General features: G+C 53.6%; 2 protein-coding genes across 3 annotated transcripts; both read left to right on the top strand.

The window, feature by feature from the left end:
• Window positions 1–19,310: 19,310 nt before the first annotated feature.
• Window positions 19,311–21,490, top strand: LOC134342242 (free fatty acid receptor 2-like). The gene has a single exon (XM_063040202.1). The coding sequence runs from the start codon at window positions 19,453–19,455 to the stop codon at window positions 20,428–20,430; it is 978 nt and encodes a 325-aa protein (XP_062896272.1). The 5' UTR covers window positions 19,311–19,452; the 3' UTR covers window positions 20,431–21,490.
• A 20,380-nt stretch (window positions 21,491–41,870) lies between these two features.
• On the top strand, window positions 41,871–129,015 carry LOC134342243 (upstream stimulatory factor 2-like). 2 transcript variants are annotated; one of them, XM_063040203.1, is made up of 10 exons: window positions 41,871–42,229; window positions 47,662–47,708; window positions 60,787–60,902; window positions 70,058–70,177; window positions 70,998–71,154; window positions 122,814–122,901; window positions 123,550–123,576; window positions 125,532–125,590; window positions 127,757–127,851; window positions 128,866–129,015. In XM_063040203.1, exons 1-10 carry the CDS (start codon window positions 41,886–41,888, stop codon window positions 128,998–129,000), a joined length of 1,188 nt encoding a protein of 395 aa, XP_062896273.1. In that variant the 5' UTR covers window positions 41,871–41,885; the 3' UTR covers window positions 129,001–129,015. The 2 variants fall into 2 exon arrangements, with proteins under 2 accessions (XP_062896273.1, XP_062896274.1); XM_063040204.1 differs by lacking the exon at window positions 123,550–123,576.
• Window positions 129,016–143,189: the final 14,174 nt, after the last annotated feature.

Raw genomic sequence — 143,189 nt, 5'->3', positions numbered from 1 at the left:
AGAGAGACGGAATGTGTGTGTGAGAGAGAGAGGGAATGTGTGTGTGAGTGAGACAGGCAGTTTGTGTGTGTGACAGAGAGGGAGAGTGTGTGTCTGTGAGAGAGAGAGAGAGAGGGAGAGTGTGTGTGTGAGAGAGAGAGAGGGAATGTGTGTGTGTGAGAGAGAGAGGGAGTGTGTTTATGAGAGTTAGAGGGACTGCGTGTATGAGAGTTAGAGGGACTGTGTGTGTGAGAGAGAGAGAGGGAATGTGTGTGTGAGTGAGACAGGCAGTTTGTGTGTGTGACAGAGAGGGAGAGTGTGTGTCTGTGAGAGAGAGAGAGAGGGAGAGTGTGTGTGTGAGAGAGAGAGAGGGAATGTGTGTGTGTGAGAGAGAGAGGGAGTGTGTTTATGAGAGTTAGAGGGACTGTGCGTGTATGAGAGTTAGAGGGACTGTGTGTGTGTGAGAGAGAGAGAGAGAATGTGTGTGTGAGAGAGAGAGAGGGAATGTGTGTGTGTGTGTGTGTGTGTGACACAGGGAGGGAATGTGTGTGTGAGAGAGAGAGAGAGAGGGAATGTGTCTGTGAGAGAGAGAGGGAATGTGTGTGTGTGTGTGAGAGAGAGAGGGAATGTGTGTGTGAGAGAGATTGAGTTTATGTGTGAGAGAGAGAGAGGGCGAGTGGGTGTGTGTGAGAGAGAGAGAGAGAGAGTGTGTGTGAGAGAGGGGGAATGTGTGTGTGAGAGAGACAGAGGGAATGTGTGTGTGTGAGAGAGAGAGAGGGAATGTGTGTATGAGAGAGAGAGGAAATGCGTGTGTGTGTCAGAGAGAGGAAATGTGTGTGTGAGAGAGAGAGAGGGAATGTGTGTGTGAGAGAGATTGAGTTTATGTGTGAGAGAGAGAGGGCGAGTGGGTGGTGTGAGATAGAGAGAGGGAGAGTGTGTGTGAGAGAGAGGGAGAGTGTGTGTGAGAGAGGGGGAATGTGTGTGTGAGAGAGACAGAGGGAATGTGTGTGTGTGAGAGAGAGAGAGGGAATGTGTGTATGAGAGAGAGAGGAAATGTGTGTGTGTGTCAGAGAGAGGGTATGTGTGTGTGAGAGAGAGGGAATGTATGTGTCTCTGAGAGATAGCGGGAATGTGTGTGTGTCTGAGAAAGAGAGGGAAAGTGTGTGTGTGTGACAGAGAAAGAGGGAATGTGTGTGTGTGTGAAAAATAAGAGGGAATGTGTGTGTGTGTGAGAGAGAGAGAAAGAGGGAATATGTGTGTGTTTGCAAGACGGAGTGTGTGTATGAGAGAGAGAGGGAATGTGGGTATGTGTGTGACAGAGAGGGAATATGTGTGTGTGAGAGAGAGAGGGGAGTGGGTGTGTGAAAGAAACAGAGGGAATGTGTGTGTGAGAGAGAGAGGGAATGTGTGTATGTGAGTTAGAGGGACTGTGTGTGTGAGAGAGAGAGGGGGGAATGTGTGTGTGAGAGAGACAGAGGGAATGTGTGTGTGTGAGAGAGAGAGAGAATGTGTGTATGAGAGAGACAGAGGGAATGTCTGTGTGTGAGAGAGAGAGAGGGAATATGTGTGTGTGAGAGAGAGAGGGGAGTGGGTGTGTGAAAGAAACAGAGGGAATGTGTGTGTGAGAGAGAGAGGGAATGTGTGTATGTGAGTTAGAGGGACTGTGTGTGTGAGAGAGAGAGGGGGGAATGTGTGTGTGAGAGAGACAGAGGGAATGTGTGTGTGTGAGAGAGAGAGGGAATGTGTGTATGAGAGAGACAGAGGGAATGTCTGTGTGTGAGAGAGAGAGAGGGAATATGTGTATGTGAGAGAGAGAGGGAGTGTGTGTGTGAGAGAGACAGAGGGAATGTGTGTGTGAGAAAGAGAGGGAATGTGTGTATGTGAGTTAGAGGGACTGTGTGTGAGAGAGAGAGTTTATGTGTGAGAGAGAGAGAGGGAATATGTGTGTGTGTGAGAGAGAGAGGGAGTGTGTGTGTGAGAGAGACAGAGGGAATGTGTGTATGTGAGTTAGAGGGACTGTGTGTGTGAGAGAGAGAGAGGGAATGTGTGTGTGAGAGAGGGGGAATGTGTGTGTGGGAGAGAGAGAGAGGGAATGTGTTTGTGAGAGAAAGAGAGTATCTGTGTGTCTGTGACAGAGAGAAGGAATGTGTGTATCTGAGAGAGAGAGGGAATGTGTGTGTCAGAGAGAGAGAGGGGGCATGTATGTGTGAGAGAGGGAGGGAATGTGTGTGTGACAGAGACAGAGGGAATGCGTGTGTGTGTGAGAGAGAGGGAATGTGTGTGTGACAGAGACAGAGGGAATGCGTGTGTGTGACAGAGACAGAGGGAATGCGTGTGTGTGTCAGAGAGAGGGAATGTGTGTGTGAGAGAGAGGGAATGTATGTGTGTGTGAGAGAGAGAGAGGGAATGTGTGTGTGAGAGAGATTGAGTTTATGTGTGAGAGAGAGAGGGCGAGTGGGTGTGTGTGAGAGAGAGAGGGAGAGTGTGTGTGAGAGAGGGGGAATGTGTGTATGAGAGAGAGGGAATGTGTGTGTGTGAGAGTGAGTGGGAATGTGTGTGTGTCTGAGAAAGAGAGGGAAAGTGTGTGTGTGTGACAGAGAAAGAGGGAATGTGTGTTTGTGTGAAAAATGAGAGGGAATGTGTGTGTGTGAGAGAGAAAGATGGAATATGTGTGTGTTTGCAAGACGGAGTGTGTGTATGAGAGAGAGAGGGAATGTGGGTGTGTGTGTGAGAGAGAGGGAATATGTGTGTGTGAGAGAGAGAGGGAGTGTGTGTGTGAGAGAGACAGAGGGAATGTGTGTGTGAGAGAGAGAGGGAATGTGTGTATGTGAGTTAGAGGGAATGTGTGTGTGAGAGAGAGGGAATGTATGTGGGTGTGAGAGAGAGCGGGAATGTGTGTGTGTCTGAGAAAGAGAGGGAAAGTGTGTGTGTGTGACAGAGAAAGAGGGAATGTGTGTGTGTGTGAGAGAGAGAGAAAGAGGGAATATGTGTGTGTTTGCAAGACGGAGTGTGTGTATGAGAGAGAGAGGGAATGTGGGTGTGTGTGTGAGAGAGAGAGGGAGTGGGTGTGTGAGAGAGACAGAGGGAATGTGTGTGTGAGAGAGAGAGGGAATGTGTGTATGTGAGTTAGAGGGACTGTGTGTGAGAGAGAGAGGGAATGTGTGTGTGAGAGAGAGAGCGAGAATGTGTGTGTGAGAGAGAGAGGGAATGTGTGTATGAGAGAGACAGAGGGAATGTCTGTGTGTGAGAAAGAGAGAGGGAATGTGTGTATGAGAGAGAGAGGGAATGTGTGTGTGAGAGAGAGAGCGGGAATGTGTGTGTGTCTGAGAGAGAGAGGGAATATGTGTGTGTGAGAGAGAGAGGGAATATGTGTCTGTGAGAGAGAGAGGGAGTGTGTGTGTGTGAGAAAGAGAGAGAGAGAATGTGTGTGTGTGTGAGAGAGGGAGTTTATGTGAGTGAGAGAGAGAGAGGGAATATGTGTCTGTGAGAGAGAGAGGGAGTGTGTGTGTGTGAGAGAGAGAGAGGGAATATGTGTGTGTGTGAGAGAGAGAGGGAATGTATGTGTGAGAGAGAGAGGGAATGTGTGTATGAGAGAGACAGAGGGAATGTCTGTGTGTGAGAAAGAGAGAGGGAATGAGTGTATGAGAGAGACAGAGGGAAAGTGTGTGTGTGACAGAGAAACAGGGAATGTGTGTTTGTGTGAAAAACGAGAGGGAATGTGTGTGTGAGAGAGAGGGAATGTGTGTGTGTGTGAGAGAGAGAGGGAATGTGTGTGTGAGAGAGAGAGGGAATATGTGTCTGTGAGAGAGAGAGGGAGTGTGCGTGTGAGAGAGAGAGAGAGAGAGAATGTGTGTGTGTGTGAGAGAGGGAGTTTTTGTGAGAGAGAGAGAGAGGGAATATGTGTGTGTGTGAGAGAGAGAGGGAATGTATGTGTAAGAGAGAGAGGGAATGTGTGTGTGAGAGAGACAGTGAGTTTGTGTGTGAGAAAGAGAGGGGGAGTATATGTGTGTGAGAGAGAGAAGGAATATAAGTGTGTGTGTGTGAGAGAGAGAGAGGGAATGTGTGTGTGAGAGAGAGAGGGGGAGTGTGTGTGTGTGAGAGAGAGAGGGAGAGTGTGTGTGAGAGAGAGGGACTGTGTGTGTGTGAGAGACTGAGGGAATGTGTGTGTGAGAGAGAGAGAATGTGTGTGTGTGAGAGAGAGGGAATGTGTGTGTGAGAGAAAGAGGGTATGTGTGTGTGAGACAGAGGGGGAATGTGTGTGTGAGAGAGACAGGCAGTTTGTGTGTGTGACAGAGAGGGAGAGTGTGTGTGTGTGAGAGAGAGAGAGAGGGAGAGTGTGTGTGTGAGAGAGAGAGAGGGAATGTGTGTGTGTGAGAGAGAGAGGGAGTGTGTGTATGAGAGTTAGAGGGACTGTGCGTGTATGAGAGTTAGAGGGAATGTGTGTGAGAGAGATAGAGGAAATATGTGTGTGTGTGAGAGAGAGAGGGAATGTGTATGTGAGAGAAAGAGGGTATCTGTGTGTCTGTGACAGAGAGAGGGAATATGTGTGTCTGAGAGTGACAGTGAGTTTGTGTGTGAGAGAGAGAGGGAATGTGTGTGTGAGAGAGAGAGGGGGAGTGTGTGTGTGAGAGAGAGAGGGAGAGTGTGTGTGAGAGAGAGAGGGAATGTGTGTGTGTGAGAGAGAGAGGGAATGTGTGTGTGAGAGAGACAGAGGGAATGCGTGTGTGTGTCAGAGAGAGGGAATGTGTGTGTGAGAGAGAGGGAATGTGTGTGTGTGAGAGAGAGAGTGGGAAAGTGTGTGTGTCTGAGAGAGAGAGGGAAAGTGTGTGTGTGTGACAGAGAAAGAGGGAATGTGTGTGTTTTAGAGAGAGAGAGGGAATGTGTGTATGAGAGAGAGAGGGAATGTGTGTGTGAGAGAGAGAGGGAATGTGTGTGTGTGCCAGAGAGAGGGAATGTGTGTGTTTTAGAGAGACAGAGGGAATGTCTGTGTGTGTGAGAGAGAGAGTGGGAATGTGTGCATGTGAGAGAGAGCAGGAATGTGTGTGTCTGTGAGAGAGAGAGGTAAAGTGTGTGTGTGTGTGTGACAGAGAAAGAGGGAATGTGTGTGTGTGTGAAAAATGAGAGGGAATGTGTGTGTGTGAGAGAGAGAGAGGGAATGTGTGTGTCTGTGTGATAGAGAGACGGGGAATGTTTGTGTGTGAGAGAGAGAAGATATGTGTGTGTGTGAGAGAAAGGGAGTGTGTGTATGTGAGAAAGAGAGAGGGAATGTGTGTGTGCAAGAGAGAGGGAGTTTGTGTGTGAGAGAGAGGGAATGTGTGTGTGCGTGTGTGTGTGTGTGTGAGAGAGAGAGAGAGAGAGAGAGAGGGGGGAAAGTGTGTGTGTGAGAAAGAGGGGGAATGTGTTTGTGTGAAAGAGAGAGGGAATGTGTGAGAGAGAGGCGGGCTGTGTGAGAGAGAGAGAGGGGGAATGTGTGTGTGTGATAGGGAGAGGGAATGTGTGTGTCTGAGAGACAGAGAGGGAATGTGTGTGTGAGAGAGAGAGAGAGGGAATGTGTGTGTCTGTGTGAGAGAGGGAATATGTGTGTCTGAGAAAGAGAGGGAATGTGTGTGAGAGAGAGAGAGGGAATGTGTGTGTGTGTGTGAGAGAGAGGGAATATGTGTGTGTGTGAGAGAGAGGGAATGTGTGTGAGAGGGAGAGAGAATGTGTGTGTGAAAAATGAGAGGGAATGTGTGTGTGAGAGGGAGAGAGAATGTGTGTGTGTGAGAGAGAGAGAGGGAGTGTGTGTGTGTGAGAAAGAGAGAGGGAATGTGGGTGTGTCTGAGAGAGAGTGAATTTGTGTGTGAGAGAGAGAGAGCAGGAAAGTGTGTGTGACAGAGGGAGTGTGTGTGTGAGAGAGAGGGAATGTGTGTGTCTGAGAGAGAGAGGGAATATGTGTGTCTGAGAAAGAGAGGGAATGTGTGTGAGAGAGAGAGAGGGAATGTGTGTGTGTGTGTGAGAGAGAGAGGGAATGTGTGTGTGTGAGAGAGAGGGAATGTGTGTGTGAGAGAGAGGGAATGTGTGTGTGTGAGAGAGACAGGGACTGTGTGTGTGTGAGAGAGAGAGGGAATGTGTGTGAGAGGGAGAGAGAATGTGTGTGTGTGAGAGAGAGAGGTAAAGTGTGTGTGTGTGTGTGACAGAGAAAGAGGGAATGTGTGTGTGTGTGAAAAATGAGAGGGAATGTGTGTGTGTGAGAGAGAGAGGGAATGTGTGTGTCTGTGTGAGAGAGAGACGGGGAATGTTTGTGTTTGAGAGAGAGAAGATATGTGTGTGTGTGAGAGAAAGGGAGTGTGTGTATGTGAGAAAGAGAGAGGGAATGTGTGTGTGCAAGAGAGAGGGAGTTTGTGTGTGAGAGAGAGGGAATGTGTGTGTGCGTGTGTGTGTGTGTGTGAGAGAGAGAGAGAGAGAGAGAGAGGGGGGAAAGTGTGTGTGTGAGAAAGAGGGGGAATGTGTTTGTGTGAAAGAGAGAGGGAATGTGTGAGAGAGAGGCGGGCTGTGTGAGAGAGAGAGAGGGGGAATGTGTGTGTGTGATAGGGAGAGGGAATGTGTGTGTCTGAGAGACAGAGAGGGAATGTGTGTGTGAGAGAGAGAGAGAGGGAATGTGTGTGTCTGTGTGAGAGAGGGAATATGTGTGTCTGAGAAAGAGAGGGAATGTGTGTGAGAGAGAGAGAGGGAATGTGTGTGTGTGTGTGAGAGAGAGGGAATATGTGTGTGTGTGAGAGAGAGGGAATGTGTGTGAGAGGGAGAGAGAATGTGTGTGTGAAAAATGAGAGGGAATGTGTGTGTGAGAGGGAGAGAGAATGTGTGTGTGTGAGAGAGAGAGAGGGAGTGTGTGTGTGTGAGAAAGAGAGAGGGAATGTGGGTGTGTCTGAGAGAGAGTGAATTTGTGTGTGTGAGAGAGAGAGCAGGAAAGTGTGTGTGACAGAGGGAGTGTGTGTGTGAGAGAGAGGGAATGTGTGTGTCTGAGAGAGAGAGGGAATATGTGTGTCTGAGAAAGAGAGGGAATGTGTGTGAGAGAGAGAGAGGGAATGTGTGTGTGTGTGTGAGAGAGAGAGGGAATGTGTGTGTGTGAGAGAGAGGGAATGTGTGTGTGAGAGAGAGGGAATGTGTGTGTGTGAGAGAGACAGGGACTGTGTGTGTGTGAGAGAGAGAGGGAATGTGTGTGAGAGGGAGAGAGAATGTGTGTGTGTGAGAGAGAGAGGGAATGTGTGTGTGAGTGAGAGAGAAGGAATGTGTGTGTGAGAGAGAGAGAGAGGGAATGTGTGTGTGTGAGAGAGAGAGAGAGAGAGGGAATGCGTTCGTGTGCCTATGTGAGTGGTAATGAATGTCAGTCTATATTTATCCCTGTATGAAATTGTTTCTCTTTGAATCTGTATCTTGCTGTGTGGGTGTTTCACACATCATGAGTGTGTGTTTAACAGTGTGTGTTTGTTTCTCAGTTAAAACAATCTTTTCACTGCAAAGAGTGTGTGATGTGTTTCTGCGTGTGTGCCTGCATGAGTCTCTGCATGAACCCGTGGGAGGATGTGATTTGGTCTGTCTAAATCTGTTTCCAGGGGTAAATGTGTGTTTTGATGTGTCCGTGTGTGAATGGATTGTCCATGTGTGAAGTATGACTCTGTTCCTCTGTTTAATACCAGTGTGGATGGGTCGGTAACTTCACAACACTGGGATAGGGTTCCATAGGGGACACGTCTGTCTCTGTATAACACTGGGATACAGTACCAGTGGGGATGGGCCTGTCTCTGTATAACACTGGGATACAGTACCAGTGGGGATGGGCCTGTTACTGTATAACACTGGGATACAGTACCAGTGGGGATGGGTCTGTCACTATAACACTGGGATACAGTACCAGTGGGGATGGGTCTGTCACTGTCTTCCACCAAGATACAGTACCAGTGGGGATGGGTCTGTCACTGTATAACACTGGGATACAGTACCAGTGGGGATGGGTCTGTCACTGTATAACACTAGGATACAGTACCAGTGGGGATGTGCCTGTCTCTGTATAACACTGGGATACAGTACCAGTGGGGATGGGCCTGTCACTGTATAACACTGGGATACAGTACCAGTGGGGATGGGTCTGTCACTATAACACTGGGATACAGTACCAGTGGGGATGGGTCTGTCACTGTCTTCCACCAAGATACAGTACCAGTGGGGATGGGTCTGTCACTGTATAACACTGGGATACAGTACCAGTGGGGATGGGTCTGTCACTGTATAACACTGGGATACAGTACCAGTGGGGATGGGTCTGTCACTGTCTTCCACCAAGATACAGTACCAGCGGGGATGGGTCTGTCACTGTATAACACTGGGATACAGTACCAGTGGGGATGGGTCTGTCTCTGTCTATCACTGGGATACAGTGGTGGATAACTGTGTGTCAGATTGGAGGACAGTGTCTCGCGATGTTGTTGTTTAAAGTTAAATCGGATAGATATATGGACTATATGGACAGGAAAGGAATGGAAGGTTATGGGCTGAGTGCAGGTCGGTGGGACTAGGTGAGAGTAAGAGTTCGGCACGGACTAGAAGGGCTGAGATGGCCTGTTTCCATGCTGTAATTGTTATATGCTTATATATAAAACTGGGATACAGTACCAGTGGGGACATGTCTGTCACTGTATAACACTGGGATACAGTACCAGTGGGGATGGGTCTGTCACGGTATAACACTGGTATACAGAACCAGTGGGGACATGTCTGTCACTGTCTAACACTGGGATAGACAATAGGTGCAGGAGTAGCCCATTCAGCCCTTCGAGCCAGCACCACCATTCACTGTGATCATGGTTAATCATCCACAATCACTACCCCATTCCTGCCTTCTCCCCATATCCCTTCACCCCTCTATCTATAAGAGCTCTAACTCTTTCTTGAAAGAGTCCAGGGAATTGGCCTCCACTGCATTCTGGGGCAGAGCATTCCACAGAACCACAACTCTCTGTGTGAAAAAGCTTTTCCTCAACTCCATTCTAAATTGTCTACCCCTTATTCGTAAACTGTGGCCTCTAGTTCTGAACTCCCCCAACATCAGGAACATGTTTCCTGCCTCCAGCTTGTCCAATCCCTTAATAATCTTATATGTTTGGGATACAGTACCAGTGGGGACATGTCTGTCACTGTATAACACTGATACACAGTACCAATGGGGATGGGTCTGTCACTGTACAGCACTGGGGTACAGTAGCAGTGGGGACGGGTCTGTCACTGTATAACACCAGTGTACAGTAGCAGTGGGGACGGGTCTGTCACTATACAACACTGGAGTACAGTACCAGTGGGTATAAGTCTGTCACTGTACAACACTGGGGTGCAGTACCAGTGCTGATGGGTCTGTAACTGTACAACAGAGTGGTAGAGTACCAGTGAGGACAGGTCTGTTACTGTACAACACTGGACTACAGTACCAGTGGGGACGGGTCTGTCACTGCAAATCACTGGGGTACACTACAAGTGGGAATAGGTCTGTCACTGTACAATACTGGGGTACAGTACCAGTGGGGACGGGTCTGTCACTGTATAACTTGTGTGTACACCGGTGGAGATGGGTCTGTCACTGTATAACACTGGGTTACAATACCAGTGGTGATGTGTCTGTCACTGTGAAACACTGGGGTACAGTACCAGTGGGCACGGGTCTGTCACTGTAAATCACTGGGGTGCAGTACCAGTGCTGATGGGTCTGTAACTGTAGAACACAGCGGTAGAGTACCAGTGAGGACAGGTCTGTCACTATACAACACTGGACTACAGTACCAGTGGGGACGGGTCTGTCACTGCAAATCACTGGGGTACAGGAACAGTGGGGATGGATCTGTCACTGTACTACACTAGGGTACAGTACCAGTGGGGGTGGGTCGGTCACTGTAAAACACTGATGTGCAGTACCAAAGCTGATGGGTCTGTAACTGTACAACACAGCGGTAGAGTACCAGTGAGGACAGGTATGTCACTGTACAACACTGGGGTACAGTGACAGTGGGGATGGGTCTGTCACTGTATAACACTGGGAAACAGAACCAGTGGTGACGTGTCTGTCACTGTGAAACACTGGGGTACAGTACCAGTGCTGATGGGTCTGTCACTGTACAACACTGGGGTACAGTACCAGTGGGGATGGGTCTGTCACTGTACAACACTGGGAAACAGAACCAGTGGTGACGTGTCTGTCACTGTGAAACACTGGGGTACAGTACCAGTGGGGATGGGTCTGTCACTGTAAAGCACTAGGTTACACTACAAGTGGGAATAGGTCTGTCACTGTACAACACTGGGGTACAGTACCAGTGGGGTCTAGTTTGTTACTGTATAACATCAGTGTACAGTAGCAGTGGGAATAGGTCTGTCACTGTACAACACTGGGGTACAGTACCAGTGGGGTCTAGTTTGTTACTGTATAACATCAGTGTACAGTAGCAGTGGGGATGGGTCTGTCACTGTACAACACTGGGGACAGTACCAGTGGGGTCCAGTCTGTCACTGTATAACACCAGTGTACAGTAGCAGTGGGGATGGGTCTGTCACTGTATAACTCGTGTGTACACCAGTGGAGATAGGTCTGTCACTGTATAACACTGGGAAACAGAACCAGTGGTGACGTGTCTGTCACTGTGAAACACTGGGGTACAGTACCAGTGCTGATGGGTCTGTCACTGTACAACACTGGGGTACAGTACCAGTGGGCACGGGTCTGTCACTGTATAACACGTGTGTACACCAGTGGGGACATGTCTGTCACTGTATAACACCGGGATACAATACCAGTGGCGACGGGTCTATCCCTGTCTAACAATGGGATACAGTACCAGTGGGGACATGTCTGTCACTGTCTAACACTGATACACAGTACCAATGGGGATTAGTCTGTCACTGCATAACATCAGGGTACAGTACCAGTGGGGACTGGTTTATCAGTTTACAACACCAATTAACGTGACCAGTGAGGACAGGTCTGTCACTGTATACCACTTGGTAACACTGCCAGTGGAATGTGTGAATCTGTGGTTATGTGTGTATCCTTGAATGAGTCTGTGCACGTTTCTGTGGCTGTATGTGATTCTGCCTGTGTCACTGGATAACACTGAGGTACACGCTTTCTGTGCCAGTATGTGATTCTGCATGTGTGAATCTCTTTCCGGCTGTAAATGAGTGATTTGGTGTGTCAGTGTGTGACTCGTGTGTTTGTCCCTGTGTGACTGTCTTTCACACAATGAGTCTGTTTCTCTGTACGGTACCGGTGGGGATGGGTCTGTCACTGTATGACATTGGGGTACACTACCAGTGGGGATGGGTCTGTCACTGTATGACATTGGGGTACACTACCAGTGGGGATGGGTCTGTGTCTGTATGACATCAGTGTACATTACCAGTGGGGGTGGGTCTGTCACTGTATAACACCAGGGTACAGTACCTGCGGGTTTGTGTCTGTCACTGTATAATACTGGAGTACAGTACTGGTGGGGACGGGTCCGTCACTGTATAACAGCGGGGTACAGTAACATCGGAAATGGGTCTGTCACTGTATAACACCAGGGTACAGTACTGGTGGGGGTGGGCCTGTCACTGTATAACACTGGTGCCCTTGTATGAATCTGTGTGTGTTTCTGTGGAAGTAAGTAATTCTGCTTGTGTCACTGGATAACACTGGGGTACACTGTTTCTGTGCCAGTATGTGATTCTGCCTGTGTAAGACACCCCTGTCACAGTGTGACACCGGGAATAATACCAGTGAGGATGTCTCTGTTACAGTGTAACACCAGGAATAGTACCGGTGGGGGGCGTCTCTGTCACAGTATCACACCAGGAGTAGTACCGGTGGGGGCATCTCTGTCACAGAGTGACACCGGGAATAGTACCGGTGGGGGCATCTCTGTCACAGAGTGACACCGGGAATAGTACCCGTGGGGGGCGTCTCTGCCACAGTGTGACACCGGGAATAGTACCGGTGGGGGCGTCTCTGCCACAGTGTGACACCGGGAATAGTACCGGTGGGGATGTCTCTGCCACAGTGTGACAGGGGGAATAGTACCGGTGGGGGCGTCTCTGCCACAGTGTGACACCGGGAATAGTACCGGTGGGGGCGTCTCTGCCACAGTGTGACACCGGGAATAGTACCGGTGGGGACGTCTCTGTCACAGAGTGACACCGGGAATAGTACCGGTGGGGACGTCTCTGTCACAGTGTGACAGGGGGAATAGTACCGGTGGGGACGTCTTTGTCACAGAGTTATACCGGGAATAGTACCGGTGGGGACGTCTCTGCCACAGTGTGACAGGGGGAATAGTACCGGTGGGGACGTCTCTGTCACAGAGTGACACCGGGAATAGTACCGGTGGGGGGCGTCTCCGTCACAGAGTGACACCGGGAATAGTACCGGTGGGGGGTGTCTGTGTCACAGTGTGACACCGGGAATAATACCGGTGGGGGGCGTCTCCGTCACAGTGTGACACCGGGAATAGTACCGGTGGGGGCGTCTCTGTCACAGAGTGACACCGGGAATAGGACCGGTGGGGGCGTCTCTGTCACAGTGTGACACTGGGAATAGTACCGGTGGGGGGGCGTCTCTGTCACAGTGTGACACCGGGAATAGGACCGGTGGGGGCGTCTCTGTCACAGTGTGACACCGGGAATAGTACCGGTGGGGACGTCTCTGTCACAGTGTGACACCGGGAATAGTACCGGTGGGGGCGTCTCTGCCACAGTGTGACACCGGGAATAGTACCGGTGGGGGGCGTCTCTGTCACAGTGTGACACCGGGAATAGTACCGGTGGGGACGTCTCTGTCACAGAGTGACACCGGGAATAGTACTGGTGGGGGGCGTCTCTGTCACAGAGTGACACTGGGAATAGGACCGGTGGGGGCGTCTCTGTCACAGAGTGACACCGGGAATAGTACCGGTGGGGGCGTCTCTGCCACAGAGTGACACCGGGAATAGTACCAGTGGGGATGTCTCTGTCACAGAGTGACACCGGGAATAGTACCGGTGGGGGGGCGTCTCTGTCACAGAGTGACACCGGGAATAGTACCGGTGGGGGGCGTCTCTGTCACAGAGTGACACCGGGAATAGGACCGGTTGGGGCGTCTCTGTCACAGAGTGACACCGGGAATAGTACCGGTGGGGACGTCTCTGTCACAGAGTGACACCGGGATTTGGGAATAGTACCGGTGAGGTTGGGTTTCTCACTGTTCAACACCAGGGTACAGTACAGTACCGTAAAGCTCTGGGGTTCAGACTAGTGGGGACAGTTTTGTTACTGTATAACAATACGATGCCTTGCCGGTGAGGACAGTTATGTCACGGTATAACACAGGGGTACAGTACCAGTGGGGATGGGTCTGTCACAGTACAGCACTGGGGTACAGTACCAGTGGGGATGGGTCTGTCATGGTATAACACTGGGGTACAGTACCAGTGGGGACGGGTCTGAACACTGGGGTACAGTACCAGAGGGGATAGGTCTGTCACTGTACAACACTGGGGTACAATACCAGTAGGGATAGGTCTGTCACTGTACAACACTGGGGTACAATACCAGTGGGGATGGGTCTGTCACTGTAAAACACTGGGGTACAGTGCCAGTGGGGATGGGTCTGTCACTGTAAAACACCGGGGTACAGTGCCAGTGGGGATGGGTCTGTCACTGTATAACACTGGGATACAGTGCCAGTGGGGATGGGTCTGTCACTGTACAACACTGGGATACAGTACCAGTGGAGACGGGTCTGTCACTGTACAACACTGGGGTACAGTATCAGTGAGGGCATGTCTGTCACTGTGAAACACTGGGGTACAGTACCAGTGCTGATGGGTCTGTCACTGTACAACACTGGGTACAGTACAAGTGAGGACAGGTCTGTCACTGTACAACACTGGGGTACAGTAACAGTGGGGATGGGTCTGTCACTGTACAACACTGGGTACAGTACAAGTGAGGACAGGTCTGTCACTGTACAACACTGGGGTACAGTACCAGTGGGGACGGGTTTGTCACTGTACAACACTGGGGTACAGTACCAATGGGGACAGGTCTGTCACCATATATCACTCGGGTACAGTACCAGTGGGGATGGGTCTATCACTGTACAACACTGGGGTACAGTACCAGTGGGGACGGGTTTGTCACTGTACAACACTGGGGTACAGTACCAATGGGGACGGGTCTGTCACCGTATATCACTCGGGTACAGTACCAGTGGGGATGGGTCTATCATTGTACAACACCAGGGTACACTGCCACTGGGGACAGGTCTGTAACTCTACAACACTTGGGTACAGTACCAATGGGGATGGGTCTGTCACTGTATAACACCAGTGTACAGTACTAGTGGGGATGGGTTTCTCACTGTACAACACTGGGGTACAGCATCAGTGGGGACGGGTCTGTCACTGTACAACACTGAGGTACAGTACCAGGGGGAATGTGTCTGTCACTGTAAAACACTGGGGTGCAGTACCAGTGCTGAAGGGTCTATAACTGTACAACACTGAGGTATAGTACCAGGGGGAATGTGTCTGTTACTGTACAGCACAGGGGTACAGTACCAGGGTCTGTCACTGTGCAACACCAGGGTACAGTACCAGAGGGGATGGGTCTGTCACTGTATAACACCAGTGAACAGTAACACTGGGGATGGGACTGTCACTGCAGAACACAGGGGTACAGTACCAGTGGGGACGGGTCTGTCACTGTATAACACTGCGGTACAGTAACAGTGGGGACGGGTCTGTCACTGTATAACACTGCGGTACAGTAACAGTGGGGACGGGTCCGTCACCGTACAACACTGGGGCACAGTACCAGTGGTGATGGGTCTATCACTGTACAACTCTGGTGTACAGTACCAGTGGGAATGGGTCTGTCACTGTACAACACTGGGGTACAGTACCAGTGGGGACGGGTTTGTCACTGTACAACACTGGGGTACAGTACCAATGGGGACGGGTCTGTCACCATATATCACTCGGGTACAGTACCAGTGGGGATGGGTCTATCACTGTACAACACTGGGGTACAGTACCAGTGGGGACGGGTTTGTCACTGTACAACACTGGGGTACAGTACCAATGGGGACGGGTCTGTCACTGTATAACACCAGTGTACAGTACCAGTGGGGATGGGTCTATCACTGTACAACACTGGGGTACAGTACCAGTGGGGACAGGTCTGTAACTCTACAACACTGGGGTACAGTACCAATGGGGATGGGTCTGTCACTGTATAACACCAGTGTACAGTACTAGTGGGGATGGGTTTGTCACTGTACAACACTGGGGTACAGTACCAATGGGGATGGGTCTGTCACTGTATAACACCAGTGTACAGTACTAGTGGGGATGGGTTTGTCACTGTACAACACTGGGGTACAGTACCAGTGGGGATGTGTCTGTCACTGTACAACACTGGGGTACAGTACCAGTGGGGATGGGTCTGTCACTGTATAACACCAGTGTACAGTACTAGTGGGGATGGGTCTGTCACTGTACAACACTGGGGTACAGTACCAGTGGGGATGGGTTTCTCACTGTACAACACTGGGGTACAGTACCAATGGGGATGGGTCTGTCACTGTACAACACTGGGGTACAGTACCAGTGGGAATGTGTCTGTCACTGTACAACACTTGGGTACAGTACCAATGGGGATGGGTCTGTCACTGTACAACACTGGGGTACAGTACCAGTGCTGATGGGTCTGTCACTGTACAACACTGGGGTACAGTACCAATGGGGATGGGTCTGTCACTGTATAACACCAGTGTACAGTACTAGTGGGGATGGGTTTCTCACTGTACAACACTGGGGTACAGTACCAATGGGGATGGGTCTGTCACTGTACAACACTGGGGTACAGTACCAGTGGGAATGTGTCTGTCACTGTACAACACTGGGGTACAGTACCAGTGGGGACGGGTCTGTCACTGTACAACACTGGGGTACAGTACCAATGGGGATGGGTCTGTCACTGTATAACACCAGTGTACAGTACTAGTGGGGATGGGTTTCTCACTGTACAACACTGGGGTACAGTACCAATGGGGATGGGTCTGTCACTGTACAACACTGGGGTACAGTACCAGTGGGAATGTGTCTGTCACTGTACAACACTGGGGTACAGTACCAGTGGGGACGGGTCTGTCACTGTACAACACTGGGGTACAGTACCAATGGGGATGGGTCTGTCACTGTATAACACCAGTGTACAGTACTAGTGGGGATGGGTTTCTCACTGTACAACACTGGGGTACAGTACCAATGGGGATGGGTCTGTCACTGTACAACACTGGGGTACAGTACCAGTGGGAATGTGTCTGTCACTGTACAACACTGGGGTACAGTACCAGTGGGGACGGGTCTGTAACTCTACAACACTTGGGTACAGTACCAATGGGGATGGGTCTGTCACTGTATAACACCAGTGTACAGTACTAGTGGGGATGGGTTTCTCACTGTACAACACTGGGGTACAGTACCAATGGGGATGGGTCTGTCACTGTACAACACTGGGGTACAGTACCAGTGGGAATGTGTCTGTCACTGTACAACACTGGGGTACAGTACCAGTGGGGACGGGTCTGTCACTGTACAACACTGGGGTACAGTACCAATGGGGATGGGTCTGTCACTGTATAACACCAGTGTACAGTACTAGTGGGGATGGGTTTCTCACTGTACAACACTGGGGTACAGTACCAGTGGGGATGGGTCTGTCACTGTACAACACTGGGGTACAGTACCAGTGGGAATGTGTCTGTCACTGTACAACACTGGGGTACAGTACCAGTGGGGACAGGTTTGTCACTGTACAACACTGGGGTACAGTACCAGTGGGAATAGGTCTGTCACTGTACAACACTGAGGTACAGTACCAGTGGGAATGTGTCTGTCACTGTACAACACTGAGGTACAGTACCAGTGGGAATGGGTCTGTCACTGTACAACACTGGGGTACAGTACCAGTGGGAATGTGTCTGTCACTGTACAACACTGAGGTACAGTACCAGTGGGAATGGGTCTGTCACTGTACAACACTGGGGTACAGTACCAGTGGGAATGTGTCTGTCACTGTACAACACTGAGGTACAGTACCAGGGGGAATGGGTTTGTCACTGTTCAACACTGAGGTACACCACCAGTGGGGACGGGTCTGCCACTGTACAAAACTAGGTACAGTACCAGTGGGGATGGGTCTGTCACTGTACAACACGGGTACAGTACCAGTGGGGATGGGTCTGTCACTGTACAACACTAGGGTACAGTACCAGTGGGGATGGGTCTGTCACTGTATAACACGGGTACAGTACCAGTGGGAATGTGTCTGTCACTGTACAACACTGGGGTACAGTACCAGTGCTGATGGGTCTGTCACTGTACAACACTGGGGTACAGTACCAGTGGGGACGGGTCTGTCACTGTACAACACTGGGGTACAGTACCAGTGGGAATGTGTCTGTCACTGTACAACACTGGGGTACAGTACCAGTGCTGATGGGTCTGTCACTGTACAACACTGGGGTACAGTACCAGGGGGAATGTGTCTGTCACTGTTCAACACTGAGGTACAGTACCAGTGGGGACGGGTCTGTCACTGTACAACACTGGGGTACAGTACCAATGGGGACGGGTCTGTCACCATATATCACTCGGGTACAGTACCAGTGGGAATGGGTCTGTCACTGTACAACACTGGGGTACAGTACCAGTGGGGATGGTCTGTCACTGTACAGCACTGGGGTACAGTACCAGTGGGGATGTGTCTGTCACTGTTCAACACTGGGGTACAGTACCAGTGGGGACGGGTCTGTCACTGCTCAACACTGGGGTACAGTACCAGTGGGGATGTGTCTGTCACTGTTCAACACTGGGGTACAGTACCAGTGGGGATGTGTCTGTCACTGTTCAACACTGGGGTACAGTACCAGTGGGGACGGGTCTGTCACTGTACAACACTGAGGTACAGTACCAGTGGGGATGTGTCTGTCACTGTTCAACACTGGGGTACAGTACCAGTGGGGACGGGTCTGTCACTGCTCAACACTGGGGTACAGTACCAGTGGGGACGGGTCTGTCACTGTACAGCACTGGGGTACAGTACCAGTGGGGATGTGTCTGTCTCTGTACAACACTGGGGTACAGTACCAGTGGGGACGGGTCTGTCACTGTTCAACACTGGGGTACAGTACCAGTGGGGACAGGTTTGTCACTGTACAACACTGGGGTACAGTACCAGTGGGGACGGGTCTGTCACTGTACAACACTGGGGTACAGTACCAGTTGGGACAGGTTTGTCACTGTACAACACTGGGGTACAGTACCAGTGGGGATGTGTCTGTCACTGTACAACACTGGGGTACAGTACCAGTGGGGACGGGTCTGTCACTGTACAACACTGGGGTACAGTACCAGTTGGGACAGGTTTGTCACTGTACAACACTGGGGTACAGTACCAGTGGGGACGGGTCTGTCACTGTACAACACTGTGGTACAGGTCTATCTCTGTGCCATGGACTGTGATGAATTACAAGGCAATTTGAGAATTTTCTCTCGAAAGCCACAGTGCAGTTTGTGCATGGGATTTGTACGAGTTACGTGTATTATTATTCTTATTCCAGATCCATAAGACCATAAGACAAAGAAACAGAATCAGGCCATCTGGCCCATCAAGGCTGTTCCCCCATTTGATCACAACTGATCCTTTTTTAAAATCTCCTCCTCAACCCTAGTTCTCGGCCTTCTTTCCATAACCTTTGATGCCATGTCCAACCAAGAACCTATCAATCTCTGCCTTAAATACACCGAATGACCCTGGCCTCCACAACTGCATGTGGCAACGAATTCCACAAATTCACCACTCTTTGGCTGAAGAATTTTCTCTGCATCTCTGTTTTGGGGTATAGAGGCTGGAAGGGGTCACACAGATGGGGACAGGTTCCAGAGCTTTAGGGGATCACAGAGACAGGGAGGAATGTAGGGGCTGGAGGGGGTCACGGAGACAGGGAGGGGTATAGGGGCCAGAAGGGTTACAGTGACCGGGGAGGGTGAAAGCTGACTGCTGTCCAGGGTGTGTTACTACATCAATTAATTCTCTTTCCCCTCTCTCACCCTCTCTCCACTCTCCCCCTCCTGCCTCCTCTCTCCCCATCTCTCTCTCTTCACCATTGCTCTCAGTCTCCTTTCCTCCCCATTTTTTAACCCCCGACCTTTTTCTTTCCCATCTCCTCCCTTCTCTCCTGACCCAACAATCTCTCTCCCCAGCTAATTCCCTTCTCCCCCACCCATTCCCCTATACCCCCGTTTTTCTTTCCACCCTCTTCTTTCCTCTTCACTTTTCTATACTGCCCTTTTTCTCACTACCCCTTTACTTCCTCCTTCATTTTCCCCTCTTCCCATACCCCCCTCCCCAGCCTGTGATGCAGACCGGACCATGGCTGGCCAGAACGACAGCCTCCACATCACTATCTACTCTCTGGCGCTGCTGACGGGCCTACCAGCCAACATTCTCGCCCTCTACGCATTCCTGTCGAAGGCACGGCGCAAGGCGGGGCCCAACATCATCTTCCTCATTAACCTAACCATTTCTGACTTGGCCTTCCTGCTCTTCCTGCCCTTCAAGCTGGTGGAAGCAGCCAAGGGCAGCCACTGGGTGCTACCCGTTTTCCTCTGCCCCCTCAGTGGCCTCTTCTACTTCAGTGCCATCTACAGCAGCATCCTCTTCCTGACCGCCGTGGCAGTGGAGCGCTACCTGGGCGTCGCCTACCCACTGCGCTACAAGATGTGCCGCAAGCCGGCACACGCTATCCTGGTGAGCTGCCTCCTCTGGATCTGCGCCTTCTCACACTGCAGCATTGTCTACATTACTGAGTATCGGCGCACCGGTAACAACACTGCCAACGCCACTGTCTGCTACGACAGCTTCAGTGAGGACCAGCTTGGCATCCTCTTGCCCTTCCGCCTGGAGCTGGGTATCGTTCTCTTCTGCCTCCCGCTGCTCATCACCACGTTCTGCTACATCAGCTTTGTGCATATCCTCCTCTCCTCACCACACATCAGCCGCGAGAAGAAGCTGCGGGCAGTGGGGCTGGTGCTCACCACGCTCTTCGTCTTCCTCGTCTGCTTCGCCCCCTACAATGTCTCACACTTCGTGGGTTACGCCCAGAACCGCAGCCCACACTGGCGAACCGATGCTCTCCTCCTCAGCACCTTCAATACCAGCCTGGACCCACTCATCTTCTATTTCTCGTCGAGTGCCGTCAAGCGCACGTGCAGGGACTGCATGTCGGGCCTCTGCCGCAAGCTTTCCCTGCTCAGCCCCAGGCGTCTGCTAGGCCTCAGGCCCAGCCGGTCCCATGTCCCGGAACTCCGCAGCCAGATTGGCACACAGACACAATCTTCCCGCCTCTGACACACTGCCTCTGGAGGGCAAGGGGGTCATAGAGCGGGTGAGAGTGAGGGAGGTCACAGGGGGTCATGTAGACGGACAAGGGGGATATCAAAAGGGCACAGCATTTCCAATAGAAGAACATCCCCCTTACCCATCTTTCCTCTCTGCCTTCCCAACATCACCCTCCCACCCATCACCTTTCACCTTCAAGTGGCCCCCATCCCCACAACCTCCCACTCTCGCTCTTCTCTCTACCCTGAAATCTCTCATCCATCAACTCCCCTCCCCAGCCCACTTCTTTCTGTGGAGAGTTGTGTTGACCAATCCCACAGGTGGAGCTCTCGCCTCACTGCCTATTCTGCCTGTACAGAACCTTTTCTTTCTCTTTTTTTCTGTCTCTCTCCCCTCCCACCCTACAGAGACTGGAGCTGTGCACGGTGCTCCCGGTGTGGGTCTGACCCAGGGATACGGAGACTGGAACTGTGCACGGTGCTCCCGGTGTGGGTCTGACCCAGGGATACGGAGACTGGAACTGTGCACGGAGCTCCCGGTGTGGGTCTGACCCAGGGGTGGGGAGACTGGAACTGTGCACGGAGCTCCCGGTGTGGGTCTGACCCAGGGGTGGGGAGACTGGAGCTGTGCACGGTGCTCCCGGTGTGGGTCTGACCCAGGGATACGGAGACTGGAACTGTGCACGGTGCTCCCGGTGTGGGTCTGACCCAGGGATATGGAGACTGGAACTGTGCACGGTGCTCCCGGTGTGGGTCTGACCCAGGGGTGGGGAGACTGGAACTATGCACGGTGCTCCCGGTGTGGGTCTGACCCAGGGATACGGAGACTGGAACTGTGCACGGTGCTCCCGATGTGGGTCTGACCCAGGGATACGGAAACTGGAACTGTACACGGTGCTCCCGGTGTGGGTCTGACCCAGGGATACGGAGACTGGAACTGTGCACAGTTCTCCTGGTGTGTGTCTGACCCAGGTGTGCGGAGACTGGAACTGTGCATGGTGCTCTGGGTTTGAGTCTAACTCAAGGATATGAAATAATGTAATTCAGTGATGAAATAAATCTGTAATAAAATTCACCATGCCCCTGTAAATGCAAGATTGTTGAACCGTGTAGTTTATCAATAGCCGTCTGGACTAGAAATGTTACTCCTTGCTGGAGAATTGTATAGAAACATAGAAAACCTACAGCACAATACAGCCCCTTCGGCCCAGAATGCTGTGCCGAACATGTACTTACTTTAGGAATTACCTAGGGTTACCTGTACCCCTCTGTTTTCCTAGGCTCCATATGTCTGTCCAGGAGTCTCTTAAAAGACCCTATCGTATCCACCTCCACCACCATTGCCAGCAGCCCATTCCACGCCCTCACCACTCTCTGCATAGAAAACCTACCTCTGACATCTCCTCTGTACCTACTTCCAAGCACCTTAAAACTATGCCCTCTCATGTTAGCCATTTCAGCCCTGGGAAAGAGCCTCTGACTATCCACATGATCAATGCCTCTCATTATCTTGTACACCTCTATCGGATCACCTCTCACCCTCCATCGCTCCAAGAAGAAAAGGCCGAGTTCACTCAACCTATTCTCATTAGGCATGCTCCCTAATCCAGGCAACATCCTTGTAAGTCTCCTCTGCACCCTTTCTACGGCTTCCACATCCTTCCTGTAGTGAGGCGACCAGAAATGAGCACAGTACTCCAAGTGGGGCCTGACCAGGGTCTCAGCTCTTAAACTCAGTCCCATGATTGATGAAGGCCAATGCACCATCTGCTTTCTTAACCACAGATTCATCCTGCTCAGCAACTTTTGAGTGTCCTATGGACTCGGAGCCCAAGATCCCTCTGATCCTCCACACTGCCAAGAGTCTTACCATTAATATTTGACCTACCAAAATGAACCATCTCACACTTACCTGGGTTGAACTCCATCTGCCACTTCTCAGCCCAGTTTTGCATCCTATCAATGTCTTGCTGTAACCTCTGACAGCCCTCCACACTATCCACAACACCCCCAACCTTTGTGTCATCAGCAAATTTACAAACCCATCCCTCCACTTCCTCATCCAGTCATTTATAAAAATCACGAAGAGTAAGGGTCCCAGAACAGATCCCTGAGGCACACCACTGGTCACCAACCTCCATGCAGAATATGACCCGTCTACAAGCACTCTGCCTTCTGTGGGCAAACCAATTCTGGATCCAAAAAGCAAGGTACCCTTGGATCCCATGCCTCCTTACTTTCTCAATAAGCCTTGCATGGGGTACCTTATCAAATGCCTTGCTGAAATCCATAACATTATATCTACTGCTCTACCTTCATCAATATGCTTAGTCACATCCTCAAAAAATTCAATCAGGCTTGTAAGGCACGACCTGCCTTTGACAAAACCATGCTGACTATTCCTAATTATATTATACCTCTCTAAATGTTCATAAATCCTGCCTCTCAGGATCTTTTCCATCAAATTACCAACCACTGAAGTAAGCTCACTAAAGAATGTAACTCCCAACACGGCCTCCTCTACATCAGTGAGACCCAATGAAAATTAGAGGATGACTTCATTGACCACTCCACAGGCAAACAGCAGAATTTCCCAGTGGCCAACCATTTTACTTCCTGTCCCCATTCCAACATGTTGGTTCACGATCTCTTCTTCTCTCGTGGTGAGGCCTCTCTCAGATTGGAGTAGCCACACCACATATTCTGTCGAGGTAGCATCTAACCTATAGCATGGACATCAAATTCCCCAGCTCCTGGTCATTTTCCCCGTCCACTTCCATCTTCTTCTATTCCTGACCCTAGGGAATAATTTTATATCAGCAGCTATGCCACTGTGCTGACAGCTGACCCCAGAGAGAGATCTCCGGGACATGAAACCTACAGATTGGACCATGGGCGAGGGGAGGAGCATGGACAATTCCAGAGTTTGGGATCCAGAGCGGCTGAAGCATTGCATCCAATCGTGGAGAGACGGGGAGGGATGTAGAGGTCACAGAGACAGGGAGGGGTGTAGAGGTCACAGAGACGGGGAGGGATGTAGAGGTCACAGAGACGGGGAGGGATGTAGCGGTCACAGAGACGGGGAGGGATGTAGAGGTCACAGAGACGGGGAGGGATGTAGAGGGTCACAGAGACGGGGAGGGGTGTAGGGGTCACAGAGACAGGGAGGGGTGTAGGGGTCACAGAGACTGGGAGGGGTGTAGGGGGTCACATACGGGGAGAGGTGTAGGGGTCACAGAGACGGGGAGGGATGTAGGGGTCACAGGGATGGGGAGGGGTGTAGGGGGTCACAGGGACGGGGAGGGGTGTAGGGGTCACAGAGACAAAGAGGGGTGTAGGGTTCACATACGGGGAGGGGTGTAGGGGTCACAGGGATGGGGAGGGGTGTAGGGGGTCACAGGGACGGGGAGGGGTGTAGGGGTCACAGGGACAAAGAGGGGTGTAGGGTTCACATATGGGGAGGGGTGTAGGGGTCATTGAGACAGGGAGGGGTGTAGGGGGTCACAGAGATGGGGAGGGGTGTAGGGGTCGCAGATACGGTAGAGTTGTTCACTCCATGATCTCCTTGTCGACTGCCACCTGTTGGAACTGTTAAAGGTGATGTGTCAATATTTGAGAAACACCTGCCTGGGTTAGTCATTGTGGAGAGGAGGGTAATGAATCTCACCTCCTTGTTTGCTTCAGTAAACAAGTGATTATGTTTTATCGACGTGTGGGGGCCAGTGTGGCTCATAATTATGTTTTCACACGGCTTTCTGTGGTGTTGTTTTAGAACTTTTCAAATACGTCACATATTCTTCACCACCTGAACTCTGTGCCAGACAGAAAGTAAGACACACAGGTACACGTATACATACTGACCCTCACTGAGTACGGGTCCCAGACATACACAGAGCCTTTCAATGGGAGGGTGGGGGAATGGGTCTCTCTCTCTCTCTCACACACACACACACACACAGAATTTCACTAGGGGATGTGTCACGTTGACACACACACATTGGTTAAAAAAATGACATCACTGAAATCCTTACAAAGATATGACATAGGATCATTGAGTCATTAAAAAGTACAGCACCAAAACAGGCCCTTCGGCCCATCTAGTCCATGCTGAACTGCCTACTTCCATCTACTTGCACAGGACCCCTATCATCCAGGTACCTCTCCACACTTCTCTTAAATGTTGAAATCGAGTTTGCATGCATCACTTGCACTGGTAGCTCGTTCCCTGCCCTCACGATCCTCTGACTGAAGAAGTTTTGCCTCACGTTCCCCTTAAACTTTTAACCTTTCACCCCGAACCCATGACCCAAGACCCACCCAATCGCAGTGGTAAAAGCCTGCTTGCATTTACCCTGTCTATACCCTCATAATTTTGTATACTTCCATCAAATCTCCTCTCAGTCTTCTACATTCTAAGATTCTAAGAAATAAAGTCCAAACCTTTTCAATCTTTCTTTATAACTCAGGTCCTCCAGACCCAGCAACATCCTTGTAAATTTTCACTCTTTCAACTTTATTTGCATCTTTCCTGTATGTAGCTGACCAAAACAGCACACAATACTCCAAACTAGGCCTCAAGTAATGTCTTGTACAACTTCAACACAACATGCCACTCAATACATTGACTTCTGAAGACCAATGTATCAAGAGCTTTCTTTATGACCCTATGTGACACTACTTTCAATGGATTATGGACCTGTATTCCAACAGCCCTTCTGTCTATCACACACCTCAATGCCTTACCTTCACTGTGTCAGGCCTAGCCTTAGCTTCACTGTGTCAGGCCTAGCCTTAGCTTCACTGTGTCAGGCCTAGCCTTACCTTCACTGTGTCAGGCCTAGCCTTAGCTTCACTGTGTCAGGCCTAGCCTTACCTTCACTGTGTCAGGCCTAGCCTTACCTTCACTGTGTCAGGCCTAGCCTTACCTTCACTGTGTCAGGCCTAGCCTTACCTCCACTGTGTCAGGCCTAGCCTTACCTTCACTGTGTCAGGCCTAGCCTTACCTTCACTGTGTCAGGCCTAGCCTTACCTTCACTGTGTCAGGCCTAGCCTTACCTTCACTGTGTCAGGCCTAGCCTTACCTTCACTGTGTCAGGCCTAGCCTTACCTTCACTGTGTCAGGCCTAGCCTGGCTGGTCCTAGTGAAGTGCAACACCTCGCACTTGTCTGCACTAAATTCCATCTGCCACTTTTCAGCCCAGTGTACCAGCTGATGATAGCCTTCTTCATTCTCCACTCTTGGTGTCATCCGCAAATTTAACCATATTATCATCCATATCTTTGATCTAGATGACAAGCAACAAAGGACACAGCACCAATCCCTGTGACAGGCCTGCAGTCAGAAAGACAACCATCTACTACCATTCTCTGGCTTCTCCACAAAGCCAAAGTCAAATCCAATTCACTCCCTCATCTTGAATGTTGTGCGACTGAACCTTCTTAATTAACCTCCCATGTGGGACCTTCGAACAACTTTCCCACCCCTGATGTCAGACTCACCGGCCTATAATTTCCTGGTTTATTTTTATAGCCATTCTTAAACAACGAAACAACATTAGTTACCATCCAATTCCCTGGTACCTCACCTATTACTAAGGATGACTTAAGTATTTCTGCAAGGGCTCCAGCAATTTCTGCACTTTCCTTCCCACTCTGAGGGAACACCTTGTCAGGCCCTGGAGATTTATCCACCCTGATTTGCCTCAGGATGCAAACACCTCCTCCTCTGTATTCTGTGCAGGGTCCATGAAATTGATGCCACTTTGCTTCACTTCCATAAGCTGTGTATTACTGTCTCCTGAAATTAAGATCTCCTTCATCCGTTTTGGCTCCACACATGGATTACCATTCTGATCTCCCCAAGGCCTAATTTTGTCGTTGCAATCCTTTTGCTCTTAGCATATTCTGTAAGCTCCCTTGGCAGTTTCCTTCACCTTGTCTGCAAGAGCAACATCATGCCTTCTTTTAGCCCTCCTGACTTCTTTCTTGCATTTCTTATACTCCATCAGCACCTCATTTGTTCTCACCTGCCTATACCTGCTATGCACCTCTTAACAAGGGCTTCAATATCTCTTCAAAACCAAGGTTCTTTATCTTTTATTCTCATACAAGCTTTGCACTCTCAAAACATCACTTTTGAAAGTCTCCCACCAACCGAGTATACCTTTGCCAGAAAAAGCCTGTCCCAATCCACACTTGCCATTTCATTTCTGATACCATCAAAATTCTCCAATTTAGAATCCCAACCTGAAGACCAGACCTATCATTTTGTATATTTGTTTTGAAACTACTATTTTCTTTGACTGGAAGATGTGGAATCCTTGTGGATAAAGAAACTTCAAGGATAAAAAGATCCTGATGGGAGTTATATACAGACCCCTCAACAGTAGCCAGGATGTTGGCTACAAATGATAATAGAAGATAAAAAAAGGCATGCCAAAATGGCAATGTTACAATAATCACGGGGGATTTCAATATACAGGCAGATTTGAAAAATCAGGTTGCTGCTGGATCCCAAGAGAGGGAATTTGTAGAATGGTTATAAGATAGCTTGTTTTGAACAACTTGTGTTTGAGGCCACTAGGGGAAAAGGCAATACTGAATTGGGTGTTGTGTAATGAACCAGATTTGATTAGGGAGCTTAAGGTAAAGGAACCATAAGGAAGGAGTAATCATAATATAGTCTGTGAGGGAGAAGATAAAGTGCAGTAAAAGGAATTACAGGGGCATGAGAGAGGATCAGTCTGAAGTTGATTGGAAGGAGACACTATTCAGGATGATGACAGAACAGCAATGGTTGGAGTTTCTGAGAGCAATTGGAAGATGCGGGACAGATACATCCAAAAGATGGAGAAATATTTCTAAAGAGATGATGAGGCAATTCAGCTGACAAAGGAAGTTAAAGACAGCAAAAAGGTAAACAGCGCATTGGGAAGCTTTTATCTAACAGAAGGCAACTGAAAATAAGGAGAGAAAATATAAAATATGGAAAGTATTCTTAGAGATGGTATATATAATTATCTGGATAGACAGGGTCTAATTAGAAACAGTCAACATGGATTTGTGCGTGGAAGGTCATGTTTGACAAATCTTATTGGATTTTTTGATGAGGTTACTAGGAAAGTTGATGAGGGTAAAGTGGTGGATGTTGTCTATACGGACTTCAGTAAGGCCTTTGACGAGGTTCCACACGGAAGGTTAGTTAGGAAGGTTCAATAGGTATTAATATTGAAGTTATAAAATGGATTCAGCAGTGGCTGGATGGGAGACGCCAGGGAGTAGTGGTGGATAACTGTTTGTCAGATTGGAGGCCGGTGACTAGCGGTGTGCCTCAGGGATCTGTACTGGGTCCAATGTTGTTTGTCATATATATTAATGATCTGGACGATGGGGTGGTAAATTGGATGAGTAAGTATGCAGATGATACTAAGATAGGTGGAGTTGTGGATGATGAAGTTGGTTTTCAAAGCTTGCAGAGAGATTTAGGCCAGTTAGAAGAGTGGGCTGAAAGATGGCAGATGGAGTCAATGCTGATAAGTGTGAGGTGCTACATTTTAGTAGGACTAATCAAAATAGGACATACATGGTAAATGGTAGGGCATTGAAGAATGCAGTAGAACAGAGGGATCTAGGAATAATGGTGCATAGTTCCCTGAAGGTGGAATCTCATGTGGATAGGGTGGTGAAGAAAGCTTTTGGTATGCTGGCCTTTATTAATCAGAGCATTGAGTATAGGAGCTTTGATGTAATGTTGAAATTGTACAAGGCATTGGTGAGGCCAAATTTGGAGTATTGTGTACAGTTCTGGTCACCGAATTATAGGAATGATAGGAATGATGTCAACAAAATTGAGAGAGTACCGAGAAGATTTACTAGAATGTTACCTGGGTTTCATCTCTGTAAAGTTACAGAGAAAGGTTGAACAAGTTAGATCTTTATTCTTTGGAGCGTAGAAGGTTGAGGTGGGACTTGATAGAGGTATTTAAAATTATGAGGGGGATTGATAGAGTTGACATGAATAGGCTTTTTCCATTGAGAGTGGGGGAGATTCGAACAAGAGGACATGAGTTGAGAGTTAAAGGGCAAAAGTTTAGGGGTAACATGAGGGGGAACTTCTTTACTCAGAGAGCGGTAGCTGTGTGGAACGAGCTTCCAGCAGAAGTGGTTGAGGCAGGTTCAATGTTGTCATTTAAAGTTAAATTGGACTGATATATGGACAGGAAAGGAATGGAGGGTTATGGGCTGAGTGCAGGTCGGTGGGACTAGGTGAGAGTAAGAGTTCAGCACGGACTAGAATGGCTGAGATGGCCTGTTTCTGTGCCGTAATTGTTATATGGTTATAAGCACGCAAGCCAGGGACATAAAAGAGGATTCCAAGTGTTTTTCAGATATATAAAGAGAGGAAGAGAGGCAAGACTGCTGGAAAATGACACTGTAGTGGTGGCAATTGGGGACAAAGAAATGGTAGATGATCTGAATAAGTAATTTGCATAAGTCTTCATTGTTGAAGACTCCAGCACTATGCTAGAAAGGAGAGTGCCAGAGGGCTGAAGAAAAGTGTATGCACTATCATTAATGAGAGGGTACTTGGGAAAGTGGAAGGACTGAAGGTAGATAAATCTCCTGCACCAGATGGTCTACACCCAATGGTTCTGAAAAAGTGATTGTGGAGGCATTAGTAATGATCTTTCAGGCATCACTAGATTCGATTGGCTGACTGGCAGGAGGCAGAGTGGGAAGAAAGGGGGCCTCTTCTACCTGGCTGCCAGTGACAGGGGTCAGTGTTGGGACTGCTACTTTTCGTGCTGTATATCAATGATTTGGATGACAGAATTGACGGCTTTATTCCAAATGTGTACAATGCGAAGATCGGCTATTGGGCAGGGAGTGTTGAGGAAGCAGAGAGTCTGCCCAAAGTCTTGTACAGATTGGGAGAAGGGGCAAAGAAGTGGCAGAGGACTAGTGTAAGGAAGTGTACAATCATGCACTTTGGCAAAAGGCCGAGATTATTTTCTAAATGGAGCAAATTCAGCCATCACAGGTGCAAAGGGACTTAGGGGTCCGCATGCAGGATGTGTCAGGGGTAAGGAAGCTAAACACAATGTCAGCATTTATTTTGAAGAGACTGGAATATAAGAGCAAGGATGTAATGTTGACGCTTTATAAGGCATTGGTCAGACCACATTTGTCAAAATTGTAAGCAATTTTGGTCCCTTACAGAAGAAACAATGTGCTGCATTCGAGAAAGTCCAGGGGAGGTTCACAAGAATGATTTCGGGAATGAAAGGATTACGTGTGGGGAGCGTTTTATGGCTCTAGGGCTTACTCGCTGGAATTCAGAAGAATGGGAGGGGGTTCTCATCGAAAACAATTGAATATTAAAGGACTTAAATGTTTAAAGAAAGTCCAGGAGATACAGGGAGCCCCAGGAGACCCTACCAGTGTTTTCAGGGGTTGATGTGGGCACTCGTTGGCATTCGCAGGGCGTCCCAGAGAGGGCACCAACGTTCACACTCCGGGGAATGCGTCAGTATTTGTAGAAGAGGTTCATAGGGTGCAAGTTGAGGGGACCCAGGGAGCGAGTTGGTATTTATGGGGAGGGGTCCCAGGGAGCGAGTCGGTATTTACAGGAGGGGACCTGGGGAGCAAATTGGTATTTAAGGGGGGGATCCCAGGGTGCGTGTTGGTACTTACGGGAGGGGGGGGTACCAGGGGGGCATGTCGGTATTTACGAGGAGGGGTCCCAGGGAGCGAGTTGGTAATTACGGGGAGGGGTCCCAGGGAGCGTGTCGGTATTTAAGGGGGGGATCCCAGGGAGCGAGTTGGTATTTACGGGTAGGGGTCCCGGGGAGCGCGTCGGTATTAACGGGGGGGGGGAGTCCGTGGAGCGTGTCGGTATTTAAGGGGGGATCCCAGGGAGTGTGTCAGTATTTGGGGGGGGGAGAGATCCCGAGGAGCGGGTCGGTATTTATGGGGGAGGGGTCCTGGGGAGTGTGCCAGTATTTTCCCAGGGGGGGTCTCGGGGAGCGTGTCGGTGTTTACGGGAGGGGGGGTCCCGGGGAGCGTGTCGGTATTTTCCCAGGGGGGAGGGGTCCGGGAGTGAGTCGGTATTTACTGGGAGGGGGTAGTCCCGGGGAGTCTGTCGGTATTTACGGAGGGGGGGGTCCCGGGGAGCGTGTCGTTATTTTCACGTGGAGATGGGTCTGGGGAGCGTGTCCCTCTTTAAAGGGAGGGGTCCCGGGGACCGTGTCGGTATTTAAGAGGGAGATCCCAGGGAGCGGTCCGGTATTTTCCCGGGGGGACATGGGTCCGGCGAGCGTGTCCCTATTTAAAGGAAGGGGTCCCGGGGAGTGTGTCGGTATTTATGGGGGGGGGTCCCGGGGAGCGTGTCGTTATTTTCACGGGGGGGAGGGTCCGGGGAACGTGTCCCTCTTTAAAGGGAGGGGTCCCGGGCAGCGTGTCGGTATTTACCGGGGGGGGGTCCCGGGGAGCGTGTCGTTATTTTCACGGGGGGAGTGTCTGGGGAGCGTGTCCCTCTTTAAAGGGAGGGGTCCCGGGGACCGTGTCGGTATTTAAGAGGGGGATCCCAGGGAGCGGTCCGGTATTTTCCCGGGGGGACATGGGTCCGGCGAGCGTGTCCCTATTTAAAGGAAGGGGTCCCGGGGAGTGTGTCGGTATTTACGGGGGGGGGGTCCCGGGGAGCGTGTCGTTATTTTCACGGGGGGGAGGGTCCGGGGAACGTGTCCCTCTTTAAAGGGAGGGGTCCCGGGCAGCGTGTCGGTATTTACCGGGGGGGGGTCCCGGGGAGCGTGTCGTTATTTTCACGGGGGGAGGGTCTGGGGAGCGTGTCCCTCTTTAAAGGGAGGGGTCCCGGGGAGCGTGTCGGTATTTAAGGGGGGGATCCCAGTGAGCGGTCCGGTATTTTCCCGGGGGGACATGGGTGCGGCGAGCATGTCCCTCTTTAAAGGGAGGGGTCCCTGGGAGTGTGTCGGTATTTACGGGGGGGGCGGGGGGGTCCCGGGGAGTGTGTCGTTATTTTCACTGGGGGGGGGTCCCGGGAGCGTGTCCCTCTTTAAAGGGAGGGGTCCCGGGGAGTGTGTCGGTATTTTCACGGGGGAGGGGGGAGGGGGGGGTCCCGGGGAGTGTGTCGGTATTTTCACGGGGGGAGGGGGGGTCCCGGGGAGTGTGTCGGTATTTTCACGGGGGGGAGGGGGGAGGGGGGAGGGGGGGTCTCGGGGGGAGCGTGTCATATTTTCACGGGGGGAGGGTCCCGGGAGCGTGTCCCTCTTTAAAGGGAGGGGTCCCGGGGATTGTGTCGGTATTTTCACGGGGGGGAGGGGGGAGGGGGGGTGCCGGGGAGTGTGTCGGTATTTTCACGGGGGGGAGGGTCCCGGGAGCTTGTCCCTCTTTAAAGGGAGGGGTCCCGGGGAGCGTGTCGGTATTTTCACGGGGGGAGGGTCCCGGGAGCGAGTCCCTCTTAAAAGGGAGGGGTCCCGGGGAGTGTGTTGGTATTTACCGGGGGGGGTCCCGGGAGCGTGTCCCTCTTTAAAGGGAGGGGTCCCGGGGCGTGTGTCGGTATTTTCACGGGGGGAGGGTCCCGGGGAGTGTGTCCCTCTTTAAAGGGAGGGGTCCCTGGGAGTGTGTCGGTATTTTCACGGGGGGAGGGGGGGTCCCGGGGAGTGTGTCGGTATTTTCCCTGGGGGGGAGGGGGAGGGGGGGTCCCGGGGAGTGTGTCGGTATTTTCACGGGGGGGAGGGGGGAGGGGATTCCCGGGGAGTGTGTCGGTATTTTCACGGGGGGGAGGGGGGAGAGGGGGTCCCGGGGAGGGTGTCGGTATTTTCACGGGGGGGCGGGGCGAGAGGGGGTCCCGGGGAGCGTGTCGGTATTTTCACGGGGGGAGGGTCCCGGGGAGTGCCCCTCTTTAAAGGGAGGGGTCCCGGGGAGTGTGTCGGTATTTTCACCGGGGGGAGGGGGGTCCCGGGGAGTGTGTCGGTATTTTCACGGGGGGAGGGTCCCGGGGAGTGTCCCTCTTTAAAGGGAGGGGTCCCGGGGAGTGTGTCGGTATTTTCACCGGGGGGAGGGGGGAGGGGGGGTCCCGGGAGTGTGTCGGTATTTTCACGGGGGGAGGGTCCCGGGAGCGTGTCCCTCTTTAAAGGGAGGGGTCCCGGGGAGTGTGTCGGTATTTTCACGGGGGGAGGGTCCCGGGGAGTGTCCCTCTTTAAAGGGAGGGGTCCCGGGGAGTGTGTCGGTATTTTCACGTGGAGATGGGTCTGGGGAGCGTGTCCCTCTTTAAAGGGAGGGGTCCCGGGGACCGTGTCGGTATTTAAGAGGGGGATCCCAGGGAGCGGTCCGGTATTTTCCCGGGGGGACATGGGTCCGGCGAGCGTGTCCCTATTTAAAGGAAGGGGTCCCGGGGAGTGTGTCGGTATTTACGGGGGGGGGGGGTCTCGGGGAACGTGTCGGTGTTTACGGGAGGGGGGTCCCGGGGAGCATGTCGGTATTTTCCCAGGGGGGAGGGGTCCGGGAGTGAGTCGGTATTTACTGGGAGGGGGTAGTCCCGGGGAGTCTGTCGGTATTTACGGAGGGGGGGGTCCCGGGGAGCGTGTCGTTATTTTCACTTGGAGATGGGTCTGGGGAGCGTGTCCCTCTTTAAAGGGAGGGGTCCCGGGGACCGTGTCGGTATTTAAGAGGGGGATCCCAGGGAGCGGTCCGGTATTTTCCCGGGGGGACATGGGTCCGGCGAGCGTGTCCCTATTTAAAGGAAGGGGTCCCGGGGAGTGTGTCGGTATTTACGGGGGGGGGGTCCCGGGGAGCGTGTCGTTATTTTCACGGGGGGAGGGTCCGGGGAACGTGTCCCTCTTTAAAGGGAGGGGTCCCGGGCAGCGTGTCGGTATTTACCGGGGGGGGTCCCGGGGAGCGTGTCGTGATTTTCACGGGGGGAGGGTCTGGGGAGCGTGTCCCTCTTTAAAGGGGGGGGTCCCGGGGAGCGTGTCGTTATTTTCACGGGGGGAGGGTCTGGGGAGCGTGTCCCTCTTTAAAGGGAGGGGTCCCAGGGAGCGTGTCGGTATTTTCCCGGGGGGACATGGGTGCGGCGAGCGTGTCCCTCTTTAAAGGGAGGGGTCCCGGGGAGCGTGTCGGTATTTAAGGGGGGGATCCCGGGGAGCGTGTCGTTATTTTCACGGGGGGAGGGTCTGGGGAGCGTGTCCCTCTTTAAAGGGAGGGGTCCCGGGGAGCGTGTCGGTATTTAAGGGGGGGATCCCGGGGAGCGTGTCGTTATTTTCACGGGGGGAGGGTCTGGGGAGCGTGTCCCTCTTTAAAGGGAGGGGTCCCGGGGAGCGTGTCGGTATTTAAGGGGGGGATCCCGGGGAGCGTGTCGTTATTTTCACGGGGGGAGGGTCTGGGGAGCGTGTCCCTCTTTAAAGGGAGGGGTCCCGGGGAGCGTGTCGGTATTTAAGGGGGGATCCCAGTGAGCGGTCCGGTATTTTCCCGGAGGGACATGGGTGCGGCGAGCATGTCCCTCTTTAAAGGGAGGGGTCCCGGGGAGTGTGTCGGTATTTACGGGGGGGCGGGGGGGTCCCGGGGAGTGTCCCTCTTTAAAGGGAGGGGTCCCGGGGAGTGTGTCGGTATTTTCACGGGGGGGAGGGGGGTCCCGGGAAGTGTGTCGGTATTTTCACGGGGGGAGGGGGGTCCCGGGGAGTGTGTCGGTGTTTTCACGGGGGGAGGGTCCCGGGAGCGTGTCCCTCTTTAAAGGGAGAGGTCCCGGGGAGTGTGTCGGTATTTTCACGGGGGGGAGGGGGGAGGGGGGAGGGGGGGTCCCGGGGAGTGTGTCGGTATTTTCACGGGGGGAGGGGGGGTCCCGGGGAGTGTGTCGGTATTTTCACGGGGGGAGGGGTGAGGGGGAGGGGGGGTCTCGGGGAGCGTGTCATAATTTCACGGGGGGAGGGTCCCGGGAGCGTGTCCCTCTTTAAAGGGAGGGGTCCCGGGGATTGTGTTGGTATTTTCACGGGGGGGAGGGGGGAGGGGGGGTCCCGGGGAGTGTGTCGGTATTTTCACGGGGGGAGGGTCCCGGGAGCTTGTCCCTCTTTAAAGGGAGGTGTCCCGGGGAGCGTGTCGGTATTTTCACGGGGGGAGGGTCCCGGGAGCGTGTCCCTCTTTAAAGGGAGGGGTCCCGGGGAGTGTGTCGGTATTTACGGGGGGGGTCCCGGGAGCGTGTCCCTCTTTAAAGGGAGGGGTCCCGGGGAGTGTGTCGGTATTTTCACGGGGGGAGGGTCTCGGGGAGTGTGTCCCTCTTTAAAGGGAGGGGTCCCTGGGAGTGTGTCGGTATTTTCACGGGGGGAGGGTCCCGGGGAGTGTGTCGGTATTTTCACGGGGGGGAGGGGGGAGGGGATTCCCGGGGAGTGTGTCGGTATTTTCACAGGGGGGAGGGGGGAGAGGGGGTCCCGGGGAGGGTGTCGGTATTTTCACGGGGGGGAGGGGGGAGAGGGGGTCCCGGGGAGTGTGTCGGTATTTTCACGGGGGGAGGGTCCCGGGAGCGTGTCCCTCTTTAAAGGGAGGGGTCCCGGGGAGTGTGTCGGTATTTACGGGGGGGGTCCCGGGAGCGTGTCCCTCTTTAAAGGGAGGGGTCCCGGGGAGTGTGTCGGTATTTTCACGGGGGGAGGGTCCCGGGGAGTGTGTCCCTCTTTAAAGGGAGGGGTCCCTGGGAGTGTGTCGGTATTTTCACGGGGGGAGGGGGGGTCCCGGGGAGTGTGTCGGTATTTTCCCTGGGGGGGAGGGGGAGGGGGGGTCCCGGGGAGTGTGTCGGTATTTTCACGGGGGGAGGGTCCCGGGGAGTGTGTCGGTATTTTCACGGGGGGGGGGGGGAGGGGATTCCCGGGGAGTGTGTCGGTATTTTCACAGGGGGGAGGGGGGAGAGGGGGTCCCGGGGAGGGTGTCGGTATTTTCACGGGGGGGAGGGGGGAGAGGGGGTCCCGGGGAGTGTGTCGGTATTTTCACGGGGGGAGGGTCCCGGGAGCGTGTCCCTCTTTAAAGGGAGGGGTCCCGGGGAGCGTGTCGGTATTTTCACGGGGGGAGGGTCCCGGGGAGTGTCCCTCTTTAAAGGGAGGGGTCCCGGGGAGTGTGTCAGTATTTTCACGGGGGGGAGGGGGGTCCCGGGGAGTGTGTCGGTATTTTCACGGGGGGAGGGTCCCGGGGAGTGTCCCTCTTTAAAGGGAGGGGTCCCGGGGAGTGTGTCGGTATTTTCACGGGGGGAGGGGGGTCCCGGGGAGTGTGTCGGTATTTTCACGGGGGGAGGGTCCCGGAGAGTGTCCCTCTTTAAAGGGAGGGGTCCCGGGGAGTGTGTCGGTATTTTCACGGGGGGAGGGTCCCGGGGAGTGTCCCTCTTTAAAGGGAGGGGTCCCGGGGAGTGTGTCGGTATTTTCACCGGGGGGAAGGGGGGGTCCCGGGAGTGTGTCGGTATTTTCACGGGGGGAGGGTCCCGGGAGCGTGTCCCTCTTTAAAGGGAGGGGTCCCGGGGACGGGGGAGGGTGGGGAGGGGAGGGTCCCGGGGAGTGTGTCCCTCTTAAAGGGAGGCCGGAGTGTGTCGGTCACGGGGGGGAGGGGGGTCCCGGGATGTGTCGGTATTTTCACGGGGGGAGGGGGGTCCCGGGGAGTGTGTCGGTGTTTTCACGGGGGGAGGGTTGTTACCCGGGGAGTGTGTCGGTATTTTCACGGGGGGAGGGTCCCGGGGAGTGTCCCTCTTTAAAGGGAGGGGTCCCGGGGAGTGTGTCGGTATTTTCACGGGGGGGAGGGGGGTCCCGGGAATTGTGTCGGTATTTTCACGGGGGGGAGGGGGGTCCCGGGGAGTGTGTCGTTGTTTTCACGGGGGGAGGGTCCCGGGAGCGTGTCCCTCTTTAAAGGGAGAGGTCCCGGGGAGTGTGTCGGTATTTTCACGGGGGGAGGGGGAGGGGGAGGGGGGTCCCGGGGAGTGTGTCGGTATTTTCACGGGGAGGGGGGTCCCGGGAGTTGTCGGTAAAGGGAGGGGTCCCGGGGAGTGTGTCGGTATTTTCACGGGGGGTAGGGGGGTCCCGGGGAGTGTGTCGGTGTTTTCACGGGGGGAGGGTCCCGGGGAGTGTGTCCCTCTTTAAAGGGAGGGGTCCCGGGGAGTGTGTCGGTATTTTCACGGGGGGGAGGGGGGAGGGGGGTCCCGGAGAGTGTGTCGGTGTTTTCACGGGGGGGAGGGGGGTCCCGGGAAGTGTGTCGGTATTTTCACGTTTCCCGGGGAGTGTGTCGGTATTTCACGGGGGGAGGGTCCCGGGAGCGTGTCCCTCTTTAAAGGGAGGGGTCCCGGGGAGTGTGTCGGTCGGGGGAGGGTCCCGGGAGGTGTCCCTCTTTAAAGGGAGGGGTCCCGGGAGTGTGTCGGTATTTTCACGGGGGGAGGGGGGGTCCCGGGGAGTGTGTCGGTATTTTCCCTGGGGAGGGGGAGGGGGGTCCCGGGGAGTGTGTCGGTATTTTCACGGGGGGAGGGGGGGAGTGTGTCGGTATTTTCACGGGGGGAGGGGGGAGGGGTTCCCGGGGAGTGTGTCGGTATTTTCACGGGGGAGGGGGGAGAGGGGGTCCCGGGGAGTGTGTCGGTCACGGGGGGAGGGTCCCGGGAGCGTGTCCCTCTTTAAAGGGAGGGGTCCCGGGGAGTGTGTCGGTATTTTCACGGGGGGAGGGTCCCGGGGAGTGTCCCTCTTTAAAGGGAGGGGTCCCGGGGAGTGTGTCGGTATTTTCACGGGGGGAGGGGGGTCCCGGGGAGTGTGTCGGTGTTTTCACGGGGGGAGGGTCCCGGGGAGAGTGTCCCTCTTTAAAGGGAGGGGTCCCGGGGAGTGTGTCGGTATTTTCACGGGGGGAGGGTCCCGGGGAGTGTCCCTCTTTAAAGGGAGGGGTCCCGGGGAGTGTGTCGGTATTTTCACGGAGGGAGGGGTCCCGGGGAGTGTGTCGGTATTTTCACGGGGGGGAGGGGGGAGGGGGGGTCCCGGGGAGTGTGTCGGTATTTTCACGGGGGGAGGGTCCCGGGAGCGTGTCCCTCTTTAAAGGGAGGGGTCCCGGGGAGTGTGTCGGTGTTTTCACGGGGGGAGGGTCCCGGGGAGTGTCCCTCTTTAAAGGGAGGGGTCCCGGGGAGTGTGTCGGTATTTTCACGGGGGGGAGGGGGGTCCCGGGAATTGTGTCGGTATTTTCACGGGGGGGAGGGGGGTCCCGGGGAGTGTGTCGGTGTTTTCACGGGGGGGAGGGGGGTCCCGGGGAGTGTGTCGGTATTTTCACGGGGGGAGGGGGGTCCCGGGGAGTGTGTCGGTGTTTTCACGGGCGGAGGGTCCCGGGGAGTGTCCCTCTTTAAAGGGAGGGGTCCCGGGGAGTGTGTCGGTATTTTCACGGGGGGAGGGTCCCGGGGAGTGTCCCTCTTTAAAGGGAGGGGTCCCGGGGAGTGTGTCGGTATTTTCACGGGGGGTAGGGGGGTCCCGGGGAGTGTGTCGGTGTTTTCACGGGGGGAGGGTCCCGGGGAGTGTCCCTCTTTAAAGGGAGGGGTCCCGGGAAGTGTGTCGGTATTTTCACGGGGGGGAGGGGGGAGGGGGGTCCCGCAGAGTGTGTCGGTGTTTTCACGGGGGGGAGGGGGGTCCCGGGAAGTGTGTCGGTATTTTCACGGGGGGAGGGGGGTCCCGGGGAGTGTGTCGGTATTTTCACGGGGGGAGGGGGGTCCCGGGGAGTGTCCCTCTTTAAAGGGAGGGGTCCCGGGGAGTGTGTCGGTATTTTCACGGGGGGAGGGTCCCGGGGAGTGTCCCTCTTTAAAGGGAGGGGTCCCTATTGAAGTTTAGATTTGCATGGGAAGATCCCAGAACTCCACATGACTAGCGGGAAACCCTTCGCAGTTGGCGCATGCGCTTTGTACAGGGCGTGGGACAACCTCTCCGCGCTGTCACTTGAGCATGGGAAATCGTCTTCAATCCTTCCCGTGATCGGTTTCAACATCCATAAATGTAAAATGCGCGGTCAGCCTCCTCTTGAAGCCCAGAAGCTCAATGTTGGACTAAGTTTAATTAGTTCTCCCCCCCGCCAAGTTCGCAGTTTGTGGAGAAGCCACCACGCCACAGTCGCCGCGCATTCTGGAAGTTGTAGTCGCCAGTCACTTCCGTTTGCGGCTCCGCCAACGGCCAGGAAACCGAAACCGAAAAGGCCAGGACTACAGCTCCCGGCGGCCTTCACGCGCCGTAGTTCTCTGTTAACATTTTTGTTCTGTTGATTCGGATTGCGAAGAAAGGAGACACCGTGGCGGTGAAATGCAACCGGGCCGTCCGTTCGGTTGCAGGAGCAGTTTAAAAGTCTGAAATCTCCCCGGAACGCTGCACCCTCCCCTCCCCCTCCCAGCATTAGTGCCGGGTTCGTGGGAACGATTGAAGAAGGAGCCGCATCACAACCCGCAGCCGCCCCGGGGAGGAAGAAGCCGGATGCAACTGAGAAATAAATAATTAAATGCACAGATCTCCCTCTCTCTGCGACGGTGTGGTGGCAAACCCCGTCTCCCTCCGAAGATGAGAGAGTCCCCATGACCCCCTCTTTTCACGCCCGCGCCCTGTCCCCGGATCCCCGGATCCCCGGGGAACTACAGCGCGCCGCGCACGTACATGTTCTTGCACCGTCCTTGAGGCCTGCAGTTGGTAGGACCCGGCACCGGATTCCTTCCCCTCCGTCTGCTGAACCGGGGCTTTGCAATTTCCAAATGTACGGCCAGAGTCTCCGATTGATCCTAAATTGCTCACCCTTCATTGCCCTTAACGTCCTCTCGATCTTAAACTTAATTCGCAAAATAATTTTTTTAAACAGCTTCAACATCTAAACGCATTTGTCTTGAAATTATTACCTACTTTCTCACATTCTATTTAAGAAAAACATTCACTGAAGTGTTTTAACCACTTATGATACCTTGCATTAAAGTAAATTAGAGTTGATTTCAATCTTTCACAATGTATTTAAAAAGGAAAATACATTACTTGATTTTTCATGTGGTTCTTGGACACTTATGCACAATGTAATGCACGGAGACAGCGTTCCCACCGTAGGCTGACCACCCCCCATCATCTGTGCAGATCTGTCCTCGCCACCTGTCACAACTTTGCATTTTACTTGAAGCGATGGAGAAATGCAACAAATGCCACATCGAGAGAATGAACTCCAGTACAAAGTGTTTTAACATTGAAACAAACTGACTGGGCAATAAACCTACACTGGGAGAGATAAAAGTGCATTGAGCAGCACTGACTGACAAGGCAAAGGGATCATGTGTTTCAACTGTAATTATCCACCAGAGTACAACAATCTGTCTGTGCTAGAGAGCAGTAATCCCACTCTGGTGGAGAGCGCAGTAACCCTGCACCAATTGAGAGAGCAGTAACCCTGCACTGGTGAGGAGCGCAGTAACCCTGCACTGGTGAGGAGCGCAGTAACCCTGCACTGGTGGGAAGAGCAGTAACCCTGCACTGGTGCAGAGAGCAATAACCCTGCACTGGTGCAGAGTGTAGTAACCCCGCACTGGTGAGGAGCGCAGTAACCCTGCACTGGTGGAAAGAACAGTAACCCTGCACTGGTGGAAAGAACAGTAACCCTGCATTGGTGAGGAGCGCAGTAACCCTGCACTGGTGGAAAGAACAGTAACCCTGCACTGGTGAGGAGCGCAGTAACCCTGCACTGGTGGAAAGAACAGTAACCCTGCACTGGTGAGGAGCGCAGTAACCCTGAACTGGTGGGGAGAGCAGTAACCCTGCACCAATTGGGAGAGCAGTAACCCTGCACTGGTGGGGAGAGCAGTAACCCTGCACTGGTGGGGAGAGCAGTAACCCTGCACTGGTGGGAAGAGTAGTAACCCTGCACTGGTGGAGAGAACAGTAACCCTGCACTGGCAGAGAGCACAGTAACTCTGCACTGGTGGGGAGATCAGTAGCCCTGCACTGGTGGGGAGCGCAGTAACCCTGCACTGGTGAAGAGTGCAGTAACCTCGCTCTGTGGAAACTGATGAAAGATGTAAAAAAATTGCAATCTGAAGGAATTAACAATAATCATGCAGTGACTGTGATAATCTTGTGTTGAGAAAGGCTGCAGAGAAGCTGCTTTGAGCGTGAGACCCTGCAAAAAATAGTCCTGCAGCAATTGCAACAAATGGGAGAAACTGCAAAACAGACTGTAATAAAACTGCATGGGGGTTGGGGAGATAGTCTTCTTATGTTAATGGAGCAAGGTTAAAATAATCCTGCATTGGATTGCAAATAAATTGCAAGAACTCTGCATTGAGATTGAAATTATGTTGCAAGATTCCTGCATTAAAGTTTGAATTCATTATTGCAGAATGCAAAAGTCTTGGCACTGAGAGATTGGAATCACGCTGCAGAGTCTGCAATAATTGCATTTACATGGAATGTCGTTACAAGAAAGTAGCATCCATCATTAAGAACCCCCGCTATCCATACCGTGCTCTCTTCTCACTGCTATTATTGGGCAAGAGGTCCCACACCACCACATTCAGGAACAACCATCGGGTTTCTGAAACAGTGTGGAAAACTTCACTCACCTCAACACTGAACTGATTCTGTAACCTATGGACTCACTTTCAACTCTACTGCTCACGTTCTCAGTGTTATTTATTTATTTGCATAGCTGTCTGACACAATGGTTGTCTATCAGTCTTTGTTCATGCATTTCCAGAGCAACACTCACACAAAATGCAGCAAGTCGGGCAGTATCAATGGAGGGGAATTGACAGCCAACATTTCAGAGCATGGCCCTTCATCAGCACTGGTGACAGCCTGATGTCAGAGAGCCCAAGGATCGGGGGCCTGGAGACGGGCTGTCCTGAGATTGGAGGCCTATCTGGTAATATGAGTGGCTGGGAAAGGGCTTGTTTTGCTGTTCCACAAAATGCTGGAGGAACTCAGCAGATCAGGCAGTGTCCATGGAGATGAATAAACATTACGTTTTGGGCCAAGACCCTTCTCAGGACTGGGAAGGAAGGGGGAAGGCACCAGAACAAGAAGGTGGGGATAGGGGAAGGAGGTGAGCTGGAAGGTGATGTGGAAGGCCACATGGGAGGACTCGACAGGAAGGAATCTGATAGGAGAGTCGACCATTGGGCACCAGGGGCAGGTGAGAAGAGGTAAGAGGCCAGAGTGGGGAATAGAGGAAGAGGGGAGGGGAGGGGATTTTTTTAAACTGTAAGTTGGAGGAATCAACATTCATGCCTTAAGGTTGGAGGCTACTCAGGTAGTGTATAACGTGTTGCTCAGTAGGTGGCCTCATCTTGGTACATGTGGGAATGGGAATTAAAATGCTGTGACACCAGGATGCCAAACATTTCCGGGGGTGGGGGGGGTAACATTTTAATTCTGATTCCCATTCCCATTCCCCTGTCACTCTCTGACCAACACACCACAGCAAATTCCGAATACGTGGAAATGTTTACGGGGAATGACGTTGATGTTTGGTAATAAATTCGAAGTTAAAATGATCATCCAAACTAGAAAAGGGAGAGAGAGAGAGCGAGTGGAAGTGCGCAATCCGGTGAATCCGCGCCGGGTGTTGCACCGGCCCGGGGTGCGGAGGAGTCAGCGGCCCTCCCTCCCTCCCTCCCCACCTCGGCGGCCTGGGCTGGGGGGAAGGAGACAGACCCGTCGCTGGCTCTTCTCACGTGTCCATTTTGGGATCTCACATGACCCTGTTGTTTGGCCCCGTGATCAAATCTACTCCGAAATTCGAAATTTAGCAGCTTTCGCTGGCCACATGGATATATTAGACCAAGCCTTAGATACGAGGTGAGTGCGCGGCTCCCTCTGCAAAACAGAAGCGGCGCCGGCGGCGGCGACCGCCCAAAACTAAATAGAATAGAGGTCTCAGGCCCTCCTCCTTTTATTTTAGGGGAAAAAAAGAGCGAGATTGCAAGAGGGGAAAGGCGAATGCAAAAAGCCGGATTTTGCAAAGAAAAATAAAAGGAACTGCAGAGTAACGCCACGATGAGCCGGGGAGGGATTGGCGAAGGCGGCGCATTCGCACAGTTTTGTTCTGGGGCTGAATTCACTTCCTCGCCGACGGGATGGGAGAGCAGGGGGAGAGGTTGCAAACTCCGTCCAGTTGGAAGGAGGGAGGCTAGCAAATCCGCACTGGGTGTGTGTGTGTTAGTTTTGCAAGGAGTAATGAGACTGTCGGGATGGAAGACGCAGAGCAGATGCTCTTCTGAAAAGGGGCAAATAGACGAGGGGTTTTAGAGTTTCTTACGAGTTGTCAAAGGGTTCTTTTTTTATTACACCTTACCCTTTGCATAAAATGCTTACTGGACCCTATGCAAACAAAAGAAAGAAAAGTTGTTTTGCCGTGAGCCGGAGGAGTAAATTGGGATTGTGTGTGTGCGTGTCTTTGCCCCTCGCCTTTCCTAGCTCCGGGAGGGGTTGTGGATGGGTGGGGTAAAAGTTTGTATATGAGGGAAGGGAGTTGCTTAGGACGGGTTACATTGGAAGTTGGGGTCCGATGGGACTCTCTTTCTGGAGATTCCTGCAAACCCGGATGAATAAAGGACTGGACAGGGTTTATACTGGGTGGGACGGGTGTATTGTCTGTTGGGGACCTTCAAGCGGCGATTTCCGCGACTCCAGATGGGTTATAGATGCAGGAGCAGAGAGGGTGTGTCCTGTACGGAGTGCATTTGGCGTTGGGGTCCGCGTGGTTTCCATACCCCTAGATACGCTGCGGAGAGACGAGGAGGGGGTCGGTGTTGGGGTCGCGGTGATTTCCAGCGCACCCTCCCTCTGGCAGATATGCAGGAAGAGTGGTATATGAGCGGGTGCATTGGGTTTTGATGTCCCGGTGATTCCCAGCACACCCCCTCTCTCCGGCAGATATGCGGGAAGATTGGGACATGAGCGGGTGCATTGGGTGTTGGGGTCCCGGTGATTCCCAGCACACAGTCTCCCACGGATATGCAGGAAGAGTGGTATATGAGTGGGTGCATTGGGTGTTGGGGTCCCGGTGATGCTCATACCCCTGCCAGTTGTACAGGGGGGGTGTATGGGGGAGGGAAGACTGGTTGGGGTCCCGAAATGAGGACTGTGAGCAGGAGAGTGGAGGGTGAGACGTGCCCAAAGCTGTTCCATTCCCAGAGTCAACTCTGGCTAAGGGATGGGCTGAGAGTGGCTGACTGGCCTTTCCCTGTCCAGCAGTGGGTGGGGAGGAGAGGGGAGGCGTGTGGTGACTGACCGTTCTGTGCCCTGTGATAGTGTGGATCATCTGGCAGTGACACAGCCTCCTCGCCATTCCTCTCACCCGACCCCCCACACAGTCATTGGGATAGGGGGTCCTGGGGGCGGGTGGGAGAACTGACCCCCACACAGTCATTGCGATAGGGGGTCCGGGGGATGGGTGGGAGAACTGACCCCCACACAGTCATTGCGATAGGGGGTCCGGGGGATGGGTGGGAGAACTGACCCCCACACAGTCATTGCGATAGGGGGTCCTGGGGGTGGGTGGGAGAACTGACCCCCACACAGTCATTGGGATAGGGGGTCCAGGGGGTGGGTGGGAGAACTGACCCCGACATAGTCATTGGGATAGGGGGTCGGGGGGGAAAGAACTGACCCCCACACAGTCATTGGGATAGGGGGTCCTGGGGGTGGGTGGGAGAACTGACCCCCACACGGTCATTGGGATAGGGGGTCCAGGGGGTGGGTGGGAGAACTGACCCCCACATAGTCATTGGGATAGGGGGTCCGGGGGGGGGGAACTGACCCCCACACAGTCATTGGGATGGGGGTCCAGGGGGTGGGTGGGAGAACTGACCCCCACACAGTCATTGGGATGGGGGTCCTGGGGGTGGGTGGGAGAACTGACCCCCACACAGTCATTGGGATAGAGGGTCCAGGGGGTGGGTGGGAGAACTGACCCCCACACAGTCATTGGGATAGGGGGTCCTGGGGGTGGGTGGGAGAACTGACCCCCACACAGTCATTGGGATAGGGGTCTGGGGGGGGTGGGAGAACTGACCCCCACACAGTCATTGGGATAGAGGTTACCGGGGGGGGGGAGAACTGACCCCCACACAGTCATTGGGATAGGGGGTACCAGGGGGGAGGTGGAGAACTGACCCACACACAGTCATTGGGATAGAGGTTACCGGGGGGGGGGAGAACTGACCCCCACATAGTCATTGGGATAGGGGGTACCAGGGGGGAGGTGGAGAATTGACCCACACACAGTCATTGGGATAGAGGTTACTGGGGGGGGGTGGGAGAACTGACCCCCACAGAGTCATTGGGATAGGGGTCTGGGCGGGGAGGGGAGAATGCTCAGGGAAAGTCGTGGTTGCAGGGTGTTCGTGCAGACTATGCACACACAGCAGCAGAGCTGGGAATGGTGTCGAGGGCAGTGACACAGCTGCTCCCTCCCTTCCTTGGCCCCACCGCTCACTCAGGGAGTGTGAGCGATTCGGGGAGCAGAAAATAATCCCAAAGCCATTCTGAAGGGGGCGGCCGCGCCCCCCCCCCCCAAAGTTCTGCTCCCTGGAATTTGAGGTATACAGTACAGGGACAGGCCCCCTTTCCCAGGATGCTAACCCTACCACTCCACCCAGTGTCCACAACCTCCATTCCCCACATTCACGTGTCTGACACACTGATCTCCTCTGTCTACACAGTGTCTACAACCTCCATTCCCCACACATTCATGTGTCTTAACACACTAATCCCCCCGTCTACACAATGCCCATATCCCCCCATTCCCCACACATTCACCTGTGTGTCTTAACAGACTAATCCTCTGTCTACACAATGTCCATGTCCCTCCATTCCCCACACATTCACGTGTGTGTCTGACACACTAATCCCCTCTGTCTACGCAATGTCCATATCCCTCCATTCCCCACACATTCATGTGTGTGTCTGACACACTTATCCCCTCTGTCTACGCAATGTCCACATTCCTCCATTCCCCACACATTCACCTGTGTGTCTGACACACTAATCCCCTCTGTCTACACAATATCCACATTCCTCCATTCCCCACACATTCACGTGTGTCTGACACACTAATCCCCTCTGTCTACACAATGCACTATCCCCCCATTCCCCACACATTCACCTGTGTGTCTTAACAGACTAATCCTCTGTCTACACAATGTCCATGTCCCTCCATTCCCCACACATTCACGTGTGTGTCTGACACACTAATCCCCTCTGTCTACACAATGTCCACATCCCTCCATTCCCCACACACTCATGTGTGTGTTTGACACACTAATCCCCTCTGTCTACACAATGTCCACATTCCTCCATTCCCCACACATTCATGTGTGTGTCTAACACACTAATCCCGTCTGTCTACACAATGTCCATATCCCTCCATTCTCTAGACAAGCATGTGTGTGTCTGACACACTAATCCCCTCTGTCTACACAATGTCCACATCCCCCCATTCCCTAAACATTCATGTGTCTGTCTGCCAGCCTGTCAAACACCTCTATCATATCTGCTCTCACCACCACCCCATCCCGCAGCACATTAGAGATATCCACCAATCTCTGTATTTTAAAAAAATAAAAAGAGAACTTACCTCCCCCTGGGTCTCTCCTCAGTCTCCGCCACTCCAGTAATAACAACCCGGAGTTTGTCCAGCCTTTTCTTCTAGCTCATACCTTCTAATCCAGGCAGAAGCTGGAGAACCTGTTCTGCACCCTCTCCACAGTCTCCCCATCACTCCTGTAACAGGGTGTTCAGAACTGGACATGATACTTCAAGTGTGGCTCGACCAAAGTGTTCTACAGCTGCAACGTGACTTCCTGACTCTGATACACACAACACTCTGAGCAATTGATCTACTTTGAGATCCCCAACCTGAGGGAATGTCCCCTCTGACCCGTAGTGTGGTAGGAGTAAGTAAATGCAGGAGGTTAATGTCCCTGAGGACCTCTGGCTCAGGGGTCGTGCAGCTGGCAGCTGCCTGTCAGCCCCAGAGGCCCCAGTTCAATCCCCAGTGAGGCTCATTGTGTGTGACCCGTCCACCACTGAAGGTCTTTTGAATAGGTGCTTGATTAGTTGGGGTGTCAAGGGCAGGGGACAGGAGAATGAGGTTGAGAGGGATAATAAGTCAGCCATTATGGAATGGGAGAGCAACTTGATGGACCAAATGGCCTCATTCTGCTCCTTTGTCTTATGACAGTAAAGGTGTGTGGAACCCATCCCACCAGTGAGGGTCAGGGTCTGTGTGTATCCCTGTGACCCTATGGGTTTCCCCTGGGGACTCCCATTTCCTCCAGCAGACCCACTCCCTTCCTGAGGGGGTTGTCAACTCCAGACGGGGCAGGGGTAGTTGGAAATGGTTGGGGGGGGGACACTCCTTCTGCTAATTTTTCAGCCAATGTGCACAATCCCAGCTTTCTCCATCCTGTTTTCAGACCGCATTCCCACGTCAGTGGTGTTAGGGCTGATTCTGGACAGTCGGGGGGTGTGGTTTTGGAGTCAGGTAATTGCTAATCCTTTCCCTCTGTCGGACACGGTGCAGACATATGAGCGGCGAGGAGGGAGCGCCGCGTGAGGGGGGCAACGAGGAGGGAGCACTGGGAGGGGCGGCGAGGAGGGACTGCCGCGTGAGGGGGGCAGCGAAGAGGGAGCACTGTGGGAGGGGGTGGCGAGGAGAGATCACCGCGTGAGGGAGGCAGTGAGGAGGGAGTGCCGCGTGAGGGGGGCGGCGAGGAGGGAGTGCCGCGTGAGGGGGGCTGCGAGGAGGGAGCACTGTGGGAGGGGCGGCGAGGAGGGAGTGCCGCGTGAGGGGGGCGGCGAGGAGGGAGCACTGTGGGAGGGGGCGGCGAGGAGGGAGCACTGTGGGAGTGAGGGAGGGAGCACTGTGGGAGGGGGCGGCGAGGACGGAGCACTGTGGGAGGGGGCGGCGAGGAGGGAGCACTGTGGGAGGGAGGGAGGCAGCGAGGAGGGAGCACTGTGGGAGGGGGCGGCGAGGAGGGAGCACTGTGGGAGGGAGGGGGCGGCGAGGAGGGAGCACTGTGGGAGGGAGGGGGCGGCGAGGAGGGAGCACTGTGGGAGGGAGGGAGGCAGCGAGGAGGGAGCACTGTGGGAGGGGGCGGCGAGGAGGGAGCACTGTGGGAGGGAGGGGGCGGCGAGGAGGGAGCACTGTGGGAGGGGCGGCGTGGAGGGAGCCAACTCCCTCTCCAACTCCAGATTCTGACCCCTCTCTCTTTGCTCTCCTGTAGCCACGATAAAGGTCAAGACACAGACGAGAGTGTACAGCTCCAGGAAGGTGAGTGGCTATGTTACCCCCCCCCTTCCCCTGGCTCTGACAGGGCCATTGTGGCTGGTTTACTGTCCCTCTCAACTCCGTTCTCATGCCTTCTCCCCGTAACGTTTGATGCCCTTATTAATAAAGAACTGTCAATCTCCGCATTAAATATACTCAATGACTGTCTGCACAGACATCTGTGGCAATGAATTCCAGAGATTGACCACCCCCTGCCTAAAGAAATTCCACCTCATCTCTGTCCTAAAAGGACATCTCTCTGTTCTGAGGCTGTGCCCTGTGGTCCTGGACTCCCCCACAAAATGAACCATCCTCTCCACACCTACTCTATCTAGGCTTTTGAATACTTCATGTTTCAGTGAGATTTCTTCTGAACTCCAAGCTCCAGAGAGTTCCGGCTCAGAGATATCGAATGTGCCTCATACGTTAACCCCTTCAGTCTCTGGATTCTCTCTGCTGCCAGCATATCTTTTCTTAGATAAAGGGCCCAAAACCTCTTACAATACACCGTGCAGTCTGACCAATGCCTTATAAAGCTTCAGCAATACATCCTTGCTTTTATATTCTAGTCCTTTTGAAATTAAGGCTAACTTTGCATTTGCCTTCCTTACCACCAACTCAACTTGCAAGTTAACCTTGAGGGAAGCTTGCACAAGGACTCCCAAGTCCCTTTGCACCTCTAGTTTTTGAATTTTCTCCCGGTTTAGAAAATAGTCCACACCTTTATTCCTTCGGCCAAAGGCACTTCCCGACACTGTATTCCATTTGGCACCACTTTCCCCATCCCCCCCCCCGCCCCAAGTCGTCGTAAGTCCCTCTGTAGATACCTGCTTCCTCAACACTACCTGGCACTCCACCTACCTTCATATGGTCTGCAAACCTGGCCACAAAGCCATCAATTCCTTCATCCAAATCATTGACATATAACATGAAAAGTAGCGGTCCTAACACCGACCCTTGTGGAACATCGCTATTCACCGGCAGCCAACCAGAAATGGCCCCCTTTATCCCCACTCTTTGCCTTGTGCCAATCAGTCAGTGCTAAGATCTTTCCTATAATACCATCGGTTCTTACCTTGTTTAGCAGTTTCATGTGAGGCATCTTGTCAAATGTCTTCTGAAAATCCAAATACGCAACATCCACTGACTCTTCTTTGTATATAACCGTATAGCAATTACAGCATGGAAACAGGCCAACCCTGCCCTTCCAGTCCATGCCGAACTCTTACTCTCACCTAGTCCCACCAGCCTGCACACAGCCCATAACCTTCCATTCCTTTCCTGTCCATATATCTATTCAATTTAACTTTAAACGACAACATTGAACCTGCCTCAACCACTTCTGCTGGAAGCTCGTTCCCCACAGCTACCACTCTCTGAGTAAAGAAGTTCCCCCTAAACTTTTGCCCTTTAACTCTCAACTCATGTCCTCTTGTTTGAATCTCCCCATTCTCAATGGAAAAAGCCTATCCACGTCAACCCTATCTATCCCCCTCATAACTTTAAACACCTCTATCAAGTCCCCCCTCAACCTTCTATGCTCCAAAGAATAAAGACCTAACTTGTTCAACCTTTCTCTGTAACTTAGGAGATGAAACCCAGGCAACATTTTAGTAAACCTCCTCTGTACTCTCTCAATTTTATTGACATCTTTTCCTTCAATTCGGTGACCAGAACTGTACACAATACTCCAAATTTGGCCTTAACAATGCCTTATACAATTTCAACATTGCATCCCAACTCCTATACTCAATGCTCTGATTAATAAAGGCCAGCATACCAAAAGCTTTCTCCACCACCCTATCCACATGAGATTCCACCTTCAGGGAACTATGCACCATTATTCCTAGATCCCTCTGTTCTACAGCATTCTTCAATGCCCTACCATTTACCATGTATGTCCTATTTTGATTAGTCCTACTAAAATGTAGCACCTCACACTTATCAGCATTGACTCCATCTGCCATCTTTCAGCCCACTCTCCTAACTGCCTAAATCTCTCTGCAAGCTTTGAAAACCTTCATTATCCACAACGCCACCTAACTTAGTATCATCTGCATACTTACTAATCCAATTTACCACCCCATCACCCAGATCAGTAATATATATGACAAACAACATTGGACCCAGTACAGATCCCTGAGGCACACCGCTACACACCATCCTCCAATCTGTCACACAGTTATCTACCAATACTTTCTGGCATCTCCCATCTAGCCACTGCTGAATCCATTTTACTATTTCGATATTAATGCCTAACGATTGAACCTTCCTAACTAACCTTCCGTGTGGAACCTTGTCAAAGGCCTTACTGAAGTCCATATAGACAACATCCACCGCTTTACCCTCGTGAACTTTCTTAGTAACCTCATCAAAAAATTCAGTAAGATTTGTCAAACATGACCTTCCACGCACTAATCCACGTTGACCGTTCCTAATCAGACACTGTCTATCCAGATAATTATATATACTATCTCTAAGAATACTTTCCATCAATTTACCCACCACTGACGTCAAACTCACAGGCCGATAATTGCAAGGTTTACTCTTAGAATCCTTTTTAAACAATGGAACCACATGGGCAATACGCTAATCCTCCTTCACCATCCCCGTTTCTAATGACATTTGAAATATTTCTGTCAGAGCCCCTGCTATTTCCACACTAACTTCCCTCAAGGTCCCAGGGAATATCTTGTATGGACCCGGGGACTTACCACTTTTATATTCCTTAAAAGCGCCAGTACTCCCTCTTCTTTAATTGTCATACTTTCCATAACTACCCTTCTTGTTTCCTTTATTTTACACAATTCAATATCCTTCTCCTTAGTGAATACCGAAGAAAAGAATTTGTACAAAATCTCCCCCATCTCTTTCGGCTCTGCGCATAGCCGTCCACTCTGATTCTCCAAGGGACCAATTTTATCCCTCGCTATCCTTTTGCTATTAACATAACTGTAGAAACCCTTTGGATTTATTTTCACCTTACTTGCCAAAGCAGCCTCGTATCTTCTTTTAGCTTTAATAATTTCTTTCTTAAGATTCTCTTTACATTCTTTATATTCCTCGAGCACCTCATTAACTCCAAGCTGCCTATATTTATTGAAGATCCCTCTCTTTTTCCGAACCAAGTTTCCAATATCCCTCGAAAACCATGGCTCTCTCAAACTTTTAACCTTTCCTTTCAACCTAACAGGAACATAAGGATCCTGTACTCTCAAAATTTCACCTTTAAATGACCTCCATTTCTCTATTACATCCTTCCCATGAAACAAATTGTCCCAATCCACTCCTTCTAAATCCTTTCGCATCTCTTCAAAGTTAGCCTTTCTGCAATCAAAAATCTCAACCCTGGGTCCAGTCCTATCCTTCTCCATAATTATATTGAAACTAATGGTATTGTGATCAGTGGACCTGAAGTGCTCCCAACAAATACTTCCATCACCTGCCCTATCTCATTCCCGAACAGGAGATCCAACACTGCCCCTTCTCTAGTTGGTACCTCTATGTATTGCTCCAAAAAACTATCCTGCACACATTTGACAAACTCCAAACCTTCCAGTCCTTTTACAGAATGGGCTTCCCAGTCTATGTGTGGAAAATTAAAATCTCCCACAACCACAACCTTGTGCTTACTACAAATACCTGCTATCTCCTTACAAATTTGCTCCTCCAGTTCTCGGTCCCCATTAGGTGGTCTATGATACACCCCTCTAAGCGTCACAACACCTTTCCTATTCCTCAATTCCACCCAAATAGCCTCCCTAGGCGAGTCCTTTAATCTATCCTGCCAGAGCACCGCTGTAATATTTTCTCTGACAAGCAATGCAACACCTCCACCTCTTGCCCCTCCGATTCTATCACACCTGAAGCAATGAAATCCTGGAATATTTAGTTGCCAATCACACCCCTTCTGCAACCACGTTTCTCTAATAGCTACAACATCATACTTCCAGGTATCAATCCATGCTCTAAGCTCATCCACCTTTCTTACAATGCGCCTAGCATTAAAATAGATGCCTTTAAGAAACTCTCCACCTCCAACTCTCTGTTTATCCTTAATGGAGCAAACAACTTTGTTATCTTTTTCTTCCTTTTCCCCTTCATCTTTGGTCTGAGCGCTCCTGATCTCTGTCTATCTTGCTTGTTATTTCCTCAAAGATTTCCAACAGATCTGTCAGGCAAGATTTCTGCTTGAAAAATGCATGCTATCTTTGACTTATTTTATCATGTGCCTCTAAGTACCCAAAAACTCCAGCATCTTCCCAACTACTGAGGTCAGACGAACTGGTTTATAATTTTTTCTTTTGCCTCCCTCCCTTCTTAAAGAGTGGAGTGGCACTTGTAATTTTCCAGTCCTCTAGAACCATTCTGAAATCTAATGATTCTTGAAAGGTCATTAGTAATGCCTCTATAATCTCTTCAGCTACCCCTTCTGTAACCCTGAGGCGTAAACCATCTGGTCCAGGTAACTTATTTACCTCAGACCTTTCAGCTTCCCAAGCACTTTCTCATTAGTAATAGCAACAACACTCATTTCTGCCCCCAGCACTTGCATCTCTGGCATTCTGCTTGTGTCCTCCACAGTGAAGACTGACGCAAAATACTTAATAAGTTCGTCCTTCATTTCTCTTTCCCCATTACTACCTGTCCAGTGTCTTTTTCCAGCAGTCTGATATCTAATCTCATCTCTCTTTAACTCCTAATGTATATTAAAGAAATATGTCCTCTTTTATATTATCAATAACTTAACTTCATATTTCATCTTTTCTCTTTTTACGACTTTTTAGTTGCCTTTTGTTGATTTTTAAAAGCTTCCCAATCCCATTTATTATATGCCCTCAACTGAGCCTTTGGGCTGTCTTTAACTTCCCTTGTCAGCCATGATTGCCTCATCCTCCCTTCAGAATACTTCGTCCTTTGGGATGTATCTTCCCTGTGCCTTTTGAATTTCCCAAGAAACACAGCCATTGGTGTTCTACCATCATCGTTAGAAGAAGTGTCTCGTTCTAATCAAATTTGGCCAGCTCCTCTCTCATGCCTCTGTAATTCCCTTTACTCCGCTGTAATACTGTTACATCTAATTTTAGCTTCTACTTCTCAAACTACAGGATGAGTTCTATCACATTATGATCATTGTCTCCTAATGGTTCCTTTACTTTAAGCTCCCTGATCAAATCCAGTTCAGTTCACAACACCCAAACCAGAATTGCCTTTTCTCTAGTGAGCTCAACCACAATCTGCTCTAAAAAGTCATCACATAGGCTTTCTACACATTCCCTCTCTTGGGATCCAGCACAACCTCATTTTCCCAACCTACCTGCCTATTGAAATCCCCCAGGACTATCATAACATTGCCCCTTTTTCATGCCTTTTCTATCTCCCATTGTACTTTCAGGCTGCTGTTCAGAGGTCTCCATATAACTCCCATCAGGGTCTTTTTACCCTTGCATTTTCTTATCTCTATCCATAAGGATTCTACATCTTCTGATCCTATGCCACCTCTTCCTAAGGATTTGATTCCGGTTTTTACCAACAGGGCCACCCCACCCCCTCTGACTCCCTGCTTGTCTTTTCGATACAATCTATATCCTTGGATGTTAAGCTCCCAACTATGATCTTCTTTCATCCGCGACTCAGTCATTATTTTCCATTCTCTAGCTGCGCTACAAGATCATCTGCGTTATTCTGTGTACTGTGTATAGTCAAATATACCACCTTCAGTCCTGCACACATCACCCTTTTTGATTTTGGCCCCCTGTACACTTTAACTTATCCCCCGACTGCCATTTTGCCCTATCATCTAGGTGTCCTCCTCCTCTGTCTCACTGCGCTCCTGCCTGACTCTGTAATCCTCTCCTCTCCCATCTCCCTCAATTACTCCAAAATCTGTCAGACATTGATCCTCTCCCTCTTTAATCCCCACAATGCTCCTTTCCTCATCATCCCCCAGTACAGTGAATTCCCAAGCCCCCCCCTTTCATTTTTAAATGGCCTACCACAATACTGTACATCTGTCCCCTCGATGGAGATTCTCCCACTTGGGAGGCATTTCTATATCCCCCCTAATTTGTCCCCTCAGGGTCTGAGATGTCTCAGTAACCCCACCGGACCCGCGCCCAACTCCTGATGATGGAACACCCCCCCCCCCACCCCACAGAGGTGAATACAATGAATCTTTCCAGGACTGTCCCTAGTTCCAGGCCTATTCTTCCTTCAGTTGGGGGGTCCCAGAGTCCTGTGCTCTATGTGAGACCTTAGCGACGTCCGGTATGGCTGGAACCAGACATCCCTATTTCTAAACTCCCACCCTCATGGATGAAGACCAAAATGTCATTCCCCTCCCTCTCACTGACTGGCTATGATTCTGGCACAAGAACTGCTCGATCCTTCTGGCCTGATGTGGAACTCACAATACAGGACAGTATAACGCAGGAACAGGCCCTTTGGTCTATCTAGTCTGTGCTGAACCATTTAAACTGCCTATTCTCATCGACCTGCACCAGGACTGTAGCCCTCTGTTCCCTACCATCCATGTACCTATCCAAACTTTGTTTGAACATTGAAATTGAGCTCACATGCACCACTTGCAGCTCGTTCCACACCCTCATGGCCCTCTGAGTGAAGAAGTTTCCCCTCATGTTCCCCTCAAACTTTTCACCATTTACCCTTAACCCATGACCTCTCGTGGTTGTAGTCCCACCCAACCTCAGTGGAAAAATCCTGCCTGCATTTACCCTATCAATAGGCGGTTGACTTTTCAGGCTGAGACCCTTCTTCAGCACAGAGGAGGAAGGGGGGAGGCACCAGAATATAGTGGTGAGGGGAGGGGAAGGTGATAGGTGAAGCCAGGTGGGTGGGAAAGGTCAAGGACTGGAGAGGAAAGAATCTGATAGGAGAGGAGAGCGGACCACAGGAGAAAGGGAAGGAGAAGGGAACCCGGAGAGGAAATAATAGGCATGTGAGAAGAGTTTAATGTTAGAGTGGGGAGTGGGGAATGGGGTGGGGGGCATGTTTCAACTATTTAATCAATCGTTATTGTTCTTTATGGGTCTTAAAAATAATGGATGTGCTGCAACATTTCTGTGAAGATTTAAGTATTTACATCTACGAGCTTTTTACAAACGTTTGTAGTTCAATGAAGCAGACTTCTAAACCGACCCCTAGAAGTGCTGACATCATTAAAGAAGAAGCGGCCTTCGTCTACACTGACACAGTAGCAGTCTAACAAAACAGGGTTACCTCCTGCAATTAAATAATAATTTCCAAGCTATTTAGAGCAGTACTTTACGTAAATTGAAATAGTTTACAACTATTTATTTAACAGCTTAATTTACTTAATAGCAATTCAATCAAACACTGCAATTCAATATTGAAAGTTAGGCGGTTGAAACAGGTAGGCTAAATTGTGATAGAAACAGTTAGGTCAGTTAGGAAAATTCAGTCGCTAGGTATACATGGAGAGGTGGTAAATTGGATTAGACATTGGCTCGATGGAAGAAGCCAAAGGGTGGTGGTAGAGAATTGCTTCTCTGAGTGGAGGCCTGTGACTAGTGGTGTGCCACAGGGATCAGTGCTGGGTCCATTGTCATTTGTCATCTATATCAATGATCTGGATGATAATGTGGTAAATTGGATCAGCAAATTTGCTGATGATACAAAGATTGGAGATGTAGTGGACAGTGAGGAAGGTTTTCAGAGCCTGCAGAGGGATTTGGACCAACTGGAAAAATGGGCTGAAAAATGGCAGATGGAGCTTAATACTGACAAGTGTGAGGTATTGCACTTTGGAAGGACAAACCAAGGTAGAACATACAGGGTTAATGGTAAGGCACTGAGGAGTGCAGTGGAACAGAGGGATCTGGGAATACAGATACAAAATTCCCTAAAAGTGGCGTCACAGGTAGATAGGGTCGTAAAGAGAGCTTTTGGTATATGGCCTTTATAGATCAAAGTATTGAGTATAAGTGTTGGAATGTTATGGTGAGTATTGTGTGCAGTTTTGGTCACCAAATTACAGGAAGGATATTAATAACGTTGAAAGAGTGCAGAGCATGTTTACAAGGATGTTGCCAGGACTTGAGAAACTGAGTTACAGAGAAAGGTTGAATAGGTTAGGTCTTTATTCCCTGGAGCATAGAAGAATGAGGGGAGATTTGATAGAGGTATATAAAATTATGATGGGTATAGATTGAGTGAATGCAAGCAGGCTTTTTCCACTGAGGCTAGGGGAGAAAAAAACCAGAGGACATGGGTTAAGGGTGAAGGGAGAAAAGTTTAAAGGGAACGTTAGGAGGGTCTTCTTCACACAGAGAGTGGTGGGAGTGTGGAATGAGCTGCCAGATGAAGTGGTAAATGCGGGCTCACTTTTAACATTTAAGAAAAACTTGGACAGGTAGATGGATGAGAGGTGTATGGAGGGATATGGTCCAGATGCAGGTCAGTGGGACTAGGCAGAAAATGGTTCGGCACAGCCAAGAAGGGCTAGAAGGCCTGTTTCTGTGCTGTAATGTTCTATGGTTCTATCAATACACCTCATAATTCTGTATAGCTCTATCAGATCTCGCAATCTTCTACGTTCCAAGGAATGAAGTCCTAACCTTTCCATATAACTCAGGTCAAAATTTATGTCTTTCCTGTAGGTAGGTGCCAAAACTTCACACAATTCTCCAAATCCGGCTTCACCAACGTCTTATACAATTTCAACAAAACATCCCATCTCCTGTACTCAATACTTTGATTTATGAAGGCCAGTGCGGCAAAAACTTTCTTTACGACCCTATCTACCTGTGACGCCACTTTCAATGAATTACAGACCTGTATTTCCAGATCCCTTCTCTTCACTGCACACCTCAGTGCCCTGCTCTTCACTGTGTGATACCTATGCTGGTTGGTCCTGCCGAAGCGCAACACCTCATTTCTCTGCATTAAATTCCATCTGCCATTTTTCAGCCCATTTTTCTAGCTGGTCCAGATCTTCTGCAATGTTTGCAAATTTGCTGATCCATTTAACCCCATTATCATCTAGATCTTTGATACAGATGACAAATATCAAAGGACTCAGCACTGATTTCTGCGGCACCCCACTAGTGATAGGCCTCCAGTCAGAGAGGCAACCATCTACTACCACTCCCTGGCTTCTCCCACAAAGCCAGTACCTAATCCAATTTAACTCACCTTCAATGCCCACTGACTGAACCTTCTTGCCCAACCTCCCATGTGGGGCCTTGTCAAATGCCTTGCTAAAGTCCATGTAAACAATATCCACTGCCTTGCCTTCATCTGCTTTCCTGATTACTTTCTCAAAAATCTCTATAAGATTGGTTAGACATGACCTACCATGCACAAACCAATGCTGACTATCCTTAATCAATCTTTGTCTATCCAAATGTTTATATATCTGGTCCCTTAGAATACTTCCCAATAATCTTCCCACTACTAGTAGCAGATTCAATAGCCTATAATTCCTGGTTTATTTTCGAGTCTTCCTTAAAAAACAACACCTTTGGCTATCATCCAATCCTCTGGTATCTCACCTGTTGCTCAGATGATTCAAATATCTCAGATAGGGCCCTGGCAATTTCTGCACTTGCCTCCCACAGGGTCTAAGGAAGCATATTGTCAGGCCCTGGGGATTTATCCGCCCTAATTTGCTGTAGGACCTCCTCCTCTGTAATATGTATGTGGTCCATTATCTCGATGTTGCTTTGCCTCACTTCTATAGACTTTGTGTCTATCTCCTGAGTAAATACAGATACAAAATAAATTACAGGTTTCCCCCGCCATCCGAAGCAATTACCATTTATATATATGGGAAAAATTTGTGAGTGTTCGCAGACCCAAAAAATAACCTACCAAATCATGCCAAATAACACATAAAACCTAAAATAACAGTAACATATAGTAAAAACAGGAATGATATGATAAATACACAGCCTATATAAAGTAGAAATATTTTTCTACAATCATTGCCGCACTGTCCACTGCAGCGAAAATCTCACGCAAGCGCTCTCTCCAGTAACCTTTAAGCTATGAAGCTGCCAAATCATACCAAATAACGCATAAAAATACACAACCTATATAAAGTAGAAATAATGTATGTACAGTGTAGTATCACTTACTGGAATCGAGAAGACAGCGCCGAGCACACTGATGATGTTGGAGGTTGGGGTGGTGCAGTGGTCCCCAACCTCCAGGCCGCTGCTGGTACCGATCTGCGAAGAATGCAGTGGTAGCCGGGATGCACCCAGCACATCTTTAAGAAAAAAAGCCGAAATAAACAAGCTAATTAATTAGATGCCGCCCGGCAATAAATGTCAGCCCAGATCAGAGGCGACGGCAATCGCCTCTGATCTGGGCCGACATTTATGTGCCAGGCGGCTCCTAATTAATTAGCTTGTTTATTTCGGCTTTTTTTTCTTAAAGATGTGCTGGGTGCGTCCCGGCTATCGCTGCATTCTCCGCGGCAATGTATCGGTCCGTGGCCCGGGTACTGGGGTGGTGGGACACTAGAGTGTCATCTCATCGTCGTCTGTTTCCATCAGGGCAGGCAGGTCATCTTCTTCTATGTCTGCCTGCCTCGATGTCGAAGGTCAAGGTTCATCGTCTGCTGTGGCTGATGTGGAAGGCTTGAAAAATGACAATATGCTTGACTGCTTAGCCTCATGCATTTTTCTATCATACAGTTCTTTGTAAGCACTCAAACCATCTTGCACATATACCCTAAACTGACGTACCCTTTCAAAATTAAAAGTCGTACTTTTCTGCAATCATTGTTGTCAATTGCAGTGAAAATCTCACGCAGTTGCTTCATGTTCAGTTCTTGGACGACTTCACTTTCAATCTGTTCACTACTGCATTCAGTTTCGATTGTTATCCTTTCCTCTTCCAATTGCATCAGCTCTTCATCTATCAGTTCTTGGTCATGGGATGCCAAAACCTCTTCAACATCATCTTTGTCAGCTTCCACAAGCCAAACTCACTTTGTCCTTACTTCGTTCACCACGATCAAAACGCTTAATTATGTCTAGTTTTACGCCAAGTGTAACACCCTTACGAGCTCTTTTAGGCTTTTCTGATACCTTAGAACTCATCTTGCAAACGGCTGCTCACAGGCACGTGTCTAAGCAATGCTGGCTAGAATACAGTTCCGGGGAAGGAGCTTGGCTGCTCAGGGCACGCGCCGCCTTTTTTCGTAACAGTGAAAACACCTTCTGTTAGCGAAAACAGGTGACTAATGTAGGTCTTTTGTAACAGCGAGGTTTCGTAAAGCAAACGTTCGAAAAGCGGGGGACACCTGTATATAAGATCGCTCCCATGTCTTTTGGCTCCACACATGGATTACCATTCTGATCTTCCAGAGGACCAATTCTGTCCCTTGCAATCCTTTTGCTCTTAACATATCTGTAAAATCCCTTAGAATTCTCCTTCACCTTGTCTACTAGGGCAACCTAGTGCCTTTTAGTCCTGATCTCTTTCTCAAGTGTTCTCTTGCATTTCTTATACTCCATAAGTACCTCATTTGTTCCTACCTGCCTATACCTGCTATGCACCTCCTTTTTTCTCTTAAATGTTTCTTGAAAACCAAGGTTCCCTACACTTGTTATCTTTACCTTTTATTCTGACAGGCACATAAAGCCTTTATACTCTCAAAATTTCACTTTTTAAGGCCTCCTACTTTCCAAGTACATCTTTGACAGAAAACATCCTGTCCCAATCCACACTTGCCAGATCCTTTCTGATACCATCAAACTTGGCCTTGCCCCAATTTAGAATCTCAACCCACAGACCAAAACACGAGGAATTCTGCAGATGCTGGAAATTCAAGCAACACACATCAAAGTTGCTGGTGAACACAGTAGGCCAGGCAGCATCTCTAGGAAGAGGTACAGTCGACGTTTCGGGCCGAGACCCTTCGTCCTGGGCAGCGCTGTTGTCTGTTACTAAAAGCACTCCTCTGTTTAGCCAAGGTGGCATTCAGAGGGTGAGGAACACTGTCCAGAATTGCCAGGATTTTCTATAGGTCACAGCCTCCAGTGTGTCCAGTTTGACTCCTATAGTAGAGTCAGCCTTTCTGATCAGTTTATTGAGCCTAATCAGTTTATATGTGGAAAGTTAAAATCACCGACCATAATGACCTTATGTTGCTTGTACAATCTGCCATCTTTCTTCAAATTTATTCCTCTAAATCCCTAGGACTGTTAGGTGGTCTGTAATATAGCTCCATTAATGTGGTCGTACTTTTCTTATTTTTCAGTTCCACCCAATATGCCTCACTAGACGAATTCTCCAGTCTGTCCTGCCATGACATTTTCCCAGACTAGTAACACCACCTCTCCCCCTTTAGTCCCTCTCGCTCTGTCAAGTCTAGAACAACGGGAGCCTGGAATATGGAGCTGCCAGTCCTGCCCCTCCTGCAACCAAGTCTCATTAATGGCTGCAATGTCATAATTCCAGGTTTTGATCTTCCTATCCTACAATACTTCTTGCATTGAAATGTAAGCGGCTCAGAACACTAGTCTCACCATGTTCAACCTTCTGGTTCCTTACTTTGTTTGAGGTCTAACCAACAAATGTCTACACAACCTCTCCACTAACTGTTCTGACACTCTGGTTCTCAGTCCCCTGTAACCCCGGTTTAAACCCCACTGTGCAGCTCCAGCCCTGACCGCCTCCCCCTTTCATCAAGCCAGACCCTCACTCAGCTGCCTCCCCCTACTCCAAGCATCAGTCCTCTCACTGTAGGAGAGATGTCCATGGCAGAGCTGTCTGAGTTATAGAGCACGATAGCAGTGAAATGGGAACTTTGGCCCATCTAGTCCATGCTGGCCCAGTCTGCCTGGTTCCAAGAACCTATACTAGATCATATCTCTCCATACCTCCCCACCTTTGTACCTGTCCAAAGTATTACAATTGAACCCGCATCCACCAGTTCCACACTCACAACACCCTCTAAGTGAAGAAATTTCCCCTGGGCTCCCTGGTGACCCACAGGGTTTGTGCTGAAGTGAGACTGCTTGGTAATGTGAGACCGGGGGTGGGGGTGCTGTGTCTCCCTCCCCTCCCTCTCTCTCCCGCTCCCCAGGAGACAGTGGAAACCCAGATGAGCAGACGGCCGTGGCGATCGCCAGTGTACAACAGGCAGGATTCGGAGACCACAGTATCCAGTACCAGTTCCGGACGGAGAACAATGGGGGACAGGTTGGCAGCGACAGGAGGGGGGGGAGAGGGGGTTGGTGGGGGTGATGGGCAGGTGTGGGATACTGGATGGGGAGGGCAGGGTTGGGGTGAGAGGGAGGCATGAGGAACAGGATATGGGATGGGATGGTGTGGGTACAGGAGCGAAATGGGGAAGCCAGAATTCTCAATCCAGAACCTATCCCGTTCACTTCTCTTCCCCCCTCCCCCCCGCTGAAATTTCCTGGGATCTGTGATTACTGCTTACTGCCATCCACCCATCACCTTCATTATTCCCTCAACTGTGTTTCCAGGGGTCACACAAGAAGTGCCAGGGAAATAGTAGCACAGTACACGACAAGGACGAGCTTAAGCTCACAGAAATCTGTCTGAACTTGTTACATATAATGTGCAAAATAAACAGCACAGCTAACAGATTTACAGAAAGCATGGAATAGTTTGAGTTATTTGGAGTTTTGTGTTCAGACCTGGCCACCTAATTCCAGAGATATGGTATAGTTTCCTTCATTGGTTGGAGGATTGAGGTAATGTTGCAGCACTGTAAAACCCTGGCTGGACCACACGTGGAGTATTGTGTTCAGTTCTGGTCGCATCATTATAGGAAGGATATGAACACTTCAGCGAGGGTGCAGAGGAGATTTACCAGGATGCTGGCTGGATTAGAGAGCGTGTCCTATGAAGATATGTTGGGCGAGCTTGGGCTTTCCTCTTTGGAGCAAAGGAGGATGAGAGGTGACTTGATAGAGGTGTACAAGATGATAAGAGGCAGAGATCGAGTGGACAGCCAGAGATTTTTCTCGGGGTGGCAATGGCTAATACTAGGGGCGTAATCTTTAGATGATTGGAGGAAAGTGTAGGGGATGTCAGAGGTAAGTTTTTTAACACGCAGAACGGTGGAAGCTTTAAATTATGCTGCAGGGGTTGCTGGAAGAGGCAGATACTTTATTGAAGAGACTCTTAGTTAGACATATGGCTGAGAGAAAAATGGAGATTTATGTATAAGGGAAGTGTTAGAGCAGTGAATCCCAGCAGGGCTGGTTATGTGTCCTAAGGGAAATAGAAATCATCGGGGGTGTTCAAGATTCTTTGGGGGGGAGAGGCGGTGGTAAATGGCATTCCGACTCGAGGCAGGAGACCTGACCGACTGTTAGTAGAGCAGACACTTCCAGAAAGAAGGATAAGGCGCTGAAACACAGCAGAACCATAGCTCTGCGGGTGGTGAAATAGAACCAATCAGTGAACAAGCCGACCCCAAGGGTTCCTCTTGAACTGTTCAGAGCGACCTCTCCTTCGTATATGCAGTAGGGAAACATCTCTGGGGGTTATGAGACCTTACACCATTGGTCAATCATAGTATAAAGGTACACACGAGGAATTCTGCAGATGCTGGAAATTCAAGCAACACACATCAAAGTTGCTGTCCTGACGAAGGGTCTCTGCCTGAAACGTCGACTTAACCTCTTCCTAGAGATGCTGCCTGGCCTGCTGCGTTCACCAGCAACTTCGATGTGTGTTGCTAGTATAAAGGTAGCTTGCCGAACACGAGCTCTATCCCGACTAACATTCAGATTCCAATCTGAATCCCTGTCTACATAAATTTTGCTGTTGTGATCGTCTTCATCTTCACCTCGCCATTCCTTTGCGTATTTCTACCATCGTTCCATCCGTGTCAACTTGCGGTGGCCAACATCCCATAGACATTCCCAGTTTGTGTTCATTTCTCGTTTTAATTTAGCCCCATTAATGATGGATAAATTAGTATGGCGGGATCTCTATGAGTCTGAAAGGCAGTGAAGCCTTGAATTCTAATCCCGATTTAAAAAAAACAGCAACTACAGAAAGTGCGTCAGTACGTTGTTACACACCCGGTGTATGGTTTTATTGTGTTCCCGTCAGATCAGTGACGCCACATAAAGAAAGTGCGTCAATACATTGTTACACACCCGGAGTATCGTTTTATTCCGTTCCCATCAGATCAGCGACGCTCCATGAAGATGAAAGAAGCATTTGAAAAGGGTTCCGAGACAGCTAAAAATGACCCTGATAGTGGTTTCATTGCTTCTTATAACATTTCAGAAATGATAGCAAAGTGTGGAAAATCTCATACAATTGGTGAAAGATTAATAATGCCCACTGTATCAGAAATGCTCACCACCATTCACAAAATGGATACTGTGTTTTAAAATCAATTCCTCCAAGCAATAACTCCGTAGCTTGTCGTATTGATGAAATGAGTGAAGACATTGAATATCAACTACACACAGAGCTACAGAAACAGAATTTGGGATACAACTGGGTGTGTCAACTGAGAGACAACAAAGCATTGCTAATGGCATATGTACAATTTATCAAAAATGGATAAGTTTGCAAAGAGATTCTCTTTTGTAAAAAATCAAGAATCACAAGATATGGTCCCGGAGGGCTGGTAGATTGCAAATGTCACTCCACTCTTTAAGGAGGGAAGAAAGCAAAAGAGAGGAAATTATAGACCAGTAAACTTAACCTCAGTGTTTGGGAATGTGTTGGGGTCTACAGAGGTTTCGAGGTACTTGGAGACTAAAGATAAAATAAGTCAATGTCAGCATAGTTTCTGTGAAGGGAAATCTTGCCTGACAAATTTGTTAGAGTTCTTAGAGAAATTAACAAGCAGGGTGAACAGAGGAGAGGCAGTGGATGTCATTTACTTGGATTTTCAGAAGGCATTTGATAAGGTACCACACATGAGGCTGCTTAACAAGATAAAATCCTGTGGTGTTACAGGAAAGATACTGGCATGGATAGAGGAATGGCTGACAGGCAGGAGGCAGTGAGTGGGAATAAAGGAGGCCTTTTCTGGTCGGCTGCCAGTGACTCGTGGTGTTCCTTGGGTCAGTATTGGGTCTGCTGCTAATGGAATTGATGGCTTTGTGGCAGAGTTTGTGAATTATACAAAGATAGGTGGAGGAGTAGTTAGTGCTGAGGAAGCAATGCGATTGCTTGGACTTGAACAAATTGGAAGAATGGGCAAAAAAGTGGCAGATGGAATTCAGTGTTGGGGAAATGTATGATAATGTATTTTGGTAAAAGGAACAACAGTGTGGAATGTTATCTAAATGGGGAGAAGGATCAAACATCAGAGGTACAGAGGGACTTGGGAGCCCTCGTGCAAGACTCCCAGAAGGTTAATTTACAGGTTGAGTCTGTGGTAAAGAAGGCAAGTGCAATGTTGGCATTTATTTCAAGGGGAATAGAATATAAAAACAATGAGATAATGCTGAGCCTTTATAAGACACTAGTCAGGCTGCACTTGAATATTGTCAACAGTTTTGGGCCCCATATCTCAGAAAGGATGTGCTGTCATTGGAGAGAGTCCAGAGGGGGTTCACGAGGATGATTCCGGGAATGTAGGGGTCAACTTATGAGGAGCATTTGAGCCTGTACTCACTGGAATTTAGAAGAATACAGGTGTATCTCATTGAAACCTACAAGAAAGGACGAGACAGGGTGGATGTGGAGAAGATGTTCTGTATGGTGGGGGTATTCAGAACTAGAGGGCACAGCCTCAAATTTTAGGGGCAACCTTTTGGAACAGAGGTAAGGAGAATTTTTTTTTTAGCCAGAGCGTTGTGAATCTGTGGAATGCTCTGCCACAGACAGCAGTGGAGTCCAGGTTCGTAGGTATATTTAAAGTGGAAGTTGATCATTTCCTGATCAGTCAGAGCAGCAAAGGATATGGCGAGAAGGTAGTTGTATGGGGTTGAGTGGGATCCGGGATCAGCCGTGATGGAATGGCGGAATTGAAAGGCTGAATTTGCTCCTATGTTCTATGGTCTTAAGGCGCTGATTCGCAGCAGTTTGGGGTTTGAGGAGTAGTCAATCAGCGATTCAAAGTGTGAGAAGATGTAGCTCACTCAGATTTGCCAATCGAATACATAAGGCATCGGTTTGCTGCAGTTTGACGTTTGAAGAGTGGCCAATCAGCAATTGGAATTGATTGGCAAGAACAAATAAGAATATGGTAGTGGCAAGTAGAGCAGCTGTTGTTGGAGTGGTTATTCGAGGATGTGGGAAGGCAGGGAGACCTCAGGTCTGACAACTACACCCACAAGAAGTGCGTCCAGCTGTGGCTTCCAACACTCAGCATGAAGGAGTTGGAGTTGGAACTGGATGAACTCTGGATCATTTGGGAGGCTGAGGGGGTGATATATAGGACGTACAGAGAGGTAGTTACACCCAAGCTGCAGGACACAGGAATCTGGGTGACAGAAGGGGAAAGGGGTTAAGGAGACAGTGCAGAGAACCCCCGTGGCCAACCCCTCAACAACAGGTATACTGTCAGGATGATCTAACAGATGAAAATCACAGTGTGTGGTCTCTGGCACTGAGTGAATCTGTGGCTCAGAAGGGAAGGGGGAAGCTGAGGTGAGCTGTGGTGATAAGCGATTCGTTAGTTAGGGGAACAGAAAGGAGGTTCTGTGGATGGGAATGAGATTCCCAGATGGTATGTTGCCTCCTGGGTGCCAGGGTCCATGACATCTCTGATTGAGTTCTCAGCATTCTTCAGTGGGAGGGTGAGTAGCCAGAGGCTGTGGTCCATGTAGGTACCAATGACACAGGTAGGATGAGTGACAAGGTTCTGCAAAGTGAGTTCAGGGAGTTAGGTGCTAAGTTAAAGGACAGGGCCTCCAGGGCTGTAATCTCAGGATTGCTAACTGTGCTTCGTAACAGTGAGACCTGACATAGGAAGATCATACAGTTTAACATGGTTAAGGAGTTGGAGCAGGAAAAAGGGCTTCATATTTTTGGATCATTGGCCTCTCTTCCAGGGCAGGTGAGACCTGTATAGAAGGGTTGGTTTACACCTGAACTGGAGGGGCACTATTGTACGAGTGGGAAGGTTTGCTCGTGCTGCACAGTGGGGTTTAAACGAGAGTTGCAGGAGAACGGGAACCAGAGTGCCAGAACAATTAGTGGAGAGATTGTGGAGAGATGTTGTTAAGACCTCAGACAAGGTCATAAATCAAAGGTTGGGCATGGTGGAACTAATGTTCTGAGCTGCATATTTCAATGCGAGAAGTATCGCAGAAAAGGCAGACGAGCTTCAGGTATGGATCAACACCTGGAATTATGATACTGTAGCCATTAGTGAAACTTGGCTGCAGGACTGGCAGCTCAGTGTTCTGGGTTCTGTTGCTTTAGACGCGACAGAGCACGAGGGATTAAAGAAGGAGAGTGGCGTTACTAGCTAGCCAGGGAAAATGTCAGGACAGTGGATAACTCGTATAGTGAGGGGTTTTCTATATCAACAATCTGGATGATAATGTGGTTAACTAGATCGGCAAATTTGTGGATGACACCAAGTTTGGAAGCATAGTGGACAGCGAGGAAGACTATCAGACACTGCAGCAGGATCTGGACTAGCTGGGAGAGGCAGAAGGAATTTAATGCAGACGAGTGTGAGCAAGGCGAGGTGTTTGCATTTTGGTAGGACCGCCCAAGGTCGGTCTTACACAGTGAACGGTAGGGCACTGAGGAGTGTGGTAGAGCAAAGGGATGTGGGAATACAGTTCTTTGGAAGTGGCGTCAGTGGTAGATAGGGTTGTAAAGAAAGCTTTTAGCACATTTCTTCACTCATTATGTTGCATGTCGTATCGTGGTCTTTCTGTGACCATGATTGTTCTTTGGCAAATTTTTCTACACAAGTGGTTCACCTTGCCTTCTGGGCAGTGTTGATGGAACTAGGCATTTTAAATGGGCCAGCATAGACTAGATGGGCCTGTACCTTTCTAAGACTATGTGGCCTGTCCAGAGTTTTATAAAGCTGCAACCTGACTGCACAACTCTTGAACTGAGTGCCATGGCTAATAAAGACAAACATATCGTGCACCACCTGAACACCCACAATACTTGTGTGGCCACTTTCAAACAGCTGTTGGGTTGGGCAGCTCCGTAAGCATTGGCATCACCGGACAACCCCACCAGAGAGATGCCCACTGTCTTGCCCACCCCTCCTGCTCTGTGACTCAACAGGAATTTGTTTTCCAGTGGATCTGTTCATCTTGCTGCCTGGCCGGCTGAGTGTTTGTTACAGGAATTGCTGTGTTGTCCAAAAGCCTTCGGCACTCATATATGGATAGGATGCCTAATACTTATGCACAGCACTGTATTTGTCAACGTGGAACGGAGAGCAAGTCTGAAAATGTGGCGGCAGCAGAGGGCGTTGGGAATGGTGAGAGCAGAGTGCTGCGAGAGGAGTGTGGTAAGGGCGCAGTGCCAGGGGCAGGGGGTGGTGTGGGTGCAGACACACCCAACCCTGAGACACCAGGCAAGGATTATTTAAACAATTGGTTTATTGATTATTACAGAATGTCTGTCTGGTGCTTCCCACACCCTCCCCTCTCCCTGGCCCTTTCCCACTCTCAGCCCATATCAGAATCAGGTTTATCATCTCTCACTTACTGTATGTCATGAAATTTATCTTTTTTTGTGACAGCAGGGCAGAGCAATACGTAACATAAACGTATATACACATATATGTGCTCAGGATGTTTGTACAGTATGTCATGTACTGAGATCCAGTGGGTTAGGCTTCATACAAATCAGACCATTGCATAGTGTATTGAGGTAGAGCAAGGTAAAACAATAACAGTGCAGAATTTCCTGGCCATGCTCTGATTTTGTTTTAGTTTTCTGGTATCTGCATTTCATTTTTTTCATGGATGTGGGAACGGAAATGACGGAAGTTCTGGGCTAATGGCAGCATGTGACAATAGAAGGAGGGAGGGCACGATGAGCTCACAGATTAGTACCGTACCCTCATTAAAATCCCAGCTCCTATCCCATGGGAACGTTCCGGGTCCCACTCCCATCGTGGGAGGGCCTCCCATAAGACACAGGAGCAGAACCAGGCCATTCACCCATCGAGTCTACTCTGCTGTCCCATCATCGCTGATTTATGATCCCTCTCAATTCCATTCTCCGGCCTTCTCCCCCTAACCTTTGATGCCCTGTCTAATCAAGAACCTATTAACCTCCACCTATTAACCCTGAGCAGCGCCATCGTTCCTACGTGCTTCAAGGCCGCCACCATCGTCCCCGTGCCGAAGAAGTCTTCAGTGTCCTGCCTCAACGACTACCGTCCCGTTGCACTCACATCCATCATCATGAAGTGTTTCGAGAGGCTCGTCATGAGGCACATCAAGACCCTGCTGCCCCCTCACTGGACCCCCTGCAGTTTGAGTGTCGTCCCAACCGTTCAACAGACAACGCCATTGCCATCACCCTCCACCTGGCCCTAACCCACCTGGACAAAAAAGACACGTACGTTCGAATGCTGTTCATAGACTTCAGTTCAGCATTCAACACAATCATTCCTCAGAAACTGATTGGAAAGCTGAGCCTACTGGGCCTGATCACCTCCCTCTGCAACTGGATCCTAGACTTCCTGACTGGGAGACCCCAGTCAGTCCAGATCGAAAGCAGCATCTCCAACACCATCACACTGGGCACGGGAGCCCCCCAGGGCTGTGTGCTCAGTCCACTGCTGTTCACTCTGCTGACCCACGACTGTGCTGCAACACACAGCTCGAACCACATCATCAAGTTCACTGATGACACGACCGTGGTGGGTCTCATCAGCAAGAATGATGAGTCAGCATACAGAGAGGAGGTGCAGCGGCTAACGGACTGGTGCAGAGCCAACAACCTGTCTCTGAATGTGAACAAAACAAAAGAGATGATTGTTGACTTCAGGAGGACACAGAGCGACCACTCTCCGCTGAACATTGACAACTCCTCCGTAGAGATCGTTAAGATCACCAAATTTCTTGGTGTTCACCTGGCGGAGAATCTCACCTGGTCCCTCAACACCAGCTCCATAGCAAAGAAAGCCCAGCAGCGTCTCTACTTTCTGTGAAGGCTGAGAAAAGTCCATCTCCCACCCCCCATCCTCACCACATTGTACAGAGGTTGTATTGAGAGCATCCTGAGCAGCTGCATCACTGCCTGGTTCGGAAATTGCACCATCTCGGATCGCAAGACCCTGCAGCAGATAGTGAGGTCAGCTGAGAAGATCATCGGGGTCGCTCTTCCCGCCATTACAGACACTTACACCACACCCTGCATCCACAAAGCAAACAGCATTATGAAGGACCCCACTCACCTCTGATACAAACTCTTCTCCCTCCTGTCATCTGGCAAAAGGCACCGAAGCATTCTGGCTCTCATGACCAGACTATGTAACAGTTTCTTCCCCCAAGCCATCAGACTCCTCAATACCCAGAGCCTGGACTGACACCAACCTACTGCCCTCCACTGTGTCTATTGTCTTGTTTATTATTTATTGTAATGCCTGCACTGTTTTGTGCACTTTATGCAGTCCTGGGTAGGTCTGTTGTCTAGTGTAGTTTTCGTATTGTTTTACGTAGTTCAGTGTAGTTTTGTATTGTTTCATGTAGCACCATGGTCCTGAAAAACGTTGTCTCGTTTTTATTGTGTACTGTACCAGCAGTTATGGTCGAAATGACAATAAAAAGTGACTTGACTTGACTTGAAATATACACAATGATTGGGCCTCTATAGCCGTCTGTGGCAATGAATTCCACAGATTCACTGCCCTCCGGCTAAAGAAATTCCTCCTCATCTCTGTTCGAAATGGATGTCCCCCTATTCTGAGGTTGTCCCCTCTGCTGCTAGACTCACCCACTATAGGAAACATCCTCTCTACATTCACTCTATCTAGGTCTTTCAATATTTAGTAGGTTTCAATGAGATTTTCCCCCTCATTCTTCTAGACTCCAGTCTGTAGCTCCTCATATGATAACACTTTCATTCCCGGAATCATTCTTGGACCCTCTCCAGTGCCCAGCACAATCTCTCTGGATCGGGCTCAAAGCAAGCCTCTATTACCCCAACAGAGGGTTACTCTGTCCTTGGACGTTGTGGGTGAGGAAGTTGGGAGCAGACTGGAGGGGAACGGGAGAATCCTGGGAGTGAAATTGTTGGGGGGAAGGGAGAGGGAGGGGCTCGAACCAGGGATGGGGCTGGTGCAGATTTGGGAGTTTGAGGGGAGGTTGGTTGTACCCCCAGCAGGGTGAGTTGGTTTGGGTGTGTAGTGGGGAGGGGGGGAGTGGTTGACCTAAGACCTGCCCCTACTGACCTGTGACATCCCCCCTCTGCAGGTGACGTACCGGGTGGTGCAAGTATCAGATGGACAGCTGGACGGACAGTCAGACAGCGCGGGAGCTGTCAGCGTTGTCTCCTCCACTGCCTTCACCGGCAGTCAGCAGGCTGTGGCACAGGTGAGTCCCGGATAGCCCCCTGACCTCAAATTGACAGGGTTGGAAGGAGGGTGCTGTGACCTTGTTTGAGTCAGGGGAGAGAGGGCAGATGGAGAGTCAAAGGTTTGGGTGTTTTTTTTCTAGTTTGGAGCAGTGTAGCCACTTGTGGGTGAGTGTGGGTTCAAAGGTCAGACCGGATGGGAATGGGTCAGGATCACTGTGGGTTCAGATGTTGGGCCTCTGGTATTGAAGTGTCAAAGGTGAAAAGCAGGCAGAGGTAAAGAGCCGGGGTGGCATGTCAGCGAATGGGCAATATTATTATGTGGTCAGAGGGATGAACTACACCTCACGCACTATGACCTTTGACCATCCCCTCTCCCAGTCTAAACTTTGACCTTTCCATCCTCCTCGCTCCAAGATGTCCCATTACTACCCTCCCTCTCATGACCCCTCAGTGACCTCTGCCACAGATGTTTGTCTTTTACCTCTGATGCCCCCATGAACTCAATGTGACCTCTCCATGACCCATGTGACCTCTTTGTAACCTCATCTTCTGATGCCTGACCTGCAATCTGTCCCATGCGCTTCATGACCTCGCTGTAACCCTCATGATCCCTTGACCTGACTCTCACCCCTTGATACTTCTTCAGCCTGCAGTGACCCTCAATGACTGTGATCTCTTAACCATGTGACTCCCTGACCTCACTGTGATCCTGTTGTGATCGCTTGACTCTGAAGGCCTCTTGTAACACCTGTGTCCCCACTGTGACTCCTTAAACCTTGTGACCCACTCCATTGACCTTTTAACCCTGCTGTGACCCTCTCCTCTCTGCCCCGGCAGGCAGTGATCCAGAATCCATTCAGCAATGGCGGGAGCCCCTCAACGGAGTCGGTCGGAGGGGAGGCGCGGTTTACCTACTTTCCAGCCTCAGCTGTGGGCGATGGAGCCACCGCGGTCGTCTCAGCCCAGGGGGACCCCTCGTTGGCCCAGGGCGGAGGTGAGTGGGAAGAAGAAAATGGAGGGAGGGGAAGGGACTTGGGGGGGTGAAGTGAGGGTCAGTCTTGGGTATTCAGCTGCACAAATGGCCTACCTCCCCCGACCTTCCAGATGCTCCCCTCCCAAAAGGAACTGTCAGTGCCCGTTTCCTCCCTCTCCCTCCCAAACACACCTCCTGGGGACAGGTTGACTTCCTCCCCGCCCCCCCTCCCCCCGGTTCAGGGAATGGTCCTCCTATCATGACAACCCCTCGGGGTCTCCATTCCCTCCCCCCCCCCAATCTGCTCGTTCCCCATTGGGAATCCCTCTTACCTCCTCACTGCTTTCAACATCACAGTCCCCATGTTTCCCATAAACTCCTTCACACTCTATCTGCCCCTCACCCAGGGGAGAGGCATGGGGGTAACAATTTACAGCAGCTGATCCATGTCAGTGGGATGTGAGAGGGAACCGGTTGTCACGTGGAGAATGTGCAAACTACACACACACACACACACACACTGACACACACACACACACACACACACACACACACACACTGACACACACACACTCACACACACACACACTGACACACATGCACTGACAGACAGACACACATACACACACTCCCTCTCTCTCTGTCTCTCTCTCTCTCTCTCTCTCTCTCTCTCAATCGGCACACCACTGGCCACCGACCTCCATGCAGAATACAACCACTCTTTGTCTTCTCTGAGCAAGCCAATTCTGGATCCACAAAGCAATGTCCCCTTGGATCCCATTCCTCCCTACTTTCTCAATAAGCCTTGCATGGGGTACCTTATCAAATGCCTTGCTGAAATCCATATACACTACATCTACTGTTCTTCCTTCATCTACGTGTTTAGTCACATCCTCAAAAAATTCAATCAGGCTCGTAAGGCATGATCTCCCTTTGACAAAACCATGCTGAATATTTCTAATCATGTAATGCCTCTCCAAATGTTCATAAATCCTGCCTCTTAGGATCTTTTCCATCAACTTACCAACCACTGAAGTCAGACTCACTGGCTTATAATTTCCTGGGCTATCCCTACTCCCTTTCTTGAATAAGGGAACAACATCCGTAACCCTCCAGTCCTGCTGTCCCCATTTATGATGCAAAGATCATCGTCAGAGGCTCAGAAATCTCCTCCCTCATTTCCCACAGTAGCCTGGGGTACATCCTGTCCGGTCCCAGTGACTTATCCAACCTGATGCTTTCCAAAAGCTCCAACACATCCTCTTCCTTAATATCTACATGTTCAAGCTTTTCAGTCCACTGCAAGTCATCCCTACAATCGCCAAGATCCCTTTCCTCAGTGAATACTGAAGCAAAGTATTCACTAAGTACCTCCACTATTTCCTCTGGTTCCATACACGCTTTTCCATTGTCACACTTGGTTGGTCCTATTCTCTCACATCTTGTCCTCTTGCTCTTCACATACTTGTAGAATGTTTTGGGGTTTTCCTTAATCCTGCTCACCAAGGCCTTCTCATGGCCCTTCTGGCTCTCCTGATTTCCTTCTTAAGCTCCTTCCTGTTAGCCTTATAATCTTCTAGATCTCTATCATTACCTAGTTTCTTGAACCTTTCGTAAACTCTTTGTTTCTTCTTGACTAGATTTACAGCAGCCTTTGTACACCACGGATCTTGTACCCTACCATCCTTTCCATGTCTCATTGGAATGTACGTACTCAGAACCCCAGACAAATATCCCCTGAACATTTGCAACATTTCTTCTGTACGTTTCCCTGAGAACATCTGTTCTCAATTTTTGCTTCCAAGTTCCTGCCTGATAGCTTCATATTTCCCTTTACTTGTATGTGTGTGAGATAGAGGTATACAAGATAATGAGAGGCATTGATTGTGTGGATAGTCAGAGGCTTTTTCCCAGGGCTGAAATGGCTAGCACGAGAGGGCATAGTTTTAAGGTGCTTGGAAGGAGGTTCAGAGGAGATGTCAGGGTTAAGTTTTTTTTACACAGAGAATGGTGAGTGCATGGAATGGGCTCCCGGCGGTGGTGGAGGTGGAAACGATAGGGGCTTTTAAGAGACTCCTGGATGGCCACATGGAGCTTAGAAAAATAGAGAGCTCTGGGTAAAGCCTAGGTAGTTCTAAGGGAGGGACATGTTCCGCACAACTTTGTGAGCCGAATGGCCTGTATTGTGCTGAAGGTTTTCTATGTTTCTATACTCACACTCACACACTCTAAGTCACTCACACGCTCTCTCACTCTCTCACATTCTCACACACGCACACACACATTCTCACACTCTCATGTACACAGCAACACAAACTCTCTATCACTCTCTATCACTCTTTCTCATGCCCACTCTCTCACACTCTCACTCAGTCACTCTCACGCTCACTCTCTCACACTCACGTACACACACACTTCTGTGCTCACACACAGACTGACACACTCTCACACTCCGTCACGCACCCTCGCACTCTCACTCACTCTCCCAGAGCTGAGGATTGAGTCTGGGTCTCTCGGGCTGAGAAGCAGATTTTCTAGCTACTCCTCGTTTCCTGACAACTCTTGTGGTGACGAGCAAGCTCGCCTCTCCCTGAACCAGAGTGCTCTGGGAAGAAATCTTCACTTAAACAATCACTTCTCTCTGTTGCGTCTGGTGGTTGTAAATAAGAATTGCCTTGTCATCACTGGCTTCAGACCGGGTGCGTTTGTTTTGTGGCTGCAGTACAGGGAAAGGCATAAAATTACAGACTGCAGAATAAGTAAATATTTGAAGGAGAAGAGGAATAACGAGGTAGTTTTCAGGTTGATGGATCGTTCAGAAATCTGACAGCAAGGCAGAACTTGCCCACTTCTTAATTTCCCCATCTCACCAAACATCGCGCATACCCTGATTGATTGTCTTCCTCTGCAACCTCACCGAGTCACACAACACAGAAACCGGCCATCTGGCCCACCTGCTCCATGCTGACATTGATTCCTACGGACACATTTGCCTGCACTGGACCCCTACCCCTCTAAACCCTTCCTCTCCATGTCCCTGTCCGAGTGCCTTATCAATGTTGTGAATGTACCTGCCCTGACCACTTCCTCTGGCAGCTCGTTCCACAAACAGACCACACTCTGGGTGAAAAACTTCCCATACTGGTCTCCTTTAAAACTTTCCCCTCACACCATAAACCTGTGCCTCTAGGTTTAGATTCCCCTACCCCGGGGAAAAGGATTGTGATCACCCACCTTATCTCTACCCATCATGGTTTTATAAATCTCTATAAGGTCACCCCTCATCCTCCTTCACTCCAGGGAAAACAGTCCCAGTCTGTCCATCCTCTCCTTATAACTCAAACCCTCCAGTCCCAGTAACATCCTCTCCTTATAACTCAAACCCTCCAGTCCCAGTCTATCCATCCTCTCCTTATAACTCAAACCCTGCAGTCCCAGTAACATCCTCATGAATCTTTCCTGCGCCCTCTCCAGCTGAACCAGAGGCTTCCTATAGCTGGGTGACCAGAACTGCACACAATACTCTGAGCGCAGTCTCACCAATGTCCTGTACAGCTGTAACATAATGTCCCAACTCCTGTACTCCATGTCCTGACAGATGAAGGCCAGCGTGACAAACAACCGTGTCGACCTGTGTCACCACTTTTAGAAAACGGTGTACCTGTACTCTGGGTGTACAATTGTGACGATCCCTCAAGGCCCCAAATGACAAGTTGTTCCCTCCTGCATACCTGCAGAGGTCAGGCAGCTCACAATATCCCTGGAATTAGTTACTTATCAGCATATGACATCCTTCACAATGAAAGTCAGCTCCCACATTTACAGGTTGCAACATTAAAATCTCCACAATACCTTAGGTCATTTGGGATGTGTGATGGGACAGTGTGGAGGGAGCTTCACTCTCTAACAGACCCTGGGGGTGTGTGATGGGACAGTGTGGAGGGAGCTTCACTCTCTAACAGACCCTGGGGTGTGTGATGGGACAGTGTGGAGGGAACTTTACTCTGTATCTGACCCTGGGAGTCTGTGATGGGACAGTGTGGAGGGAGCTTCACTCTGTGGCTGACTACAGGAGTGTGTGATGGGACAGTGTGGAGGAAGTTTCAATGTGTGTGACCCGGGGAGTGTGTGATGGGTTGGTGTGGAGGGAGCTTCACTCTGTGTCTGACCCTGGGAGTGTGTGATCGGACTGTCTGGAGGGAGCTTCACTGTTTCTGACCCCGGGAGTGTGTGATGGGACAGTGTTGAGGGTCCTTCATTCTGTGTCCGGCCCTGGGAGTGTGTGATGGGATGGTGTGGAGGGAGCTTCACTATGTGTCTTACCCTGGGAGTGTGTGATGGGACAATGTGGAGGGAGCTTCACTCTGTGGCTGACTACAGGAGTGTGTGATGGGACAGTGTGGAGAGATCTTAACTCTGTGTCTGACGCCGGGAGTCTGTGATGGGATGGTGTGGAGGGAGCTTAATTCTGTGTCTGACCATGGGAGAGTGTGATGAGACAGTATGGAGGGAGCTTCACTCTGTGGCTGACTACAGGAGTGTGTGATGGGACAGTGTGGAGGAAGTTTCACTGTGTCTGACCCTGGGAGTGTGTGATGGGATGATGTGGAGGGAGCTTCACTCTGTATCTGACCCTGGGTGTGTGTGATGGGACTGTGTGGAGACATCTTTACTCTGTGTCTGACCCCGGGAGACTGTGATGGGATGGTGTGGGGGGAGTTTCACTCTCTGTCTGACCCCAGCAGTGTGTGATGGGACAGTGTGGAGGGAGCTTCAGTCTGTATCTGACCCTGGGAGTGTGTGATGGGACAGTGTGGAGGAAGTTTCACTGTGTCTGACCCTGGGAGTGTGTGATGGGCTGGTGTGGAGGGAGTTTCACTGTTTCTGACCCCTGGAGTGTGTGATGGGACAGTGTGGAGGGAGCTTCACTTGGTATCTGACACCAAGAGAGTGTGATGGGACGAAGGAGCTTCACTGTGTGTCTGACCCCGGCAGTGTGTGATGGGACAGTGTTGAAGGAGCTTCACCCTGTGTCTGACCTTGGGACTGTGTGATGGGACAGTGTGGAGGAAGTTTCACTGTCTCTGACCCTGGGAGTGTGTGATGGGATGATGTGGAGGGAGCTTCACTCTGTATCTGACACCAAGAGAGAGTAATGGGACAGTGTGGAGGGAGCTTCAGTCTGTGTCTGGCCCTGGGTGTGTGTGATGTGATGGTGTGGAGGGAGCTTCACTCTGTGTCTGAACTTATGTGTGTATAGTTGAATGGTGTGGAGGGAGCTTCACTCTCTGTCTGTCCCTGGGAGTGTGTGATGAGATTGTGTGGAGAGATCTTTACTCTGTGTCTGACCCCGGGAGTCTGTGATGAGATGGTGTGGAGGGAGTTTCACTGTTTCTGACCCCGGGAGTGTGTGATGGGATAGTGTGGTGGGAGTTTTACTCTGTCTCTGGCCCTGGGAGTCTGTCGTGGGATGGTGTGGAGGGAGCTTCATTCTGTCTCTGACCATGGGAGAGTGTGATGGGACAGTGTGGATGGAACTTCACCGTGTGTCTGACCCTGTGTGTGTGTGATGGGACTGTGTGGAGAGAGCTTCACTCTGTCTCTGACACTTGGAGTATGTGATGGGACGGTGTGGAGGGAGCTTCGCTCTCTGTCTGACCCCAGGAGTGTGTGATGGGACAGTGTGGAGGGAGCTTCACTTTGTGTCTGACCCTAGGAGTGTGTAGTTGAATGGTGTGGAGGGAGTTTCACTCTGTGTCTGACCCTGAGAGTGTGTTATGGGATGGTGTGGAGGTAGTTTCACTCTGTGTCTGACCCTGGGAGTGTGTGATGGGACAGTGTGGATGGAGCTTTGCTCTGTGTCTGACCGCAGGAGTGTGTGATGGGACGGTGTGGAGGGAGCTTCACTCTGTTTCTGACCTTAGGAGTGTATAGTTGAATGGTGTGGAGGGAGTTTCGCTCTGTGTCTGAACCTGGGTGTATGTGATGGGAAAGTGTGGAGGAAGTTTCACTGTGTCTGGCACTGGGATTGTGTGATGGGATGATATGGAGGGAGATTCACTCTGTATCTGACCTCAAGAGTGTGTGATGGGACGGTGTGGAGGGAGCTTCACGCTGTGTGGAGGGAGCTTCACTCTGTGTCTGACCCTGGGTGTGTGTGATGGGACAGTGTGGAGGAAGTTTCACTGTGTGTCTGACCCTGGGAGTGTGTGACGGGACGGTGTGGAGGGAGCTTCACTCTGTTTCTGACCTTAGGAGTGTATAGTTGAATGGTGTGGAGGGTGTTTCGCTCTGTGTCTGAACCTGGGTGTGTGTGATGGGAAAGTGTGGAGGAAGTTTCACTGTGTCTGGCCCTGGGATTGTGTGATGGGATGATATGGAGGGAGATTCACTCTGTATCTGACCTCAAGAGTGTGTGATGGGACGGTGTGGAGGGAGCTTCACGCTGTGTGGAGGGAGCTTCACTCTGTGTCTGACCCTGGGTGTGTGTGATGGGACAGTGTGGAGGAAGTTTCACTGTGTGTCTGACCCTGGGAGTGTGTGACGGGACGGTGTGGAGGGAGCTTCACTCTGTTTCTGACCTTAGGAGTGTATAGTTGAATGGTGTGGAGGGTGTTTCGCTCTGTGTCTGAACCTGGGTGTGTGTGATGGGAAAGTGTGGAGGAAGTTTCACTGTGTCTGACCCTGGGATTGTGTGATGGGATGATGTGGAGGGATAGTCACTCTGTATCTGACCTCAAGAGAGTGTGATGGGACGGTGTGGAGCGAGCTTCACTCTGTGTCTGACCCTGGGTGTGTGTGATGGGACAGTGTGGAGGGAGCTTTGCTCTGTGTCTGACCGCAGGAGTGTGTGATGGGATGGTGTGGAGGGAGCTTCGCTCTGCGTCTGACCCTGGGTGTCTGTGATGGGACAGTGTGGAGGGAGCTTTGCTCTGTGTCTGACCGCAGGAGTGTGTGATGGGATGGTGTGGAGGGAGCTTCGCTCTGCGTCTGACCCTGGGTGTCTGTGATGGGACAGCGTAGAGGGAGCTTCACTCTGTGTCTGACCCCTGGGAGTGTGTGATGGGACAGTGTGGAGGGAGCTTCACTCTGTATCTGACCCTGGGAGACTGTGATGGGACAGTGTTGAAGGAACTTCGCTCTGTGTCTGACCGCAGGAGTGTGTGATGGGACGGTGTGGAGGGAGCTTCACTCTGTTTCTGACCTTAGGAGTGTATAGTTGAATGGTGTGGAGGGAGTTTCGCTCTGTGTCTGAACCTGGGTGTGTGTGATGGGAAAGTGTGGAGGAAGTTTCACAGTGTCTGACCCTGGGAGTGTGTGATGGGATGATGTGGAGGGAGATTCACTCTGTATCTGACCCCAAGAGAGTGTGATGGTATGGTGTGGAGGGAGCTTCACTCTGTGTCTGACCCTGGGACTGTGTGATGAGACAGTGTGGAGGAAGTTTCACTGTGTCTGACTCTGGGAGTGTGTGATGGGCTGGTGTATAGGGAGTTTGACTGTTTCTGGCCTGGGAGTGTGTGATGAGACAGTGTGGAGGAAGTTTCACTGTGTCTGACTCTGGGAGTGTGTGATGGGACAGCGTAGAGGGAGCTTCACTCTGTGTCTGACCCCTGGGAGTGTGTGATGGGACAGTGTGGAGGGAGCTTCACTCTGTATCTGACCCTGGGAGACTGTGATGGGACAGTGTTGAAGGAACTTCGCTCTGTGTCTGACCGCAGGAGTGTGTGATGGGACGGTGTGGAGGGAGCTTCACTCTGTTTCTGACCTTAGGAGTGTATAGTTGAATGGTGTGGAGGGAGTTTCGCTCTGTGTCTGAACCTGGGTGTGTGTGATGGGAAAGTGTGGAGGAAGTTTCACAGTGTCTGACCCTGGGAGTGTGTGATGGGATGATGTGGAGGGAGATTCACTCTGTATCTGACCCCAAGAGAGTGTGATGGTATGGTGTGGAGGGAGCTTCACTCTGTGTCTGACCCTGGGACTGTGTGATGAGACAGTGTGGAGGAAGTTTCACTGTGTCTGACTCTGGGAGTGTGTGATGGGCTGGTGTATAGGGAGTTTGACTGTTTCTGGCCTGGGAGTGTGTGATGAGACAGTGTGGAGGAAGTTTCACTGTGTCTGACTCTGGGAGTGTGTGATGGGCTGGTGTATAGGGAGTTTCACTGTTTCTGCCCCGGGAGTGTGTGATGAGACAGTGTGGAGGAAGTTTCACTGTGTCTGCCCCGGGAGTGTGTGATGGGACAGTGTGGAGGGAGCTTCACTTTGTGTCTGACCCTAGGAGTGTGTAGTTGAATGGTGTGGAGGGAGTTCCACTCTGTGTCTGACCCTGGAGTGTGTGATGGGACCGTGTTGAAGGAGCTTCACTCTGTGGCTGACTACAGGAGTGTGTGATGGGATGTTGTGGAGGTGGATTCACTCTGTATCTGACCACAGGAGTGTGTGATGGGACGGTGTGGAGACAGCTTCACTGTGTGTCTGACCCTGGGTGTGTGTGATGGGATGATGTGGAGGGAACTTCACTCTGTATCGGACACCAATAGAGTGTGACGGGACAGTGTGGAGGGAGCTTCACACTGTGTCTAACCCTGGGTGTGTGTGATGGGACAGTGTGCAGGGAGCTTTGCTCTGTGTCTGACCGCAGGGGTATGTGATGAGACAGTGTGGAGGGAGCTTCAATCTGTGGCTGACTGCAGGAGTGTTTGATAGGACAGTGTGGAGGGAGCTTCACTCTGTGTCTGACCCTGGGGTTGTGTGATGGGACGGTGTGGAGGGAGCTTCACTCAGTGTCTGACCCTGGGGGTGTGTGATGAGACAGTGTTGAGAGTCCTTCATTCTGTGTCTGGCCCTGGGAGTGTGTGATGGGACAGTGTGGAGGGAGCTTCACTCTGTGTCTGACCCCGGGAGTGCGTGATGGGTTGGCGTGGAGGGAGCTTCACTCTGTGACTGACTACAGGAGTGTGTGATGGGACAGTGTGGAGGAAGTTTCACTGTGTCTGACCCTGGGAGTGTGTGATGGGATGATGTGGAGGGAGATTCACTCTGTATCTGACCCCAAGAGAGTGTGATGGAACATTGTGGTGGGAGCACACTCTGTGTCTGACCACAGGAATGTGTGATGGGATGGTGTGGAGGGAGCTTCACTCTGTATCAGGTCCTGGGACTGTGTGATGAGACAGTGTGGAGGAAGTTTCACTGTGTCTGCCCCGGAAGTGTGTGATGGGACAGTGTGGAGGGAGCTTCACTTTGTGTCTGACCCTGGGAGTGTGTGATGGGCTGGTGCATAGGGAGTTTCACTGTTTCTGCCCCGGGAGTGTGTGATGAGACAGTGTGGAGGAAGTTTCACTGTGTCTGCCCCGGGAGTGTGTGATGGGACAGTGTGCAGGGAGCTTTGCTCTGTGTCTGACCGCAGGGGTATGTGATGGGACGGTGTGGAGGGAGCATCACTCAGTGTCTGACCCTGGGGGTGTGTGATGAGACAGTGTGGAGGGAGCTTCAATCTGTGGCTGACTGCAGGAGTGTTTGATAGGACAGTGTGGAGGGAGCTTCACTCTGTGTCTGACCCCGGGAGTTTGTGATAGGTTGGTGTGGAGGGAGCTTCACTCTGTGTCTGACCCCGGGAGTTTGTGATAGGTTGGTGTGGAGGGAGCTTCACTCTGTGTCTGACCCCGGGAGTTTGTGATGGGTTGGTGTGGAGGGAGCTTCACTCAGTGTCTGACCCTGGGGGTGTGTGATGAGACAGTGTTGAGAGTCCTTCATTCTGTGTCTGGCCCTGGGAGTGTGTGATGGGCTGGTGCATAGGGAGTTTCACTGTTTCTGCCCCGGGAGTGTGTGATGGGACAGTGTGGAGGGAGCTTCACTTAGTGTCTGACCCTAGGAGTGTGTAGTTGAATGGTGTGGAGGGAGTTCCACTCTGTGTCTGACCCTGGAGTGTGTGATGGGACCGTGTTGAAGGAGCTTCACTCTGTGGCTGACTACAGGAGTGTGTGATGGGATGTTGTGGAGGTGGATTCACTCTGTATCTGACCACAGGAGTGTGTGATGGGACGGTGTGGAGAGAGCTTCACTGTGTGTCTGACCCTGGGTGTGTGTGATGGGATGATGTGGAGGGAACTTCACTCTGTATCGGACACCAATAGAGTGTGATGGGACAGTGTGGAGGGAGCTTCACACTGTGTCTGACCCTGGGTGTGTGTGATGGGACAGTGTGCAGGGAGCTTTGCTCTGTGTCTGACCGCAGGGGTATGTGATGGGACGGTGTGGAGGGAGCATCACTCAGTGTCTGACCCTGGGGGTGTGTGATGAGACAGTGTGGAGGGAGCTTCAATCTGTGGCTGACTGCAGGAGTGTTTGATAGGACAGTGTGGAGGGAGCTTCACTCTGTGTCTGACCCCGGGAGTTTGTGATAGGTTGGTGTGGAGGGAGCTTCACTCTGTGTCTGACCCCGGGAGTTTGTGATGGGTTGGTGTGGAGGGAGCTTCACTCTGTGTCTGACCCCGGGAGTTTGTGATGGGTTGGTGTGGAGGGAGCTTCACTCTGTGTCTGACCCTTTTTTTTTACAAAATTCTTTATTACAAATGTCGGTGCTATACAATATTTACAAACCCAGTGACTAACATATTTACTACACTACAAACAGACAATACATCTTAAACCAATATATTGCCATCCTCATCAATGATGGCATTTACACCCCGCGGAGCCCAACGGTCCCGGAACACCTCTACGGTCGCCGTGGACTGTGCGTATTCCTTTTCAATGTTCACCCGGGCACGAACATACCCCCTAAACATAGCCAGGCAGTCCGCCCGGGGAGAACCTCCTGCCACCCTTTTCCAGGAGCCACGGATGGCAATTTTCGCCAGCCCCAGGAGCAAGTTGACAAGGACATCCTCATCCCTCTGTGCCCCCCTCCTTACTGGATGACCATATATAAATAGGGTGGGACTGAAATGCAACCAGAAGGCGAGAAGCAGCCCACGCAAAAACGCGAAAAGGGGCTGCAGCCTCACACACTCCACGTACATGTGGTACACGGTCTCCTCCAGCCCGCAGAAGTGACACGCGGCTGGGAGATCCGTGTACAGACTAAAGAACTTATTGCAGGGCACCGCTTTATGCAGCACCCTCCAGCCGAGATCCCCAAGGTGCATGGGGAGGACTCCCTTGTAAAGGGACTTCCATTGGGGACCCCCCTCACCTCCAGGTGGAAAGACCGACCGCCATGGCGTGTCGGGACGGTGGACAAAGGCTAGGAAGTGGAGGGTGTGGAGCAGCAGCCCATAAAGGTACCTCCTGCCTGCATCCCTGAATGGGATTGTGGGTGTCGATGAAAGACGGCTCAAGTTGTGTGGATTCGTCTCTCGGGTAAGGCTGCGGGGCCTGGGCCCGACGAGCAGCTCAGCTTGAGTCGATCCACACACCTGAGCCGCACCGACATCCGCTGAGGCAGGGCAAGGGTCGGCCAGGACCCCGCCCTCTGCCAGAGGAGGGGATTCCCGGCCTGAGGCAACCATGTTCCAGACTCTCAGTAGGTCCTGATAGAAGCCGGGAAGCCTCTGCAAAGCAGCACGGCTGACGCCTGCCGGTGGTAGCTGCATATCTTCGTGAAGGCAGCAGCCCCTCCGGAGGAAGAAAGTCGCCAACACGTGCCACCTGAGAGGGCGCTCGGCGTACAGGAATCTCTGCAGAGTCCTGAGGCGGAGAGCCGCCAGTCGTGTGCGTACACACACCAGCGACTGTCCGCCCTCTCCTACTGGGAGACTCAGAACCGCTGCAGAGACCCAGTGTTTCCTGTTTCCGCAGAAGAAGTCCACCAGCTTCCTCTGCATTCTCGCAACAAAAGGGGCAGGGGGGGCCAAGGTGACCATCCGGTACCACAACATGGAGGCCACCAGCTGGTTTATGACCACCACCCTGCCTCGATAGGAAAGCACCCTGAGAAGGCCTGACCAGCGCCCTAGCCGGGCCATGACCTTTGTCTCCAGGTCCTGCCAGTTCGCCAGCCAGGTCTCCCCAGAAGGACTCAGGTAGACTCCCAGATAGAGAAGACGTCTGGTGCTCCACTCAAAAGCTCTCATCTCCTCCGGCAGGGAGTCCACCTGCCACTGGCCTACTAAGAGTCCGGAACATTTCGCCCAGTTGATCCTGCCGGAGGATGCCGCCGAGAAAACATCTTGGCACTCGCGCATCCTCCGCAGGTCACAGGGGTCTGTCATCATGAGGAGTACGTCATCGGCGTAGGCCGAGAGGACGACCCTCATGTCCGGTTCGCGCAGAACCAGACCTGTCAGCCTTCGCCGAAGAAGGCCGAGGAATGGCTCGACACAGATCGCATACAGTTGACCGGACATGGGGCACCCTTGACGCACTCCTCTTCGGAAGTGGATAGGTCCTGTCAGTGATCCGTTGATCTTAACTAGGCACTCTGCGGCAGAGTACAGGAGCCGAACTCGGGCCACAAAGTGTGGTCCGAGCCCAAAAGCCTGCAGGGTGCCCAGCAGGAAACTGTGGTCCACCCGGTCAAACGCCTTCTCCTGGTCAAGAGAAAGAAACGCTGCCGGGGTCCCAGTCTCCTGGAGCAGGTGGATCAGGTCCCGTACTAGGTGGACATTGTCCTGGATGGAGCGGCCCGGGACCGTGTAAGATTGGTCAGGATGGACCACCTGTCCAATTACCGAACCCAGACGGTTGGCCATTGCCCGGGCGAAGATCTTGTAGTCCGCGCACAAGAGGGAGACCGGCCGCCAGTTCTTTAGCAGGCGGAGGTCTCCCTTCTTGGGCAGTAGGACCACAACAGCTCTTCGCCATGAGAGGGGCATTTCTCCGGTGGCTAGGCTCTCCCCTAGGACAAGGCTGTAATCATCCCCCAGGACATCCCAAAAAGCCTGATAAAACTCAACACTCAGTCCATCCAAACCAGGGGACTTGCCCCTCCGGAGTTGCCGAAGGGCAGTGGACAGCTCCTCCCGAGTCAGGGGGGCATCCAGACGCACTGCATCCTCTGGACTGACCTTAGACAAATCCTTCCAGACCTCATTGCACGCCTCCGCATTTGACGGATCAGGCGAGAATAAGGACCGATAGAATGAACGGACCTCGTTGTTAATTCCATCAGGGTCCGTGATGGAGGAGCCATCGGCAGCCAGCAATTCCACTAGCTGCTTTTGAACTCCCCGCCACCTCTCCAACGAGTAGAAGAAGGGTGAGCCACGGTCCAAATCCTGCAGCATTTGGATCCGTAACCTCACGTACGCACCTCGGGACTGCTGAAGCTGCAAGTCCCTTAGTACGTCCTTCTTCTCCTGGTATTCCTGCCACAGCTGCTGGTCTCCAGTGGTCGGACCGAGGCGGGACTCCAGGTCAAGCAACGCTCTCTCAAGCCGCTCAATCTCAGAGCCCCGCCCTTTGGTCGACCCCCTAGTGTACTCCCGACATAAAAACCGGATGTGGGCTTTGCCCACATCCCACCATAGCCGTAGGGAGCAGAACTCTCTCCGCCTCTCCTTCCAGGAGACCCAGAACGCTCGGAACGAATCCCGGAAACGGCTGTCCTCCAGCAGCCGGTTGTTAAAATGCCAATACCCGGATCCCACCCGAGGGTGTAGTGGAATAAATTCCATCCACACAAGGTGATGATCCGAGCACGACACTGGCCGCATGGAGGACGCCGACACGCGGGAGGCGTAGGCCCGAGAGATGTAAATGCGGTCTATCCTGGAACCTCCTTCTCTAGACCTTCTCGAGAAGGCGCTAGAGTTGGGGTGAAAATTCCGCCAGCTGTCCACCAAGTCAAAGGAGCCGACTAGCTCCTTTAACTTTTTTGCTGATGCTGGGTCGCGTTGGAGGCCCGAACGGTCCTCCGCCTCGAGGGTACAATTGAAATCTCCCCCGAGGATGACGCAGTCCCCAGGATCGATGGAGCTCAGCAGGGTGGACAGCTGACAGAATAGGCGCGTCTGCATCACACCGCGCCTGGGAGCGTACACATTGATAAAATGCAATGGTACGCCATCCAGGCGCACAACCAGGTGGAGCAGACGGCCGGGCACAACGTCTTGGACTCTTTCAATTACTGGCTGGAAGGTCGGGGCCAACAGGATCGCCACCCCGCTAGAAATGGAGCTGAGGTGGCTCATGTAGACCCCGCCCTGCCACTCCAGGAGCCAAGCAGACTCGTCCCCAGGGATGGTATGGGTTTCCTGCAGGAAACTCACCGTATACCGCCCATCCCTGAGGACTGAGAGATTGTTATGCCTGCGAAGAGGACCCCTGCTGCCGTTTACATTGAGACTAGCTATGGTAAGCTTCATGGCGGGAGCACACTAGGTCTCAGCAGCTGCGCCCATTTCGGTGAGAGCGGAGGCGCCTTCCACCACACTGTCCGGAAAGAAAGCAAGGATACCTTTTGCTTTCCGGGCTCGAGCGGTACCAGCAACACCCTGTGACCCACCATCCCCCGTAGGAGCGAGGCTGCTTCTCCCTCTGATGTCCCTTACTAGGTCATCCAGGAAAGATTTTAGTTGCCGTCTGTCGTTCCCCACCACCGCATTCCTCTTTCCCTTTCCCTTTCGTCTGAGGATGACTCGCAGGGACCTCACCAGCCTCGGCATGCTGGGCCAGCGAAGCGAGGCTAGCTGAGGCCGGTGCTTGGCACCCTCAGAGGTGAGAATGAAATGCTTAATTTCCTCTACAGGTATCAATGGGGATTTCTCAGGAGGGGTGAGGATGTCCATTGTTTCACTATCGAAAGAGTCCCCCTCCAACCCGTCACTGCAGACAGAATCCCCATCGGCCTCCCCGCATGTTCCAATAGATGGCTGCGCCTGCGACCCACACCGCGCAGCGGGCACCTCGCTCTTACCTGCCTTCTCCACCGTCGCATCAGCCTCATCCACATTTGCGACAGTGGAGAGACAATCCCCAGGGACTCCCTGCAAGTCATTTATTGCTGGGGTCGATGTGCACAGAATATCGTCCTCCCTAGGGGGCAGGCATAGAGGGGAACCCGGCACCTTTGGTCCAAGGGATTCATAAGCCGCCTGGTGCTGAGAATGAGAGAGCTTTGCCTCGTCTCCTCTTACACTATTCGGTACACTGGCCTCCAGAGAGGCGCTGACTTGTAGGTCCTGGGTGGAGGCCTCCAGGGCTGCCTCATTTGTGCAAACAGGCCTATCACAAGCTTTTTGCACAACCACACCATCTACCCCAGGACTGGTGGCTACATCTGAGGACTCAGGTTTAGAACCAACCCCTACCCGGATTCCCACCCCTTCCTGGGACTCCCCCGCATCTACATCCCCTGCCCTCTTACGGGAACGTTCCCTTCTCCTCTTCACGCTGGAGGAGCACACAGGTGCAGGCTTCACCGATGGGGCGTCGCCTTCTGTTTCCATCGCCCCGTCTGCTTGCGCACCTCCCCGAGCCCCACGCTCCACTTCAGACGAAATGGGTGTGAGCTCTGCGGCCTCAAAGGCCCGCTTCTTACTATGTTTGGATTTCCCCTTTGCCTTCTTACTCCGCACAGACTCCACCCCGTCCCCCACCTGAACTACAGGGAGAGGAGCAGGGACCGACCCAACCGTAGAAGTAGGGACAGGGGTAGGGGTAGGGGCAGGGTGAGGGGCTGGGGCAGGATCACGGGCGGGGGCAGGGTCAGATGCAGGTGCAGGCGCACGCGCAGGAGTAGGATCAGGGGCAGAGGTAGCTGCGGCACTGGTGCCCGAAGTGGGCTCCCTCGGGTTCCGGGCGGCAGGACAGTCCCTCCGAAAGTGCCCCACCTCCCTGCACGCATGGCACCGTGGGCGCTCGGAGCTCCAGTACACCTGATAATCTACTCCCTCGTGCCGGACAGTAAAGCGGCCCTCAACATCGTCCTCCCTTTCCAGCTGCATGAAAACCTGACGCCGGAAAGAGATTACGGTGCGGAGGGTGCGTCTCTTAAATTTGTGTCGGATGGCAGTAATCTCCGACCTTACTTGCCCTAAACGGGCCAGTGGGGGAAGCAAGTCCTCATTTGGAATGAAAGGCTTAACATGCCCAAGCACGATACGTTGCGTGGGGGCCGTCACCAGCTCCATAGGTAAAAAGATGTTGTCCACCGTGACTCCCCTGCTTAGGGCCCGGTGCACTAGCTCTTCATTCGCCAGATAGAACACCGCCTTTCCGAACTCCTTCTCGGTGGCCAGAATACCACCTTTCCCCACAAGGTCCTCCATTGCCTCCGTACACTTTTCTAGTGTCATTCCAGGGCGCAAAATACATTGCACCCCACGTTCCACCTTCACCGACCGAAACAGGGCGTTGTCCGAGGCCGGGTAGGCAGCCGCCCTTGCGTAACTCCCCGAAGGCCCGCGACTCCCTGGAGACCGGTCCGGCATGCTGGCGCTCTTTCCAGTCCGAGAATCCTACAGCGCTGTCGATTAGAAGTCCTGGAGCGAAACGAGTAACTGGCCGGGAAAGTTTGCAGTCGACAGTTCCTCGCTGGCTCGGCGCCAGGCAAGGCTCCGTCGGACTTGCAGAGACCCAGGCCGGGAGAGGCCGAAACGTCCTTCCAGATGCTCCGGCTCCGGCACCGACACCGGACGAAAAATCAGGAAAACAATGGAGGAGGAACGTTGCCCCGATGTCAATGGGGGGAAAACGACGGCGTTTGCCTCCGGTTTTGGAGCGAACCGGCTTACTGGCGAGTTGCCAGCGGCCGCAGCTGGGAGCTACGCAGTAAGCAGCCGCCAACAAACCCAGTCCAAACCGGCAGCAAAAACTCCACACCGAGCTTCCACGCCAACGCCGTCACTCACTCAGTTGTCCAAGAGACTTTTAGAGCCACCTCCAAAGTATTCCACGAACTTTATCCAGTAGTTTTCCTTCGATTTCTCCCAGCTCAGTCAGCACAGCTCCACTCTCTGTCTGATCCCGGGAGTGTGTGATGGGACAGTGTGGAGGGAGTTTCACTGTTTCTGACCCCGGGAATTTGTGATGGGACGGTGTGGAGGGAGCTTCACTCAGTGTCTGACCCTGGGGTTGTGTGATGAGACAGTGTGGAGGGAGATTCACTCTGTGTCTGGCCCTGGGAGTGTGTGATGAGACAGTGTAGACGGAGCTTCACTCTGTGTCTGACCCCGGGAGTGTGTGATGGGACGGTGTGGAGGGAGTTTCACTGTGTCTGCCCCGGGAGTGTGTGATGGGACAGTGTGGAGGAAGTTTCACTGTGTCTGCCCCGGGAGTGCGTGATGGGACAGTGTGGAGGGAGCTTCACTTTGTGTCTGACCCTAGGAGTGTGTAGTTGAATGGTGTGGACGGAGTTCCACTCTGTGTCTGACCCTGGAGTGTGTGATGGGACCGTGTTGAAGGAGCTTCACTCTGTGGCTGACTACAGGAGTGTGTGATGGGATGTTGTGGAGGTGGATTCACTCTGTATCTGACCACAGGAGTGTGTGATGGGACGGTGTGGAGAGAGCTTCACTGTGTGTCTGACCCTGGGTGTGTGTGATGGGACAGTGTGCAGGGAGCTTTGCTCTGTGTCTGACCGCAGGGGTATGTGATGGGACGGTGTGGAGGGAGCATCACTCAGTGTCTGACCCTGGGGGTGTGTGATGAGACAGTGTGGAGGGAGCTTCAATCTGTGGCTGACTGCAGGAGTGTTTGATAGGACAGTGTGGAGGGAGCTTCACTCTGTGTCTGACCCCAGGAGTTTGTGATAGGTTGGTGTGGAGGGAGCTTCACTCTGTGTCTGACCCCGGGAGTTTGTGATGGGTTGGTGTGGAGGGAGCTTCACTCTGTGTCTGACCCCGGGAGTTTGTGATGGGTTGGTGTGGAGGGAGCTTCACTCTGTGTCTGACCCTGGGGTTGTGTGATGGGATGGTGTGGAGGGAGCTTCACTCAGTGTCTGGCCCTGGGAGTGTGTGATGAGACTGTGTGAACGGAGCTTCACTCTGTGTCTGACCCCGGGAGTGTGTGATGGGACAGTGTGGAGGGAGTTTCACTGTTTCTGACCCCGGGAGTGTGTGATGGGACGGTGTGGAGGGAGCTTCACTCAGTGTCTGGCCCTGGGAGTGTGTGATGAGACTGTGTGGACGGAGCTTCACTCTGTGTCTGACCCCGGGAGTGTGTGATGGGACAGTGTGGAGGGAGTTTCACTGTTTCTGACCCCGGGAGTGTGTGATGGGACGGTGTGGAGAGAGCTTCACTGTGTGTCTGACCCTGGGTGTGTGTGATGGGATGATGTGAAAGGAGCTTCACTCTGTATCTGACACCAAGAGAGTTTGATGGGACTGTGTGGAGGGAGCTTCACACTGTGTCTGACCCTGGGAGTGTGTGATGGGAGAGTGTGGAGGGAGCTTCGCTCTGTGTCTGACCGCAGGAGTGTGTGATGGAACGGTGTGGAGGGAGCTTCACTCTGTATCTGACCTTAGGAGTGTATAGTTGAATGGTGTGGAGGGATTTTCGCTCTGTGTCTACCCTGGGAGTGTGTAATGGGACAGTGTGGAGGAAGTTTCACTATGTCTGACCCCGGGGGGTGTGTGCTGGGATGATGTGGAGGGAGCTTCACTCTGTGTCTGACCCCGGGAGTGTCTGATGGAACGGTGTGGAGGGAGCTTTGCTCTATGTCTGACCGCAGGAGTGTGTGATGGGACAGTGTGCAGGGAGCTTCACTCTGTGTCTGACCTTAGGAGTGTATAGTTGAATTGTGTGGAGGGAGTTTCGCTCTGTGTCTGCCCCGGGAGTGTGTGATCGGACAGTGTGGAGGAAGTTTCACTATGCCTGACCCTAGGGGTTGTGTGATGGGACAGTGTGGAGGGAGCTTCACTGTGTGTCTAAACCCGGGCGTGTGTGATGGGCTGGTGTACAGGGAGTTTCACTGTTTCTGACCCCGGGAGTGTGTGATGGGACGGTGTGGAGGGAGCTTCACTCAGTGTCTGACCCTGGGGGTGTGTGATGAGACAGTGTTGAGAGTCCTTCATTCTGTGTCTGGCCCTGGGAGTGTGTGATGGGACAGTGTGGAGGGAGATTCACTCTGTGTCTGACCCCGGGAGTGCGTGATGGGTTGGTGTGGAGGGAGCTTCACTCTGTGTCTGACCCTGGGAGTGTGTGATGGGACAGTGTTGAGAGTCCTTCATTCTGTGTCTGGCCCTGGGAGTGTGTGATGAGACAGTGTGGAGGGAGCTTCACTCTGTGTCTGACCACGGGAGTGTGTGATGGGATGGTGTGGAGGGAGCTTCACTCTGTATCTGGCCCTGGGAGTGTGTGATGGGACAGTGTGGAGGGAGCTTCACACTGTATCTGACCCTGGGACTGTGTGATGAGACAGTGTGGAGGAAGTTTCACGGTGTCTGACCCTGGGAGTGTGTGATGGGCTGGTGTATAGGGAGTTTCACTGTTTCTGCCCCGGGAGTGTGTGATGGGACAGTGTTGAAGGAGCTTCACTCTGTGGCTGACTACAGGAGTGTGTGATGGGACAGTGTGGAGGGAGCTTCACACTGTGTCTGACCCTGGGTGTGTGTGATGGGACAGTGTGGAGGGAGCTTCACTCTGTTTCTGACCTTAGGAGTGCGTGATGGGTTGGTGTGGAGGGAGCTTCACTCTGTGTCTGACCCTGGGAGTGTGTGATGGGACAGTGTTGAGAGTCCTTCATTCTGTGTCTGGCCCTGGGAGTGTGTGATGAGACAGTGTGGAGGGAGCTTCACTCTGTGGCTGACTACAGGAGTGTGTGATGGGACAGTGTGGAGGAAGTTTCACTGTGTCTGACCCTGGGAGTGTGTGATGGGATGATGTGGAGGGAGATTCACTCTGTATCTGACCCCAAGAGAGTGTGATGGAATATTGTGGAGGGAGCTTCACTCTGTGTCTGACCACAGGAGTGTGTGATGGGATGGTGTGGAGGGAGCTTCACTCTGTATCTGGCCCTGGGAGTGTGTGATGGGACGGTGTGGAGGGAGCTTCACTCTGTATCTGGCCCTGGGAGTGTGTGATGGGATGATGTGGAGGGAGCTTCACTCTGTGTCTGACCTTAGGAGTGTATAGTTGAATTGTGTGGAGGGAGTTTCGCTCTGTGTCTGCCCCGGGAGTGTGTGATCGGACAGTGTGGAGGAAGTTTCACTATGCCTGACCCTAGGGGTTGTGTGATGGGACAGTGTGGAGGGAGCTTCACTGTGTGTCTGAACCCGGGCGTGTGTGATGGGCTGGTGTATAGGGAGTTTCACTGTTTCTGACCCCGGGAGTGTGTGATGGGACGTTTTGGAGGGAGCTTCACTCAGTGTCTGACCCCGGGAGTTTGTGATGGGACGGTGTGGAGGGAGCTTCACTCAGTGTCTGACCACAGGAGTGTGTGATGGGATGGTGTGGAGGGAGCTTCACTCTGTATCTGGCCCTAGGAGTGTGTGATGGGACAGTGTGGAGGGAGCTTCACACTGTGTCTGACCCTGGGACTGTGTGATGGGCTGGTGTATAGGGAGCTTCACTGTTTCTGCCCCGGGAGTGTGTGATGGGACAGTGTGGAGGGAGCTTTGCTCCGTGTCTGACCGCAGGAGTGTGTGATGGGACGGTGTGGAGGGAGCTTCGCTCTGCGTCTGACCCTGGGTGTCTGTGATGGGACAGCGTGGAGGGAGCTTCACTCTGTGTCTGACCCCCGTGAGTGTGTGATGGGACAGTGTGGAGGGAGCTTCACTCTGTATCTGACCCTGGGAGTCTGTGATGGGACAGTGTTGAAGGAACTTCACTCTGCAGCTGACGACAGGAGTGTTTGATGGGGTGGTGTGGATGGAGTTTCACTGTTTCTCACCCCGGAGTGTGTGATGGGACAGTGTGGAGGAAGTTTCACTATGTCTGACCCTGGGGGTGTGTGGTGGGATGATGTGGAGGGAGCTTCACTCTGTATCTGACCCCAAGAGAGTGTGATGGAACATTGTGGAGGGATCTTCACTCTGTGTCTGACCACAGGAGTGTGTGATGGGATGGTGTGGAGGGAGCTTCACTCTGTATCTGGCCCTGGGAGTGTGTGATGGGACAGTGTGGAGGGAGCTTCACACTGTATCTGACCCTGGGACTGTGTGATGAGACAGTGTGGAGGAAGTTTCACAGTGTCTGACCCTGGGAGTGTGTGATGGGCTGGTGTATAGGGAGTTTCACTGTTTCTGCCCCGGGAGTGTGTGATGGGACAGTGTTGAAGGAGCTTCACTCTGTGGCTGACTACAGGAGTGTGTGATGGGACAGTGTGGAGGGAGCTTCACTCTGTTTCTGACCTTAGGAGTGCGTGATGGGTTGGTGTGGAGGGAGCTTCACTCTGTGTCTGACCCTGGGAGTGTGTGATGGGACAGTGTTGAGAGTCCTTCATTCTGTGTCTGGCCCTGGGAGTGTGTGATGAGACAGTGTGGAGGGAGCTTCACTCTGTGGCTGACTACAGGAGTGTGTGATGGGACAGTGTGGAGGAAGTTTCACTGTGTCTGACCCTGGGAGTGTGTGATGGGATGATGTGGAGGGAGATTCACTCTGTATCTGACCCCAAGAGAGTGTGATGGAATATTGTGGAGGGAGCTTCACTCTGTGTCTGACCACAGGAGTGTGTGATGGGATGGTGTGGAGGGAGCTTCACTCTGTATCTGGCCCTGGGAGTGTGTGATGGGATGATGTGGAGGGAGCTTCGCTCTGTGCCTTACCGCAGGAGTGTATGATGGGACGGTGTGGAGGGAGCTTCACTCTGTGTCTGACCTTAGGAGTGTATAGTTGAATTGTGTGGAGGGAGTTTCGCTCTGTGTCTGCCCCGGGAGTGTGTGATCGGACAGTGTGGAGGAAGTTTCACTATGCCTGACCCTAGGGGTTGTGTGATGGGACAGTGTGGAGGGAGCTTCACTGTGTGTCTGAACCCGGGCGTGTGTGATGGGCTGGTGTATAGGGAGTTTCACTGTTTCTGACCCCGGGAGTGTGTGATGGGACAGTGTGGAGGGAGTTTCACTGTTTCTGACCCCGGGAGTGTGTGATGGGACGTTTTGGAGGGAGCTTCACTCAGTGTCTGACCCTGGGGGTGTGTGATGAGACAGTGTGGAGGGAGCTTCAATCTGTGGCTGACTGCAGGAGTGTTTGATGGGACAGTGTGGAGGGAGCTTCACTCTGTGTCTGACCCCGGGAGTTTGTGATGGGACGGTGTGGAGGGAGCTTCACTCAGTGTCTGACCACAGGAGTGTGTGATGGGATGGTGTGGAGGGAGCTTCACTCTGTATCTGGCCCTGGGAGTGTGTGATGGGACAGTGTGGAGGGAGCTTCACACTGTGTCTGACCCTGGGACTGTGTGATGGGCTGGTGTATAGGGAGCTTCACTGTTTCTGCCCCGGGAGTGTGTGATGGGACAGTGTTGAAGGAGCTTCACTCTGTTTCTGACACCAAGAGAGTTTGATGGGACAGTGTGGAGGGAGCCTCACTTTGTGTCTGACCGCAGGAGTGTGTGATAGGACAGTGTGGAGGGAGCTTCGCTCTGTGTCTGACCGCAGGAGTGTGTGATGGAACGGTGTGGAGAGAGCTTCACTCTGTATCTGACCTTAGGAGTGTATAGTTGAATGGTGTGGAGGGATTTTCGCTCTGTGTCTACCCTGGGAGTGTGTAATGGGACAGTGTGGAGGAAGTTTCACTATGTCTGACCCCGGGAGGTGTGTGCTGGGATGATGTGGAGGGAGCTTCACTCTGTATCTGACACCAAGAGAGTGTGATGGGACAGTGTGGAGGGAGCTTCGCTCTGTGTCTGACCCCGGGAGTGTCTGATGGAACGGTGTGGAGGGAGCTTCGCTCTGTGTCTGACCGCAGGAGTGTATAGTTGAATTGTGTGGAGGGAGTTTCGCTCTGTGTCTGCCCCGGGAGTGTGTGATCGGACAGTGTGGAGGAAGTTTCACTATGCCTGACCCTAGGGGTTGTGTGATGGGACAGTGTGGAGGGAGCTTCACTGTGTGTCTGAACCCGGGCGTGTGTGATGGGCTCGTGTACAGGGAGTTTCACTGTTTCTGACCCTGGGAGTGTGTGATGGGACAGTGTGGTGGGAGTTTCACTGTTTCTGACCCCGGGAGTGTGTGATGGGACGGTGTGGAGGGAGCTTCACTCAGTGTCTGACCCTGGGGGTGTGTGATGAGACAGTGTTGAAGGAGCTTCACTCTCTGGCTGACTACAGGAGTGTGTGATGGGATGATGTGGAGGAAGATTCACTCTGTATCTGACGACAGGAGTGTGTGATGGGACAGTGTGCAGGGAGCTTCGCTCTCCGTCTGACCGCAGGACTGTGTGATGGGAGGTGTGGAGGGAGCTTCACTCTGTGTCTGACCCTGGGAGTCTGTGATGGGGCAGTGTTGAAGGAACTTCACTCTGTGTCTGACCCTGGGAGTGTGTGATGGGACGGTGTGGAGAGAGCTTCACTGTGTGTCTGACCCTGGGTGTGTGTGATGGGATGATGTGGAGGGACCTTCACTCTGTATCTGACACCAAGAGAGTGTGATGGGACAGTATGGAGAGAGCTTCACACTGTGTCTGACCATGGGTGTGTGTGATGGGACAGTGTGGTGGGAGCTTTGCTCTGTGTCTGACCCCGGGAGTGTGTGATGGGACGGTGTGGAGGGAGCTTCACTCAGTGTCTGACCCTGGGGGTGTGTGATGAGACAGTGTTGAGAGTCATTCATTCTGTGTCTGGCCGTGGGAGTGTGTGATGGGACAGTGTGGAGGGAGATTCACTCTGTGTCTGACCCCGGGAGTGCGTGATGGGTTGGTGTGGAGGGAGCTTCATTCTGTGTCTGGCCCTGGGAGTGTGTGATGAGACAGTGTGGAGGGAGCTTCACTCTGTGGCTGACTACAGGAGTGTGTGATGGGACAGTGTGGAGGAAGTTTCACTGTGTCTGACCCTGGGAGTGTGTGATGGGATGATGTGGAGGGCGATTCACTCTGTATCTGACCCCAAGATAGTGTGATGGAATATTGTGGAGGGAGCTTCACTCTGTGTCTGACCACAGGAATGTGTGATGGGATGGTGTGGAGGGAGCTTCACTCTGTATCTGGCCCTGGGAGTGTGTGATGGGACAGTGTGGAGGGAGCTTCACACTGTGTCTGACCCTGGGACTGTGTGATGGGCTGATGTATAGGGAGCTTCACTGTTTCTGCCCCGGGAGTGTGTGATGGGACAGTGTTGAAGGAGCTTCACTCTGTGGCTGACTACAGGAGTGTGTGATGGGATGTTGTGGAGAGAGCTTCACTGTGTGTCTGACCCTGGGTGTGTGTGATGGGATGATGTGGAGGGAGCTTCACTCTGTATCGGACGCCAAGAGAGTGTGATGGGACAGTGTGGAGGGAGCTTCACACTGTGTCTGACCCTGGGTGTGTGTGATGGGACAGTGTGGAGGGAGCTTTGCTCCGTGTCTGACCGCAGGAGTGTGTGATGGGACGGTGTGGAGGGAGCTTCGCTCTGCGTCTGACCCTGGGTGTCTGTGATGGGACAGCGTGGAGGGAGCTTCACTCTGTGTCTGACCCCCGTGAGTGTGTGATGGGACAGTGTGGAGGGAGCTTCACTCTGTATCTGACCCTGGGAGTCTGTGATGGGACAGTGTTGAAGGAACTTCACTCTGCAGCTGACGACAGGAGTGTTTGATGGGGTGGTGTGGATGGAGTTTCACTGTTTCTCACCCCGGAGTGTGTGATGGGAGAGTGTGGAGGGAGCTTCACTTTGTGTCTGACCTTGGGAGTGTGTGATGGGACAGTGTGGAGGGAGCTTCGCTCTGTGTCTACCCTGGGAGTGTGTACTGGGACAGTGTGGAGGAAGTTTCACTATGTCTGACCCTGGGGGTGTGTGGTGGGATGATGTGGAGGGAGCTTCACTCTGTATCTGACCCCAAGAGAGTGTGATGGAACATTGTGGAGGGATCTTCACTCTGTGTCTGACCACAGGAGTGTGTGATGGGATGGTGTGGAGGGAGCTTCACTCTGTATCTGTCCCTGGGAGTGTGTGATGGGACAGTGTGGAGGGAGCTTCACACTGTGTCTGCCCTGGGAGTGTGTGATGGAACAGTGTGGAGGGAGTTCTACTCTGTGTCTGACCCTGGAGTGTGTGATGGGACCGTGTTGAAGGAGCTTCACTCTGTGGCTGACTACAGGAGTGTGTGATGGGATGATGTGGAGGGAGATTCACTCTGTATCTGACGACAGGAGTGTGTGATGGGACAGTGTGGATGGAGCTTCGCTCTCCGTCTGACCGCAGGAGTGTGTGATGGGAGGTGTGGAGGGAGCTTCACTCTGTATTTGACCCTGGGAGTCTGTGATGGGACAGTGTTGAAGGAACTTCACTCTGTGGCTGACTACAGGAGTGTGTGATGGGACAGTGTGGAGGAAGATTCACTGTGTCTGACCCTGGGATTGTGTGATGGGATGATGTGGAGGGAGATTCACTCTGTATCTGACCCCAAGAGAGTGTGATGGGACGGTGTGGAGGGAGCTTCACTCTGTGTCTGACCCTGGGACTGTGTGATGAGACAGTGTGGAGGAAGTTTCACTGTGTCTGACTCTGGGAGTGTGTGATGGGCTGGTGTATAGGGAGTTTCACTGTTTCTGCCCCGGGAGTGTGTGATGGGATAGTGTGGAGGGAGTTTCACTTTGTGTCTGACCCTGGAGTGTGTGATGGGACCGTGTTGAAGGAGCTTCACTCTGTGGCTGACTACAGGAGTGTGTGATGGGATGTTGTGGAGGGAGATTCACTCTGTATCAGACCACAGGAGTGTGTGATGGGATGATGTGGAGGAGCTTCACTCTGTATCGGACACCAAGAGAGTGTGTTGGGACAGTGTGGAGGGAGCTTTGCTTTGTGTCTGACCGCAGGGGTATGAGATGGGACGGTGTGGGGGGAGCTTCACTCTATTTCTGACTTTAGGAGTGTATAGTTGAATGGTGTGGAGGGAGTTTCGCTCTGTGTCTGAACCTGGGTGTGTGTGATGGGAAAGTGTGGAGGAAGTTTCACGGTGTCTGACCCTGGGATTATGTGATGGGATGATGTGGAGGGAGATTCACTTTGTATCTGACCCCAAGAGAGTGTGATGGGACGATGTGGAGGGAGCTTCACTCTGTGTCTACCCTGAGAGTGTGTACTGGGACAGTGTGGAGGAAGTTTCACTATGTCTGACCCTGGGTGTGTGTGGTGGGATGGTGTGGAGGGAGCTTCACTCTGTGTCTGACCCCGGGAGTGTCTGATGGAACGGTGTGGAGGGAGATTCACTCTGTGTCTGACCCTGGTAGTGTCTGATGGAACGGTGTGGAGGGAGCTTCGCTCTGTGTCTGACCCGGGGGTGTGTGATCGGACAGTGTGGAGGAAGTTTCACTATGCCTGACCCTGGGGTTGTGTGATGGGACAGTGTGGAGGGAGCTTCACTGTGTGTCTGAACCCGGGCGTGTGTGATGGGCTGGTGTGCAGGCAGTTTCACTGTATCTGACCCCGGGAGTGTGTGATGGGACAGTGTGGAGGGAGATTCACTCTGTATCTGACCCCAAGAGAGTGTGATGGAACATTGTGGAGGGAGCTTCACTCTGTGTCTGACCACAGGAATGTGTGATGGGACGGTGTGGAGGGAGCTTCACTCTGATATCTGGCCCTGGGAGTGTGTGATGGGACAGTGTGGAGGGAGCTTCACTTTGTGTCTGACCCTAGGAGTGTGTAGTTGAATGGTGTGGAGGGAGTTCCACTCTGTGTCTGACCCTGGAGTGTGTGATGGGACCGTGTTGAAGGAGCTTCACTCTGTGGCTGACTACAGGAGTGTGTGATGGGATGATGTGGAGGGAGATTCACTCTGTGTCTGACCCTGGAGTGTGTGATGGGACCGTGTTGAAGGAGCTTCACTCTGTGGCTGACTACAGGAGTGTGTGATGGGATGATGTGGAGGGAGATTCACTCTGTGTCTGACCCTGGAGTGTGTGATGGGACCGTGTTGAAGGAGCTTCGCTCTGCGTCTGACCGTAGGAGTGTGTGATGGGAGGTGTGGAGGGAGCTTCACTCTGTATCTGACCCTGGGAGTCTGTGATGGGACAGTGTTTAAGGAACTTCACTCTGTGGCTGACTACAGGAGTGTGTGATGAGACACTGTGGAGGAAGTTTCACTGTGTGTCTCACCCTGGGAGTGTGTGATGGGACGGTGTGGAGAGAGCTTCACTGTGTGTCTGACCCTGGGAGTGTGTGATGGGACAGTGTGGATGGAGCTTCACTCTGTTTCTGACCTTAGGAGTGTATAGTTGAATGGTGTGGAGGGAGTTTCGCTCTGTCTCTGAACCTGGGTGTGTGTGATGAGAAAGTGTGGAGGAAGTTTCACTGTGTCTGACCCTGGGATTGTGTGATGGGATGATGTGGAGGGAGATTCACTCTGTATCTGACCCTGGGTGTGTGTGATGGGACAGTGTGGAGGGTGCTTTGCTCTGTGTCTGACCGCAGGAGTGTGTGATGGGACGGTGTGGAGGGAGCTTCGCTCTGTGTCTGACCCTGGGTGTCTGTGATGGAACAGCGTGGAGGGATCTTCACTCTGTGTCTGACCCCTGGGAGTGTGTGATGGGACAGTGTGGAGGGAGCTTCACTCTGTATCTGACCCTGGGAGTCTGTGATGGGACGGTGTTGAAGGAACTTCACTCTGTGGCTGACTACAGGAGTGTGTGATGGGGCAGTGTGTAGGGAGTTTCGCTCTGTGTCTGAACCTGGGTGTGTGTGATGGGAAAGTGTGGAGGAAGTTTCACTGTGTCTGACCCTGGGATTGTGTGATGGGATGATGTGGAGGGAGATTCACTTTGTATCTGACCCGAAGAGAGTGTGATGGGACGGTGTGGAGGGAGCTTCACTCTGCGTCTGACCCTGGGTGTCTGTGATGGGACAGCGTGGAGGGAGCTTCACTCTGTGTCTGACCCTGGGGTTGTGTGATGGGACAGTGTTGAAGGAACTTTACTCTGCAGCTGACGACAGGGGTGTTTGATGGGATGGTGTGGATGGAGTTTCACTGTTTCTTTACCCCGGGAGTGTGTGATGGGAGAGTGTGGAGGGAGCTTCGCTCTGTGTCTGACTGCAGGAGTGTGTGATGGAACGGTGTGGAGGGAGTTTCAGTCTGTATCTGACCTTAGGAGTGTATAGTTGAATGGTGTGGAGGGATTTTCGCTCTGTGTCTACCCTGGGAGTGTGTAATGGGACAGTGTGGAGGAAGTTTCACTATGTCTGACCCTGGGGGTGTGTGGTGGGATGATGTGGAGGGAGATTCACTCTGTGTCTGACCCCGGGAGTGTCTGATGGAACGGTGTGGAGGGAGCTTCGCTCTGTGTCTGACCGCAGGAGTGTGTGATGGGACGGTGTGGAGGGAGCTTCACTCTGTGTCTGACCTTAGGAGTGTATAGTTGAATTGTGTGGAGGGAGTTTCGCTCTGTGTCTGCCCTGGGAGTGTGTGATCGGACAGTGTGGAGGAAGTTTCACTATGCCTGACCCTATGGGTTGTGTGATGGGACAGTGTGGAGGGAGCTTCACTCAGTGTCTGACCCTGGGGATGTGCGATGAGACAGTGTGGAGGGAGCTTCAATCTGTGGCTGACTACAGGAGTGTTTGATGGGACAGTGTGCAGGGAGCTTCACTCTGTGTCTGACCCTGGGGTTGTGTGATGGGACTGTGTGGAGGGAGTTTCACTGTGTGTCTGATCCCGGGAGTGTATGATGCGCTGGTGTATAGGGAGTTTCACTGTTTCTGACCCCGGGAGTGTGTGATGGGACGGTGTGGAGGGAGATTCACTCTGTGTCTGACCCTGGGAGTGTGTGATGGGACTGTGTGGAGGGAGTTTCACTGTTTCTGACCCCGGGAGTGTGTGATGGGACGGTGTGGAGGGAGCTTCACTCTGTATCTGACCCTGGGAGTCTGTGATGGGACGGTGTTGAAGGAACTTCACTCTGTGGCTGACTACAGGAGTGTGTGATGGGACAGTGTGGAGGGAGCTTCACTTTGTGTCTGACCCTAGGAGTGTGTAGTTGAATGGTGTGGAGGGAGTTTCACTCTGTGTCTGACCCTGGAGTGTGTGATGGGACCGTGTTGAAGGAGCTTCACTCTGTGGCTGACTACAGGAGTGTGTGATGGGATGATGTGGAGGGAGATTCACTCTGTGTCTGACCCTGGAGTGTGTGATGGGACCGTGTTGAAGGAGCTTCGCTCTGCGTCTGACCGTAGGAGTGTGTGATGGGAGGTGTGGAGGGAGCTTCACTCTGTATCTGACCCTGGGAGTCTGTGATGGGACAGTGTTTAAGGAACTTCACTCTGTGGCTGACTACAGGAGTGTGTGATGAGACACTGTGGAGGAAGTTTCACTGTGTGTCTCACCCTGGGAGTGTGTGATGGGACGGTGTGGAGAGAGCTTCACTGTGTGTCTGACCCTGGGAGTGTGTGATGGGACAGTGTGGATGGAGCTTCACTCTGTTTCTGACCTTAGGAGTGTATAGTTGAATGGTGTGGAGGGAGTTTCGCTCTGTCTCTGAACCTGGGTGTGTGTGATGAGAAAGTGTGGAGGAAGTTTCACTGTGTCTGACCCTGGGATTGTGTGATGGGATGATGTGGAGGGAGATTCACTCTGTATCTGACCCTGGGTGTGTGTGATGGGACAGTGTGGAGGGTGCTTTGCTCTGTGTCTGACCGCAGGAGTGTGTGATGGGACGGTGTGGAGGGAGCTTCGCTCTGTGTCTGACCCTGGGTGTCTGTGATGGAACAGCGTGGAGGGATCTTCACTCTGTGTCTGACCCCTGGGAGTGTGTGATGGGACAGTGTGGAGGGAGCTTCACTCTGTATCTGACCCTGGGAGTCTGTGATGGGACGGTGTTGAAGGAACTTCACTCTGTGGCTGACTACAGGAGTGTGTGATGGGGCAGTGTGTAGGGAGTTTCGCTCTGTGTCTGAACCTGGGTGTGTGTGATGGGAAAGTGTGGAGGAAGTTTCACTGTGTCTGACCCTGGGATTGTGTGATGGGATGATGTGGAGGGAGATTCACTTTGTATCTGACCCGAAGAGAGTGTGATGGGACGGTGTGGAGGGAGCTTCACTCTGCGTCTGACCCTGGGTGTCTGTGATGGGACAGCGTGGAGGGAGCTTCACTCTGTGTCTGACCCTGGGGTTGTGTGATGGGACAGTGTTGAAGGAACTTTACTCTGCAGCTGACGACAGGGGTGTTTGATGGGATGGTGTGGATGGAGTTTCACTGTTTCTTTACCCCGGGAGTGTGTGATGGGAGAGTGTGGAGGGAGCTTCGCTCTGTGTCTGACTGCAGGAGTGTGTGATGGAACGGTGTGGAGGGAGTTTCAGTCTGTATCTGACCTTAGGAGTGTATAGTTGAATGGTGTGGAGGGATTTTCGCTCTGTGTCTACCCTGGGAGTGTGTAATGGGACAGTGTGGAGGAAGTTTCACTATGTCTGACCCTGGGGGTGTGTGGTGGGATGATGTGGAGGGAGATTCACTCTGTGTCTGACCCCGGGAGTGTCTGATGGAACGGTGTGGAGGGAGCTTCGCTCTGTGTCTGACCGCAGGAGTGTGTGATGGGACGGTGTGGAGGGAGCTTCACTCTGTGTCTGACCTTAGGAGTGTATAGTTGAATTGTGTGGAGGGAGTTTCGCTCTGTGTCTGCCCTGGGAGTGTGTGATCGGACAGTGTGGAGGAAGTTTCACTATGCCTGACCCTATGGGTTGTGTGATGGGACAGTGTGGAGGGAGCTTCACTCAGTGTCTGACCCTGGGGATGTGCGATGAGACAGTGTGGAGGGAGCTTCAATCTGTGGCTGACTACAGGAGTGTTTGATGGGACAGTGTGCAGGGAGCTTCACTCTGTGTCTGACCCTGGGGTTGTGTGATGGGACTGTGTGGAGGGAGTTTCACTGTGTGTCTGATCCCGGGAGTGTATGATGCGCTGGTGTATAGGGAGTTTCACTGTTTCTGACCCCGGGAGTGTGTGATGGGACGGTGTGGAGGGAGATTCACTCTGTGTCTGACCCTGGGAGTGTGTGATGGGACTGTGTGGAGGGAGTTTCACTGTTTCTGACCCCGGGAGTGTGTGATGGGACGGTGTGGAGGGAGCTTCACTCTGTATCTGACCCTGGGAGTCTGTGATGGGACGGTGTTGAAGGAACTTCACTCTGTGGCTGACTACAGGAGTGTGTGATGGGACAGTGTGGAGGGAGCTTCACTTTGTGTCTGACCCTAGGAGTGTGTAGTTGAATGGTGTGGAGGGAGTTTCACTCTGTGTCTGACCCTGGAGTGTGTGATGGGACCGTGTTGAAGGAGCTTCACTCTGTGGCTGACTACAGGAGTGTGTGATGGGATGATGTGGAGGGAGATTCACTCTGTGTCTGACCCTGGAGTGTGTGATGGGACCGTGTTGAAGGAGCTTCGCTCTGCGTCTGACCGTAGGAGTGTGTGATGGGAGGTGTGGAGGGAGCTTCACTCTGTATCTGACCCTGGGAGTCTGTGATGGGACAGTGTTTAAGGAACTTCACTCTGTGGCTGACTACAGGAGTGTGTGATGAGACACTGTGGAGGAAGTTTCACTGTGTGTCTCACCCTGGGAGTGTGTGATGGGACGGTGTGGAGAGAGCTTCACTGTGTGTCTGACCCTGGGAGTGTGTGATGGGACAGTGTGGATGGAGCTTCACTCTGTTTCTGACCTTAGGAGTGTATAGTTGAATGGTGTGGAGGGAGTTTCGCTCTGTCTCTGAACCTGGGTGTGTGTGATGAGAAAGTGTGGAGGAAGTTTCACTGTGTCTGACCCTGGGATTGTGTGATGGGATGATGTGGAGGGAGATTCACTCTGTATCTGACCCTGGGTGTGTGTGATGGGACAGTGTGGAGGGTGCTTTGCTCTGTGTCTGACCGCAGGAGTGTGTGATGGGACGGTGTGGAGGGAGCTTCGCTCTGTGTCTGACCCTGGGTGTCTGTGATGGAACAGCGTGGAGGGATCTTCACTCTGTGTCTGACCCCTGGGAGTGTGTGATGGGACAGTGTGGAGGGAGCTTCACTCTGTATCTGACCCTGGGAGTCTGTGATGGGACGGTGTTGAAGGAACTTCACTCTGTGGCTGACTACAGGAGTGTGTGATGGGGCAGTGTGTAGGGAGTTTCGCTCTGTGTCTGAACCTGGGTGTGTGTGATGGGAAAGTGTGGAGGAAGTTTCACTGTGTCTGACCCTGGGATTGTGTGATGGGATGATGTGGAGGGAGATTCACTTTGTATCTGACCCGAAGAGAGTGTGATGGGACGGTGTGGAGGGAGCTTCACTCTGCGTCTGACCCTGGGTGTCTGTGATGGGACAGCGTGGAGGGAGCTTCACTCTGTGTCTGACCCTGGGGTTGTGTGATGGGACAGTGTTGAAGGAACTTTACTCTGCAGCTGACGACAGGGGTGTTTGATGGGATGGTGTGGATGGAGTTTCACTGTTTCTTTACCCCGGGAGTGTGTGATGGGAGAGTGTGGAGGGAGCTTCGCTCTGTGTCTGACTGCAGGAGTGTGTGATGGAACGGTGTGGAGGGAGTTTCAGTCTGTATCTGACCTTAGGAGTGTATAGTTGAATGGTGTGGAGGGATTTTCGCTCTGTGTCTACCCTGGGAGTGTGTAATGGGACAGTGTGGAGGAAGTTTCACTATGTCTGACCCTGGGGGTGTGTGGTGGGATGATGTGGAGGGAGATTCACTCTGTGTCTGACCCCGGGAGTGTCTGATGGAACGGTGTGGAGGGAGCTTCGCTCTGTGTCTGACCGCAGGAGTGTGTGATGGGACGGTGTGGAGGGAGCTTCACTCTGTGTCTGACCTTAGGAGTGTATAGTTGAATTGTGTGGAGGGAGTTTCGCTCTGTGTCTGCCCTGGGAGTGTGTGATCGGACAGTGTGGAGGAAGTTTCACTATGCCTGACCCTATGGGTTGTGTGATGGGACAGTGTGGAGGGAGCTTCACTCAGTGTCTGACCCTGGGGATGTGCGATGAGACAGTGTGGAGGGAGCTTCAATCTGTGGCTGACTACAGGAGTGTTTGATGGGACAGTGTGCAGGGAGCTTCACTCTGTGTCTGACCCTGGGGTTGTGTGATGGGACTGTGTGGAGGGAGTTTCACTGTGTGTCTGATCCCGGGAGTGTATGATGCGCTGGTGTATAGGGAGTTTCACTGTTTCTGACCCCGGGAGTGTGTGATGGGACGGTGTGGAGGGAGATTCACTCTGTGTCTGACCCTGGGAGTGTGTGATGGGACTGTGTGGAGGGAGTTTCACTGTTTCTGACCCCGGGAGTGTGTGATGGGACGGTGTGGAGGGAGCTTCACTCTGTATCTGACCCTGGGAGTCTGTGATGGGACGGTGTTGAAGGAACTTCACTCTGTGGCTGACTACAGGAGTGTGTGATGGGACAGTGTGGAGGGAGCTTCACTTTGTGTCTGACCCTAGGAGTGTGTAGTTGAATGGTGTGGAGGGAGTTTCACTCTGTGTCTGACCCTGGAGTGTGTGATGGGACCGTGTTGAAGGAGCTTCACTCTGTGGCTGACTACAGGAGTGTGTGATGGGATGATGTGGAGGGAGATTCACTCTGTGTCTGACCCTGGAGTGTGTGATGGGACCGTGTTGAAGGAGCTTCGCTCTGCGTCTGACCGTAGGAGTGTGTGATGGGAGGTGTGGAGGGAGCTTCACTCTGTATCTGACCCTGGGAGTCTGTGATGGGACAGTGTTTAAGGAACTTCACTCTGTGGCTGACTACAGGAGTGTGTGATGAGACACTGTGGAGGAAGTTTCACTGTGTGTCTCACCCTGGGAGTGTGTGATGGGACGGTGTGGAGAGAGCTTCACTGTGTGTCTGACCCTGGGAGTGTGTGATGGGACAGTGTGGATGGAGCTTCACTCTGTTTCTGACCTTAGGAGTGTATAGTTGAATGGTGTGGAGGGAGTTTCGCTCTGTCTCTGAACCTGGGTGTGTGTGATGAGAAAGTGTGGAGGAAGTTTCACTGTGTCTGACCCTGGGATTGTGTGATGGGATGATGTGGAGGGAGATTCACTCTGTATCTGACCCTGGGTGTGTGTGATGGGACAGTGTGGAGGGTGCTTTGCTCTGTGTCTGACCGCAGGAGTGTGTGATGGGACGGTGTGGAGGGAGCTTCGCTCTGTGTCTGACCCTGGGTGTCTGTGATGGAACAGCGTGGAGGGATCTTCACTCTGTGTCTGACCCCTGGGAGTGTGTGATGGGACAGTGTGGAGGGAGCTTCACTCTGTATCTGACCCTGGGAGTCTGTGATGGGACGGTGTTGAAGGAACTTCACTCTGTGGCTGACTACAGGAGTGTGTGATGGGGCAGTGTGTAGGGAGTTTCGCTCTGTGTCTGAACCTGGGTGTGTGTGATGGGAAAGTGTGGAGGAAGTTTCACTGTGTCTGACCCTGGGATTGTGTGATGGGATGATGTGGAGGGAGATTCACTTTGTATCTGACCCGAAGAGAGTGTGATGGGACGGTGTGGAGGGAGCTTCACTCTGCGTCTGACCCTGGGTGTCTGTGATGGGACAGCGTGGAGGGAGCTTCACTCTGTGTCTGACCCTGGGGTTGTGTGATGGGACAGTGTTGAAGGAACTTTACTCTGCAGCTGACGACAGGGGTGTTTGATGGGATGGTGTGGATGGAGTTTCACTGTTTCTTTACCCCGGGAGTGTGTGATGGGAGAGTGTGGAGGGAGCTTCGCTCTGTGTCTGACTGCAGGAGTGTGTGATGGAACGGTGTGGAGGGAGTTTCAGTCTGTATCTGACCTTAGGAGTGTATAGTTGAATGGTGTGGAGGGATTTTCGCTCTGTGTCTACCCTGGGAGTGTGTAATGGGACAGTGTGGAGGAAGTTTCACTATGTCTGACCCTGGGGGTGTGTGGTGGGATGATGTGGAGGGAGATTCACTCTGTGTCTGACCCCGGGAGTGTCTGATGGAACGGTGTGGAGGGAGCTTCGCTCTGTGTCTGACCGCAGGAGTGTGTGATGGGACGGTGTGGAGGGAGCTTCACTCTGTGTCTGACCTTAGGAGTGTATAGTTGAATTGTGTGGAGGGAGTTTCGCTCTGTGTCTGCCCTGGGAGTGTGTGATCGGACAGTGTGGAGGAAGTTTCACTATGCCTGACCCTATGGGTTGTGTGATGGGACAGTGTGGAGGGAGCTTCACTCAGTGTCTGACCCTGGGGATGTGCGATGAGACAGTGTGGAGGGAGCTTCAATCTGTGGCTGACTACAGGAGTGTTTGATGGGACAGTGTGCAGGGAGCTTCACTCTGTGTCTGACCCTGGGGTTGTGTGATGGGACTGTGTGGAGGGAGTTTCACTGTGTGTCTGATCCCGGGAGTGTATGATGCGCTGGTGTATAGGGAGTTTCACTGTTTCTGACCCCGGGAGTGTGTGATGGGACGGTGTGGAGGGAGATTCACTCTGTGTCTGACCCTGGGAGTGTGTGATGGGACTGTGTGGAGGGAGTTTCACTGTTTCTGACCCCGGGAGTGTGTGATGGGACGGTGTGGAGGGAGCTTCACTCTGTATCTGACCCTGGGAGTCTGTGATGGGACGGTGTTGAAGGAACTTCACTCTGTGGCTGACTACAGGAGTGTGTGATGGGACAGTGTGGAGGGAGCTTCACTTTGTGTCTGACCCTAGGAGTGTGTAGTTGAATGGTGTGGAGGGAGTTTCACTCTGTGTCTGACCCTGGAGTGTGTGATGGGACCGTGTTGAAGGAGCTTCACTCTGTGGCTGACTACAGGAGTGTGTGATGGGATGATGTGGAGGGAGATTCACTCTGTGTCTGACCCTGGAGTGTGTGATGGGACCGTGTTGAAGGAGCTTCGCTCTGCGTCTGACCGTAGGAGTGTGTGATGGGAGGTGTGGAGGGAGCTTCACTCTGTATCTGACCCTGGGAGTCTGTGATGGGACAGTGTTTAAGGAACTTCACTCTGTGGCTGACTACAGGAGTGTGTGATGAGACACTGTGGAGGAAGTTTCACTGTGTGTCTCACCCTGGGAGTGTGTGATGGGACGGTGTGGAGAGAGCTTCACTGTGTGTCTGACCCTGGGAGTGTGTGATGGGACAGTGTGGATGGAGCTTCACTCTGTTTCTGACCTTAGGAGTGTATAGTTGAATGGTGTGGAGGGAGTTTCGCTCTGTCTCTGAACCTGGGTGTGTGTGATGAGAAAGTGTGGAGGAAGTTTCACTGTGTCTGACCCTGGGATTGTGTGATGGGATGATGTGGAGGGAGATTCACTCTGTATCTGACCCTGGGTGTGTGTGATGGGACAGTGTGGAGGGTGCTTTGCTCTGTGTCTGACCGCAGGAGTGTGTGATGGGACGGTGTGGAGGGAGCTTCGCTCTGTGTCTGACCCTGGGTGTCTGTGATGGAACAGCGTGGAGGGATCTTCACTCTGTGTCTGACCCCTGGGAGTGTGTGATGGGACAGTGTGGAGGGAGCTTCACTCTGTATCTGACCCTGGGAGTCTGTGATGGGACGGTGTTGAAGGAACTTCACTCTGTGGCTGACTACAGGAGTGTGTGATGGGGCAGTGTGTAGGGAGTTTCGCTCTGTGTCTGAACCTGGGTGTGTGTGATGGGAAAGTGTGGAGGAAGTTTCACTGTGTCTGACCCTGGGATTGTGTGATGGGATGATGTGGAGGGAGATTCACTTTGTATCTGACCCGAAGAGAGTGTGATGGGACGGTGTGGAGGGAGCTTCACTCTGCGTCTGACCCTGGGTGTCTGTGATGGGACAGCGTGGAGGGAGCTTCACTCTGTGTCTGACCCTGGGGTTGTGTGATGGGACAGTGTTGAAGGAACTTTACTCTGCAGCTGACGACAGGGGTGTTTGATGGGATGGTGTGGATGGAGTTTCACTGTTTCTTTACCCCGGGAGTGTGTGATGGGAGAGTGTGGAGGGAGCTTCGCTCTGTGTCTGACTGCAGGAGTGTGTGATGGAACGGTGTGGAGGGAGTTTCAGTCTGTATCTGACCTTAGGAGTGTATAGTTGAATGGTGTGGAGGGATTTTCGCTCTGTGTCTACCCTGGGAGTGTGTAATGGGACAGTGTGGAGGAAGTTTCACTATGTCTGACCCTGGGGGTGTGTGGTGGGATGATGTGGAGGGAGATTCACTCTGTGTCTGACCCCGGGAGTGTCTGATGGAACGGTGTGGAGGGAGCTTCGCTCTGTGTCTGACCGCAGGAGTGTGTGATGGGACGGTGTGGAGGGAGCTTCACTCTGTGTCTGACCTTAGGAGTGTATAGTTGAATTGTGTGGAGGGAGTTTCGCTCTGTGTCTGCCCTGGGAGTGTGTGATCGGACAGTGTGGAGGAAGTTTCACTATGCCTGACCCTATGGGTTGTGTGATGGGACAGTGTGGAGGGAGCTTCACTCAGTGTCTGACCCTGGGGATGTGCGATGAGACAGTGTGGAGGGAGCTTCAATCTGTGGCTGACTACAGGAGTGTTTGATGGGACAGTGTGCAGGGAGCTTCACTCTGTGTCTGACCCTGGGGTTGTGTGATGGGACTGTGTGGAGGGAGTTTCACTGTGTGTCTGATCCCGGGAGTGTATGATGCGCTGGTGTATAGGGAGTTTCACTGTTTCTGACCCCGGGAGTGTGTGATGGGACGGTGTGGAGGGAGATTCACTCTGTGTCTGACCCTGGGAGTGTGTGATGGGACTGTGTGGAGGGAGTTTCACTGTTTCTGACCCCGGGAGTGTGTGATGGGACGGTGTGGAGGGAGCTTCACTCTGTATCTGACCCTGGGAGTCTGTGATGGGACGGTGTTGAAGGAACTTCACTCTGTGGCTGACTACAGGAGTGTGTGATGGGACAGTGTGGAGGGAGCTTCACTTTGTGTCTGACCCTAGGAGTGTGTAGTTGAATGGTGTGGAGGGAGTTTCACTCTGTGTCTGACCCTGGAGTGTGTGATGGGACCGTGTTGAAGGAGCTTCACTCTGTGGCTGACTACAGGAGTGTGTGATGGGATGATGTGGAGGGAGATTCACTCTGTGTCTGACCCTGGAGTGTGTGATGGGACCGTGTTGAAGGAGCTTCGCTCTGCGTCTGACCGTAGGAGTGTGTGATGGGAGGTGTGGAGGGAGCTTCACTCTGTATCTGACCCTGGGAGTCTGTGATGGGACAGTGTTTAAGGAACTTCACTCTGTGGCTGACTACAGGAGTGTGTGATGAGACACTGTGGAGGAAGTTTCACTGTGTGTCTCACCCTGGGAGTGTGTGATGGGACGGTGTGGAGAGAGCTTCACTGTGTGTCTGACCCTGGGAGTGTGTGATGGGACAGTGTGGATGGAGCTTCACTCTGTTTCTGACCTTAGGAGTGTATAGTTGAATGGTGTGGAGGGAGTTTCGCTCTGTCTCTGAACCTGGGTGTGTGTGATGAGAAAGTGTGGAGGAAGTTTCACTGTGTCTGACCCTGGGATTGTGTGATGGGATGATGTGGAGGGAGATTCACTCTGTATCTGACCCTGGGTGTGTGTGATGGGACAGTGTGGAGGGTGCTTTGCTCTGTGTCTGACCGCAGGAGTGTGTGATGGGACGGTGTGGAGGGAGCTTCGCTCTGTGTCTGACCCTGGGTGTCTGTGATGGAACAGCGTGGAGGGATCTTCACTCTGTGTCTGACCCCTGGGAGTGTGTGATGGGACAGTGTGGAGGGAGCTTCACTCTGTATCTGACCCTGGGAGTCTGTGATGGGACGGTGTTGAAGGAACTTCACTCTGTGGCTGACTACAGGAGTGTGTGATGGGGCAGTGTGTAGGGAGTTTCGCTCTGTGTCTGAACCTGGGTGTGTGTGATGGGAAAGTGTGGAGGAAGTTTCACTGTGTCTGACCCTGGGATTGTGTGATGGGATGATGTGGAGGGAGATTCACTTTGTATCTGACCCGAAGAGAGTGTGATGGGACGGTGTGGAGGGAGCTTCACTCTGCGTCTGACCCTGGGTGTCTGTGATGGGACAGCGTGGAGGGAGCTTCACTCTGTGTCTGACCCTGGGGTTGTGTGATGGGACAGTGTTGAAGGAACTTTACTCTGCAGCTGACGACAGGGGTGTTTGATGGGATGGTGTGGATGGAGTTTCACTGTTTCTTTACCCCGGGAGTGTGTGATGGGAGAGTGTGGAGGGAGCTTCGCTCTGTGTCTGACTGCAGGAGTGTGTGATGGAACGGTGTGGAGGGAGTTTCAGTCTGTATCTGACCTTAGGAGTGTATAGTTGAATGGTGTGGAGGGATTTTCGCTCTGTGTCTACCCTGGGAGTGTGTAATGGGACAGTGTGGAGGAAGTTTCACTATGTCTGACCCTGGGGGTGTGTGGTGGGATGATGTGGAGGGAGATTCACTCTGTGTCTGACCCCGGGAGTGTCTGATGGAACGGTGTGGAGGGAGCTTCGCTCTGTGTCTGACCGCAGGAGTGTGTGATGGGACGGTGTGGAGGGAGCTTCACTCTGTGTCTGACCTTAGGAGTGTATAGTTGAATTGTGTGGAGGGAGTTTCGCTCTGTGTCTGCCCTGGGAGTGTGTGATCGGACAGTGTGGAGGAAGTTTCACTATGCCTGACCCTATGGGTTGTGTGATGGGACAGTGTGGAGGGAGCTTCACTCAGTGTCTGACCCTGGGGATGTGCGATGAGACAGTGTGGAGGGAGCTTCAATCTGTGGCTGACTACAGGAGTGTTTGATGGGACAGTGTGCAGGGAGCTTCACTCTGTGTCTGACCCTGGGGTTGTGTGATGGGACTGTGTGGAGGGAGTTTCACTGTGTGTCTGATCCCGGGAGTGTATGATGCGCTGGTGTATAGGGAGTTTCACTGTTTCTGACCCCGGGAGTGTGTGATGGGACGGTGTGGAGGGAGATTCACTCTGTGTCTGACCCTGGGAGTGTGTGATGGGACTGTGTGGAGGGAGTTTCACTGTTTCTGACCCCGGGAGTGTGTGATGGGACGGTGTGGAGGGAGATTCACTCTGTGTCTGACCCTGGGAGTGCGTGATGGGACGGTGTGGAGGGAGTTTCACTGTTTCTGACCCCGGGAGTGTGTGATGGGACGGTGTGGAGGGAGCTTCACTCAGTGTCTGACCCTGGGAGTGCGTGATGGGACGGTGTGGAGGGAGTTTCACTGTTTCTGACCCCGGGAGTGTGTGATGGGACGGTGTGGAGGGAGCTTCACTCAGTGTCTGACCCCGGGAGTGTGTGATAGGACAGTGTGGAGGGAGTTTCACTGTTTCTGACCCCGGGAGTGTGTGATGGGATAGTGTGGAGGGAGCTTCGCTCAGTGTCTGACCCTGGGGGTGTTTGGTGAGACAGTGTTGAGAGTCCTTCATTCTGTGTCTGGCCCTGGGAGTGTGTGATGGGACAGTGTGGGGGGAGATTCACTTTGTGTCTGACCCCGGGAGTGCTAGATGGGTTGGTGTGGAGGGAGCTTCACTCTGTGTCTGACCCTGGGAGTGTGTGATGGGACAGTGTTGAGAGTCCTTCATTCTGTGTCTGGCCCTGGGAGTGTGTGATGGGACAGTGTGCAGGGAGCTTCACTCTGTGGCTGACTACAGGAGTGTGTGATGGGACAGTGTGGAGGAAGTTTCACTGTGTCTGACCCTGAGAGTGTGTGATGGGATGATGTGGAGGGAGATTCACTCTGTGTCTGACCCTGGGACTGTGTGATGAGACAGTGTGGAGGAAGTTTCACTGTGTCTGACTCTGGGAGTGTGTGATGGGCTGGTGTATAGGGAGTTTCACTGTTTCTGCCCCGAGAGTGTGTGATGGGATAGTGTGGAGGGAGCTTCACTTTGTGTCTGACCCTAGGACTGTGAAGTTGAATGGTGTGGAGGGAGTTCCACTCTGTGTCTGACCCTGGAGTGTGTGATGGGACCGTGTTGAAGGAGCTTCACTCTGTGGCTGACTACAGGAGTGTGTGATGGGATGATGTGGAGGGAGATTCACTCTGTATCTGACCACAGGAGTGTGTGATGGGACGGTGTGGAGAGAGCTTCACTCTGTGTCTGACCCTGGGAGTGTGTGATGGGACAGTGTTGAGAGTCCTTCATTCTGTGTCTGGCCCTGGGATTGTGTGATGGGACGGTGTGGAGGGAGATTCACTGTTTCTCACCCCGGGAATGTGTGATGGGGGAGTGTGGAGGGAGATTCACTCTCTATCTGACCCCAAGAGAGTGTGATGGGACCGTGTGGAGGGAGATTCACTCTGTGTCTGACCCTGGGTGTGTGTGATGGGACAGTGTGGAGGGAGCTTCACTCTGCGGCTGACTACAGGAGTGTGTGATTGGACAGTGTGGAGGGAGCTTTACTCTGTCTCTGTGTCCCTGAGAGTGTGTAGTTGAATGGTGTGGAGGGAGTTTCACTATGTGTCTGACACCGGGAGTGTGTGATGGGACGGTGTGGAGGGAGCTTCACTCCCTGTCTGACCCTGGGAGTCTGTGATGGGACAGTGTTGAGGGTCCTTCATTCTGTTTCTGACTCTGGGAGTGTGTGATGGGACAGTGTGCAGGGAGCTTTACAGTGTGTCTGACCCTGGGAATGTGTGATGGGACGGTGTGGAGGGAGTTTCACTATGTGTCTGACACCGGGAGTGTGTGATGGGACGGTGTGGAGGGAGCTTCACTCCCTGTCTGACCCTGGGAGTCTGTGATGGGACAGTGTTGAGGGTCCTTCATTCTGTTTCTGACTCTGGGAGTGTGTGATGGGACAGTGTGCAGGGAGCTTTACAGTGTGTCTGACCCTGGGAATGTGTGATGGGATGGTGTGGAGGGAGTTTCACACTCTGTCTGACCCTGGGAATGTGTGATGGGATGGTGTGGAGGGAGTTTCACTCTGTGTCTGACCTTTTTTTTTAATCAAAATTCTTTATTACAATGTCGGTGCTGTACAATATGTACACAACCAGTGACTAACACAATTACTTCACTACAACAGACAATACACGTTAAACAAGTATATTACCATCTTCATCAATGATGGCATTTACACCCCGCGGAGCCCAACGGTCCCGGAACATCTCTACGGTCCCCGTGGACTGCGCGTATTCCTTTTCAATGTTCACCTGAGCACGAACATATCCCCTAAACATAGCCAGGCAGTCCGCCCGGGGAGAACCTCCTGCCACCCTTTTCCATTAGCCACGGATGGCAATTTTCGCCAGCCCCAGGAGCAAGGAGACATCCTCATCCCTCTGTGCCCCCCTCCTTACTGGATGACCATATATGAATAGGGTGGGACTGAAATGCAACCAGAAGGCGAGAAGCAGCCCACGCAAATACGCGAAAAGGGGCTACAGCCTTACACACTCCACGTACATATGGTACACGGTCTCCTCCAGCCCGCAGAAGTGACACGCGGCTGGGAGATCCGTGTACAGACTAAAGAACTTGTTACAGGGCACCGCTCTGTGCAGCACCCTCCAGCCGAGATCCCCAAGGTGCATGGGAAGGACCCCTCGTAAAGGGAGTTCCATTGGGGACCCCCCTCACCTCCAGGTGGAAAGACCGACTGCCATGGCGTGTCGGGACGGGGGACAAGGGCGAGGAAGTGGAGGGTGTGGAGCAGCAGCCCATAAAGGTACCTCCTGCCTGCATCCCTGAATGGGATTGTGGGTGTCGATGAGAGACGGCTCAAGTTGTGTGGATTCGTCTCTCGGGTAAGGCTGCGGGGCCTGGGCCCGACGAGCAGCTCAGCTTGGGTCGATCCACACACCTGAGCCGCACCGACATCCGTCGAGACAGGGCAAGGGTCGGCCAGGATCCCGCCCTCTGCCAGAGGAGGGGATTCCCGGCCTGAGGCAGCCATGTTCCAGACTCTCAGTAGGTCCTGATAGAAGCCGGGCAGCCTCTGCAAAGCAGCACGGCTGACGCCCGCTGGTGGTAGCTGCATATCTTCGTGAAAACAGCAGCCCCTCCGGAGGAAGAAAGTCGCCAACACGTGCCACCTGGGAGGGCGCTCGGCTTACAGGCATCTCTGTAGAGTCCTGAGGCGGAGAGCCGCCAGTTGTGTGCGTACACACACCTGTGACTGTCCGCCCTCTCCCACTGGGAGACTCAGAACCGCTGCAGAGACCCGTGTTTCCTGTTTCCCCAGAAGAAGTCCACTAGCTTCCTCTGCATTCTCACAACAAAAGGGGCAGGAGGGGCCAAGGTGACCATCCGGTACCACAACATGGAGGCCACCAGCTGGTTTATGACCACCACCCTGCCTGGATAGGAGAGCACCCTGAGAAGGCCTGACCAGCGCCCCAGCCGGGCCATGACCTTTGTCTCCAGGTCCTGCCAGTTCGCCAGCCAGGTCTCCCCAGAAGGACTCAGGTAGACTCCCAGATAGAGAAGGCGTCTGGTGCTCCACTCAAAAGCTCTCATCTCCTCCGGCAGGGAGTCCACCTGCCACTGGCCTACTAAGAGTCCGGAACATTTCGCCCAGTTGATCCTCGCGGAGGATGCCGCCAAGAAAACATCTTGGCACTCGCGCATCCTCCACAGGTCACAGGGGTCTGTCATCATGAGGAGTACGTCATCGGCGTAGGCCGAGAGGACGACCCTCATGTCCGGTTCGCGCAGAACCAGACCTGTCAGCCTTCGCCTTCTCCTCTGGGCTGACCTTAGGCAAATCTTTCCAGACCTCATTGCACGCCTCCGCATTTGACGGATCAGGCGAGAATAAGGACCGATAGAATGAACGGACTTCGTTGTTAGTTCCATCAGGGTCCGTGATGGAGGAGCCATCGGCAGCCAGCAATTCCACTAGCTGCTTTTGAACTCCCCGCCACCTCTCCAACGAGTAGAAGAAGGGTGAGCCACGGTCCAAATCCTGCAGCATTTGGATCCGTGACCTCACGTACGCACCTCGGGAATGCTGAAGCTGCAGGTCCCTTAGTGCGTCCTTCTTCTCCTGGTATTCCTGCCACAGCTGCTGGTCTCCAGCGGTCGGACCGAGACGGGACTCCAGGTCAAGCAACGCTCTCTCAAGCCGCTCAATCTCAGAGCCCCGCCTCTTTGTCGAGCCCCTAGTGTACTCCCGACATAAAAACCGGATGTGGGCTTTGCCCACATCCCACCACAGCCGTAGGGAGCAGAACTCTCTCCGCCTCTCCTTCCAGGTGACCCAGAACGCTCGGAACGAATCCCGGAATCGGCTGTCCTCCAGCAGCCGGTTGTTAAAATGCCAATACCCGGATCCCACCCGAGGGTGTAGTGGAATAAATTCCATCCACACAAGGTGATGATCCGAGCATGACACTGGCCGCATGGAGGACGCCGACACGCGGGAGACGTAGGCCCGAGAGATGTACATGCGGTCTATCCTGGAACCTCCTTCTCTAGACCTTCTCGAGAAGGTGCTGGAGTCGGGGAGAAGATTCCTCCAGCTGTCCACCAAGTCAAAGGAGCCGACTAGCTCCTTTAACTTTTTTGCTGATGCTGGGTCGCGTTGGAGGCCCGAGCGGTCCTCCGCCTCGAGGGTACAGTTGAAGTCTCCCCTGAGGATGATGCAGTCCCCAGGATCAATGGAGCTCAGCAGGGTGGACAGCTGACAGAACAGGAGCGTCTGCATCACACCGCGCCTCGGAGCATACACATTGATAAAATGCACAGGTACGCCATCCAGGCACACAGCCAGGTGGAGCAGACGGCCGGGCACAACGTCTTGGATCCTTTCGATTTCTGGCTGGAAGGTTGGGGCCAACAGGATCGCCACCGCGCTGGAGTTGGAGCTGAGGTGGTTCACGTAGACCCTGCCCTGCCACTCCAGGAGCCAAGCAGACTCGTCCCCAGGGATGGTATGGGTTTCCTGCAGGAAACTCACCGCATACCGCCCATCCCTGAGGACTGAGAGATTGTTATTCCTGTGAAGAGGACCCCTGCTGCCGTTTACATTTAGACTAGCTATGGTAAGCTTCATGTCGGGAGTACACTAGGCCTCAGCAGCTGTGCCCATCCCGGTGAGAGCGGAGGCGCCCTCTACCACACTGTCCCGAAAGAAAGCAAGAATACTTTTTGCTTTCCGGGCTCGAGTGGTACCAACACCACCCTGTGACCCACCATCCCCCGTAGGAGCGAGGCTGCTTCTCCCTCTGATGTCCCTTACCAGGTCATCCAGGAAAGATTTCAGTTGTCGCCTGTCACTCCCCAACACCGCATTCCTCTTTCCCTTTCCCTTTCGTTTGAGGATGACTCGCAGGGACCTCACCAGCCTCGGCATGCTGGGCCAGCGAAGCGAGGCTAGTTGAGGCCGATGCTTGGCACCCTCAGAGGTGAGAATGAAATGCTTAATTTCCTCTACAGGCATCAATGGGGATTTCTCAGGAGGGGTGAGGATGTCCATTGTCTCACTATCGAAGGAGTCCCCCTCCAACCCGTCACTGCAGATAGATTCCCCATCGTCCTCCCGGCATGTTCCAACAGATGGCCGCGCTTGTGACCCACACTGCGCAGCGGGTACCTCGCTCTTACCTGCCCGCTCCACCGTCGCATCAGTCTCATCCACATTTGCGACAGTGGAGGGACAATCCCCAGGGACTCCCTGCAAGCCATTAATTGCTGGGGTCGACGTGCATAGAATAATGTCCTCCCCAGGGCGCAGGTATGAAGGGGAACCCGGCACCTTTGGTCCAAGGGATTCACAGGCAGCCTGATGCTGAGAGTGAGAGAGCTTTGTCTCGTCTCCTCTTACACTATTCGATACACTTGCCTCCAGGGAGGCGCTGACTAGTAAGTCCTGGGTGGAGGCCTCCAGGGCTGTCTCATTTGTGCAAACAGGGCTATCACAAGCTTTCTGCACAACCACACCAGCTACCCCAGGACTGGTGGCTACATCTGGGGACTCAGATTTTGAACTAACATCCGCCCGGATTCCCACCCCTTCCTGGGACTCCCCCGCATCTACATCCCCTGCCCTCCTGTGGGAACGTTCCCTTCTCCTCTTCACGTCGGAGGAGCACACAGGTGCAGGATTCACCGATGGGGCAGTACTCTCCACTTCCATCGCCCCGTCTACCTGCGCACTTCCCCGTGCCTCACGCTCCACTTCAGGGCAAATGGACGTGAGCTCTGCAGTCTCAAAGGCTGTATTCTTAGGGTGTTTGGATTTCCTCTTTGCCTTCTTAACCCGCACAGGCTCCACCCCATCCCCCACCTGAGCCACAGGGGCAGGATCAGCGACTGACCCAACCGTAGGAGTAGGGGCAGGGTGAGGGGCCGGGGCAGGATCAGGGGCAGGGGCAGGTTCAGGGGCAGGCGCAGGTGCACGCACAGGAGTCGGATCAGGGGCAGAGGTAGCTGGGACACTGGTGCCCGAAGTGGGCTCCCTCGGGTTTCAGGTGGTAGGACAGTCCCTCCGAAAATGCCCCACCTCCCTGCACGCATGGCACCGTGGGTGCTCGGAGCTCCAATACACCTGATAAGCTAACCCCCCCATGCCGGACAGTAAACCGGCCCTCAACGTCATCCTCCCTTTCCAGCCGCATGAATACCTGACGCCAGAAAGAGATTACGGTGCGGAGAGTGAGTCTCTTAAATTTGTGTCGGATGGCAGTGATCTCCGACCTTACTTGCCCTAAACGGGCCAGTGGGGGAAGCAGGTTCTCATTGGGAATGAACGGCTTAACGTGACCGAGGACGATACGTTGTGTCGGGGCTGTCACCAGCTCCATCGGTAAAAGATGTTTTCTACCGTGACCCCCCTGCTTAGAGCCCGGTGCACTAACTCTTCATTCACCAGATAGAACACCGCCTTTCCGAACTCCTTCTCGGTGGCCAGAATACCACCTTTCCCCACCAGGTCCTCCATGGCCTCCGCACACTTTTCTAGTGTCATTCCAGGGCGCAAAATACATTGCACCCCACGTTCCACCTTCACCGACCGAAACAGGGCGTTGTCCGAGGCCGGGGAGGCAGCCGCCCTTGTGTAACTCCCCGAAGGCCCGCGACTCCCTGGAGACCGGTCCGGTCCGGCATGCTGGCGCTATTTCCAGTCCAAGAATCTTACAGCGGTGCCGGTTAGAAGTCCTGGAGCCAGTCGAACAACTGGCCGCGAAAGTTTGCAGTTGACAGTACCTCGCTGGCTCGGCGCCAGGAAAGGCTCCGTCGGACTTGCAGAAACCCAGGCCGGGAGAGGCCGAAACGTCCTTCCAGATGCTCCGGCACCGACACTGGACGAAAATCAGGAAGATAAATGAGGAGGAACATTGTCCCAATGTCAATGGGGGGGGAACGACGGCGTTCGTCTCCGGTTTTGGAGCGAACTGGCTTCCTGGCGAGTTGCCAGCGGCTGCAGCTGGGGGCTACACAGTAAGCAGCCGCCAACAAACCCAGTCCAAACCGGCAGCAAAAACTCCACACCGAGCTTCCACAGCAGCGCCGTCACTCACTCAGTCGTCCAAGAGACTTTTAGAGCCACCTCCAAAGTATTCCACGAACTTTATCCAGTAGTTTTCCTTCAATTTCTCCCAGCTCAGTCAGCACAGCTCCTCTCTGTGTCTGACCCTGGGAGTGTGTGATGGGACAGTGTGGAGGGAGCTTCACATTGTATCTCACCCTGAGTGTGTGTGATGGGATGATGTGGAGGGAGCTTCACTCTGTATCTGACCCCAAGAGAGTGTGATGGGACAGTGTGGAGGGAGCTTCACTCTCTGTCTGACCCCAGGAGTGTGTGATGGGACAGTGTGGAGGGAGCTTCACTCTGTATCTGACGCTGGGAGTCTGTGATGGGACAGTGTGGAGGGAGCTTCACTCTGTGTCTGACCCCGGGAGTGTGTGATAGGATGGTGTGGAGGGAGTTTCACTGTCTCTGACCGCCAGAGTTAGTGATGGGATAGTGTGGAGGGAGCTTCAGTCTGTGCCTGGCCCTGGGAATGTGTGATTGGACGGTGCGGAGGGAGTTTCACTCTGTTTCTGACACCAAGATAGTGTGATGGGACAGTGTGGAGGGAGCTTCGCTCTGTGTCTGACCCCGGGAGTGTGTGATTGGACGGAGCGGAGGGAGATTCATTCTGTGTCTGACCCTGGGAGTGTGTGATGGGACAGTGTGGTGGGTGCTTCACTCTGTGTCTGACCCCGGGACTGTGTGATGGGACGGTGTGGAGGGAGCTTCGCTCTGTGTCTGACCGCAGGAGTGTATAGTTGAATGGTGTGGAGGGAGTTTCACTCTGTGTCTGACCCTGGGAGTGTGTGATGGGATGATGTGGAGGGAGATTCACTCTGTTTCTGACCCCGGGAGTGTGTGATGGGACGGAGCGGAGGGAGATTCATTCTATGTCTGACCCTGGGAGTGTGTGATTGGATGGTGCGGAGGGAGTTTCACTCTGTGTCTGACCCTGGGATGTCATGTCTAATCAAGAACCTATCAAGCTCTGCCTTATGTACACCCAACGACCTGGCCTCCACAGCTGCCTGTTCTCTGCATCTCTGTTTCAAATGGACGCCCCTCTATCCTGAGGCTATGTCCTCTTGTCCTCGATTCTCCCGCCATGGGAAACATCCTTTCCCCACCTTCTCTGTCTCGGCTTTTGAACATTTGAAATCTTTCAATAAGATCCCCCCCCCCATCCTTCTGAATTCCAGTGAGTACAGATCCAGAGCTATCAAACATTCCTCGTATGATAACTCTTTCATTCCTGGAATCAGCCTTGTGAATCTCTTCTGAACCCTCTCCAATGCCAGCACATCTTTTCATCGATAAGGAGCCCAAAACTGTTCACAATTCTCAAGGTCAGGCCTCACCAGTGCCTTATAAAGCCTCAGCCTCACATCCCCGCTCTTGTATTCTGGAATGCTAACATGGGATTTGCCTTCCTCACCACTGACTGTACCTGCAAGTTAACCGTTAGGGTGTTCTGCATAAGGATTCCCACATCCCTTTGCATCTCAGATTTTCTCCCTGTTTAGAACGTAGTTTGCACTTAATTTGTCCTGCCAAAGTGCGTGACCATGCAGTTTCCAACATTGTATTTCATTTGCCACTTTCTTGCCCATTCTCCTAATCTGTCTAAGTCCTTCTGCATCCTAACTGTTTCCTCCACACGACCTGCCCCTCCACCAATCTTCATATCATCTGCAAACTTGGCAACAAATCCATCTATTCCATCATCTATATCATTGATATACAGCATAAAAAGAAGTGGTCCCAACACCGACCCCTGCGGAACACCACTGGTCACTGGCAGCCAACCAGAAAAGGATGCTTTTATTTCCACTCACTGCCTCCTACCAATCAGCCAATACTCTAACCATGCTAGTAACTTTCCTGTAAGCCTCATGTGCAGCACCTTGTCAAAGGTCTTCTGAAAGTCCAAGTATACGACATCCACTGCATCCCCTTTATCTTGTAATCTCATCAAAGAATTCCAGCAGGTTCGTCAGGCAAGACTTTCCCTTAAGGAAACCATGCTGAGTTTGTCCTGTCTTGTCTTGTGTCATTAAGTACTGCATAACCTTTTCCTTAACAATTGACTCCAACATCTTCCCAACCATTGAGGTCAGAATAACTGGTCTATAATTTCATTTCTGCTGCCTTCCTCCTTTCTTAAAGAGTGGAGTAACATTCGCAATTTTCCAATCCTCTGGCACCATGCCGGCGTCCAGAGATTTTTGAAAGATCATTTCTAATGCCTCCACAATCTCTAACACTACCTCTTTCAGATCCCTAGGGTGCAGTTCATCTGATCTGGGTGACTTATTTGTCCTTAGATCTTTCAGCTTTTTGAGCACCTTCTCCCCTATAATAGTAAATGCATTCACTTCTCTTCTGTCAAACCCTTCAACATCTGGCACACTGCTCGTGTATTCTCTAGTAAAGACCGATGCAAAGTACTCACCTAGTTCATCTGCCATCTTTTTGTCTTTGTTATTATTTCTCTGGCCATATTTTCTAGTGACTGTATGTCCACTGTCATCTCGTTTTATGTTTACATTCTGGTAATATCTTTTACTATCTACTTCGTTCGATATTGTTTGCCAGCTTGTTTTCATATTTCATCTTTTCCCTCCTAATGACTCTTTTAGTTGCTCTCTGTAGGTTTTTAAAAGCTTCCCAATCCTCTGTCTTCCCACTAATTTTTGCTTTGTTGTATGTCCTCAACTGCTTTTACATAAGCTTTGACTGACCTTGTCGGCCATGGTTGTACTATTTTGCTTTTGAGTATTTCTTCACTTTTGGAATACACCTATCCTGCACCCTCCTCATTTTCCCAGAAGCTCCTGCTACTGCTGCCCTGCCAGCATCTCCTTCCAATTTACTATAGCCAGCTCTGGAGAGAGTTGCACTCTGTGTCTGACCCTGGGAATGAGTGACAGGATGGTGTTTTTGGGAGCTTCACTCTGTGTCTGACCCTGGGAGTGAATGATGGGATGCAATGGAGGGAGCTTCACTCTGTGTCTGACCCTGGGAGTGAATGATGGGACGGTGTGGAGGGAGCTTCACTCTGTGTCTGACCCTGGGAGTGAATGATGGGACGGTGTGGAGGGAGCTTCACTCTGTGTCTGACCCTGGGAGTGAATGATGGGATGCAATGGAGGGAGCTTCACTCTGTATCTGACCCTGGGAATGAGTGACAGGATGGTGTTTTTGGGAGCTTCACTCTGTGTCTGACCCTGGGAGTGAATGATGGGATGCAATGGAGGGAGCTTCACTCTGTGTCTGACCCTGGGAGTGAGTGACAGGATGGTGTTTTTGGGAGCTTCACTCTGTGTCTGACCCTGGGAGTGAATGATGGGATGCAATGGAGGGAGCTTCACTCTGTGTCTGACCCTGGGAGTGAATGATGGGACGGTGTGGAGGGAGCTTCACTCTGTGTCTGACCCTGGGAGTGAATGATGGGACGGTGTGGAGGGAGCTTCACTCTGTGTCTGACCCTGGGAGTGAATGATGGGATGCAATGGAGGGAGCTTCACTCTGTATCTGACCCTGGGAATGAGTGACAGGATGGTGTTTTTGGGAGCTTCACTCTGTGTCTGACCCTGGGAGTGAATGATGGGATGCAATGGAGGGAGCTTCACTCTGTGTCTGACCCTGGGAGTGAGTGACAGGATGGTGTTTTTGGGAGCTTCACTCTGTGTCTGACCCTGGGAGTGAATGATGGGATGCAATGGAGGGAGCTTCACTCTGTGTCTGACCCTGGGAGTGAGTGACAGGATGGTGTTTTTGGGAGCTTCACTCTGTGTCTGACCCTGGGAGTGAGTGATGGGATGCAATGGAGGGAGCTTCACTCTGTGTCTGACCCTGGGAGTGAGTGATGGGATGCAATGGAGGGAGCTTCACTCTGTGTCTGACCCTGGGAGTGAATGATGGGATGCAATGGAGGGAGCTTCATTCTGTGTCTGACCCTGGGAGTGAGTGATGGGATGCAATGGAGGGAGCTTCACTCTGTGTCTGACCCTGGGAGTGAATGATGGGATGCAATGGAGGGAGCTTCACTCTGTGTCTGACCCTGGGAGTGAATGATGGGATGCAATGGAGGGAGCTTCACTCTGTGTCTGACCCTGGGAGTGAATGATGGGATGCAATGGAGGGAGCTTCACTCTGTATCTGACCCTGGGAATGAGTGACAGGATGGTGTTTTTGGGAGCTTCACTCTGTGTCTGACCCTGGGAGTGAATGATGGGATGCAATGGAGGGAGCTTCACTCTGTGTCTGACCCTGGGAGTGAATGATGGGATGCAATGGAGGGAGCTGCACTCTGATGTCTTCTGGCAACTTTGCAGGACAATTCTACGTGATGATGACGCCCCAGGACGTGCTACAGACGGGTTCACAGCGGACGATCGCTCCACGTACACACACATACTCACCGTAAGTATGCTGCTGGCCTTTGTGTGTATGTGAGATTTCCTCGGAGGCCGATAGGTGGGGGTGGTGCACCTCGGTGCCCTGCGTGGAGCGCCACCCCCACCTGCTGGCTGCAGGCATCCTGCAATGTGGAGGAAGGATATTTGGTGCCAACCAGGGTCTCTATCTGCTCTTGCTCCCGCGACCAACTTTGCTCTCTACGGATGGGGTGGAGAGTATTCCCCCCTCCCCCCCTGCATACTTCTGGATGAGGAGAGATTGGGGTTGGTCCGGGAGGGGCATCAGAGTAGGAGTGCTTCGGTAGATCATCAGTGGAGGGAGGAGGTGATTTGGGGGTGCTGTTGGGTGGGAAATGGGTGAGTGAGGCAAGAGAAGGTCGAGCCCTCTGAAAAGTTTCAGGTGTCTTGCTGACAGAGAGAGCAGCCTTCCACAGAGTGGATTTTGGGGTGTGGAAGTTTTCAGTTCCTGACTCGGCCATGGTCTGAGAGGAGCTGGTTGAAATGGTGGGGTGGCGGGAGAGGGAGAGGGAGGGGTGCCTGGAGTCCAGCAGAGATGAGTCGGGGGTTGGGGCAGAGGCTGTACTGGCTGCTCTCCCTCGGGGCGCCTGGGACTGGAGTCCGTTTCTATGGTGACCTGTTATTTTCTCCACAGAAAAGAAGACTCTGAACTCAGCAACATGTACGTGTCTCTGGCAGCCCCTCCCCGGCACCCCCACCCACCCCTCCGTCGCGTCACACCACCCAACTCTCCGCTGTCCGAAGGGACCCAAGCCCCTTCTACCGGTTTGGGTCTCCCCACACCCAGAGTCATTCAATGTCTGCTCTGTCCAACACTCCCTTCCTGACTGGTTTGTGGGATAGGATACTCATTCCCCTCCCTTTACCAAATCCTGAAACCTCTCCTATCCCCCTCCCCACCCCTGTATCCTCCTTCCTCTTCCTTGAGGAACAGGTAATGTGGAGTGCATGGACTGAAGTGGGGAGTGCTCCATCACACTCCTGACCTGTTGATGGGAGTACAGATAACGTGGCAGATGTGGAGTGCCTGGACTGACCCCACCCAAGGACGTGGGAATGGTCCCATCACACTCCTGACCTGTAGATGGGAGGGGGGGGTGCAGACCAGGTGACGTGGATATGAACTGGGTGGACTAACCAACTTCATGGGATTGGACTGCACACTCCCCAGCCGGGGAAAGAGTGATGAGTGTGGGGTACAGAGTATATGGAAAGTGGGAGGAGACCAGAAAGTCTAATGGGTGGGGTTAGTCCTTGCACTCCACATCTGCCACGTTACCTGCCCCCCGAATACAGGTCAGGAGGGTGATGGACACTTCCCACTTCCCTGGGTAAGTGCAACTTCAACAACTCTCAAAGTCTGCGGCAGGGCACACCAATACCCACCTGCCGTAAACCCCCCTCCCCCAGCAGCGACACACACTGGTTGCAGAGTACACCACGTAGGGAATGCACCAACCACGGTCACTTGCCTGGGCTGTACGACAGCCTGCTGGACCCTTCACCTGTCCCTGCCTGGAGAGATGAGGGCAACAGGTGGGGGGGGGGAATGGAATTAGAGGGACATCACCCCTGCAGGTTCCCCTCCTCCCAACACCTTCCCCTCGTCGATTGCGGCTCTGGAAACTGGAATTTGAGTAAGATCTCAGATTTCTGCAGTCTTGGCCTTGGACTGCGGAAGGTGCTGGAGGGCACCCCACCACCATGTCAGGGTGCAGCCCCCTGGTGGTTTGGAGGGTTCCTTGCACCCCTGACTGCCCACTGCTGCCCCCTGGTGGTCCGGAGGGTCCCACACAACTCTCCCCCCAGCCCCCACAATATTGGTTGGTGAAGACCCTTCAGGGTGTATTCCCCTAACCCACTGCATGGAAATCTTCCTCTTGGAATGGAAGCTTTTTCCCCTCCACCTGCCCTCAGCCGCCCCCTCACCCCAAAAGGATTACCTCTGGATTGCTACCAGATCCTGCTGGCTGCAGGAAGTTAGACGAGGGAGTCTGGTGTGAGAGTTCCTACCTGAAGGTGGTGACCCCCACCCCAGAGTGACTCCCCCTCAAGCCAAGAGATCTGCAGCCGTGGGTGGATCGTTGCCCCACCCCCTGCCATTTGGGAAGAGATATTGCACCTCTCAGGATGGATGGTGCTGCCCCATCCAGGTCCTCTCAAAACTGCATCATGCTGCCACCTTCAGGTCAGGAGAAGATATCACACCTCTCCAGACTGAGCTGTGCTGCCTCCTACAGGTTTGGAAGAGGTATTACATCTCTCCAGACTGGATCATGTTGCCACCTGTAGGTTGGGAGGTATTACTGGACTGTGTGTTGGTTGGAGACTGTGTGTGGGACAGGGGAATATCCAAACCTTTCTTTACAGTGTTTAATGGTGACTGAAGGTATGTTAAAGGGACAGATAATCTCGCCCCATTCTCTCTCTCCCTACTCTCTCCTTCCACTCTGCCTCTTATCTCCACGTTCTCCCGACCCGAAAATCCGTCACAGTGGCCCTGGAGGGAGGGGAGCGAGCGGAAACACAACCCCCTTCACTCACCACAACCCATCCCCACACCACCCCCACCCCCTTCACATTCCTATCTTTATGTTTTCTCCCCCCGACCCTCAGGAAGATCGACGGTCCGCGCACCCCGAGGGACGAGAGAAGGAGGGCACAGCACAATGAAGGTTGGTGTTGGATAGGGTGATGTAAAGCAAGAAAAGTGGGGTGTTACAACTCTGCCGAGTGTGCACACAGTGATGCCAGGCCCCCACTGTCCATCACTCAACAACCCGTCTGAGACAGCGTTCCCTTCTCACCCCCCCACAGCACTCCCTCCTCACCCCTCCCACGGCGTTCCCTCCTCACCGCCCCATAGCGTTCCCTCCTCACCCCTCCCACAGCGTTCCCTCCTCACCCCCTCCACAGCGTTCCCTCCTCACCCCCTCCACAGTGTTCCCTCCTCACCCCTCCCACAGCGTTCCCTCCTCACCTCCTCCCACAGTGTTCCCTCCTCACCCCTCCCACAGCGTTCCCTCCTCACCTCCTCCCACAGTGTTCCCTCCTCACCCCCTCCCACAGCGTTCCCTCCTCACCCCCTCCCACAGCGTTCCCTCCTCACCCCCTCCCACGGCGTTCCCTCTTCACCACTCCCACGGCGTTCCCTCCTCACCCCTCCCACGGCGTTCCCTCCTCACCTCCTCCCACGGCGTTCCCTCCTCACCCCTTCCACAGCGTTCCCTCCTCACCCCTCCCACAGCGTTCCCTCCTCACTCCTCCCACAGCGTTCCCTCCTCACCGTCCCTCCCACAGTGTTCCCTCCTCACCCCCCTCCCACAGTGTTCCCTCCTCACCCCTCCCACAGCGTTCCCTCCTCACCCCCCCCACAGCGTTCGCTCCTCACCCCTCCCACAGCGTTCCCTCCTCACCCCTCCCACGGCGTTCCCTCCTCACCTCTTCCAGTGTTCCCTCCTCACCCCTCCCACAGCGTTCCCTCCTCACCCCCTCCCACAGCGTTTCCTCCTCACCCCCTCCCACAGCGTTTCCTCCTCACCCCTTCCACAGCGTTCCCTCCTCACTCCCCTCACAGTGTTCCCTCCTCATCCCTCCACAGCGTTCCCTCTTCACCCCCTCCCACAGCGTTCCCTCCTCACCCCTTACTGCCCCTCCTACAGCACTCCCTCATCAAATCCCTCCCTTAAGATGTTTTGGGAATTATGTAATGTTCACAGGGGGTATAGGTGGGGAAGTGCGGATGTTGTAACAATGCTTCGAGATTGCCCATGAGTGAACTATCTTTCCCTCTCTCTCCCCTCACTCCCCCCCACCCCCCTTCCCCTCTCCCCCTCCCCCCTCCCTTTGTCTCTCTTGCCTCCCTCCCCTCCCCTCTCCACACCTCCCCTATCCACTTTCTCCCCTTCCCCTATCCACTCTCTGCCCTCCTGCCCCCTCCCCTCTTCCCCTCCCCTTACCTTACTCCCCCCTTCCCCTCCTCTTACCTTACTCCCCCTCTTCCCCTCTTCCTAACTTCACCCCCTCCCTTCCCCTTTTTACCCCTCCCCTTACCCCTCTACCTACCCTCTCTCCCCTTCCCCTCTCTCCCCTTCCCCTCTCTCCCCTTCCCCTCTGTCCCCCTTCCCCTCTCTCCCCTTCCCCTCTCTCCCCTTCCCCTCTCTCCCCTTCCCCTCTCTCCCCCTTCCCCTCTCTCCCCTTCCCCTCTCTCCCCTTCCCCTCTGTCCCCCTTCCCCTCTCTCCCCTTCCCCTCTCTCCCCTTCCCCTCTCTCCCCTTCCCCTCTCTCCCCCTTCCCCTCTCTCCCCTTCCCCTCTCTCCCCTTCCCCTCTCTCCCCCTTCCCCTCTCTCCCCCTTTCCCTCTCTCCCCATTCCCTCTCTCCCCTTCCCCTCTCTCCCCTTCCCCTCTGTCCCCCTTCCCCTCTCTCCCCTTCCCCTCTCTCCCCTTCCCCTCTCTCCCCTTCCCCTCTCTCCCCCTTCCCCTCTCTCCCCCTTCCCCTCTCTCCCCCTTTCCCTCTCTCCCCATTCCCTCTCTCCCCTTCCCCTCTCTCCCATCTCCCCCTCTCTCCCATCTCCCCCTTTCTCCCTCCTCTCTCCCCCTCCCACCCTCTTCCCCATCTTCACCCCTCCCTTTCCCTTTTTACCCCTCCCCTTTCCCCTCTACCTACCCTCTCTCCATGCCTGCTCCCCCCTCGTTCTCCCTCTCTCTCCTTTGCCCCTCATTCAATCTCACTCTCTTCTCTTGTTTTCCCTCATTCACTTCTCCCTCTCTCCCTCTCTCTCTCTCTCTCTCTCTCTGCCCCTCTCTCCCACCCCCATCTCCTTCCCTTTCCACCCGCCCCAGTGGAGAGGCGGCGAAGAGACAAGATCAACAACTGGATCGTTCAACTTTCAAAGATTATCCCGGACTGTAACGCAGACAACACAAAGACCGGACAGGTTAGAAATCAGAGAGTGACAGGGTGAGAGTGCATGATTTCCACCTTTCACCTCCTTGGGACAGTGTGGAGAGAGCTTTAATCTGTCCAACCCCGGGACTGTGTGAAAGGACGGAGTGGAGAGAGTTTCACTCAGTGTCTGACACTGGGAGTGTGTGATGGGACGGAGTGGAGAGAGTTTCACTCTGTGTCTGACACTGGGAGTGTGTGATGGGACAGTGTGGAGGGAGATTCACTCTGTGTCTGACACTGGGAGTGTGTGATGGGACAGTGTGGAGGGAGATTCACTCTGTGTCTGACACTGGGAGTGTGTGATGGGACAGTGTGGAGGGAGTTTCACTCTGTGTCTGACCCCGGGACTGTGTGATGGGATGGAGTGGAGAGAGTTTCACTCTGTGTCTGACCCTGGGAGTGTGTGATGGGACAGAGTGGCGGGAGATTCACTGTTTCTGACCCTGGGAGTGTGTGATGAGACAGTGTAGAGGGAGCTTCACTCTGTGTCTGGCCCTGGGAGTGTGTGATGGGACAGTGTAGAGGGAGCTTCACTCTGTGTCTGACCCCAGGAGTGTGTGATGGGACAGTGAAAAGGGAGCTTCACTCCGTGTCTGACCCTAGGAGTGTGTGATGGGACAGTGTGGAGGGAGCTTCACTCTGTGTCTGACCCCAGGAGTGTGTGATGGGACGGTGTGGAGGGAGATTCACTCCGTGTCTGACCCTAGGAGTGTGTGAAGGGACAGTGTGGAGGGAGATTCACTCCGTGTCTGACCCTAGGAGTGTGTGAAGGGTAAATTGTGGAGGGAGATTCACTCTGTGTCTGACCCTGGGAGTGTGTGATGGGACAGTGTGGAGGGAGATTCACTCTGTGTCTGACCCTGGGAGTGTGTGAAGGGTAAATTGTGGAGGGAGATTCACTCTGTGTCTGACCCTGGGAGAGTGTGATGGGTAAAGTGCGAGTGTCACTCAGAGATGGGCTCACCCTGTGAGGAAGCTAACCTTGCCTATTCTTTGACCCCAGAGTAAAGGTGGGATCCTCTCCAAAGCATGCGACTACATTCGGGAACTGCGACAGACCAACCAGCGCATGCAGGAAAGCTTCAAAGAGACGGAGCGGTTGCAGCTCGACAACGACATGTTACGGCAGCAGGTGTGAGCCCCTCGGCACAGCACCCGAACCCCCCACTCCAAATCCTCCCTCCCTCGGCACAGCACCCGAACCCCCCACTCCAAATCCTCCCTCCCCTCCAACACAGCACCCGAACCCCCCAACTCCAAATCCTCCCTCCCTCGGCACAGCACCCGAACCCCCCAACTCCAAATCCTCCCTCCCTCGGCACAGCACCCGAACCCCCCACTCCAAATCCTCCCTCCCTCGGCACAGCACCCGAACCCCCCAACTCCAAATCCTCCCTCCCCTCGGCACAGCACCCGAACCCCCCAACTCCAAATCCTCCCTCCCCTCCAACACAGCACCCGAACCCCCCAACTCCAAATCCTCCCTCCCTCGGCACAGCACCCGAACCCCCCAACTCCAAATCCTCCCTCCCTCGGCACAGCACCCGAACCCCCCAACTCCAAATCCCCCACAGCACCCGAACCCCCCAACTCCAAATCCTCCCTCCCTCGGCACAGCACCCGAACCCCCCAACTCCAAATCCTCCCTCCCTCGGCACAGCACCCGAACCCCCCAACTCCAAATCCTCCCTCCCTCGGCACAGCACCCGAACCCCCCAACTCCAAATCCTCCCTCCCCTCCAACACAGCACCCGAACCCCCCACTCCAAATCCTCCCTCCCTCGGCACAGCACCCGAACCCCCCAACTCCAAATCCTCCCTCCCTCGGCACAGCACCCGAACCCCCCAACTCCAAATCCCCCACAGCACCCGAACCCCCCACTCCAAATCCTCCCTCCCTCGACACAGCACCCGAACCCCCCAACTCCAAATCCCCCACAGCACCCGAACCCCCCACTCCAAATCCCCCCTCCCCTCGGCACAGCACCCGAACCCCCCAACTCCAAATCCCCCACAGCACCCGAACCCCCCAACTCCAAATCCTCCCTCCCTCGGCACAGCACCCGAACCCCCCATCTCCAAATCCTCCCTCCCTCGGCACAGCACCCGAACCCCCCCACTCCAAATCCTCCCTCCCTCGGCACAGCACCCGAACCCCCCAACTCCAAATCCTCCCTCCCTCGGCACAGCACCCGAACCCCCCACTCCAAATCCTCCCTCCCTCGGCACAGCACCCGAACCCCCCAACTCCAAATCCTCCCTCCCTCGGCACAGCACCCGAACCCCCCACTCCAAATCCTCCCTCCCTCGGCACAGCACCCGAACCCCCCAACTCCAAATCCTCCCTCCCCTCCAACACAGCACCCGAACCCCCCACTCCAAATCCTCCCTCCCTCGGCACAGCACCCGAACCCCCCAACTCCAAATCCTCCCTCCCCTCCAACAGAGCACCCGAACCCCCCACTCCAAATCCTCCCTCCCTCGGCACAGCACCCGAACCCCCCAACTCCAAATCCTCCCTCCCTCGGCACAGCACCCGAACCCCCCAACTCCAAATCCTCCCTCCCCTCCAACACAGCACCCGAACCCCCCACTCCAAATCCTCCCTCCCTCGGCACAGCACCCGAACCCCCCAACTCCAAATCCTCCCTCCCTCGGCACAGCACCCGAACCCCCCAACTCCAAATCCCCCACAGCACCCGAACCCCCCACTCCAAATCCTCCCTCCCTCGACACAGCACCCGAACCCCCCAACTCCAAATCCCCCACAGCACCCGAACCCCCCACTCCAAATCCCCCCTCCCCTCGGCACAGCACTCGAACCCCCCAACTCCAAATCCCCCCCTCCCTCCAACACAGCACCCGAACCCCCCAACTCCAAATCCTCCCTCACTCGGCACAGCACCCGAACCCCCCAACTCCAAATCCTCCCTCCCTCGGCACAGCACCCGAACCCCCCAACTCCAAATCCTCCCTCCCTCGGCACAGCACCCGAACCCCCCAACTCCAAATCCTCCCTCCCCTCCAACACAGCACCCGAACCCCCCACTCCAAATCCTCCCTCCCTCGGCACAGCACCCGAACCCCCCAACTCCAAATCCCCCACAGCACCCGAACCCCCCACTCCAAATCCTCCCTCCCTCGGCACAGCACCCGAACCCCCCAACTCCAAATCCCCCCTCCCTCCAACACAGCACCCGAACCCCCCAACTCCAAATCCCCCCTCCCCTCGGCACAGCACCCGAACCCCCCAACTCCAAATCCCCCACAGCACCCGAACCCCCCAACTCCAAATCCTCCCTCCCTCGGCACAGCACCCGAACCCCCCAACTCCAAATCCTCCCTCCCCTCCAACACAGCACCCGAACCCCCCAACTCCAAATCCTCCCTCCCTCGGCACAGCACCCGAACCCCCCAACTCCAAATCCTCCCTCCCTCCAACACAGCACCCGAACCCCCCAACTCCAAATCCTCCCACCCCTCCAACACAGCACCCGAACCCCCCACTCCAAATCCTCCCTCCCTCGGCACAGCACCCGAACCCCCCAACTCCAAATCCTCCCTCCCTCGGCACAGCACCCGAACCCCCCAACTCCAAATCCCCCACAGCACCCGAACCCCCCACTCCAAATCCTCCCTCCCTCGACACAGCACCCGAACCCCCCAACTCCAACTCCTCCCTCCCTCCAACACAGCACCGGAACCCCCCAACTCCAAATCCCCCCTCCCCTCGGCACAGCACCCGAACCCCCCAACTCCAAATCCCCCACAGCACCCGAACCCCCCAACTCCAAATCCTCCCTCCCTCGGCACAGCACCCGAACCCCCCAACTCCAAATCCTCCCTCCCTCGGCACAGCACCCGAACCCCCCAACTCCAAATCCTCCCTCCCTCGGCACAGCACCCGAACCCCCCAACTCCAAATCCTCCCTCCCCTCCAACACAGCACCCGAACCCCCCACTCCAAATCCTCCCTCCCTCGGCACAGCACCCGAACCCCCCAACTCCAAATCCTCCCTCCCTCGGCACAGCACCCGAACCCCCCAACTCCAAATCCCCCACAGCACCCGAACCCCCCAACTCCAAATCCCCCCTCCCTCCAACACAGCACCCGAACCCCCCAACTCCAATTTCCCCCCTCCCTCCAACACAGCACCCGAACCCCCCAACTCCAAATCCCCCCTCCCTCGGCACAGCACCCGAACCCCCCAACTCCAAATCCCCCCTCCCTGCAACACAGCACCCGAACCCCCCAACTCCAAATCCTCAACACAGCACCCGAACCCCCCAACTCCAAATCCTCAACACAGCACCCGAACCCCCCAACTCCAAATCCTCAACACAGCACCCGAACCCGTCAACTCCAAATCCTCAACACAGCACCCGAACCCCCCAACTCCAAATCCTCAACACAGCACCCGAACCCCCCAACTCCAAATCCTCAACACAGCACCCGAACCCCCCAACTCCAAATCCTCAACACAGCACCCGAACCCCCCAACTCCAAATCCTCAACACAGCACCCGAGCCCCCCAACTCCAAATCCTCAACACAGCACCCGAACCCACCAACTCCAAATCCTCAACACAGCACCCGAACCCCCCAACTCCAAATCCCCCACAGCACCCGAACCCCCCAACTCCAAATCCTCCCTCCCTCGGCACAGCACCCGAACCCCCCAACTCCAAATCCTCCCTCCCTCGGCACAGCACCCGAACCCCCCAACTCCAAATCCTCCCTCCCTCGGCACAGCACCCGAACCCCCCAACTCCAAATCCTCCCTCCCCTCCAACACAGCACCCGAACCCCCCAACTCCAAATCCTCCCTCCCTCGGCACAGCACCCGAACCCCCCAACTCCAAATCCTCCCTCCCTCGGCACAGCACCCGAACCCCCCAACTCCAAATCCCCCACAGCACCCGAACCCCCCACTCCAAATCCTCCCTCCCTCGACACAGCACCCGAACCCCCCAACTCCAAATCCCCCACAGCACCCGAACCCCCCAACTCCAAATCCCCCCTCCCCTCGGCACAGCACCCGAACCCCCCAACTCCAAATCCCCCCCTCCCTCCAACACAGCACCCGAACCCCCCAACTCCAAATCCTCCCTCCCTCGGCACAGCACCCGAACCCCCCATCTCCAAATCCTCCCTCCCTCGGCACAGCACCCGAACCCCCCCACTCCAAATCCTCCCTCCCTCGGCACAGCACCCGAACCCCCCAACTCCAAATCCTCCCTCCCTCGGCACAGCACCCGAACCCCCCACTCCAAATCCTCCCTCCCTCGGCACAGCACCCGAACCCCCCAACTCCAAATCCTCCCCTCCCTCCCCTCGGCACAGCACCCGAACCCCCCAACTCCAAATCCTCCCTCCCTCGGCACAACACCCGAACCCCCCAACTCCAAATCCTCCCTCCCTCGGCACAGCACCCGAACCCCCCACTCCAAATCCTCCCTCCCTCGGCACAGCACCCGAACCCCCCAACTCCAAATCCTCCCTCCCCTCCAACACAGCACCCGAACCCCCCACTCCAAATCCTCCCTCCCTCGGCACAGCACCCGAACCCCCCAACTCCAAATCCTCCCTCCCCTCCAACAGAGCACCCGAACCCCCCACTCCAAATCCTCCCTCCCTCGGCACAGCACCCGAACCCCCCAACTCCAAATCCTCCCTCCCTCGGCACAGCACCCGAACCCCCCAACTCCAAATCCTCCCTCCCCTCCAACACAGCACCCGAACCCCCCACTCCAAATCCTCCCTCCCTCGGCACAGCACCCGAACCCCCCAACTCCAAATCCTCCCTCCCTCGGCACAGCACCCGAACCCCCCAACTCCAAATCCCCCACAGCACCCGAACCCCCCACTCCAAATCCTCCCTCCCTCGACACAGCACCCGAACCCCCCAACTCCAAATCCCCCACAGCACCCGAACCCCCCACTCCAAATCCCCCCTCCCCTCGGCACAGCACTCGAACCCCACAACTCCAAATCCCCCCTCCCTCCAACACAGCACCCGAACCCCCCAACTCCAAATCCTCCCTCACTCGGCACAGCACCCGAACCCCCCAACTCCAAATCCTCCCTCCCTCGGCACAGCACCCGAACCCCCCAACTCCAAATCCTCCCTCCCTCGGCACAGCACCCGAACCCCCCAACTCCAAATCCTCCCTCCCCTCCAACACAGCACCCGAACCCCCCACTCCAAATCCTCCCTCCCTCGGCACAGCACCCGAACCCCCCACTCCAAATCCCCCCCTCCCTCCAACACAGCACCCGAACCCCCCAACTCCAAATCCTCCCTCACTCGGCACAGCACCCGAACCCCCCAACTCCAAATCCCCCACAGCACCCGAACCCCCCACTCCAAATCCCCCCTCCCCTCGGCACAGCACCCGAACCCCCCAACTCCAAATCCCCCACAGCACCCGAACCCCCCAACTCCAAATCCTCCCTCCCTCGGCACAGCACCCGAACCCCCCAACTCCAAATCCTCCCTCCCCTCCAACACAGCACCCGAACCCCCCAACTCCAAATCCTCCCTCCCTCGGCACAGCACCCGAACCCCCCAACTCCAAATCCTCCCTCCCTCCAACACAGCACCCGAACCCCCCAACTCCAAATCCTCCCACCCCTCCAACACAGCACCCGAACCCCCCACTCCAAATCCTCCCTCCCTCGGCACAGCACCCGAACCCCCCAACTCCAAATCCTCCCTCCCTCGGCACAGCACCCGAACCCCCCAACTCCAAATCCCCCACAGCACCCGAACCCCCCACTCCAAATCCTCCCTCCCTCGACACAGCACCCGAACCCCCCAACTCCAAATCCCCCACAGCACCCGAACCCCCCACTCCAAATCCCCCCTCCCCTCGGCACAGCACTCGAACCCCCCAACTCCAAATCCCCCCCTCCCTCCAACACAGCACCCGAACCCCCCAACTCCAAATCCTCCCTCACTCGGCACAGCACCCGAACCCCCCAACTCCAAATCCTCCCTCACTCGGCACAGCACCCGAACCCCCCAACTCCAAATCCTCCCTCCCTCGGCACAGCACCCGAACCCCCCAACTCCAAATCCTCCCTCCCCTCCAACACAGCACCCGAACCCCCCACTCCAAATCCTCCCTCCCTCGGCACAGCACCCGAACCCCCCAACTCCAAATCCTCCCTCCCTCGGCACAGCACCCGAACCCCCCAACTCCAAATCCCCCACAGCACCCGAACCCCCCAACTCCAAATCCCCCACAGCACCCGAACCCCCCAACTCCAAATCCCCCCTCCCTCCAACACAGCACCCGAACCCCCCAACTCCAAATCCCCCCCTCCCTCGGCACAGCACCCGAACCCCCCAACTCCAAATCCCCCCTCCCTGCAACACAGCACCCGAACCCCCCAACTCCAAATCCTCAACACAGCACCCGAACCCCCCAACTCCAAATCCTCAACACAGCACCCGAACCCCCCAACTCCAAATCCTCAACACAGCACCCGAACCCGTCAACTCCAAATCCTCAACACAGCACCCGAACCCCCCAACTCCAAATCCTCAACACAGCACCCGAACCCCCCAACTCCAAATCCTCAACACAGCACCCGAACCCCCCAACTCCAAATCCTCAACACAGCACCCGAACCCCCCAACTCCAAATCCTCAACACAGCACCCGAGCCCCCCAACTCCAAATCCTCAACACAGCACCCGAACCCACCAACTCCAAATCCTCAACACAGCACCCGAACCCCCCAACTCCAAATCCTCAACACAGCACCCGAACCCCCCAACTCCAAATCCCCCCTCCCTCCAACACAGCACCCGAACCCCCCAACTCCAAATCCCCCCCTCCCTCCAACACAGCACCCGAACCCCCCAACTCCAAATCCCCCCTCCCTCCAACACAGCACCCGAACCCCCCAACTCCAAATCCCCCCTCCCCTCCAACACAGCACCCGAACCCCCCAACTCCAAATCCTCCCTCCCCTCCAACACAGCACCCGAACCCACCAACTCCAAATCCTCCCTCCCCTCCAACACAGCACCCGAACCCCCCAACTCCAAATCCTCAACACAGCACCCGAACCCCCCAACTCCAAATCCTCAACACAACACCCGAACCCTCAACTCCAAATCCTCTCTCCCCTCCAACACAGCACCCGAACCCCCCAACTCCAAATCCTCAACACAGCACCCGAACCCCCCAACTCCAAATCCCCCCTCCCCTCCAACACAGCACCCGAACCCCGCAACTCCAAATCCCCCCTCCCTCCAACACAGCACCCGAACCCCCCAACTCCAAATCCTCAACACAGCACCCGAACCCCCCAACTCCAAATCCTCAACACAGCACCCGAACCCCCCAACTCCAAATCCCCCCTCCCTCCAACACAGCACCCGAACCCCCCAACTCCAAATCCCCCCTCCCTCCAACACAGCACCCGAACCCCCCAACTCCAAATCCCCCCTCCCTCCAACACAGCACCCGAACCCCCCAACTCCAAATCCCCCCTCCCTCCAACACAGCACCCGAACCCCCCAACTCCAAATCCTCCCTCCCCTCCAACACAGCACCCGAACCCACCAACTCCAAATCCTCCCTCCCCTCCAACACAGCACCCGAACCCCCCAACTCCAAATCCTCCCTCCCCTCCAACACAGCACCCGAACCCCCCAACTCCAAATCCCCCCCTCCCTCCAACACAGCACCCGAACCCCCCAACTCCAAATCCCCCCCTCCCTCCAACACAGCACCCGAACCCCCCAACTCCAAATCCCCCCTCCCTCCAACACAGCACCCGAACCCCCAACTCCAAATCCTCCCTCCCTCCAACACAGCACCCGAACCCCCCAACTCCAAATCCCCCCTCCCTCCAACACAGCACCCGAACCCCCCAACTCCAAATCCTCCCTCCCCTCCAACACAGCACCCGAACCCCCCAACTCCAAATCCTCCCTCCCTCCAACACAGCACCCGAACCCCACCAACTCCAAATCCCCCCTCCCTCCAACACAGCACCCGAACCCCCCAACTCCAAATCCCCCCTCCCTCCAACACAGCACCCGAACCCCCCAACTCCAAATCCTCAACACAGCACCCGAACCCCCCAACTCCAAATCCTCAACACAGCACCCGAACCCCCCAACTCCAAATCCCCCCTCCCCTCGGCACAGCACCCGAACCCCCCAACTCCAAATCCTCCCTCCCTCCAACACAGCACCCGAACCCCCAACTCCAAATCCCCCCCTCCCTCCAACACAGCACCCGAACCCCCCAACTCCAAATCCCCCCTCCCTCCAACACAGCACCCGAACCCCCCAACTCCAAATCCCCCCTCCCTCCAACACAGCACCCGAACCCCCCAACTCCAAATCCTCCCTCCCTCCAACACAGCACCCAAACCCCCCAACTCCAAATCCCCCCTCCCTCCAACACAGCACCCGAACCCACCAACTCCAAATCCCCCCTCCCTCCAACACAACACCCGAACTCCCCAACTCAACTCCAAATCCCCCCCCCCTCCAACACAGCACCCGAACCCCCCAACTCCAAATCCCCCCTCCCTCCAACACAGCACCCGAACCCCCCAACTCCAAATCCCCCCTCCCTCCAACACAGCACCCGAACCCCCCAACTCCAAATCCTCCCTCCCTCCAACACAGCACCCGAACCCCCCAACTCCAAATCCTCAACACAGCACCAAACCCCGCAACTCCAAATCCTCCCTCCCCTCCAACACAGCACCCGAACCCCCAACTCCAAATCCTCAACACAGCACCCGAACCCCCAACTCCAAATCCTCCCTCCCTCCAACACAGCACCCGAACCCCACCAACTCCAAATCCTCCCTCCCCTCCAACAGAGCACCCGAACCCCCAACTCCAAATCCTCCCTCCCTCCAACACAGCACCCGAACCCCCCAACTCCAAATCCTCCCTCCCCTCCAACACAGCACCCGAACCCCGCAACTCCAAATCCTCCCTCCCCTCCAACACAGCACCCGAACCCCCCAACTCCAAATCCCCCCTCCCTCCAACACAGCACCCGAACCCACCAACTCCAAATCCTCCCTCCCTCCAACACAGCACCCGAACCCCCCAACTCCAAATCCTCCCTCCCTCCAACACAGCACCCGAACCCCCCAACTCCAAATCCTCCCTCCCCTCCAACACAGCACCCGAACCCCCCAACTCCAAATCCTCCCTCCCTCGGCACAGCACCCGAACCCCCCAACTCCAAATCCCCCCTCCCTCCAACACAGCACCCGAACCCCCCAACTCCAAATCCCCCCTCCCTCGGCACAGCACCCGAACCCCCCAACTCCAAATCCTCCCTCACTCCAACACAGCACCCGAACCCCCCAACTCCAAATCCCCCCTCCGCTCGGCACAGCACCCGAACCCCCCAACTCCAAATCCCCCCCTCCCTCCAACACAGCACCCAAACCCCCCAACTCCAAATCCTCCCTCCCCTCGGAACAGCACCCGAACCCCCCAACTCCAAATCCCCCCTCCCTCCCCTCGGCACAGCACCCGAACCCCCCAACTCCAAATCCTCCCTCCCCTCGGCACAGCACCCGAACCCCCCAACTCCAAATCCCCCCCTCCCTCCAACACAGCACCCGAACCCCCCAACTCCAAATCCCCCCCTCCCTCGGCACAGCACCCGAACCCCCCAACTCCAAATCCCCCCCTCCCTCCCCTCGGCACAGCACCCGAACCCCCCAACTCCAAATCCCCCCCTCCCTCGGCACAGCACCCGAACCCCCCAACTCCAAATCCCCCCCTCCCTCGGCACAGCACCCGAACCCCCCAACTCCAAATCCCCCCCTCCCTCCCCTCGGCACAGCACCCGAACCCCCCAACTCCAAATCCCCCCTCCCCTCGGCACAGCACCCGAACCCCCCAACTCCAAATCCCCCCTCCCCTCGGCACAGCACCCGAACCCCCCAACTCCAAATCCCCCCCTCCCTCCAACACAGCACCCGAACCCCCCAACTCCAAATCCCCCCCTCCCTCCAACACAGCACCCGAACCCCCCAACTCCAAATCCCCCCCTCCCCTCGGCACAGCACCCGAACCCCCCAACTCCAAATCCCCCCCTCCCTCGGCACAGCACCCGAACCCCCCAACTCCAAATCCCCCCTCCCTCGGCACAGCACCCGAACCCCCCAACTCCAAATCCCCCCTCCCCTCGGCACAGCACCCGAACCCCCCAACTCCAAATCCCCCCTCCCCTCGGCACAGCACCCGAACCCCCCAACTCCAAATCCTCCCTCCCCTCGGCACAGCACCCGAACCCCCCAACTCCAAATCCCCCCTCCCCTCGGCACAGCACCCGAACCCCCCAACTCCAAATCCCCCCTCCCCTCGGCACAGCACCCGAACCCCCCAACTCCAAATCCCACCCTCCCTCCAACACAGCACCCGAACCCCCCAACTCCAAATCCCCCCTCCCCTCGGCACAGCACCCGAACCCCCCAACTCCAAATCCCCCCCTCCCTCGGCACAGCACCCGAACCCCCAACTCCAAATCCCCCCCTCCCTCCAACACAGCACCCGAACCCCCCAACTCCAAATCCCCCCTCCCTCCAACACAGCACCCGAACCCCCCAACTCCAAATCCCCCCTCCCTCCAACACAGCACCCGAACCCCCCAACTCCAAATCCCCCCTCCCTCCAACACAGCACCCGAACCCCCCAACTCCAAATCCCCCCTCCCTCCAACACAGCACCCGAACCCCCCAACTCCAAATCCCACCCTCCCTCCAACACAGCACCCGAACCCCCCAACTCCAAATCCCCCCTCCCTGCAACACAGCACCCGAACCCCCCAACTCCAAATCCCCCCCTCCCTCCAACACAGCACCCGAACCCCCCAACTCCAAATCCCACCCTCCCTCCAACACAGCACCCGAACCCCCCAACTCCAAATCCCCCCCTCCCTCCAACACAGCACCCGAACCCCCCAACTCCAAATCCCCCCTCCCTCCAACACAGCACCCGAACCCCCCAACTCCAAATCTCCCCCTCCCTCCAACACAGCACCCGAACCCCCCAACTCCAAATCCCCCCTCCCTCCAACACAGCACCCGAACCCCCCAACTCCAAATCCTCCCTCCCCTCCAACACAGCACCCGAACCCCCCAACTCCAAATCCTCCCTCCCCTCCAACACAGCACCCGAACCCCCCAACTCCAAATCCTCCCTCCCTCCAACACAGCACCCGAACCCCCCAACTCCAAATCCCCCCCTCCCTCCAACACAGCACCCGAACCCCCCAACTCCAAATCCCCCCTCCCTCCAACACAGCACCCGAACCCCCAACTCCAAATCCTCCCTCCCCTCCAACACAGCACCCGAACCCCCCCACTCCAAATCCCCCTCTCCCTCCAACACAGCACCCGAACCCCCCAAATCCAAATCCCCCCTCCCTCCAACACAGCACCCGAACCCCCCAACTCCAAATCCCCCCTCCCTCCAACACAGCACCCGAACCCCCCAACTCCAAATCCCCCCTCCCTCCAACACAGCACCCGAACCCCCCAACTCCAAATCCCCCCCTCCCTCCAACACAGCACCCGAACCCCCCAACTCCAAATCCCCCCTCCCTCCAACACAGCACCCGAACCCCCCAACTCCAAATCCCCCCTCCCTCACAGCACCCGAACCCCCCAACTCCAAATCCTCCCTCCCCTCGGCACAGCACCCGAACCCCCCAACTCCAAATCCCCCCCTCCCTCGGCACAGCACCCGAACCCCCCAACTCCAAATCCCCCCCTCCCTCCAACACAGCACCCGAACCCCCCAACTCCAAATCCCCCCCTCCCTCCAACACAGCACCCGAACCCACCAACTCCAAATCCTCCCTCCAACACAGCACCCGAACCCCCCAACTCCAAATCCTCCCTCCCTCGGCACAGCACCCGAACCCCCCAACTCCAAATCCCCCCCTCCCTCGGCACAGCACCCGAACCCCCCAACTCCAAATCCCCCCCTCCCTCCAACACAGCACCCGAACCCCCCAACTCCAAATCCCCCCTCCCTCCAACACAGCACCCGAACCCCCCAACTCCAAATCCTCCCTCCCTCCAACACAGCACCCGAACCCCCCAACTCCAAATCCTCCCTCCCTCAACACAGCACCCGAACCCCCCAACTCCAAATCCCCCCTCCCTCCAACACAGCACCCGAACCCCCCAACTCCAAATCCCCCCTCCCTCCAACACAGCACCCGAACCCCCCAACTCCAAATCCTCCCTCCCCTCCAACACAGCACCCGAACCCCACAACTCCAAATCCCCCCTCCCTCCAACACAGCACCCGAACCCCCCAACTCCAAATCCCCCCCTCCCTCCAACACAGCACCCGAACCCCCCAACTCCAAATCCCCCCTCCCTCCAACACAGCACCCGAACCCCCCAACTCCAAATCCCCCCTCCCTCCAACACAGCACCCGAACCCCCCAACTCCAAATCCCCCCTCCCTCCAACACAGCACCCGAACCCCCCAACTCCAAATCCTCCCCTCCCCTCCAACACAGCACCCGAACCCCCCAACTCCAAATCCCCCCCTCCCTCCAACACAGCACCCGAACCCCCCAACTCCAAATCCCCCCCTCCCTCCAACACAGCACCCGAACCCCCCAACTCCAAATCCCCCCCTCCCTCCAACACAGCACCCGAACCCCCCAACTCCAAATCCCCCCCTCCCTCCAACACAGCACCCGAACCCCCCAACTCCAAATCCCCCCTCCCTCCAACACAGCACCCGAACCCCCCAACTCCAAATCCCCCCTCCCTCCAACACAGCACCCGAACCCCCCAACTCCAAATCCCCCCTCCCTCCAACACAGCACCCGAACCCCCCAACTCCAAATCCCCCCTCCCTCCAACACAGCACCCGAACCCCCCAACTCCAAATCCCCCCCTCCCTCCAACACAGCACCCGAACCCCCCAACTCCAAATCCCCCCTCCCTCCAACACAGCACCCGAACCCCCCAACTCCAAATCCCCCCTCCCCTCCAACACAGCACCCGAACCCCCCAACTCCAAATCCCCCCTCCCTCCAACACAGCACCCGAACCCCCCAACTCCAAATCCCCCCCTCCAACACAGCACCCGAACCCCCCAACTCCAAATCCCCTCCCCTCCAACACAGCACCCGAACCCCCAACTCCAAATCCTCCCTCCCCTCCAACACAGCACCCGAACCCCCAACTCCAAATCCTCAACACAGCACCCGAACCCCCAACTCCAAATCCCCCCCCCTCCAACACAGCACCCGAACCCCCCAACTCCAAATCCCCCCTCCCTCCAACACAGCACCCGAACCCCCAACTCCAAATCCCCCCCCTCCAACACAGCACCCGAACCCCCCAAATCCAAATCCCCCCTCCCTCCAACACAGCACCCGAACCCCCCAACTCCAAATCCCCCCTCCCTCCAACACAGCACCCGAACCCCCCAACTCCAAATCCTCCCTCCCCTCCAACACAGCACCCGAACCCCCCAACTCCAAATCCCCCCTCCCTCCAACACAGCACCCGAACCCCCCAACTCCAAATCCCCCCTCCCCTCCAACACAGCACCCGAACCCCCCAACTCCAAATCCTCCCTCCCCTCCAACACAGCACCCGAACCCCCCAACTCCAAATCCCCCCTCCCTCCAACACAGCACCCGAACCCCCCAACTCCAAATCCTCCCTCCCCTCGGCAACAACCCCCCACTCCAAATCCCCCCCTCGCACCCGAACCCCCCAACTCCAAATCCTCCCTCCTCCCTCGACAGCACCCGAACCCCCCAACTCCAAATCCCCCCTCCCCTCGGCACAGCACCCGAACCCCCCAACTCCAAATCCCCCCCTCCCTCCAACACAGCACCCGAACCCCCCAACTCCAAATCCCCCCTCCCTCCAACACAGCACCCGAACCCCCCAACTCCAAATCCCCCCCTCCCTCCAACACAGCACCCGAACCCCCCAACTCCAAATCCCCCCCTCCCTCCAACACAGCACCCGAACCCCCCAACTCCAAATCCCCCCTCCCTCCAACACAGCACCCGAACCCCCCAACTCCAAATCCCCCCCCCTCCAACACAGCACCCGAACCCCCCAACTCCAAATCAACACAGCACCCGAACCCCCCAACTCCAAATCCCCCCTCCCTCCAACACAGCACCCGAACCCCCCAACTCCAAATCCCCCCTCCCTCCAACACAGCACCCGAACCCCCCAACTCCAAATCCCCCCCTCCCTCCAACACAGCACCCGAACCCCCCAACTCCAAATCCCCCCTCCCTCCAACACAGCACCCGAACCCCCCAACTCCAAA

The sequence above is a fragment of the Mobula hypostoma genome, unplaced genomic scaffold, assembly GCF_963921235.1.
Source record: "Mobula hypostoma unplaced genomic scaffold, sMobHyp1.1 scaffold_175, whole genome shotgun sequence".
NCBI classification, from domain to species: Eukaryota; Metazoa; Chordata; class Chondrichthyes; order Myliobatiformes; family Myliobatidae; genus Mobula; species Mobula hypostoma.
Note: the sequence above shows the minus strand (reverse complement) of the source record. Positions and strands in the feature narration are given on the sequence as shown.

Coding starts and splice junctions, on each gene's coding strand:
- LOC134342243 (XM_063040203.1), top strand. CDS start 41,886: ATGACGTTGATGTTTGGTAATAAATTCGAAGTTAAAATGATCATCCAA. Junction 122,902..123,549: donor CGTACACACACATACTCACC/GTAAGTATGCTG, acceptor TTTTCTCCACAG/AAAAGAAGACTCTGAACTCA. Junction 127,852..128,865: donor ACAACACAAAGACCGGACAG/GTTAGAAATCAG, acceptor CTTTGACCCCAG/AGTAAAGGTGGGATCCTCTC.
- LOC134342242 (XM_063040202.1), top strand. CDS start 19,453: ATGGCTGGCCAGAACGACAGCCTCCACATCACTATCTACTCTCTGGCG.